Source organism: Vigna umbellata, chromosome 1 (assembly GCF_029865625.1).
Source record: "Vigna umbellata cultivar VRB3 chromosome 1, Vumbellata_1.0, whole genome shotgun sequence".
In the NCBI taxonomy this organism is placed as follows: domain Eukaryota; kingdom Viridiplantae; phylum Streptophyta; class Magnoliopsida; order Fabales; family Fabaceae; genus Vigna; species Vigna umbellata.
Genome location: NC_142165.1, coordinates 47,148,722 through 47,262,148, shown reverse-complemented (window position 1 = coordinate 47,262,148; position 113,427 = coordinate 47,148,722). Strand labels below are relative to the sequence as shown.

The following is a 113,427-nucleotide window of genomic DNA, read 5'->3' as shown; positions in this document are numbered from 1 at the left end:
ACATAAATAAATCCATACATGAAGAGAGATGGATTTTAACAGTTTTAATATATTATATATTTTTTATTTTTTTAACAAACGTTTTTAAACTGCTGAAATAGACAAATAAGAAATGTGTGTAGCCATTCACCATCACGTCAAACAGAATACGGTAAGAATTACGCTGTGTTTGTTTATGTTTAAATGTTATTTATGATTATTGAAAAATGTGAATTGTGGTTGTTTATTTATAGAAGTCTTAGAATAAGATCGTATATAATTTGGTGTTTAAGTAAAACAAAACCTATATCAATTATATATAATTTGATTGGTTTTTTCCTCAGTCAATTCCAACCACAATAAAGAAAATTGCATTACTTTTAGATTTCAAGTATATTTATTATCTATATTATATATAAATATTTGCTTTGATATCCACCACAAGATCAGTGGACTCATAAATCATATCAATTTTAAAACACACTTTCTCCTTAACATTATTAAAGTTTTCCTTAACATAAAAAAAAATCATTATTTTGTTTAGCAAAAATAATATATGAAATATATTCAGAATATTTATGAATTTTTTTTTCAAAATATTTTTGTTACATAAGTAAATTAGTTGTTCCGTAATATCATGACCATAAATTTAATATTAATATGTGAAACGGCAAAATTAATATAATAATATTAAGTACTAGAAAAATGATCAAATATAAATAATAGTAATAATAAGACAAAAATAAAAATTGATAAAATTAAATAATTTTTATCACAAAAATAAAAATATAAAATAAATTATAAATGAAAATAAAAACAAATCTAGATTAAAAAATACGGAGAGTATAAATAGAGAAAACGTCCCCACTAATTTAGTTGATTAGATCATTGTACTGATTATTATAAAATAAAATTTATGATAAAAAAGAAAAATAAAGAAAGAAGAGAAAATATATTATTCCGAAAAGAAAAATCTTATTTACAAATAATTAAATTAATTACATAAATAATTATAACAAATCAATTAATCAATATAATAAATTAATGGACAATAATTTATTTATAATATAAAATTAAAAATTTGTTCGCTTAGAACACCTTTAATAAAAGAGTAAACTTAAGAAAATGGCCACCCATATTTCAAATAGTGCGTGAGAGGACCAACCATCCTACTATTTTTCTATTTTTTTCCTCCATAAATATTTACCAATTAAAATGGAAAATGACAAATATTGACATTAAATGTATTAAATATTTCACACGATACTCGATTGATTTTTAAAACTACTTAATTGATTATGTATTATGTAAAATAATAAAAAATAGTATTTCAAAACTAAAAATAATATAGAGATTCAATTATTTTAATATTAAATAGTTTTATTATAAATAATTTTGTTATAAACAAGTTTTATTATTTTAAAGCTAACAATATATTTATTATTGTTTGGCAGATTGGGCTTGGAAGGGGTCTGCGTTTTGGACTCAGTAAACAACAGAAAAAGAAAGAATTATTACACATTCTCATTATTGATACCCTTCAAGTTTACTAATACACCACCTGTTTCATTTTTCTTTTAAATAGACCCTCAACTGAAAATGAGGAGAAAAATAATCACGGGTAAAGATAATAAATATTAAGGAATCACTTATAAGGATACAGGAGAAGGTAAAGGTAAAGAGGATAATAGTGTTAAAGGTAAAGTTGTTGAGGGATTATTACCATTATTACCATGGCTACAAAGAGATACTAAACTGAAAAAACATTTAAAAAGGGGTGCAAATAGCATCTATACAAATTTTAACAACATATCAAGGGGCTAAGCCCGGGGAAAATCAATGCAACTAATTATGTTAACATATTTTTTACACAACAAATACTTTTAACAACTCATTTAAATTATTAAATTCAATACTAGTCTATTAATTTATTCTTGCACTCTCGTAATTCACCCGTTTCTTCTCTACTAATTCATTTTAACTATCAACAAAGTATATAATTATTTTATATTTTTCTTTCAAGGTTCTTATTTTTTGTTTTTCGTCCCAAATAGATTTCTTATTTATTTTTGTTCTTTGATTTTTATTTCCTAAAAACAAATACGATAACACAAACTCAACATTACAATGTCATGGCCCATCCTAAGTGAAACAACACAAAAGCACTTCAACAAATTACGAGTGATGAAGAAAATAGATGAGTTCAAAAAATGCAGAGAAGAGAATGCAACTAAACATTGTTGGTCCTGAGTCACACAACGTCACATGCTTTTGAGACAACAGAGTATCAATTAGAGATTTTAGATTTTAGGGTTTTGCATAAAAATGAGATTTTTTAATTGTTTCATCATGTTTGAAACTCACGATACACATATCAATATTTCGTATTAATGTATTTTTAACATTATTTAGTCAATTTAACGACAAATATCCAATTATATCCATTTTAGACAAATAAGAATACAGTTAAAAACAAAAATAAATAAAAAACCATTTAATTTAAGATAAGTAAACAAAAATATAAACCTCAATCATCATTTAACCTTTTCTTATACAACTTTTGTTAACAAGACTTTTATACTAAATACTCTAAAAATATTATTTAACACACGCTCATATTTATGGGGTATTTAAATTTATATAATTAAATACAATTTATCTTGTTAGCTCATTCCAATATATTATCAAAATCACTAATAAAAAAAATAGAACTATTAAAACCATCAACAAAGAGATCACAATCTCTTGAAGACTAAATGGATGCTAAAGAGCAATATTTAAATATAGTTTTGTTTTCCTGTTTCAAATATGACAATTTTGGAATTGATTAAAATGTAGGGTAATAGGGCAATAGGCACAGAATTCTAACCCTGCCAAACTTTGTCTGCTTGTCTGCCAAATTAACATGAAGATGCATGAAATGCATGCATGCATGGCATTGCTATTGCTATTTTGAAGTCAACGATTTCAACCTTCAATCTAAATCATGCGCTGTCACTTCCTTATCATATGTCATAAAATTTTCTCACTTTCTCATCACACCAATTTAATAAATTAAATTATATATGTGTATTTTTTAAAGAATTTAATTCAACCCTACTCTTCTTTCTTTATACAAATTGTTTATATATTTCACATCTATTTATATATATAAGTGTGTGTATGATAATTACTTAGACAACATATCAACCTTATCTAACAGTAACCAAACAATTTTTAGATACCAATAGACCTTCCATAAAGTAATTTTAATGTGACTCATTGTCCTTATCACCAAATGCCAATAAAAAATTAATTAAAAGATAAGTACTATGATATTGTTTATATATCTTTTTAATTAAATTTAAAATTTTATTTCGGAAATACTTATTCAATGTTCTATAAATTTAATGTACTTGTAAAAAAGATTAAAATCTTTAATAAATGACTACAATTTATTAGGTAATAATAATTTTATATAATTTAAAATTAGTATTAAAAATAATTTAAATACTAATTTTTTCTAACTCTTTAATTGTATCAAAGGTTTCAAATTTCAAAACATATTTCACTTACACTAATTGATTTAATAATATTATTCCACTTGAATATGAAACAAATATATCTTAATATTTCAGATATAGAGTCAAAAGCAATAGTTTAAGTTAAGTTGTGTTATTTAAAGTCTAAATCTTGTCTAGTAAGTGGTTTTCTGTATGTTCAAACCGGTCATAAGGTTTCATGGTAGATTTTTCTTAAGTGGTTTTCTGTATGTCCAAACCGGTCATAGGTTTTATGGTAGATTTTTTATTAATATTAGCCTAATTACGACCTACTTGTGATTAATTATACTTTACTTTTAAGTTCATCAACTTTAAGGTTAATCTATTAAAGTATTGTTCATCCTGATCGTCTAATTCAAGGTCGAATAATAAACTTAATGATCATCCAGGCTTGTCCTGTTCTCCGAGTCAGTGCTTAATTCATCTAAGCTAGTGTATGATCAATCAAACTCGGTGTTTTGTTCACCAAGCCGATGATTAACTGTTCAAAGTGGTTCATGGTCGGGCGACTAATTTAGTGACTGATTAAGTTCAATGGCTTCCACTCTGGGTTGTAGAACATCCATCTGGGTTGGTGTATGATCAACCGACTTGTTTGGTGGTTCGCTAGCTTACTGGTTGACCACGTGAACTATAATTGACCGTTTAGGTTATGGTTGACCGATACGTTCATATGTACATAGGATTTCGAAGCCTTATGCGTTGAACTAATTTTGATATTGGAGTGCTTTTTGTAAGTATTCTTCGACTATTTTGAACGGATGAGAGACAACCTATTAGACAACATTTGAACTTTAGATAACACAACTTAACCTTAACCTGTATATTAGTTTTACCTCCACACCGGAAACACTTATATTTTTAATTTATACGAATATTTATACATACATTATTTATTAACAAGTTGTTTTCAAATATTATAAGTTCTATCTATTTTTTATTTTGTTTTATTCATAAATAACTTGATTTTAGTTAATAATGTCATTCTTAAAACATCTTTAATTTAAGCTTGTTATAATTTTAATGGTCTATTTTATCGACTATATAAAGTTTTAATGAATAACATTTTAAAAATATATATTTGAGATTAAAAAAAATAAGAATTAAATATATCTTTTTTTATCTTTAAACTATTTTTAAAGCGCATTTTTGTTAATATACTATATTCCCACCAATTAATATTTGAAGATTATATTAATAATATTTTATAAAACATGTAATAATTTAATTTTTTAAGAATTATTTTGTTTTAAAATAATTTAAGAAAAACAATATATCTAAACAAAAGATTAAATCACGTTGGATAACACACTAATCAATTTGTATGGTATAATTATAATATGAGAAAGAGATCATTTTTTTCAAGATTTTGATAGATTTTTTAGGGTAGGAAAGCACCATAGTGGGACCCTTTTTGGTTGTCGATGAACTACAAAAATATTTTTATTTTTGTGATCAAAGCCCACATCATTACTTTTCAATTTGATAAGTACAACAATAATTGCTCACAGTAACATAACAAAATGCTGTTTGCTTCTTATTTACCGTTTCTTAATTTACCTTTTCAATTTCATTAATTAATTGAAACATTTCAGTTTATGTTATTTTTCTACCTCATATCTTTGAGATTTAATAAGGTATTTTGATACAAACTTGTAACATTACTATGATTAGATAGGTATAACTATGTTATAACTATAGTAAGTATGATATAATCAAACTTAGAATATCTTTTAAGAGCACACTCCTATGTATTTTTATTGTTGTACTTAACTCAATATATAGCAATGCATTTAATTACAATAAATGAATTGAATAATTTTAGTTTTTTAAAACTGAATTGATATTAAATGTAACTGTTTGAACTAAATTTATTTATAACTCACTAAGGATATTTCAAAATATTTAAATATAAAAAATATTTTGTAGAATGTTTTTCTTTATGTTTTTTGTTTGTGAAGAGTGTTGAGTAAACACGTGGGTTGTTCACTTTGCTGAAAACAACAAGTGGAACACAACAGAGGATTCTCCTACATTTTCTGCAACAATTCCTTCCTTCAATTTTTGGCACCTGATACTTTTAATACCCACTATCCTTTTCTTCTTTTCTTCTCCAATCATAAAACCTGCATTTTCAATTTTCCACGCATATTTTATTCTTTCTGCTTTATAATATACCTTTTTAATCATTTATATATTATCAATTTATTTAAATTCATTTCATTTATGGGAGGAGAAAGAAAAAAAGTGTGAAAAAAGAATAAACTAAAAAGATAAACCCAGCTTAAAAATTTGTCACAAAAGGGAAAAAAAACTTTAGAAAAATTAAATGTAAACTAAAACTATTCCAAACATAAATTAAACAATCTTCATTGACATGAATATACTTCACCCGTTCCTTTTATATTATTAACCAATATATAGAGATAAATAAAATTCTAAAATAAATAAAACAACAAAACGAGACTCGAAGCTTTAAAACATCAAAAGTTAAAAGTTAAGATGACAGTTTTAGTCATTAAGTATTTTATTTTAATTTAATAAAAATTAAAATTAATTAATAATACCTTTGATCATCAATATTCTTTCGTAACATTAACAACAAATCATAAATATATCACTTTGAGAAACAATTTTTCTAAACTAATCTTCCTCTATACGTCCTATTTTTGTCCAGAATCTCAAATAAGTTTCCTTCTTTTTCAGTATCTCAATTGAGTCCTTATTTTATGAAAATTACATCAATTATATCCTTACCGTTAAATTGGACCTAACGGTGTTATTGTTAAGTTGACATGACATTCTTATTTTGTTTTTAAATGACGTGGAATTCTTTATATTTTGACATGTCTTTCATATAACCTCTACCGTCAACCTTCATGTCAGCGGCCATAGTAATCGCCACACACCTGCAAACGCAACCCAGAATACTATCACGAGGACGCCCTCGCGATCACCTCTACGCGCCACCAACCATCCTAACCGTCACCATCCTGCCAACATCTAGAAAACCCAATTGAAACCAAACCCTCGCGCCTCCGCCATTAACGCTTCTGCAGAGAAACAGAGAACCACCACAACACATCAATCACGCTCGCAATCGCTAGGTGAGTCTCTCCGCATTGCGCAAGCAACCACACTCCACGAATCTCCGTTCATCTTCTCCGTCCACCATCGCCAGAGCACCACGAGCCATTACCGCCTTCGTCAACCTGCAAAGAAAAACCCAATCACAGAGAAACCCATAATCGTTGTGCCCACGCTCACGGCCAATCTACATTCTCGCGCCTCGCCACCATCAATCAACAACAGAACCACCATCCGTCCATGCACAGCCACACAAGCAGAAAACGCCACCACCAAGGTTGTGGGTTGCGCGTGACAACGAGGTTGATGGTGGCATCGAAGAAGCATTCTCAGTGGACTCGTCCAACAAGGTCCCTCCACCTCCTCCATTGTCGAGAGTGTAGGCAGTGGTGATGAGAGCATATCTTACGACGACGGGACCTCCTTATGGCGGCTTAACCCCAACCCTTGTGCCCCTAAAGAAGAACCCCATTTAAAAGTCTCTTTCTTGCAACCAGAAAATACATCGTGTGTTCAAAAGGTCGAGTCTTTTTAAACAGGGCTCCCTGAGAATGGAAGTGGTGGGTTATTATCATCAATCGCCAAGCAGATCGTTGATTCCAGCCCTTTCCGCTCCGCCAGCCAACATCGTGGTCGCTCGCTCCGTCGCCAACACTGTGCGCACCAGTCTCAGACCCAAAGGGTATGGACAAGATGATCTCCACCTTCCTCAACAAGATGTAGGTCGTCCAGACCACATCCAAGATGCTCGTCGAGCTCTCCAAGTCGTAGCACTCCGCTGTCGAGAACTCAGCTGCAGGCGACAACGTTACCACGGTTGTTGTTATCGCCGAAGCCTTGCTCGAGTAGTGCCTCCAACTCTCCCATGGCATTCACCCCACCGTCGTCTCCGACTCCCTCCACAAGATCGCCGTAAAGGTAGTGGATATCCCCACCGTGGAGCTCTCAGACCACGACTCTCTCGTGAAGTCCGCTAGCACCTCTCTCAACCGCAAGGTCGTGAGCCAGTACTTCACGCTTCTTGTGCCCCTCGCCGTCGACGCTGTTCTCTCCGTTGTTGATGCCGTCAAGCTTGACATGGCATCCCAATTTTTTTTCAATTTTTAATTTTAAAATAACCCAAATTCATATCATTTAGCCACATGAATTAAAAATATAATCCAATGTGTCACGTCAAGTATATATTAACACCGTTAGATTCAATTTAACGGTAAGGGTATAATTGATGCAATTTTCTTAAAATAAGAACTTAATTGAGACGTTGAAAAAGAAGGGAGTTATTTGAAATTTTGGACGAAAATAGAACCTATCAAGACATTAAACCTTAAAAATATTTTACGAAATATATATTATAAATAAACTCGCTTTTCTGCGTTATTAATTTTAGCGAAAATTTTCAGAAACATTAAAATTTAAAATGGAAATTTAATAATTCTCTCATTAATGATCACAGATAAGCTAATACAATTATAAATAATCTCTTTAAATACAATTGTTGTTAGGAGTTAAATCGTAGTTGGATAAGATTATGAATAGTCTGTTTTAAGACAAGAATAAACAGGTTGACTAGATTCTACACAGACTTCATTTTATTCCATACAATTACAGCATTAACTAATCTCTTAACAGCAAAAGAACCTAGTATCATAATCTTCTTAAAGCATTAATTTTTAATTAGCAGATAATAGTAACTTACTTGTATGAACATGTGGGGGTGAGACAAGTGGAATTAAATAAGAGGGTGACATTTTCAAAGCACTGGAAAGGAGCCAGCAAGAGACACAACACAACACAACACAAGTGCAGTGAATGAGAGAACCAATAATGATGCCAACTTGCTTCTCTTTTTCATTCCTGTTAAACCACTGGAAAAAAGATATTTTAATACTTTTTTTACAACATATATTAATTTATTATTTATTTATTATTTATTTATTATTATACTAATGTATTTTGAATTGTGTTAAAATATTTATAAAAAAAATGTTTGTGTGTGAGAAACAAAGACTGTGTTTTGCTGGGTGTGTGTGAGAGTGAGTGTGAGACAGATAGTCAAGTGTAGTAAAGTAAAGTAGTGGAAGAAGTAGGAAAAAGGGAAAAATGAATTATTAGAAAGGTTTGGCTTAAAACTGACCAAAGAGAAAGAAGGGAAGAAAGAAGGGATAGAAGGTTCTGTTCCGGATTTGGTGTCACACCGCTAGTTTTGCCCATTCTGCCAGCTATGTATTTATGTATATATCTCACTCTCTCATTTTCTCTTCTGTTTTCTTCAGTTACTTGTCTTTCTCTTTCACCATACTTTTAACGCTTCGCCATTACTCAACTTTCCCTTTCGCTAACAAACTTTCCTTCTATTCTCTTCTCACCAAGTGCAACTTCACCGTCCATCACCTACAACCGGCTACTCCGGTATCTGATTCCGATTTTCACTTTCTCTTTTTCTGATTCTCTCTCTTTTTCTAAGTTTTCTTGCTTCTTCTGCTTTTGCCCAACCCTTTTGTCCCTTTGCGCGCACGCTTTGGTCTGTGCCTACTCGATTTCATTTTCTCCCTACTCTTCTGTTCACTGATTTTTCCGCTGTCTGATTGAGCTTTCTGGATTTTTTTTTCTTCTCTTTTTCTGGCGGGTGATTTTGTTTGGTTTGGTCCCCATTGCATCAGTCTTTTGTTGTTGTGGGTTTTGTTTGTGGGTTTTTGGTGTAGTGCAGTGTTTTAATTTATTTTTTATGAATTTTCATGCCCGGTTCTTTAAATGGGACTTTGTTGATTTTTTAATTATTTCCGTACTTTACATGGTCGTTTAATTGGTTGTGTCTGGAGTCTGTCGTGTTTCTGCATTTTCTTAGTAGATGAAGTTTCAGTGCTTAGCAATTGAGCCATATTTGTATTTTTGACTCCTTTGGATGAACTTGTGATTTAAAAGTGTTAATTAACAACTAGATTGGTTTTCACGTTTAGAGTGATTTCTTTCTAGATCTTTTCTGGATAGCTTGGCTGTGGGTCTGCACAATTTGAGTTGCTATTAGACCTGATTTATGTACAGAACAGAAAGAAATCAAAAGGTTATGTTTTTTCCCCTTGGAATTAAACACGGAATAGATTTCCTGGTCTTCTTGTTATCCATTTTTGCATGGCTAGGAAAAGTACTCTTACTAATTCCAAAAACAGGCTTAACTTCGTGGTTGATCGTAAATACTTTGTTCTGCAATAATTCTGTTTTTATCACTAGTAATTTTTTCTGTACTGTTAATCTTTGTATGACATTTACAGTTGTTTTTCAATTTTCACTGCTTAATTGTTTTGATGATTCTGCTTTGTAGAGATGGAGGTTGCTACTATGCTAATTGATTCTGACGGACATTGTGTCAGTGGATGATGCCAGTAGAAATGGGCTTCTTATTTGTGTTATTGATATTGGGTTGCTTATGTTCTTTTGTGTTTCCTGACACGCAAGGTATACTCTTCTGTTCTTATGGTACTCAACCCAAAAGAAAAGCATATGTGCTATGTAAAAGTTAACTGATATGCTTACATACATTGAATTTCTTTTATGTAAATAAAGTAGCTTTTCAACTTTAATTTCCAATTTTTTTATGAGGAGTAAATAGATAAAAACAACTATTTATCAACAGAATTGAAGGGTTGCCTCTTTTTTTCCAAAACTTCCGTGGTTTTGGACTTTTGGTCCAAGATCTAGTCAATATGTAATGTTCTTGTTCATTTCAGGAGATGCACTATATGCATTGAAGGCGTCACTGAATGCTTCAGCTCACCAGCTTACTGACTGGAATCAAAATCAAGTGAATCCTTGTACTTGGTCACGTGTTTACTGTGACTCAAACAACAATGTCATCCAAGTGTAAGATATTTTCTGTTGTTGTTTTCTTTTAATTATTTGATTTGCTGAAGATGTTGACTATCATTATTCATTGTTGAAGTTATATATCTCACATTTTCGTAGCTTTAATTTTTTGCTTTCTGTATATAAAATTGCTTCGTTGCAGATCACTAGCATATATGGGATTCACAGGATACTTGAACCCAAGAATAGGAGTACTAAAATATGCTACAGCTCTGTAAGGATTTCTATCACCAAAAGGATCCACACAATCTTGGTCAACTCCGTAGTACTAAAAATAATTTTGGCATTCTACTCGCAATTTTCTATGATGGAAAACTTGTTAGATAGCTTCAGTTTTTTGGCTATTAAAAACCATGTGTGCATATTCCCTCCTTTTTACTGGCTAGTGTTATCATTATTGAATTGTTTGCATTACAATGTGAAATTATATATACACACGTCACCATTATTTTTTGTTGCTATATAAGATTGAAATTATTTTCTATGCATCTGATGAGCTGTAGTTATTATCTGCAGTGAATGTTACGGACTTTGATGCATACTATTGCTAAGTATTGATAATTTTGATATATTTTTTATTATGATTAATTTTCTTATTTTAAAAGAAGTTATTGATGTTCTCTAGTGAAGTAGTTCACAAGTTTACTCTTGCTATATTGCGGAGGGGTGTGGCGTGAAGTTGTTCATGCTTTTGTTTTATTACATGTTTTCATTGGAATGGTTTTTTCTTTTAAATATTTACCATCAACAACTAAAGGAAAAATTTAAATCTAAGAATTGATGTATATTGTACATGTATTAGTTCTTTGCAAGGGAATGGCATCACTGGCAGCATACCGAAAGAGATAGGAAACATGACAAGCTTGTGCAGGTTGGATTTGGAAAACAATAAATTAACTGGAGAAATACCTTCTTCCCTTGGTAATCTTAAAAAGCTTCAGTTCTTGTAAGTATGACATTCCTTTTGCTAGGTTATTTGGTTATATGATGCGTCTTCTTATGTATTCTTTTATGTAATTTTTATAAGTGTCTGTTTATTTGCCCTGCAACCAGAACATTGAGTCAAAACAATCTTAGTGGGACTATTCCTGAATCACTTGCTACTCTTCCAATCTTGATCAATGTGTATGTGCAATTATGGTTTCTAGAACTCTGCTGGTTCTTTTAAAGTATATTTCATTACTTTAGTATCTGATCGATTATTCTAACTTCTCTTTTTGCAGTATGCTAGATTCAAATAATCTGAATGGCAAAATCCCAGAGCGGTTATTTGAGGTTTCTAAATACAAGTATGGATGACAAAACCACAAAATTAGCGTATGATGCATTTAAATTGCCAATTGAACTTGTCTTTCTAACCCTGACTGCAAGGACAATGTGTTCACATCCAACACTTGATGAAATACATTCGAAGTGTCCAGATACATAGAATTTCATTTAACAATTACTGACATAATCGAATCAATCAGTGATAGTGATTCTATGTAATGTGGTTAATTAATCAATGAAACAGTAAGGGAAAACTATGAGCAGAACAATCTGTATAGTATTATGGAAATTTGGAATTTCATAATATGAGAAAAAGCTGAAACAAGAAGCTGTCAGCTCTAACAGAAAAGAAACGGAAATTTCAGAAATAAAACAGAATGTCAGAGAACATTCCAAAAGGGCCAAGAGAGAGAAAGCGACAAATTACATCATGCACACCTTTTCCATTTTGCAATTCCCCTTTTATATTACTTGGTCCTCCACATGAAATCTTTCAGTGCAAAATTGACTTTGTCTTTTCCTTCCACTTTTGCAGTTATCCTTGTTTACCTCCCTCTTTGCTATGTGTCCACTGAGTCCCCTGATCCCCACTTGCTCACTACCTGCAGCTGCTTCTATTTCTAGAGCCTCTTTTACTCCCTTCATAACATTTCTCCCCTAATGTTGCAAAGTGAGCACATCTTCCCAAGGAGCACCCATTGATCAAGTACTTGAGGTATATGTTGATCCCAGTACAAACTTACTCTGGATTGTACCGCTCATGGCATTACAATCCAGAGTTATCAACCGGACCAAACTCATTGGTTAGAAGTTGCAGAGGCAAGTATTGTTGCCAACGCTCTCCTTTGTATGGTTTCAATAAAGAAACATGGAAAACTGGGTGGATCTTTGCTGTAGAGGGGCAATGATCTGCAATCTTCATCAGATTTTGTGTTAACATCAAATTAGGCTTAGAACATAACAGTGTTTGATCATGATGTAGCAACATTTCTTGCAGTGGAGGGGTTCAGTGGCATCACCCAAATATTTTAGGAAGATTGGGAGGGTCTCTCCATAAATAGCTTCAAATTGTTTGGTGCCAATACCGGTTTGGAAGGAGGTATTATATCAATATTCTGTCCATCGCAACTTCTTCTTACTCCAGCCCTTTGGATAGTCAACTGTGAAGCATCTTAGATGCATCTCCAAACATCTAATCTATTAAGAGCTTTGGACTGATCATTGAATTGTGGAATGTAGGCAGTTCTCATATCTAAGATGGTGCCACTTATCCCAAGGAACTTCACAATGGATTTAATAAATACCTCAACTACTTGCTTGCTTGAATAATCTGCCTTTAAGTGTGGAAAAATGCACTTATTTAGAGAGACAATCCATGACAACCATGATCACTGTGAAGCCATGAGATGGGGTAGACAAACAATAAAATCCATGGCCAAATTTAGGGATAGGGAGGGGTTATAACAGTCCCACGGTTAAAGTATTGGATGATTTGGCATGTTGGTAGATCAACATTTTGATCATAGGATGAGGTTTGTATTTACTTATATATTATGAAATCATTTTATTTTTAGTCGATGTAGGACTTTCAACATGTTTCTTCATGGGTTCCAGGATTTTCTGTCTTCTTCAAGCTCCCTGAGACGTTTGTTTTTGGCCATGGTTCCATGAGAGCACCAAATGCAATGTGCTTAATTAATCAATAAAACAGCAAGCAAATGGTACCAGCAGAATAATATGTATAGTATTATGGAATTTTGGAATTTCATAACATGAGAAAAAGCTGAAACAACAAGCTGTCAGCCCTTACAAAAAAGAAACAGAAATTTCTGAAATAAAAAGAATGTCAAAGAATATCCCAAAAGGGTCAAGAGAGAGAACGAGACAAATTACATCATCCACACATTTTTCATTTAGCAATTTCCCTTTTATAATCACTCAGTCCCTCACCCGAAATCTTTCAGTGCAGAATTTACTATTCTCTTCCTTCCACTTTTTGCAGTTGCCGTTGTTTATCTCACTCGTTGCCATTTGTACGCCTGGTTCCACAGTCCCCATTTGCTCACTACCTGCAGCTGCTTCTATTTCTGGAGCCTCTTTTACTCCCTTCATAACATTGTATTGGTTGTTTCTGGTTCCACTTCTTTATCTGCATTTGAAAGATTTTGTCAAATTTTTTTCAACAAACTTCATTTAGTTTTTGTAGCTTGGCTACTTCCGTGTTTTCTGTTGGAACAAGGCAAACCACGCACACTAATACTCAGACACAGTAAGCCACACAATTTTAAGGAGATTGAGAAACAAGAGACTTTCTCAATACACACTGAATTTACAGAGTTTACTATTATTTAAAGCTATGCAAAGCTGTATAACTGTAATTATTACAGTTAATACAGAATGTTTGGATTATTACAACATTTTTAACATCCAGAAAATAAATTGATTGGACACTAGATTAGTATTGTTGAATGAAAGGTGTTGGAGTGTTTTATATTCTTATTATTTGGCTTTGGCTACTCTAAAATAGCTTAGGTTTTTTCTTGAAAACCTAGAACTGTTGTTACTTGTATCTTTTAACATACCTTGTTATATATAGGCCTTTTGATCCTGAAGAATAGACAAAACTTTGTGCAGTAATATTTTCTGCAACAAGTTGATTTAAAATGAGAATAAAGGAGTAATGAGGATTGAACTCTGTACCACTTGGTCAAAGTGGATCAAATACCATGTTAAGGAACTCACATTATAAGTGCAGCAAATGGGAGCATTAATGATAAAAAAATGCTTAATTTTATTGTTTGGTTATGTAGTTAACTATAAATTTGAAACTGTTTTTGTTCCCCCTTTTATCTCTTGGGACCATATGGTATGCGCTGTGCACGGAGTCCTCGGATAGAATATTATTTTAATTTATGTGCATGAGATGCTTTGCCATTTTTAACATAATTTTTACCATTACATTTTACTCTTTTAATTGTGCTCATTATTGCAGTTTCACTGGAAATAATTTGGATTGTGGTCATCGACTTTGCGAATCTGATAATGCAGACCAAGGTTACTTTATTTGAAAGTTTATTCCATCCTTTTGATGTGCGTGTTATCTCTTCCTCTCTCCTCTCTACAAGCGGAATACTAATTTGTCTACATTTCTCAGGTTCATCACATAAATCAAAAACTGGCCTCGTTGTTGGAATTGTTACAGCGCTAGTTGTTATCCTTTTCCTTGGTGGTCTGCTGTTCTTTTGGTGCAAGGGTAGAAACAAGGGTTACAGGCGTGAAGTTTTTGTAGATGTTCCAGGTTTGAGTTTCTTATTTAGATTGCAATGTTATTGCATATTAGGCTTCTCCCAAACAAAATGGTCCTTAAAACTTTGGAATATATCCATCCATCTTTATGACCCTAAACCTTTCATGTTAAGTGAATGCGAGATATGATCAAATTATGGCATGATAGAAGAGAATTTACTGGTTGAATCTATTCTGTAATCTTTTTACTGTGAATGCTTGTTAAAATAGAGTAGTAGCTACATTAAAAATGAGTTGGTGTGAAATTTCCCCTTTTTAAAAATTACAAATTTCTGATGCTAACTATAAAATACCGTGTGTGTATTCTATATTCTGATCATTTTTGTTTTTTTATCAGGGGAAGTTGATCGGCGAATTGCATTTGGTCAGCTAAAACGATTTGCATGGAGAGAATTACAGATAGCTACAGACAACTTCAGTGAGAAGAATGTTTTAGGACAGGGAGGCTTTGGAAAGGTTTATAAAGGTGTTCTTGCTGATAACACAAAAGTTGCTGTCAAAAGGTTAACTGATTATGAAAGTCCTGGGGGAGATGCAGCTTTCCAGCGTGAGGTTGAGATGATAAGTGTAGCTGTGCATAGGAACCTGTTACGGTTGATTGGGTTTTGTACTACCCCGACTGAGCGCCTCTTGGTTTATCCCTTTATGCAGAACTTAAGTGTTGCCTATCGTCTTCGAGGTAACAATTTATAAATCATTTTTGGCGTTTTTCAAAAAAACCCCAAATTTTTTTGGTATGCTAGGCATTCAATTTGAATTTCTACAAAAAGAAAGTATTATTTACTTCTGTAACTGGAGTTGTATGGCTATTCAGATTTCATATTGTTGAGTATCATCACGATAAGTTCTTATATTGTTTCAGTCATATTATCATTTTAAACTTATGAGAAAATAACTGGGTGAAAATATTTAAAGTACACAATTGAGGATATATGCCAACCATTTTAGGATTTATTCTATCCTGACTTGACTTCTGACCCAACCACGTCCTAATTTTAGTTTTGCGGTACACATTTCCTAAACCAATCTGTTTCTCCTGTTTTAGCTGGTTTTCACTTGTTTTGTGAATGCAAGCGTGGTTTGACTGTTTAACTCTATCTGTATGGTCTGTTCAAAAGAAAAAATACTTTTATAAATTACTTTTATGTGAGGAACTTCAAAATAAAACAAGATATGAAAAGTGTCAATGGGTGTTTCATCACTAACACTGCCATCTGACTGCTGCTATTTTAAATATTGAGCTTTATAACCTTTACATGATATCAAAACCATAAATAAAAGAGATTAAATGATTTAGATTTAAATATGATTTTTGTATACTTTCTTTAATGTGTTTGGGTAGGTTGGATTTCCACATTTTGTTGTGTATATGTAAAATCTTGCATCTTTACCAGTTATGGTTTACCAAGTAAATACTGATGCAGAACTCAAACCTGGTGAACCTGTTCTGGACTGGCCTACTAGAAAACGAGTGGCCCTGGGAACAGCTCGAGGCTTAGAATATCTTCATGAGCATTGCAATCCTAAGATTATTCATCGGGATGTGAAGGCAGCTAATGTATTACTAGATGAAGATTTTGAAGCTGTTGTTGGTGATTTTGGCTTGGCAAAGTTAGTCGATGTTCGGAAAACCAACGTGACAACTGAAATTCGTGGGACGATGGGCCACATAGCTCCAGAATATTTGTCCACTGGAAAGTCTTCGGGAAGGACTGATGTTTTTGGTTATGGGATTATGCTCTTGGAGCTCGTTACAGGTCAACGAGCAATTGACTTTTCAAGATTAGAAGAGGAAGATGATGTGCTGCTACTTGACCATGTAAAATCACTTTCTAACATCATGGCCTCCTTATTTGTTGTCTTTTTGGTTTGTTTCTTGTTTGTGTTTAGCATGCTTTATATCTTTTGTGTGACTCTTGGGTGATTTTGTGAGTGATTGTGTTCAAGAATCAACCGGTCATAGTTGCTCTACCTAAAGAGTATATCATTACCCCTCTTAACATGAGTAATGCTGTAGTGAGCCAAGGAAGTTCGTGTAGCTATAATAGTACATAAACATTTTGATTTAGATTGGAATAAGCTGGTGTGCGTTATTTATATGATAATGTTGATGAAGAAAAGCTGAACTGCAGTGTTTGTTTAGCCTTCTGCCGTAGCGTACATGTTGCTTGTGGTCATCATTATTCAAAAACCGAAATGCACCATTATTGCTTTGCACTTGTTGGTTATCTGATTACTGTTTTTACTGCATTTTGTGTTCTACAGGTTAAAAAATTAGAACGGGAAAAACGACTAGACGCCATTGTTGATCGCAACCTAAATAAAAATTACAACCTACTAGAGGTAGAAATGATGATACAGGTTGCGTTACTCTGTACGCAAGCAACACCAGAGGACCGTCCACCAATGTCTGAGGTGGTAAGAATGCTTGAAGGAGAAGGGTTGGCTGAAAGGTGGGAGGAATGGCAGCACGTGGAGGTCAATCGGAGACAAGAATACGAGAGATTACAAAGAAGATTTGATTGGGAGAAGATTCCGTCTATAATCAAGATGCCATTGAATTGTCTGGTGGGAGATGAGATTATCTATAAATTTAAAACATGTATGTTGTATGTTGTACCTATATATCCTTTTATGATAGGTTAAGCTTGATTAGGAATGTGATTTTTCTTGTTTTCCAACTGTAAAGAAAGGGGGAAAATAGTTGTAAAATTTTGATGTTTCAAGGAACTTGTTGTTTTTGTTTCCGGATAAGGAATTTATTAGAAAAATCTGTTGGTGTGATCTCAGCTGTTATCCCATTACATTACAGGGTACCAACAACTACAACATTATATTGCGGCTTGTCAAACAGTGATGTGTTTCGTTTGGACTTGAAAACTTGCAAACAACGTTAAGATGAGAGAAGACACAAAAACTTGTTTCTCGTTTTGGTGTTTTGAATAATCTCAATGTTCATAGTGCAGCAGCAGATTTTTCAAGTAGATAGGCATAATTTTATTTTAGTTTAGTGTGCATTTGCTAAAACTCTAATATTCAAGTACGTCATACGTCACAAAACTCTAATAATTCTATGCCATTGCTTCACCTTCATGTTCTGAAATTTATTTTAGGTTGCAGAGCCCGAAATATATAGTACTTTTGGAATATGTATGTAATGTAGAAAAATTTACTTCAAAAATTAAAATAAAAAATGAATTGAATTAATTAAAATTGTTTTTTTTAAGTAAACTAGATTACAATTTATGAAATTGTAAAATTTACTCTAAAATATGATATTATAAATAAAATTCAAATAAGTTAGGTACTTCAAAAACAATTTAGAATAGTTCGATGTGTTTCAATTCCCTACTATCATATTACACTTTAACTCAATTTATCTAAAGTATTACACATTTCAATTTAGTTCAATTGAATAACCTTTTTAAGTATAATTTAATTCATTCCTTTTTACTTATAGCATTATTATAAAAAATTACATAACATTTTCGCTCTAATTGCGATTTTTACTCTATCTAAAACGAGACTTCTTTTTTAATTAGATAAGGGTAGAGAGACAAAAAATCAGATAAGGGAAGACTTGATTCCATTGATTACACAAGTATAGTTATATTAAGAGAAAAAAAATGTTTGTCTTGCTACTTATTCAAAATCATCATGAAGATACAACTCTACCAAGATGTAATGCCAATGTTGTACAAAATTTCACGCTTATCGTGAACCACGATTGCATGCATCGCTCAACATGAACATGCATGCTGTTACAAGTGCTCGCAGCTTTGCTTTTATTGACCTGATGCATTTTCTCTTCCTCTTTTCCGCATAAGTATCTAGCTTTTCTTGATGATCTGTGAAGGTCAGAAAATGTTCTTCATTGCAGTAATGTTCAGCCAGCAAATGGGGTGGTGGATTCTGCTCAGAATCTCTGAGCTCCCATTCCTCCACATCTACTTGGATACTACTTGCTCCTGCCATTGCCAAAGCCTCTAAAGAAATCAACATTGTCTGCACTAGAACAATTTGCTGTGCCTCATGTTGCAGAAAGAGATTTTATGTGCACAACAACTTATATAGATAATCAAGAACTTTGTACCCTCTGTGCACACATTTCACGTGGCTTTATAAAATTGGAATGACCTGTGGAATCAACAAGTTTGATTATGTTGATGAATCACATGACATGAATATATGGATATGATGATTGAAGAAGGTGGCCATGCAAATTCTTGACCTCAAAATGTCAATGGAGACTGATTCAAAGATGAACTTGACATTTGAGTTTTGAGCAGCTATCATGAAGATCTCGAGAGTGTAACACTGTTACCATTGAGAATAATTTTGAATACGGAAGTCTGAATTAATGTCCAAAGTTATTACAATGTTTTGTTGGCGTGTGTTTCTGATAGAGATATATACAAGCTCACAGGTATATTGTTTTCTGAGTCATTGGAGTAGTTGTTGTCTTTGACACTCAACTTTGATCTCATCAATACCAACTTTGAAAAATATGACAGAATTATGATAAATATATATATATATATATATATATATATATATATATATATAATCAATGAAGAAACTATATACGCTGAGGGCAACCCTACACATGAAAAAATTATTGTCTATAATAATATATAATTAATTTAGGTTTCTGTATCGTATAAATTCAGGACCGAAAACGGTTACCACCCAAGACCGTTCGGTCGATTCATCCACTCAAGGCCGTTCGGTCACCTCCTTAGCAATGGTCGACCAGGTCAGTTGGATTATATTGATGTTGGGTCATAGTTGGGTCTGCATTCATTTACGTTACTGGGCTAAAAGGCCAATAGATGATAAAATAATCAAAGATATTTTATTAGAGGTATTGATAATCTGTTTACGAACAACTGACCAAATCTAAAGGTAAGTCTGTTTATATTTCATTCTGTTTATATTTTATTGGACTTACGTCACCTTAAAGTCCACGAGACAATTTATAAATAGAGAGCCAGGGCCATAAGCCAGGGATGTTGTATTCATGCTCATATTCAAATTACACACTGTTTACATCACATAGATATCTAAAAACATTCAATCGAGAGTGTCTCGGTCCCAAAAAATATTTACCGAAACAGTTTCTATTTTATCTTTATTATATTTTAAATTTTAAAATTATTATTTTACTATCCATGAAATAATAATGAAATAAAATTAAATAATAAAAACAAACTATTTACACACTTAAAATAATCTTAAACGTGAATTGATAAGTATTTTAAATTAATAAAACTATATTTGCAAACAAAACAAGAAAAAGGTGTATCAAGAAAAACATTTTTATTTCCTAACAAACCAATTTAAAATAAGTGAGACAGAACCATAGAACTTCAATAACCTAATTTTCTATGTCATGAACTCATATAGATTTAGAACATTAATACAATCAAAAGACAAATGATTAAAGATAAATTGGAGAGAAAAAAATTGTTTCATTTTAGGTTCTTTTGCGATCACCTTCTTGCACAAGACAAACAGATTGAGAAGATTTAACATCATAATTATTTTCCACTAATTAACCAACCAACAATAAATTGTAAGCAAATCCAGGTGAGACAAGTATATTTTGAAAATCAGGTTTAGGTCACAAATATTAGTAATAGAAAGAGTATTACCGTTAAAACTTTGTATTTTATGTGTACCATTATAAAAATGTACATTATGCAAATTTTTAAAGGAATCCATCATGCCATTGGATGCACTAGAATCAAAAAAATTATGGGTGACAAACACTACAGGACATACCCTGAATACCCAAGGTTGAGAAAGTGGAAAATAACATCTTTTAAATCATTTCAAGCTGGAAAACACTACCATCATATGGAAATTGGGTAGGAGGACATGTACAGGACATTTTGTTGGTCATGGAGGACGTCCGGGATTAGATATGGTAAAAAAATTTGTCTATAAAATTCATGACGGATAATTGATAGTTGTAGATATTTATTTTTGTGCGAGTTATGAGTATCAATTATTTTAGTACCCGCTTATAAACGAGTTTGGTGTGGATATTATACTATCTGACCTACAAATATCTCCGCTACCCGTAAAAAAAAAAAATAATAATTTAATTTAAAATAAAATTAATTTATATTTGTTTAGATTAAATATAATTAAATTAAATTTTAGTTTATATTTTATTTCATTTATATTAAATTTTTATATATTTTTTTTTGTAATTGTAGTTAAATTTTATTTTAAAAATGTATAAAATATATACTTTTTAATATTTGCGGGTAACCGCGAATACCCGCAGATTTTAAAATATATGTGGATTTTTTTGGAACGGATGTCCACGAAAGTACGGGTCGGGTTGCGGGTAGAGTTTTCATTTTCGGATTGGAATACAGGTAGACACTATCCATACCCGACTCGATCTATTGTCATCTCTATGTCGGACGTGTTGAATAGAAAAATTACCTTTGGTATAATTAACTATCTCTCGTTCCAATTGAAAATTGGTTGTATTATCTTGATTGTAAATGCGTTTCAAACAATCCCACATTTGTTCAGCCCTTGTAAAAGAGTTCAAATTATTGATCATTTAGGATCAATAAGGACCCAAGACATAATTTGAGCAGCTTTTACCTCCCATGTAGCAAAACAAGCTTCCTCCTTGGGTGAGAGTGTTATTCCATCCAAGTGACCCCATAATTCTTTCCCTTTGACTTATATTTTGAATTTAAATTTTCAAACAAAATAATTATTGTGAGTGAAGCAAACACATGAATTGTTGTTTCACTTGTCCAAATCTCAGTCATCTTTTATAGTAGTGCAAAAAACATGCTTTTATAACAACTTCTTATGTGGATTATAATCCACTCAGCATAATATGTGACGCGGTGGCAAAGTTGTAATTATGGTAAGACTTTCTATAATGGTTATCAATAAAATCAATATTAAAAGTGGAGGTGATGGTCTTTTCGTAACAAATTAGAAGACTTTTTATAATGGTTGTACCTAGACCCAACATGAAAAGTTTGAGCAGTGAAATTTTTTACATTGAATTAAAATACTTTCTATATCAGTCAGACTTAAAACCAGCATAGAAAGTGAGAGAGTGACATTTTTGTGATATTAAAGACTTTTCTATGCCAATTCATCACTAAAATTGGCATAATATACCTCTAACCCTTTTCACATTGTTGTTCTCCTCGTCATTATGATCTTCAAACTCTCTTTTTTTTAATATTCTCCAAACTCTTTTTTTAATATTCTCCAAACTCTCTAAAAAAAATACACACACAACCCAAACCATCAAACTTCATCACAATTCTATCTCAGTGCATTTCAACAATTCCAATCTCATGTCACACTTTTCAGGCACTAGATTACAAATAACAACCATAAATTAAAGGCAAAAGAGTAAGAAGAAGGTTGAACGAAAAGAAAGATGGAGGAACGATGACTACAACATCCTCCCTTTGTTCGACGCCCTCCCATGGTTTGATGCATCCTCCCGTGGTGACAACGAGGTTGAGTGACCATCGTAGATGAAGAAGAAGAAACCTATTGACACTGATACATCCCTTTTGGGCACAACGAATGATGATGATGTCAAGTTGAGTTATTGCTTTGATCGTATTTGGATGAAAAGAGTAACAGAAGAGTCTATAGCAAAAAAAAAAGAAGAAACCCTGAGTGAGGAAAGTTATACTAATTAATGAATAACTAGGATAGAAAATGAAAACTTTTTATATCGCCTATATACCGACGCAAAAAAAAGCTTATATACACTAGTGTATCTTGTGACTCCTTGGATTTAACATGTGACATATATCAAATTTTAAGACATGATAACTTCCAAACACCATAACACATGACATTTTCAAATTTTTGACACATGAAACTTCTAAAAAATATTAACGTGAATTTAACAAATAAACTAACTAATTTTATTTAAAAGACATTGAATCTTAATTTAATAAAAAAATATATAAAAACTTAAATGAATCATAATTTTAAATATAAAAATAAAATATAATAAAGAAAAGACTTAACAAGGTGTTCTATTGATTTTGATTTTTTAGTTACGTAAATGTTAGATAGCCTCCCCTTGGAGCGTGTTATTCAATTTTGAAAGCTGACCATCAGACGGAAAGGGTTGATAGGTTTAACCTTTTGGCTATGCCGGAGAGCCAAGAATGGACTCAATTCAAACGCACTACACAAAGTCAAGGCTGATGTCACTCATGCAATTACAAATCAAATTGCTTTATTAATATGCATTTCACGTGCACGAATTCATCTCAAAATAGCGTGTTGCACGATTAGGACTGACCACTTAGTTCCCCACCGCTAAAACAATGTTACAAAACTACCTCATTCCTGTGTTCGGAAACTCCAGTGTTTCAACCTTTTAATATATAATACACCTAAATCTGAAAAGTGTAATTTTGGTCCTAATAAAACTTTTATTTTATTAAATTAATTAATTTTTTTATGATGCTAATATATATATATATATATATATATATATATATATATATATATATATTATCTTCCCTGTAATACACACTTTAAACATGTGCGGATCCATAAAGTTAATTTGAAGATTTAATTAGTTACCTGTAAAGTAAACTAAAATGTAGTTAAATTTAAAAGGGTTAAATATGTTTTTAGTCCCTAAATTATTGACCGTGTCTGGTTTTCGTCCCTCTTTCAAAGTAAGGTACAATTTGGTTCTCATTCTTTTCGAAACTTTGGTTTTAGTCCTCATTTTGTTGACTAAATGAGGACCAAAATTTTAACTGTGTTTAGTTTTCGAGGACTAAAACCAACATTTCGAAAAGAATGAGGACCAAATTGTACCTTATTTTGAAAGAGGGATGAAAACCATAAACAGTCAATAGTTTGGGGACTAAAAACATATTTAACCCAAAGACTTTAAAAAATTTAAGAATTTTTTTTTCTACATTTTATTTATTATATGACACTAAATATATAAAATCTTTTTAGAAATTAGCTGCAAATATGTACAATATCTTTTTAATATATGTAAAAGGGTTACTTATATAAAAATATAGAAAATGATATTTTTAGAAATGATAGTATTTTAAAATTAATGAGATTAAATTATTTTAATATTAAAAGATTTTAATATAAATACTATTGTTATGAATAAACTTTATTATTTCAAAACACATTACTTCATTATTTTTAAGTTATAGATACTTTGAAATTTTTTATTATATGATTACATGGTGAATTGATTGGATGATTGAATGTATGTATGATATGTTGAAATTGTGGTTTGAATGTTTGATCTTGAATCTTGTAGTTTGGACTTGTTTTTGGAGTTTAAGAGAGTTATAATTTGGATAATTGGTCAAACAGTACAACTTTTCATGTTTAAAATTGTTTTGGAACTAATTCACTGAGGAATACCATTTAATCAATTAAACATGTATAAGTTTTCTTAAAAATGCAAAAAAAGGATTGATAGTTGGTATAGCGTTAAGCGCCAGGGTGATGTCGAGTGTTTTGTGAATGGTTTAGCGTTGAGCAGTGCCAAGGTGCCGCTGAACGTCATTCTTATACTGCATGCCTGGAGCATTTTCACTCTAGGACGCTAGGTGTTAGAAAGTGTCACTAAGTGCACCTTTTTGCGATAAGAGTGACGTTGAACACCATGGCTACTATTGGGTGCCACCTTTTGGGATTAGTTTGACGTTGGGTGCCACCTTTGAGTATTAGTGTATATGTTTGGATCTATTTTCTTCTTTGGTTGTTTGAAATAGATATGTGATGGAATTGATGTATATTTATAATAATGTTTGTTATTAACTATGGTGATTGTGGTTATGGACATGTATGGTGATGGTGTTGAGAGAATTTAAAGGAGAAATATTTTGTGGTGATGATCTTAGTGTACGCATTGACACTTGGGGAGTTAGAAAGGAAGCATCTTGATATTCTACCTAGCATTCAACTCATATAGAGAGGAATGGTGGTGGAAGAGAATGATAGGAGCTCCTAGCAACTGGACCATTTGGTCTCAGGCGCAAGGGGATTAATCTTGTGAGTAGTAAGGTAATAACATCTTTTTTTATGACTTTATATAATATAAATATTACTACAAGTGCACGCCTATAGTGAAACTCAATGTCAAAGGAATGTATCCGGATAATTGAGTCTAATATGAGTCTTTATATGTGATATAATTGTTTTTATGAATGAATGTATTGGGAATGAAATTGGTTACTGTCATAAAGACAGTAACCCCTTTCTGTTTCAGTTAGTTAGCTTTAATGTTTGTTAGGTTTTACTGTTTCCTTATGCTTTTCATGATTGTTCAGACAAGAGCTCTATAAATAGAGCTCTCCCCTTTTTCCTCTGTTACGACTAAGAAGCATAACATTACATTCAATCTGTATCAGAATTTTTCCAGAAATTCACATAATGAGAAAAGGCTAGGTTTTTCTTACCTCTTTTGACGCGCTCTCCATCTTTGCTTTCTTCACCGTCGCCAACCGCTGCCTCCGGAACCACCAGCTTGGACGGACGACCCTAGGTTGAAGGAGCTTCCAGAACGCTCCGTTCTCTCTCTTCTTGTGCTCATATCACGCAACTCTGCTTGCGTGGCTTTTCTTTTCTGCCTTAAGCCTACCCGGATGCAATTCCAAATGGGCTGGGCCGCACAATTAATTGCACAGTGCTGGGCCAACTTTATTATGGTATCAGAGCAGGTCTAGTACCTGCTCTGCTGCCTTGCACCTCTGATTCTATTTTTGGTGTCTTCTTGGGCTGTTTCTGGTTTTTTTATGGAAGACACCACCAACCCATCCAGCCCCTATTATCTGCACCCAGGTGAGAACCCGGGTCTCACCCTCATTGCACAGACTTTGAACGAGAGTAATTACTCTTCATGGAGCAGAAGTATGAGGAGAGCCTTGCTTTCCAAGAATAAAACCAAGTTTATTGATGGGTCCATAAAGAAACCCCAGAAAACTGATGCACTGTTTGATGCATGGGAAAGATGTAATGTGATGATCTTGTCCTGGATAACAAAGGCTCTCTCCCCACAGATTGTTGAAAGTGTCATATATGTTGAAGAGGCCAAGGAATTATGGGATGAACTGAAAGAAAGATTCTCCAAAGGAGATTATTTCAAGATTTCTGACCTGCTACAGGATATACACTCTATCAAACAGGGAGAAAGGGGAGTGAGTCAATACTTTACTGATCTGAAAATCCTATGGGAAGAGTTGGAATTTCTAAGACCCATTCCTAGTTGCACATGTAAAGTTCCCTGTAGTTGTGATCTTTCAAGAATTTCTTTAAAATACAGGGAGATGGAGCATGTAATATGTTTCTTGAAGGGGTTAAACGACTCTTACAGTACAGTCAAGACACAGATCCTCTTAATGGACCCTCTACCCAATATCAATCGGGTTTTCTCTCTCATTATGCAGCAGGAGAGACAAGAGAAACACAGTTCTCCAGAAGTCAAAATTCTGGCAAATACAGCAGATAAGAACAGCCAATGGAAGGGCCAAGGAAGAGGATCTGGTTTTCGTGGCAGAGGAAGGGGCAGAAATCCCAATCATGGGAAACAATGCTCCTTTTGTAACAAGATGAACCACACTATAGATGAATGCTATTCTAAGCATGGATACCCTCCTTGGTACAAGAAGGGTGATAATAACCAAGACAAGAAGACTGACTGGGGCTCTGCAAATGCATGCCAGACCAGCACTGAACCTGAGGGAGTTCAGAGCACACAACAAACAAACAGTGGTAATATTCTTCCCCCTTTCACTGCTGAACAGGTCCAAAAACTACTCAGGATGATGGACAAAATGGACGAACCTCCTCACAAAATTAATCAAGTTCAGAGAAGTGACACTCAACATAAACAAGGTACTCTTTCCTGGATTATAGACACTGGTGCCACAGATCATGTGACACATGATAGAACAAACTTTGTCTCTTTTCATAAAATTAAACCTATTTCAGTAAAACTGCCAAACAATGCTATTTTAACTGCTGAACATGCTGGAACTGTACAATTTTCCAAGGATTTTATTATTTTTAATGTTCTCTATATACCTGAATTTTGCTTCAATTTAATTTCTGTTCAAAGTCTCATTAGAGACTTAGACTGCAGTCTGACTTTTTACTCTAAGACCTGCCAGATAAAGGAGAACCATACATTGAAGATGATTGGATGTGCTAACTCTTGGAAGGGCCTCTATTATCTACAAGCTTTCCCTAAATCTGATCAAAGATATACTGTTAAGACTGCTTTCTCGTTTAAGAACCTTGATGTAAACTTGTGGCACTATAGATTAGGCCACCCTGGAAACAGGGTTATGAAATTCATATGTGAAACTTTTCCCTATGTTAAGGCTGACACTAATACTGTTTGTGACACTTGCCACTATGCTAAGCAACGAAGGTTATCTTTTCCTAAAAGTATTTCTGTCACCACTGATATTTTGAAATTGTTCATTGTGATATTTGGGGTCCTCTTAATACTGTTTCTGTGCATGGCCATAAATATTTTCTCACTGTTGTGGATGATTACAGTAGGCACACATGGATTTTTCTAATGAACAATAAGGGTCAAACTAGGGAGTTACTGCAAAATTTTGTAATCAAAATTAAAAATCAGTTTGACAAATTAATCAAAACCATAAGGTCTGATAACGGACCTGAGTTCAATTGTGAGGATTTTTATAATAAACATGGGATCAATCACCAAAAGAGTTGTGTTGAGACCCCAGAACAAAACTCTGTTGTTGAGAGAAAACACCAACATATTTTAAATGTTGCCCGTGGCCTTCTTTTTCAATCCAATCTACCCAATGCCTACTGGTCTTATGCTGTTGGGCATGCTGTCTATCTTATAAATACCCACCATGATTCTTAACCATAAAACGCCTCATGAACTTCTCTACAAAATACCTCCCACTTATTTAGACCTCAAGACTTTTGGCAGCTTGTGTTTTGCCTCAACCCTTGAAACTAATAGAAGCAAACTCGACCCTAGAGCTAGAAAGGGAATCTTTTTAGGATACAAATATGGTGTGAAAGGCTACATTGTGCTGGACATAAATACCAAGGAGCTTTTTATAAGTAGAAATGTCATTTTTCATGAAAATGTTTTTCCCTACAAAGAGGTGCATGACAGCAGAGCAGAGTGCAATGGTGCAAGGGACAAAGCTGAGACTATAAATGACCTTCTAAAGGACCAGTATCCCACTGGTGATGAAAGGCAGGATGAGTTAGATGCTGCAGATTCTCCTGTGGAGGAACAGCCAGGAGAACAGCTCTCAGAAATTGATGATGACAGTGATAACAGTGATGAAGCAGGAGACAGCCATGAAAGTCAGGAAAACAGAAGGTCTAACAGACCCAGAAGAACTCCTACATACCTAAAAGATTATGTTCATCAGGTGAATCAATCCTCATCTGTTAAAAATTGTTTCAAGACCCCCTACCCTATATCTGATTTGTTGTGCTGTGATAATCTTTCAGATAAACATTTAAAATACAGTATGACTGTTATTGGAACCAAGGAACCAAAATCTTACAGTGAAGCAAAAGGGATGACTGAATGGGTGGAGGCTATGCAGAGAGAAATTAAGGCTCTGCAGGACAATGATACATGGGTTATAACCCAGCTGCCTCCAGGGAAAGCGACAATAGGGTGCAAATGGGTGTATAAAACGAAGTTCAAGGCTGATGGCAGCATTGAAAGGTACAAAGCTCGCCTGGTGGCTAAAGGTTATACCCAACAGGAGGGCATTGACTACCTTGACACCTTTTCCCCTGTTGCCAAGCTCACTACAGTCAGATTACTAATTGCCCTTGCAGCTTCCAACAACTGGTTTCTACATCAACTGGATGTTGATAATGCTTTTCTGCATGGAGACCTTAATGAAGAGGTCTACATGGATCCACCCCCAGGTTTAACAGTACACAATAAAGGACAGGTTTGCAAATTAACCAAATCTTTGTATGGCTTGAAGCAAGCAAGCAGACAATGGTTTGAAAAACTTTCTTCCTTCCTATTAACTGCAAATTTTGTTCAATCTAAATCTGATCATTCCCTATTTACTAGAAAAACACCTACAAGCTTTACTGCTCTCCTTGTATATGTGGATGATATTGTTTTAACAGGGAATTCTATGATGGAAATTAACTCCATAAAAGAGCTTCTCCACAACAGGTTTCGAATAAAGAACCTAGGAGAACTGAAATATTTCTTGGGACTGGAAGTAGCCAGATCTAAAAAGGGCATTCATCTATGTCAAAGAAATATGCCTTAGATATATTGGAGGAAACGGGAATGTTGGGCTGTAAGCCTTCAACTACTCCTTTTCTTAGTGATACAAGCTCTCTATATAAATTGGACAGCTACATGAATGATCCAGGTCCTTACAGAAGGCTAATAGGGAAGTTGCTATATCTTTCAAATACCAGACCTGACCTATGCTTTTCTATTAATTTGCTTAGTCAATTTGTTCAATCACCCACTAACTATCATTATCGGGCCATCCAACATATTCTCAGGTACATTAAATCTAAACCCTCTGAAGGGCTATTTTTCCCAGCTGATTCTCCTATGCAGCTAAAGGCATTCAGTGACTCTGATTGGGCAACATGCCCTAACACCAGAAGATCCACAACAGGGTTCTGTATTTTCCTTGGATCTTCTCTTATTTCCTGGAAATCTAAGAAGCAGAGAACTGTCTCCAGATCCTCTACTGAAGCTGAGTATAGAGCCCTTGCAGCCACTGTATGCGAGATACAGTGGCTCAGTTATCTCCTACAAGATCTTCAAATTGAAGAATCTGGTACTTATACAGTGGCTCAGTTATCTCCTACAGATCTTCAAATTGAAGAATCTGGTACTCCTGCCCTGTATTGTGACAATAAGTCAGCAAGGCACATAGCTCACAACCAGAGCTTTCATGAAAGGACCAAACATATTGAGCTGGACTGCCATGTTGTCCGTGAAAAGATTCAGGAACGTCTTCTCAACCTCCTCCCCGTGCGCTCCGACGAACAGCTGGCTGACATCTTCACGAAGTTTCCCCATCGCGTCAGATTTAAATCCATTCTTCCCAAGCTTGGACTTATGACTATCCACCGTCCAGCTTGAGGGGAGGCTATTGGGAATGAAGTTGGTTACTGTCATAAAGACAGTAACCCCTTTCTGTTTTCAGTTAGTTAGCTTTAATGTTTGTTAGGTTTTACAGTTTTTCCATTGTTGTTCAGGCAAGAGCTCTATAAATAGAGCTCTCTCCTTCTTGTATGTTAAGAATAAGAGATATACAATTACATTCAATCAATATCAGAACAGTTTTTCAAGATTACAGATAATGAGAAAAGGCTAGGTTTTTCTTACCTGTTTTGGCACGCTCTCCATCTTTGTCTTCTTCACCATCGTCAACCGCTGCCTCCGAAGCCATCATCTTGCACCGACAGCACCCGAGGTTGAAGGAGCTTCCAGAACGCTCCGTTCTCTCTCTTCCTGTGCGAATATCACGCAGCTCTGCTTGCGTGGCTTTTCTTTTCAGTATTAAGCCTTTGCGGGTGCTTTTCCAAAATGGGCTGGGCCGCACAATTCATTGCACAGTGCTGGGCCAACTTTAATACAGATCGAACTGCGGTTTCTTTTTGGAGGTGCAGGAGGAAGTTGCCGCAGTTCAAAATGCGGTTTCTCTGTGAAGGGTATTATTGGAATTAAAATATGTTTTGGAGGTGCAGGAAGGATAACGTGAGATGCAGGGAGAATCACTCTTGTATCTTCTCAATTATTTTCGTAGATAAACATAGAATCAGTTACAGGTTATCAACTTTTACATTGTGTAAGTACTAATTCAAATGAAAAAATTATATTGACTCTTTTAAATAGAATAGAAACTAAATAAAAAAGAAATCTGAAAAATCATATCTAAATATTAAGAAGAAAAACTACTAAATGATTTGTAAATTTACATTTTTCTTAACTACTGCAAACTCTTTTGTCTTTTATCTCTTTTAAATTGGGACAGCTTGTCATAATAATTTTTCAAAATTAAAAATAAATAAATAAGGGTGTAAAATTTGAATGTTTTTCATATTTTATTATTATCATAATAATATTTTAACAATAATTTTTTTAATTATTTAGTATTATTTTGTGATTGATTTATATTAATATTTATAATTATTATTATTATTATTAATGAAGTAATTTTGAATTAATCAAAATAATAATGTTGATATGCAGTAAAAAAATGTTGTAATTATCTCTTTTATAATGCGAAAACAGTCCTAAAACTGCGGTCCACAATCTCGTGGGAGTGATGCAGAGGACGTGATAACGAGGGTCATAAATAAGCAATAAAGCACGGACAGAGACGGGACACGTGGCAGTGAACAATCATGTGTGGGGGCGGTGCATGGGCTATCCGTTACCGACTATTGCTGGTGCGGAGTTCCTGGAAGCGGTGCGTAATTTTGAAAATATATTGGAGATAGAAAAGAAAAATATATTTAAATTATGTTTAATCTCAGTTTCTAAATGATACATCATGAAGTATATTATAATAGCACACATCTTTCTATTCATTATGTGATTATTTATTAACATTTAATTTTACATTAAATATTTATATATATTAATGTAAAATTAAAGACAAGATAAATTTAAATTAAACTTAAATTTAATGTTTATATTGTGCATGTTTTAAATGATTATAATAAAAATAATAAATACAGATTAAAACATAACTAGATAAATTATAAACAGTGTATAACAGTGTCTATTAATTTTCCAAACATTATTGTTATATGTAGGGAGGAAACTCTCCCAATCTTTGTTTAGGGTTTGTTTTGGTACATTAGTTTTATATTTATTTAAATTAATTTAAATATATTTTTCTCTTCAATTCTTTTATACATATTTTATAGATAAAATTGAATGAAACTTCAAATTTTCAAAATAAATAATATCTTAAATACGATAATTAATTCTAACAATATTATCTTAAATTTACAATATTATTTTAAAAAATAAATTTTATGTTGATTTAATTTTATAAAATTAATATGTAAAATTTACATTCATTTATATATATATTGTAAATTCATTTTATTTTTAATCTTTTAATTGATTCCACCGTTACATTTTAGAAAATTGGTGAAATTTTAAACAAAATTTATTAATATTAACAAGTTTTCAAAACATTACAAAGATAAATAAATTATACTTAAATATCACAACAAGAAAAATTATGATTCTCCTAACGACATCAAATTAAACCTCCTAAATTCTTAAAATTAATAAAGGGCCTTTGGGCCTTATGTGGGACATCCAGACCCATCAAATCAAAGGCACATGATCTTAGCAGGGTTTTTCTCCTAAGTCAGCTTTTCACTTTGACAACTTTTTCTTCTCTCTCTAAAAATTCATCTTCTAAATATTGTTCTGTCTTCTCTCTAAAATACCATCATGTTGAATGAACCTTCAATTTTTGAATAGGTGTGCTCAAACGTTCACCGCGTCAAGGGCTCCGTAACGGACCGAACGAGTTCTTGTTCCAACCGATAAATCACTTTCTCCTTTTCTCCACCGTTTTTAGCACCTAGGGCATTGCTATTTTACTAAATGCATGCCACTAGAAGTGTTCTACTTCAAATTTATGGTAATTTTTAGCCTAAAAAGCTAATTCTATCACATTGGGTGATTTATAAGGTGTCTTTGAATTTTGCTGTGAGGAGCACTATTTAGATCATCCCTGTCAAGTAAACTGTGAAGTTTTCTAGATAAGGGGAGCTAATTATTTTGTATGAATTTATTTTATACAAATATATGCAGGTTGAACGTGGCAATTATGGTTGTAAGTGTCTTTTTTGAAATTAATCTGTTTTGGTTGAAATTGTTCTGGTTGGAGGGTTTGGAGTAAGGGCTCTGTGATAGCATGTATATGGGCAAATACTGTTTAAGGTTACTGAGGGGAAGGGTATATAATTGGGTATTTGATGTTAGAACACTGTAGGACAGTTTTAATAACTTAAATAATTAAATCATAACTGTTAAAAGCCTTTCTTTGTTGGTAGGATAGAGGGGACTTAAAAACCTGAGTTGGTACATCCCTGATCATAGAGCAGCCCTGGCCTGGTCCAGTACGTTGTGACTAGTCATATGTGCTAGCGCTGAAGGTGAGTCTGATGCGTTCAGACATCTGAACCCTTTCTGGTGACCAATTGGGGGAAAGTAAGATCTCTAATATGATGAAAATTAGACAAGTAGTTTACCAAATAACCATATATATATATATATATATATATATATATATATATATATATATATATATATATATATATATATGAACCTAAAGTGGTGCATGGAGGGGATCTCACTCATTTTTCTTCTTCTGCTTAGATTGATTGATGTTGTTTGACTGCCAGGATGTATGTATGGTGTTGTTGAGTGGTTGTAAAGCATATGAATGTGAACTACAATGATGTAATTGAGTATGAAGTGGACATCTCAGGGTGAGATGATTGAAAGTGATGTGTGGGGCTGTTGTTGTTGTTCTGCATAATTGTATGGAGCTTTGAACTGGTATGTATATCCCTACACTCGAAGCACTGTTCATGCTCAAATAGATGAGAACAATGTAACTGGTGAGAGTAGAGGGAGGTTCTCGTCTATAGTCTTAGAGTTTAGACATAGACAGATGCGGGATTTACCTTGTATAGTGTTGGGGAGTGCCAGCTAAACTACGCAAGTGCAAATACGACCAATAATTCGACAGTTATACCAATCCGGATGAGTCGTGTGAGTGTTTGAGTCATGGTTTAAAGTGGTATGCCTTGATTGTTCTTTATATGTAGCTAAGCACGATGATATTTATTGATTGAACTATATGATTACTACTTGTTTATCTAGCTCAACCTTGCTTTCTTTGTTGTGTGCTGCTTGTGTATGTTTTCCTTTGCGATGATCATCCACTTAGATGGGAGCAGATGTTGTTGAGGAGGTTCCTTTGTAGCAAGAGTTGGAGGATGCTGATGATGTAGTATAGTATTTTTAGGATTTCTAAATTTAAGTTGGTGTTATTTTGAAGTACTCTAAACTGTTTAAGTTTTAAATTCTGTCCTTTTGTGATGACTGTAATATTAGTTACTGAACTACTATTATACTCTGATTGTTCTCTTTATTGAAATATGAACGCCTAAAATTATATGATTGTAGTTATTATATATTTGGGATGCCACATCTTCAACGTTTCATAAAAAGTTGGAACGAATGGAAGAAGATAATGTAACAAACAAATTTCCAGTCTTAATAAATGTATAAACGAAGAAAAATTGAAGCTTTGGTAAACATAAAAGTTTGCACACATGTTGACTCCATTAGTGTAGACGAACACACTCTCTGCGAGATGTTTAATGTTTTCTTTAAATTTAAATATTAGTTAATAAATATAAATATTTATTTATAATGATTTTGTTTGTAGGCACAGGAACTTAGTACACGGTACGTCAATATTCAACTAACGCGTATAAAAAGATATCAATCAATTCATGAGTGAAAGATCCTTGCACATGGCCGTTTTGCAATATATTTTTTTTAATGTCATCAATTTACTATATATATATATATATATATATATATATATATATATATATATATATATATATATATATTAGTAAAATAACATTTTTGTTTTACTTAGAAGATCATGTGACTAGACTTTCCTGAGCTAGGTCTAAGATTTATTAATACCTCACAATTCAGCTTCTAAAGGAAGAAAAGACTTTTGAATTGATGTTGATTTGTGGTTAGCTGTGAAAGGAAAATTTAGAAGTTAGAGATATGAATGCAACCAATAAAATCATGAAGTAACACAAACGTCTTCTAATCACTGTCACGATATAGTGGAGATTAATCACGGCAGACAATTACTTTCATCTTACAAAAAACAAATTCATCTAAAAGAATTATTGGTATTAAGTGTTAATATTATGACGTGGTTATAAAATGTTAATAAATAATTAAATATCGTCTGAACAAAAAAAATATATTAAGCTTTAAAAGTATATGTTTTGATTATTAGTCTCATCTTCTATTATTGTTTCTCCTTGTAAATTCTATTATCATCTTTTATGAATAAGATTTTGTGGTGTATGAATGAATATAAAGTATGGTATTTCCATGATAATAATGATCGAGATGGATGATCTGAAACTTTGCACTAACTTTTGTGAGTGGAACTTCCAGAAAGAAGAACAGGAAGACATTGTGCATTCACATGTTGTGGTGATGGGTGTGTTGAAAGAGGAGACAGATGTGGGGAAGTTTGGTAGCAAGAATAGGATATTGGTATCTGTTAAGCCATGAATTGGTGGAGAAATTGAAATTAGTGAACTGAAAGGTACACCGTATTATAGCTTCATTTAATGATTGGTGTGCTAAAGTCTCTCGTGTAAAATGTGAAACATGTAAATTCTTTAATCATTCTTCAACTTCCTCATTACCATGCGTAACGTTTAAACAGATGGTCAAACACATTACGTGTCAACCTTCTTCATAATTACTTCTTTATTTCTCATTATTAATCTATCTTCACATGCTTTTCAAATATTATAATCAGTTTAAGATGTAAAGAATAAAACATTTTTCCATCACATTTTTTTATTGTGATTATTTGACGGTAATATTAAATCTTTGATAAAGGTTAGAATATTCATCTACTTTTTTCTTCGAATATCAAACTCTTTTTCAAGGATATTTATTTTCTTTTGTTTTAATATTTCTGTTATAGATTACATTACGTCATTCGTCCATTTTTGTAAGAAAATATCAAAGTAGTTCTCTTTCTTTCTGTATCTCAATTTAGGTTTTATTTTAAAAACTGTGATGCAATGAAGTTCATTTTATTAATATTATATCAACATTCTTAAAGAGGTGCATGTGTTACGCTATGTTTTCTATAAATTCTTGTATTATTGTTTATTTTTTTGTAAATTTCACGTGTCAAAGTTAACGTCGTATCACGAAAATGATAATACAAAGTAATACTGACAATAACACTATTACATCAGGTATCATTATCTTAGTTTCATCATTGTTTTTTACTTTTGTCTCCATTCACTCATAAACTTTTTTTTTAAAGTTAATCAATTTCATTTTTATCTAAATTCAAACAAAATTTATTTTTTATATAAATATTTTTATTAAAATTGATATTTTTTTTAAATATTTTTAACAAAATTAAGTTTATTTTATATTTTATATATTTAATTTTATTAATAGCCGTTTTAAAGTTGTTAATAGAAAAAAGTTTAAAATTAGTTTCAACTAACAAATATCATATACTTGTTTTTCAATTGCATTTTGTAAAATGAAATAAATTTTTTAATTTTTTTCAAATCTTTTAATAATTGTATATTTTTAAAATGTGTAAAATTTAATAAATTATGGGATACAATTCTGTCTAAAAAACACGGTTGCTACTCGAGCATTAGTGTAACATCCCAAAAATACAGTGTAAAACCATATAATAGAATAATCACATATTAACAATATTACAGATCAGTTCTATACAGAATGAGATACTATTATGGCCGAACGAACTTACATAATAACAATGAATTTAAAACGTACGCTAGCTACCACTAGACCGAACGGTGTACAAAATAGCTTATACCGAATGGTCTTACAACATATAAAGCTACTAATAGACCGAACGTCCCTAAGGTTCGATCTTCACTTCTGTCGCGTCTTTCAATACTTCTTCCAGCAGCTCTTCTCCTTCTGCTCACATCCACACGGATGATCATTGCAACAGGACAACGACAGGACGCACAACACAGACAAAAATAAGAAACAGGGTAAACTTATGTAATTTAATTTATTCAATCACAACATACAACATTCATAACAAAACCAACAACGACCACATCATAATTCATACATCCATGCATGCAAATAACGATCACATGACTCTGACTGTCCGAACTGTATGAATCCTATGTAGCTACGACGTTCGTGCACTCGGGTGATGTAGTAACTGGGATACCCTCAACAACTGCCACCCGAGGTTGATCCGTTCCGTCCAAGTTAACCTTATGGACTAGGACCTCCTGCCATTCCCACACATGACTTACTCCTCTCTACATGAGAACGAGTAATCATGGAATATCAGGATGAACGCCCGCTAAGCTTTGCCCACATTCATACTTTACCAATCAATAACCACTTTCTGAGATATTCTCCTCCGGAATACTCGTTCATAATCAATTATTTCATACACATCACATCTCAATTTTTCCTCATACTTAATCATCCATACATTCAAATGAAATAAGATCATACGCTCTTATCATAGCCCAAGTACGACTGAAATAACGCTTCTTAGAAACTAACCAGACTGAGCGCTACTCATCTACTTTAATAAACAAACTCCTAAGAGTTCAAACCGAACGCCACGAAGCCTAGGTCGAGTACTAAGACTCTAGGCCAAACACCTTTTAAAGACCAACACTGACTTATACTAAATAATAATACTGATGAGAAACTATGAATTAACGAACGCTATCTAGTTTGAATAAAGACTCTGATTCTAAGCACAGTAATACTATATTACAAAAAACAAGACCCATCGCTTGGTTTAACTAAACTGTTCAGGAAGTCTAAAGGAGAATTACACTTAGGCTGATCACTCATATTTACATTCTAATATTATAACACGCTCGTTATTACCGTAATTCCTTGTGTAAGAGAACCTAATATAGACGGACTCTCAAAGGGGAATGGAATGGTTAATACGAACTCTCGGTAAAAGTTGAACAAATCCTATGTAGTATTATAGGAAAACTCTTAGATTCTATCCCCAAAACATGAGACTCAGGTAAGACCATGTACTCCCAAGAAGAACCGAACGCTCGTTAACAACTCTCGACCATACTATCACCTTTACTCAGACTACCACAGTTTGAATATCAAGGCCTATCTCAACTCAATTCACAACATGCATCATTCATCCATCCACACGTCCAAACAAGCAGTACACACATATCTCATATTCATCAAATAATCAAACAGCATGCAACCATGCCAACGTTCAAACAAGAATTTAATCAAATTATATAAGCTTCCCTTACCTTTATACGTAACCGAATGCTCAAACGAAGCAGAATAAAGCTTCCCTCTACCAAAGAAATAACGTTCGAGACTCCCGTTTTAGGAGCACTGAACCAAACAGAAAAACCAGAAACACTCAGAATTATACTATCCTATCAGGCGACCAGAAATAAAGAGTTGCATGTGAGAATGAACGAACGTGCTTAAAGAGAAGGAAACTCACCAGCTCAGAATCACAAACCGATCGGTTTAAATGGAAGCTCTTGACGCCGGGAGTGTTCCAGCGGTGCCTGAGAGGTGATTGGAAGAAGAAATGATGAGGTTTTCTTAGAGAGAAGGAGGAGATTTTAGAGAGAAGAAGGAGAAAATGGTTTCAGCAGGGTGGGGAAGAAGAAACATGCAGAGAAGTGGCACGACATTTGAAATTTTGCCTTAAATACTGTCGTCGCCAAAAACGAACGACCACTCCCTTACAGCCACCTATTCTCCACTAACTGAGACGCTCACTCACTTCTTGGCACATGGATCCCACTACTTGAAATTTTGAATGTGTTTTAATGGAGTCTGACAACTAGCAGTTGAGAAACTGTTAGAGGAGATAACCAAAAGAGCCACACAACAGTCACGTTACCTAAAGAACTATGTGGTATGTCCAACAAGTGGTATGTCCAACAACCAATAAAAAGGAAAATTCGATTAAGAAGGAATGATTGAAATTATTATTATATTTTCTTTTATTGTTATTTGCACATTATTAGTATTGCAAGACAGGGACCAAGTGCATATATAAGACACTGTAATAGAAAAGGGACAATAATATTAAAGTATTTTTTCCTTCTCTGAAATTTTCTCTATGACTTAGCAACATGTTACATTATAAAAAACCTAATAAGAGGGTTCCTCAATCATACTTATACCTCCTTACAATGTGAATTTCCATCTTAGATTCTTGTGCTAAGTTTTTTCATTTTTTTTTCATTTTTCTAACAACACAATTATTTTATTGAGAATAATCCAAAATAAACAAGCAATTGCAATACTTATTAATAACCTTAAGAAAAGAATCATCTTACATTAAAAAAAAATCCCAGGACAATTGAAGAAGAATATATATACAATTTCCTTCACAATGAACGAAGGATGTATCCCGTAAAAGAAAAAAAAAGAATCAGTACTGCACATATGAAGGTTGCACGGCATATTGCCAGCAATTCTTCTGGTGATTTGAAAACAACATTGTATCCTTTCTCTTTCAGTTTTCTTTTCCATTGGGTTCAATCTTTAGCTCTGATGAGTCTTTAGATGAAGGATTAACACTGAAGATACAATATCAATCAATCACGAGTCCAATCTACTTAAAGAATTGACATCATTTTGAACCTCAAGGAACGATGCTTAACTTTGTCATCTCATCTCTATTTAAAGTAAGAATTAGACTCGTTTGTATTCCCAACAAATTCCTTTCACTCCAAGCCTAACTTCCACATTTCCTTCTAAGCAGCACCCTCAAAGCAATTGGTAGTTCTCTCTTTACATGAAATCTCCCCTTTTTGAGTCTCCAAACTACCATACTCAATGATAGACTTGAGGAGCAACATAAAACTCACTCTCCATAACAGCTGGTCTTAGATCTTCCTCACGCATGAACTCCAAAGGAAAGGAAACAAGGTGTCCCTTCACAGACTTCAACCTATCTATCGGGTCTATTGTTTTGATTTCTCCATTCTCATGACAGACCAACTTATCAGGGGCTATTCCCATATCTATGGTGGTATGACCAAGTTTTTCTTTCAACTGAACCATGCTTTGCCGAAGTGCAGCTCTGCATATTATTGTAAGTTTCTTACTTAATAAGAAAGGATAAAACAATAGCAAAAAGGGGATAATCACAGACCCTAGAAGAAACGGGGAAAATCCACATACCTTGAGTGTATTTCATCGTTGGGAATGCAAGCAAAGACCTCATGGTATATACTAGCATTTTCCTGTCACAAGTGTAGGAGTTTACATTACTATTGGAGAAGAAACTCAAATAACGTGTGTTCATCCAAAAACAAAGTCAACATGTGACTGTATCATGTTTGTTGAAGAATATTGTTTGTCAAGTTGAAAAATGAGCTCAGTTATTAAAATATAGGGGCTTAAAGGAAATCAAATTTTTAACATCTTGACTGGTTACGATGTTGTTGATAAATAATGCTCCCGTTAAAGTCTTGAATCACTGTCGAAAAGAGGAAAAACACAAACCAGTCAGACAAAATCTAACCTTTGCAGTTGCTGACCACAAGTCCTTGTAGGTTGTATCTACCACCGGATCACTGATTTTACTGATCTGTTACGAGAAAGAGAATATTAAGAGGGCCTCATCAAGTAATGCAAACAGACGAACATATCTATTGTCGTAACAGACAAACAGGAAAATGATGGTTACATAGTCAGTATGGTTGCTCATGGAAATTATAGTTGAGAAAACTAGATAAACAGTAAGAAAAGCAAGAAGTAAATAAACTGAGCTATTTGCCAATTATTTTAATGGAGTCAACTACAAGTGTGTAGCACATGGTTGTGTGAGCCAATGCAATGGCTTTTCCCTCTATGACTAATAATGAAGCTGCTAATGCAACTTCATCATCTCATAGTTTTACACAAGTGTACGAGATGCAACATTTTAGTCATTGCACCGAGCACGTTTATAATTTTGTTCATCAAACCAACAATAAAAAATAAAATAAAAAACAAGGTGCCATATTGTTCCAAACTTGTTTATTCTTCCCGTTAATCAATGGCAGACAGTGCCTGGCAGAGTCTGTGTTGCTGAGATATAGCATAAAAACCCAAATTTTATCATTTTTACTAACCTCTCCGCTATGAAGACCAAGGTGCTCAGACCATAAGGAGCAGCGGAGGCTATAGGAAAATTTTCCAGCCTGCCATGGGTTTCCATTCATCAAAGACTCAACATATTCTTTATCTTCTATAAGCACTCCAATCTGGTTGATGAAAATTATTACAATTAGATAAGAAACAGCTGATTAAAGAGACAAAAAGCAGATATCAATTGCACCTCAGAGTCTCTTAAACCAAGCAAACTGCGGTCATTTATATTAGATGATCCAATAAAAGATACACGATCATCAATTATCATCAATTTACTGTGCACATACACCTGCAGATATGGGAAATATTCATTAAACAAGAAAAATATGTGCTGTTAAATCATTATTATAAAAGCTAAAAGTTGTGTACTACATCTAAGACATCCAAACTTTTAATGAACTCTCCAGGGCCCAAAGAAAAATGCTTGATGAGACAATTGTAAACTTTTGGTAAAATCAAAAGATGTCTCAATATATATTATACCTGACTTGTAGCCACAGGACCATTTTCATAGAGTCTACCATGAGATCGTAAACCATAGAAAGAAATATAATCATGACTCTTAGGACCAAGTATAGTTTCAAGACTGTATAGTATCGAGTGCTTTTCTCTAGAAATCGTTCTATACTGCCAATGTGTTAAGGCTCTCACAGTAGCAGCACCACCATCATCTAGACCACCCTGTTAATAGTTCACAACGGAAAACGATTAAAGACTACACCAAAGGCGGATTTCTTTTATAAAAAAATGGCAAGTGAATTTACCTGGAAGCCAGGTAAGAGGGGAATCACTACTATAACTCGAAAATCTTTCTGTTCTTTGTGAGCTTGCAAGATACGCCTATATAAAGCTTCCAAAATACGGTTCTGTATTGTGTCATCCCCTGATAGACCTGATATGAAAAATTGGTTCTGAATGGAAACAAAATGAGAAAGACAAAAAGGGGGAAATGGGTACACTGTAAGAAACCACTATGATATACGTACACTGTAAGAAACCAATAAAGCAGAACTTAATACTTATCACAGACCTAGTATTGCCATAAGGTATTTTTTGTATGAAGGATTTGCATTCTTGAAGTGCAGTTCGTTAAAATAATACCCAAATACTATTTTTTTAAATGACTTGGAGATCAAGAATTTATTTATATCATGACTTTGGATCTTGATCTTATTTGAAAATTATCAACCAACCCAGTATAAAAACTGGAAAATTAATACCTGAAATACTAATGTATTTAACACATAATAACCCCAAAGGCCAAATATCTTAAGATACTCAAAGGAAAAGTGTACAAAAATAGGAGTTCCTCAAAATTAACTTACCTCAATGTAGATAAAATGTTTTGCTTTTTCAATAAGGGAACAATATGCCGTGTGAATGCTTTCTTCGGGCTGACTTGTTCCAGCAGACCACTGGCTGACACTTCTGATTACCTGTGGATTTCATATCCATCATCCAAGGTTGTGGCAGATAAATCATTATGTAAATTTATATTGACATAAATTGATAGTTCCCAAACTAAGAACCAATATGTTAGGGATGGAGAGTTTAGGAGTGAAGGAATAAAACATTAAATGCCTAACTGCCTTAACTGCTTTAGCAGTTAGGAAGAGCGGGGTTATTGGTTGTATAAATAGCAAATAATCAATTGTAGTGGGGGTCGATTGTTTTGATTGTAGTCTAACCGGGTTTGTCATCCTAAGGAGGGAGGTTAGGCTCTCTAGAGGGAGGTTATGCTCCCAAACCCAGTCCTTGTAAAGAGATTCGTTTACGGTGAATAATAGCAAAACTCATTCTTTCATTTCTGTTTCTATCTTTTGAGTGTTTTCTTGTTAGGTTCCAAACCTAGGAACCTAACACAATATCTAATGGTAGATTCTGTTAATATGACCAATTTTCAGTACATGTAAATATAATCATATCGCAAATCCAAACAGAAACACCGTCTGAATTCTTCCCAGAATTATTGTAGGAGCAAAATTTTGCAAAGTTTATACCCTAGTATTAATCGTACGATTTTTTTATAAAATTTTTATACTCGCGATTGCATGTGGCATATCATCCATAAAATAATTATGCTTCACACCGGTGTAAACTTTTTTCCCTTGTAAAGAGAATTTACCGCATGTGATAGTTATGATCATATATTGGTATAATTTGCTACTAATAACTACTAGATTCGTACTTTAAAAGTCCTAGTAGATTGTTCTAATAAAGAGTGATAGGATATGGAGAGTCTATGAGAGAAAGAAAAGAGGGAATGAGGAGGTTAGAAGAGTAAATGAGGCGTAACTGTAATAACAGTTAGTGGCGGGAAAAGGGAGCTCTTATAAAGAGCTGGGACACTCTTGTAAGTTGTAATAGTTTAGTTTTTAAATTCTTTCTTTGTATAGACAGGACGCATTTATCCTGTGGAGGGGAACTTGGCTCCCTTGGAGGCTTTGAGTGTATAGTTTGGAGGAATAATAACCAAATTACTCAGTTTTACTATCTTTTCTTGTGTGGTGTGTCAGTGAAGAGTTTAGATAGATTTCTTACCAAGAAACCTATCAAAGAGAAACTAATTGTTCTACGAAAGAGAAGCTAATTATTCAAGCATCATGACTAACCTGGCAATGACAGGTGATGCGTGGACCAACTTGTCCATACTCCAAAGTTGTGTCATCATTGGTGCCTTCAGGTGCTTCCCACCAATCATCTAGAACATCGACAAAAGATTGTGCTCCCAAGTGTAAAGGAACAACTTCATCTTCACAACCTTTCGTCTGATTGTCTGAAAGTAGAGTTTCGTCTTCCATCAATGGAGAAATTTCACTAAAATTTGTATGATCTCCATTTGAAGTAACAATTCCATCAGCTTCTTGCGGTAAAAGTAGTGGTATATCTTGCACTGGAGACTCTGAAGAAAATGAATTTTGCCGGACAGTTTCTTTCCTTTTGTCTTCATCTTTCTTTTCTTCAATGTCTATCTCTCTGCTTCTTCCCATGTAATGAGGAAGGACCATGTGATGGTGAGGCATGAGTAGAGGAATTTTATGTTCATTTGGAGCTTTGGTTCTCTATGATAAGATTCGCCATGTAAGATAGGGCGGATACAATAATAAAAAGAAAATATTTAAGAAATAACATAATTTTGTATACCTTAGCATGGTTCCAACGTTGGACAAAATGTCGAGCAATGTCACGACAGGGAGGTCCCCAAAGAGCACAATGGACATCATGCCACGGCATACGGGGATATTTCTTGCGATTCAATTCATCTCTCATGGTGTCTTCCCATGAATTTGGCTCAGATTCCCTATCAACGTACAAAAATTACAGAAAATCATATAACAATAATACTATAAACTTAGTATAGCACCAACCAAGTCTTTGATGCCATCACTCAACAGCAACAGCGAAGGCTCACACATGTCTAAAAGCATTACAACAGACCCTAGAGTGTTAAGGAACTTGGACTTTTTCTTCTAGTAACATATTTAAGCACTGCTTCAACAAATTCTCCACGTTTTTTTGAATAATCAAAATTGGAAAAGAAATACCTTGGGTTGTAGTAGTCCTTTCCAGGCCATATTACAGAAGGGCAGTCACCCACTTTATGTTCAGGTGTGTCATACCGACCAAAGCATAAATCTAATCCTCCAATATAGCAAATCTTGTAATCAATAATTACAAGTTTTTCATGGTGCGACCTATAACAAAACCAAAATTAGTCATTATATATACCCCAAAAAGGTCCACCTAAGATGATATTCAAACTTCCTTTATTAAATAATAGTACATACCATAAATACACACGAGCAGCGAAATGATCTGGATAGCGCAATACCTTCACATTCTCATGAATTTTTAGCAGTCTTCTCATACTGTACGAGCTGTTGATTTTCAAAGCTAAAGAAACCTCCTTGTAGAGAAGCACGTAGATCTGCAGAATCATTTAATGGCATAAGCATAATTCTATTTGTTATATAATTCAATCTTTTAAAGAATTCAACCTCCAGACTTTGACAAATGCAAACAAAATGGACTATATTGACGAGAATTGAATGTGTGTGTACCTGAACCCCTTGCTTAGCCTTTTCTTCTAGTAAGGAATCTAACCGAGAGGTAGAAAAACTATCAAAAGGTCGCCTCAGATATAGCTCTGGGCATAGCCACCAGCCCGTGATGAAGATCTGCAGCCATTTTTCATTCTCTTGTAATTAAAAACTGAATTAGGAAGCCAAAACAACTTATATATATGTACCTCTGACTTTGCATCTTGAATTGAAGTAGCAATAGCTTCAAAGGCAGCATGTCCATCAACAAACCATTGGGCTTGGCTCCCATCTTCAGTCAAGCCTCTTATGGGAGCAAAGGAACCAAAGCGATGAGGGGAACACCAACCTTCAAGTGGTCTCAGACTAGATTCATTTATTGCAGCAACCCAAGCTTTTACTTTAGGAGTACTGGTAGTTCTCAACAATATGCTCCTATTTCCACTAGTAACCTATTAATAATTCCAAACAATTTCTAATAAATTTTGGGAGCAAAAGCATTTCTAATCTTGAAGGTCAAAAAGACTCCCTAAGAGACAATTTTTACTACCTTGAATGAATAACGCAAAGGATTGCGTCCTTTTATAGGATCAGCCAAATATGCTTTGGTCCCTCCAGCTCCATCAGAGGAAGGGAGGATATCAAAAATAATTATATCGAGTGGTTTGTTGCTGAAGGGATCATCCAAGAGGGCCAAAAACCCAGGTTTCAAAACAGCCCATACCTGCAGACAACAATTTCTAGATTACAATTAGGATTACATGAAAAAGAAAAAAAGTTGTAAGAGACCAGATATAACCATAAAGAGGCATTTCAACATATGGAAGGTATGATATATTTTAAATTTGTCCCTAATTTAAGATTGTGTTTAAACATGTAAAATTACAATCCATTAATGTTAATGAATTTGATAGGTCACAGAACACCCCAAAGAATAAAAAAATCTTGGACATTTAAATGTATAAGCATAATATAATGACAGAAAAATTCAATTTTTCTTTTGACCACACCCATCACTTTTGTCCCCATTACAGACATTATTGATGCAGAAAAATCCAGGAGTACACTTTTGGAAGGATACATTTATGATAAACCTAAAATACTCCTCTAAGGTTGACTAAGAAATCAGATACTCTCTGTATAAGAAATACTCAATAGCCTAAATTAATCAAACAGCTTCAAACATGTACACTAAAGATCTACAGTCCTAATAACATAGAATCCACAAACAAAAGGATGAAAACCCCAACTACCAGGATGAAATCCTCTAGCAAAAATCAAATCAAAATCCTAAAAGCGGAAACTACCAACCCAAGTTACATCTTTTATGTTTCTGGTATGGAAAATGATATGCCTGACTAGCATTGGAGCATTCAGCCATAAAAATTAATAAAGCAAAAGATGTGGAAGCAGATATTCATAGAGGTTGGAATTGACTATGTTTCTCAGAAAAATGTAATGTTATATCCAAAGACGATTGAAAACAAGAAGACAAGTACTCAAGAGATGAAGGCTTGAAAAATTTATATCCAGAGATCACTGAAAAGTTTTGTAGTTAGTGCTAAAACATAAGAGGAAGTACTAAATCCACATGTTAGATTATTTCAGTCCACAACTGTACCTGCATCTTACTTCTCGATAGTATGCAACCATAAAAACTAAACTAGCTATTATCACCAAAAATAAACTTCATAACCAAACCTTCTTCCAGCTGTTATTACAACAACGAAACCAATTACACGGGAAACATGATACGTCCAACTCCTGTGAAATATTTGACAAATGCTTCACCATTACATATCCCTCTTTCAGTTTTGGACCATACTCCTGTATAAAGGATAGCTTGGAGACTTCCAAAAACCTGCAGACCTATAATCCAAAACCATATGTTACAAAAGATAATTTAGCTCTGGAGAAGTCACATTAGGGGATGGTAAAAGTTCCCTAGTTATACATAGAAGTTTAGAAGAAACTGAAGGAAAAACAGATTTATGGTTCATAAATTCTCTCAAAGTAGGCACAGGTCTTGAACTAGACAAGAGAAGATAACGAAAAACAGTTTCATCATGTAAACCAATTTATACATAAATACATACATAAAACGTAATGCTATCAATTAGCAACATCGCCTACATTTATCAGATTGTCTGCTAAGCATTATCTAAATAAATCCATAAAATGTCAACTTCGAAGCTTCATTTGTTACCTCTTGAGAATTCACAATATCCAAGTTTTCTAAAAAATGGTTCAAATAACCCTGCATTGCGACTTTGGCTCTATCTGCAATTGACTGCTGCCCTCCTAGTGATGGACGAATTATTGGTAGAGCAGCAACGGATGGAACATATCTTTACAAAAGACTAAATTAATGAGTACGGGAGCGCATTGAAAATAGTAGAGAAACACACTTTTATGATCCCAATAACAATTCTATTTTGAATTACTTAAACCATTACCTTCAGGGTATTGGTTAGCATTTAGCAAATTAAAATACCTGTTTTTAACACTGTCTTCATGAAGTAAAGGCACAGCTCCATCATCAGGTTCTTCATCTTCATGCTCTATTACCGTTTGATCTGCTATTCCCAAGTTTTGGAGCCATTCTTTCAACTTCACGAGTTGTATTAAGATAGAAATTAGGCTGAATCATATATATCAAATATAATGAAGGAAACACCTCAAGTTCAAGTTCATTAGTATAATTAGAATCACAACATCTAAAATATTGTCTTCTTTGATGTTTGATATAGCTCCGTCCAACAATGACAAAGCTACTGAAAACTAAAGAGAACAATATTTCAAATGCAATGACTTTAATTATGTCAATAAGTAGACTTGAGGGTGGAGCAAAAACTAAACTATTGGCAATATGTATTCTCACTTAATAGCAAATGAATAACATATAAGAATCAGGTATTGGAACGTAAACGTGAATGTGTTAGATTAAGGAGGTACTAAAGATTAAATGAAAGAAACAACCCTGCAAAATTAAAGAGCAAACCTGTTCTTGCCTGTCATGGAAATCTTCAATTATTGCACGTTTTCGCAGACAGAACTGTAAATAAAGAAGTTGTGACGCCTTCTTCACTAGACGCCAATTAAACTGCAAAATACAAATGTAACAGTTACTCAGACATTATAGTTTGGATGTTGGATTGGAATTTGGAACTACACTTCACATCATAATTCAATACATAAAAAGCTTAGAGTCTACGTCCCAAAGAGATATAAATGATTCAGGTGTAAAGTGTAAATAACTGGCATTCATATTATTTATGAATAACTGAAATTGATTAGAAGGTATACACGTAAAGACACGCTGATTGACAGCTATACATGTTAAAATCCAGACCGACTACTAGGTGGTAAACATAAATAAATAATATTTTACCACTAAATGAATTGTGCAAAATACTTAAAAGAATGAATAACACTATATAAAAATATTTTACAATGCCTTTCAACCACAAATCACCATATATATATACATTAAATTTACTAACATATGTAATAACCTCCTTAAAAGTTGCCTAGAAAACTCATATTTGAATAAGAAAAATAATGAACAAATAATAATTTGTTATTACAGTTCTCTTCAGAATTCTTAACATCTTCCAATTGTAGCAGAGTACAACTAAAGTAATTAAAACGGATGCATCCATCCAAATGGATTCAGCAAGTGGCAATAGAAACAGAAACGACCCAATTGAAGATCATTTGGAAAAACAAAACAAAACCAGAGATGTTCATTCGTCTGTCCCACTCAAATTCGCCAAATAACATTGGACAGCTGAAAGAATAATAATATTCATGAGATCACAAGTGCCATGGTGGTCAATAACTTGGACCACAAGCTTAAAAACCGTGAAAAGAAATCGACAAGTCAAAATCTTTTGTACATAAAAAGTGAGATGAAAACTAGAAAAAAGCAAATGAGTATGTGAGTCTGTGCCTGTTTGTACTGCAACTGAATGGTATAAGAAAGGAGTATTGAGCTAATGTCTCCGGTGTCTGGCCTCGACACGGAAACGACGGTGGCTTTCGGCAACTCGTCGAAAATCCACACCGTTTCGCCGCATCGCCTGAAGGAATAAGAAGTTGACAATGCTTCCGACGGTGGAATCAGCGGCTCGGACGACATGGGAAAATGTGGGAGACAGCAGCTAATTCCCAGGTTGAGTTCAAAACACCGTACTTTGTTTAATGAAGAAAAGACAACGGTGTTGCGGGTTTTATACTTTATGTCAGAGGTTTGCCGTTTCTTCACTTTCCGTATGGGTAACTAAGGAATATCTCTTCCTATATTAAATTTTGGAAAGTAAGAGATAGGTTTGTTTAAATGGCTGAATCTTCAGATAGAAAAGAAAATTAAATAAATTTATTTTACAAATTTGAATAATTTACGGAGAAATATTTTTCATTTTTTCCACAGTAAGTATTTACAACACCCTTGAGTTTGATGGAGTAAGAAAAGCAACGGAAACCATATAAGACGGAGTAGCAACAAAATCTGATGTTGCAACTGAAAAAAGAACAAAGCTCTAACAGAAATTTGGGAATTTTTTGCATACTATAAAACATAAAGTTTAAAAATGAAAGGCCAAAACTTTGTATGTTTCTGATTAAGCCCCTGAAAGAGTTAGTATGATTTAACTTTTTGTCCAATAATGGAGAAGTGAAGAAAATTGGTATATTCTTGAGTTTGGAAGGGAATATCCAAGTTTTGATGCTTGTGAGTGAGTATATGCCAAAATGGCTTATGATTGGTATTGTTTAATAATAACAAATTGAAGCTAATAATTAGGGATCAACAGCATCTAATTGATTCTATATTCTACAATAAAGGAGCCAAGTCAAAATCCAAAAATAGGATTGAAGCTTATTTATAAATTGCGGCGGCCAGTTATTCATAGGATGAAAATAGATTTGGAAATCATATGATATTTTGGTTTGTGTTTTCCACCGGCATCATAATATATTAACAACTTTTTTATATTAGACTATGTTGTTATTTTATTTATTTTATTTTATTAATTTTATATTTAAAATGAATCAATTATAAACTATGATATAAATTAGAGTTGTCGATCACAATCCATGGGTCAATTCGGTTCATTATGGATTTGAGTCAGATTGAATTTGAAAAAATTATATTTTTTTTATGCTGGTCAGATTTTAACCCGACTCATACGGATTAAACTCATGGTGGATCGGGTTGATCCACCATCCTACCTACCTAATTTTATTTTAATTTTATAAACAACTATTTATTATTTTGTTTTTGCTTAAAAAATTATTTAAGTTTTTTATTTTCAAAATTAGTTAATCACTCGTGTTAAGAGTAATCTAGCCCGAAAATTAAAATGAAGAAAAAAAATTATTTGGTTGTTTGGTATCTGGAAGAAGAAAGTAGGTGACGGAAGTTGAATACAAAGAACCAATAGCAGGCAGTGGCAGGGTGGTTAAGATAATTGGACAAAATATTGATATTAGGGATCAATCATATTATGTGTCAAAGTCATGATTACATCATCTCACTCTCTTTTTGTGTCTTTCACATTCTGTACTGAATATTGGATATTGTTGAAAATTTTTAAGTTTAAGTTAAATATTATATAAAAATATGAAAGTTTCACGCTTTATAATATGAAAGATTTATAAATTTATTATTTTAATGTTGTGAATAAAAAGTTATGTTAACTTTTGAGCCATAAATATACTATTTTAATGTTTTGAATAAAAATTGATGCCAATTTCTAGTGTCAATTGTGTGTAAGTTTCCTCAATATTAAATTTTTCTTGGAAAGACTCGTAAAATGATATATATGGTTTAAGAAAAAATGGTGCCATTTTATATAAAAATTGCTAAATTGGATATATTTTTACCAACTTGCAACAGGTCGTGCTTAAAAATAAGTATTCAAAATAAAGAAGTTGTGTTATAATGCATAACTTTTTTTTTCTTTTTTACTTTTGTTTGAGTTTCTTTTTTCTATAATCTTATATTTCAGTTGATAACTTTCTACTTTCTTTTCTTTTACTTTACAGAAGTATAATTAGGTTTGTCGATTTCTATTTTTTTCAAGTTTTCTTACTCGAAAAGTCATCTTTTTGTTTGGGGTTTTGTTCTCGAATTGACACGAAGATGTGAAGGTAAATAGCTTATTCATATTTTTTAATTTAAATGTATATTCTTTATCGGTTATAAAGAATGTTGGTAATATTTTAAAGTGTAATATAGTTTAATTATGATATGCATTAATTTTTCTGGAATTACACTATAATAATTTAATTTGATTAGAGATTACATTGAATATAGGTAACTGTATTAATACGAGTAATTTTTTTTTTTGTTGTGTAGTCTATTATTATTTATGTAAATTGTATAAAGAATAAAGTGTTTTATTTAAAGTTATGTCTTAATTCATAAACATGTTAAGATATACGAAAGTTTATTGTCTAACGAATTTATACATCAATATTATTTTCTATGCAAAAACACAATAGCATCTAACATTTTACAAAAGACTATAAAACTAACAAATCTTTTTTGATTTTTTTTTTATAAATAGAAGACTGCATAAAAAAGAGAAGACAAGAAACAATTACACATAGTCTTATGCTGCCAAAATCATCTTTTTTTGATAATGCATCGTCTAACTTTAAGAATATTTATTTATAACAAGTCATTCATTTCATGTTGGCACACTCGCTTTTTATAAGACTTTTACGGATCATCGGTTCTAACAGTACACCTTGATCATGTTTTTGTGAGTTATAGGTGCACATAGAGTTCCTTTAATGAGTGAAGTCGTTCGTATAAAACAACTGGGTTCTCTGTAAGGTAAGTGAAGCTAACTACTTATTTTTTATGTTGCTAATGATTTAATATATTGTGATGCATGATTGGTTTGATTTGAAATAGATAAATTTAGTATGTGAAGTGCTTATGCGAATTCTATTGAATGAATGTTGTTTGATATTGAAAGGATCCACATTGATTGCATGTTGAATGCATTGATTTTAGGTTGCTTGAATTAATGAAACCGATATCATAATGAGTGGTAGGTGATGTTGATTTGTAATGTGATAGAATGATAGAGTTATAGTTGGTTTCGTTTTAAAAAAATGGGGGTTTAGATAGGTAAAATTCTAGAGGAGTTGTTTTGGGGAGAAATTGGATGTTTATGGTTTGTTCTCGAACCATTTAAAACTTATGTAGTCATTTAGTTTATCGAAATATGGTTTGTGGTGCGTTTAATCTATTGTCATATATTTACATACGCAAAAAGCTATGAAATTAGTTTAAAAGAGAATCTTGATAGGTGAAATTCTAAAAGGATTTAACGTAGAAGTAAGCTTGGTGTTTGTAGCCTGTCATTAGGTATTTTAAGACTTGTCTAGCCACATTGTGCACCAAAATATGAATAGTAACTTGTAAAATCTTATATCTTGAGTTTTGAAGTGTAATTTTGATTTGGTGCATCTTAATTTTGACCAAATAAGTAAAATGATATTCAATTTTGGATATAAACATGTTCTTAAATCATTTATAGTGTCAAGGATACCATTTTGGTCATTTAGATGGGTCTTAGGGTGCAACCAAATCAGAAAATCAATTTTTTGTCAAAAGCTAACATAAATAATCAATTATCTGACCTGATAATCGATTATTTTAGTCAAACTTTTATCTTTTCTTAAAAACTCTATTGAATAATTGATTATCAAGTGAGATAATTGATTATCCTAAAAAAATTATTGAGCGCTTTGTTTCTAAGTTCTTATATGTTTTCTTTGCTTCAAATTCTTTATTTGGGTGAGTTAGTTTATAAATCTATTATACTTAATTGATTTGAATAAATAGATATTTATGATTTGTGAACCTGTTTATGTGTATGTTTATGGTTGATGAATATGATGATATGATATCAATGATTGTCATGATTTTATAGACCTCGTGGTGAGACTTCATGTTGGTATTTCAATGGTTATGGGGTAGCTCCTAGGGTGGAGTTTAGTAATGTGATGTATTGATGTAGGGACTTAGTCTTGGAAGTTATCCTAACACTCCAATAATCATTTCATCACAAGTAGAGAAGGGTTTATGTGGTGAGGAGTAGTACATGGTTCTAGTATGTGGTCTGGTGTTCTTTAGCCATAGGTGATAGATAGACTAACATTGTGTGATAGCTTGAGGTAGGCCAACTGTTCCATCACTACTAGTGCAACAACTTGTCATAGTCTAACATTAATACACATATCCAGATGGTCAAGTATGATGTTATAAATCTTATTGTGTAATTATTATGTATGTTTTAAACTAAATTGTATAAATGTTCTTTTGGTACGTTAGCTTACTCTTCCTTCTTTATGTTTGTTTGTTTGTTTGTTTTGTTTGTTCTCTGTTGCAATGATCACCTTAGTAGTGTGAGCTTAGGAGATGTATCTGGTGAACAAGTGTTGGGAGGAGATGGAGTCAAGGCATAAAGTAGGATGTAGTGTTTTAGTTTAATCAGTGTTTGTTTGGAATACCTATTACACTTTTGATTCAGTGTAATATCTCATAGTTGTGTAGGATCTTGTATCCCTTTTTTTTATTGTAACTTATGTATGGATATATGCAATAACAACTTATAGGTTTTCTTTAAGTTGTCTGTTTTGTAATATTGAAAGTCTGACAAATTCTATGGTAATTGAATGCTATAAAGTTGGGATGTTGTAAAGGCTTGTCCGCTCAAAATAAAGACACATTAGAGAAGCTTGAAAGAATAATCTTTGCAAGGTTTTTAAGTTCAGTTGTAAGGTCTAAATATTTAGTATGAATCATAGTATTAAGATTTTTAAAATCTATTTTCTATATTGTTTTGATCATATCTCTTTAATGCCTTGTTCATTTGAGTGGATTTGAGGGAGAGTAATTGAGGGGATTTAAGAGGTTTTAAAAATAATTTTTTTTGTTGATTATTTGAGTGAATTTGGAGGTAAATGAGATTGGATTTGGAAGTAAATTTTTTTAATCTGTCATGTCAATCAAATCCTACACTAATTCTCACAAACTTTACTTCCAAATTCATTCTCACTTACCTCCAAATTGACTCAAATAAACAACAAAAAAATTTATTTTCAAATCCTCTCAAATCCCCTCAATTACTCTCCCTCAAATCCACTCAAGTGAACAAGGCCTAAGAGAGTTTTAATCTATACTTGTACTTGTTTTAAAGTGGAGTGATTTAAAACATTTGGTTTGTTTAACTCAGGGGAGTTAAATAGCTTTCGTCAATTGGGCAGATTGTAGACCAGAAATTGTGAAATTCGTTATAACTTGTTAAAGGTCAAAATTGGCAAAAGGTAGTGAAGAACTCCAACAAATTAAAGGTCAGAATTGGCAAAAGGTACTGAATAGGGATGGCAACGGGTCGGACACGGGTAGTGCCTACCCGCAACCCGACCCGTCGGATAAAATTGTACCCGCTACTCGACCCGCTACCCGTCGGGTACCCGTTTAAAAAATATCCGTGGGTATTTTAAAACCCACGGGTATCCGCATACCCGCAAAAAATAAAAAAGAAATATTTAATACATATTTAAAATAAAATTTAAATAAAATTAAAAAAATATATATAATATAATATAAATTAAATATAAATTAAAATTTAATTTTAATTAAATTTAACCTAATAAAATATAATTTTATTTTATTTTTAATTAATTTAATTAAAAAATATATAAATTATTTCTTTTAATTTTTCGCGGACGGGTATCCGCAGAGCGGGTAGTATACTATCCGTACCCGACCCGTTTAGAAACATGTATTAAATATCTGCTATCCTTTACTCGCGGGTAGTAGATATTTGTGGATAGTTACTACCCGCCGCAAATTTTACCCGCGAATACCCGTGCTCGCGGGTAAAATTGTCATCTAGTAGTGAAGGACTTTGAGGATCATCTCTTGCCATTTAAAATAGTTAAGTTCTTAATGGAGCCTTAGGTTCTTGTTAGACTTTGAAGTTCTATTATGAGGTTAATAACAGTAAAAATTAAGCACAAGAAGATATTGGACGCACTTGCTTGTGTTTGATCCAGATGAGTAAAGCTGTAATGGCACCAGTGGAAAATAAAGTTTCCATTATGACAAATAAAACTCATAATAATGATATTTTCATGATAAAACTCAAAGATATTATAACATACTTTAAAAAAACCTGTTATAACAAAAGTAGTGGTGACATTTTCGTTAATATGTATTACGACAGATAAAATCTACAAATAAAGTTAGATAAAATCCATCTATCATTGGATGGACGGATAAAATTGATATTATGATAAAATATATATTATGACACATTTTAAAAGATCTATCGTAATAAAACTCTAATGATATAAAACTCTATAATTATATGATTGTTGGTTCCTTAAGTATCATAGGTGTAAATTCCTAATTTTAGTTTTCAGTTCATATCCTATCCGAAGCACCTCTCCCTTCTTTGTTTTCACGTACACTCCTACGAACTATTGTCCCCATGCCGTGGTCGCCATTGCATCCTCACATCCTCAGCACCGTTGCATCGTCGTCTCCCACACGACGAAAATCCCACGTTTCTGAAAATACCAGGATTCGAGTTTCGTAAGTGGGAAAACGGCAATCTTTACCCAACAAAGCAACCCACTTTGTTTCTGTCCTGCTCAATCCCATTTCGGACAACGACGCTTCAAACCCTCCTCCAAGCACCCTCCACCCACTCCAACACCAACCCCTCCTTCCGTCAGTTTTCTCTCTTTCTTCACCCTTGTTGTCTTCATTTGTTGTCTTCATGTCCCGTCTCTCAGCATTATTTCTGTATTTACCTTATTAAGTTTTAATCTTATCCTTAGGATGTCCTCTCATTTTGATTTGTTTTTTCTCACTTTTTTTTTAAGTAAGTTTCTTCGTGTTTGCTTCAAAGTAAAGTTTAGGTGTGCATTTTATTTCGTCAGGGAGAAGTAGGTGGATCAGAGAATGATGAAGAGGTTAACCGTGGTTTAGCTGATGGGCCTGATACTTCATCTTTCACTGAGTTTCTCTATTCTTTACTGTCTTCTTCTGACCCATGAGATAATGCAAACTCGCACGCGCAGAGTGATGATAGCAAAGGTGCTGCACCTAATCACAACCTTTTACCAGACTCGTTGATGAAGGAAAATGTTGGGAGGAAAAGTTTGTTTTCCAAAAGCAAGCAATCACTTGGCAGAGCCATTCGTGTATTCTTTTCTGAAGTTCTTAATCTTGCTATAGATAAATGTATTACTGTTATTATTGTTATTATTTGGAGTACTGTCATTGTTGTAACTTCTATACATTGTTTGCAGCACTTGGAGGCATGATATATCAGTTTCCACTCTTTACCGGAGAAGCATGATTTGGCCTGGATTGAGTTTGCTGGTACAGCTTAGTTATTCATCAGCTGTGTTACTTTTAAGCATGCATTTATCTGTCTCTAATCTACATTAGAAAATTAGTAAAGGTCAAATGCTAAATGGTGCTTGAATATTATGTAAATAGTTTATATGCTGTAGCTAACAATAGCATGCAGTAGCTTAAGGGGTCCAAATGTTGTCCCACATTACAATATTAATGGTTAAACAATTTTATGTTGGCAAATTATACTGCCACATCCTAGTAATTATCTTGCTATATGGTGGATTGTGGCCTTCTTATAGTCTGTACCGAGTTGAAATTGTTATATGCATTATTCTGTTCTTTAATAATTTAGGAGAGCTACTTTTTTCCTAACAAGGATTAGTTCTTATTGTCATAAATTCCATTCTAGACTGTTGGAGATAAAACATGAGCAGTATTTGGCAGCATTGTTGAAGCACCTCTCAGATCATCTAGCAAGAAAAAATACCAGGTCATACCAAAAGTCATTTTATTTTATTGGTTATTTGATAGATTGACTTCTATTGTGCCACTTGTTGTTTTATTGATTTGACAAAAGATTTTGTACAGGGAACAAACAATACATTTGTTTTCACAAATATCTCTGGTCATCCTGTCATCGCCCAACAGGTATCTACATTATATCCATTATTACCAGAGCCAATTCCCCTTGAGGGATGCTTGATTTTCTTTTCTTTTATGCCATAATTTTGTCTGCTACATTAACTGATTAACTTGTCAATGAGATTTTATTTTACACATGATACTTTCATAGATATAAACAAAGTAGAGAAATACTAAAACTGTGTTTCTCAAACAGTATGAGTACTTTATTTATATTGAGAAAAAGTAGTCAATACAATAATAGAGGAGATTTGATATTTTTTAATGATAAAGATATGATATGGGAATAAATTAAAACATCCTAATATATAATATTCTTGGTTATCTAGGATCAACGTCTATAATTATAACGGATGTCATGACATTGAATAACTCTACATATACTCTAGGGATAATTGTAAATTTAAAGATTTAAATTAAATGTAATTGACGTGGGGATGCCATATCATTTTTATTTAGAAAAGTAAGTCGTTTATCTGACGAACCATCTCTTTAGGAATTTTCTTTTCTAATGGAAAAACTGAGCTCATATTTTTCACATTAGTAGAAGTGGGAATGCTAACAGACTCGGATCATTAAAAAGCCTGCCAACCAAATCTGCTTCAGTTTACTCTCTCCAGGTACATTCACTAATTACACACTCTTTGTTTCACTTATCCATGGTTTTCCTTGATTCAACTTTATAAAAAACAGATTAAATACTTATTTAATTGTTCATTACAATTCTTGTTAGACTTTGATGCTCTGTTATCGGGATAATATCATAGTAAAAATTGAGCACGAGAAGAGATTGGAAGCACTTGCTTGTGTTTGATCCAGGATGGGTAAAGCTATTATGGGCTGCAAGGTGGGGATTGACTTGATCATCAGGCTTGAACCAATTGGGACCTCAAGGACAAGGTGAATATTTAGGAGAAGGAAGGAGTAGTTAGGTTACAATAGGTTAGTCATTAACCGTTTTTAGCTATATCTTATGATAGTGAGTTAGTTATGTAGATAGTTTGAAGAAGGCATGTTGCCTATAAAAAAGAAAAAGGGGGATCTTATCTTTTGTGAAAGGTTTGTAATCAGAGACTAGGGAATGAGGAGAGGTAAGGATCTCTTGAATACCTTGAGCACCAATTTAATTAATCTCTTGCTCTGTTATCAGAGGGGTTGTAATAGAGAATGCATAAGAGAAAAGAGAGTTTCAAATTATCATTTCACTGCTTGATTATTATCCGACTGACGCTTGTGTGTCCAATGTTAAGCTAATTTCGTTAAACATTCAATACTATATTGAAATAATTTCCAGCTGTTGGTACGGAGAAGATCGGCTGGCTTCGTCCTATATCATATGAATACCCATCATATCTTACTGAGACTTGCTTGGGGATTATGGCTATGACATTGCGGGGATAGGTAAGGATCATGTGGCGCTGCATAAATACTTCAAGTATGTTATATTTAATATTTTAATGGAAGCCGTTATGCATGTGTTGCTGCTGCTTGTCATGTATGGTAATTTTTCATATTATGATAAAAAGTTTGAATTTTTTATTTACTTATATAGAAAATAAAAAGTATTAATTATTATGGTATTCTTTGGACAATAATTTCCTGTTTCTTTTAAATAGTTTATCGATAATCTGAAGTGCCTGTTTTCAAAATTAACAGAAAAACATTATATAAAACAGAATTGTTTATTAATGATGTTATATTGTGTGAAGCTTTATATATGATAATTTTTCCTCTTTTATCAATAAGTTTTGGGATATTGCATGCTTGGTGGGCTATGCTTGGTGGGCTATGCTTGCATCTATGAGCTCTGATTCCAGAGAAATATTAGACCTATTGGGAGCCTTTAACTTTGTGGAACCTATCGTGTTGTTTATTCAAAGCTCAAGGTTAGAATGTCCTGTTTCTTGGATCATATTTGTTGGGTTTTATCATTTAGAAGTTTGTCCTATTGATTGATTGGAAATGCCTATACAATTTGTTCTCTCTCAAACATTAGGGTAGATGTTATAACCCCTTTGTTAGATTAGGGTATTCTTTAACTCTTTCAATTTTCCCTTAATGTAGTTATAAAAAATCTATTGTAATTTTGGGTTATAAAAACCCTTTCTTTCAATAATAAAAGTAATCAGAATGATTCAGAAACTTTGTATTGAGAAGCGTGTAGTGCTACCTGAGTCCAATAACAATAGCCGTGAGTTGTGTGTCAATGCACTACTGTGAGGAAAGGAACCATTTCCTCACACTTATAATAAATGATAGAATATTGATAGAATAGTAACACTGTAACAGCAAAAGAGTTGAAGGTCGTTTCTTCTTTAGCTGTGCTGCATTTGCGTCATCAATAATCATAGAGAACCTTTAGATATTCTTGCATCAGTTCTTGGATGCGCACAACTTCAATTTCCATCTTTCTTCGTGGGACGGATTACATGGAATGGAGGACCAAAGTTTTTGACGGGATTGATGTTGGGGCCTTCGATGATCCAGTGGTTGAGTTGTCAAGTTGGAATTAGAAAAGTCCATCAGGTTGATTATTTTTACAAATTTTTAATATTTTTATTTATTGTTATCTTTTTTCGTATAAAAAAATTTAACTTTCAATTTTAAGTGTTTAATCATGCAAATAACTTATTTATTAGGTAATATAAAAATTTATCTTCTTTAATTCTTTTTTATTTTTTAGTTTTTGTTTCATTTAAAAAACTTGTTTTACTAAAATAGGCTTTATTATCATTTATTATATAATAAATTAATGTATTATCATTAATTTCTTTNGGTACTAATGGTATTAATGAAAACGTTGGAGATATTAATGAAGACGCTGGAGATGGTGTTCAACCAGTACTGAATCCTGTGATGTCTGAATCTGTTGAGGAAGTTTCTGATTTCCCTCTAGAGCATTGTATGAGGATAGTGCCTCATGATCAGAATACTGGAGCCTTCTTCATTGCTGTTCTGCAAAAAGTTTCTCCTTTGCCAGGTAGTATTCTTATTATGATTTATGATTACATTTGTTTGACTCTGTCTCCTACTCTTTTATAAGTTTACGTTTCTAATAATTCCAAGTTTTACCTTTCTTCCTTGTCTATATTCATTGTCACAGACCTTTCTTTGCTTGCCATAACAGGTTCTTAACTGTTTATTTTCTTTCAGTAATTCCAGAAAAACCAAAAGTAAAAATTCATGAGCAATATGTAGATCCAGCAAGCCAGAGTCTTAATGATGCGCAAGTACAACAGATAACTTCACTGGAAAATGCACATGAAGACGACTTCAAAGCAGTTTCAGAGGAAAATGCAGATGACAACGAACCCAATACCCAAGATATGGAAGATGATCCTGTTGCATGTGAAGAACAAAAAACTAAGGAAAATCTAGAGCCTGATAATGTGCAAAACACGATGAAGAGGGTTCCAGGAAAGAGAAAGCTACAAATTCAAGGAAAATGGAGGGGTGTTGACCCTGTTGTCTTTTTCAAAGATGAAATAATAATCAATAGTATAAGGGATTTTATGGAATTGACGAGCGTTTTCCATTCAATGGTCACCTTGTTACAAGAAATAGTGATACAAATCATGTGAAAAGAATTTATTATATCTCGAAGTCAGTCAAGGATGTTCTTGAGTTGAACTTCAAAGTAGGGCAGCAACTTAAGATAACCTCAATTGGCCTGAAGATGTTTGTAAGTATATTTTGTTCTGAATTGAAAGATATTGTTTTTGTTCGTACTTTCACTTTATGTGATTGATTTATTTATCTTCCATGCTACTAATTGTATGAATGATTGATGTTGATGTAAATATTTTTTATTAGAAGCTATCCAAAAGTATAGGTAAGTGGATAATCGTTGGGGCATAGGAGATCAATCTAGTCCTGGGAGACAGATTTAGTCAGAATTTGATTAGTAAAAGTAAATTGTATTTTATTTTACTTTTGATGTTAAAAGAGGGAAATGAGATTTCAGTACCTAGGCTTTTCTAGTTTTGTTTTGTTGAGTCGGTTTCTAAGTTCATGTGATGTTGATTTATTGATCTGAATTATAGTCATCTGCTTATTTAATTTTCACATATGCTAAAAATATATTTCGATATAATAAGTACATAATGCATGTAGAACTGTTTTACAAACTTAATTTCTTCTTGTGGATCATTCTAGAATGTCCCAAGCGGACTGTATTGGCACGATCTAGACCATTTTGTGATAAAAATGGTCAGTCCCATTGATTAATTCTTATGACCCAGTGATTTCATGTTACAGGAAAGACAAACAGCACGAGAAGGTAGCTCTGCACCATGTGCTTTCCGGATATCATCTGAAGGATTGCCCCTTATTCTCCCATACATAACCAAACAGATTCTGCATGCATCTCCCGCAGACTTCAAGCATCTTCTGATGAACAAAGAAGTAAAATTTGAAGATTTTACTGATGCCAAGTTTGGTGAAAAGGCAGCAAACCTATTGCCTGGCTGCTGTGTGGTAATTCTGAGTTTAGGTATGTATCACCACGCCATAGAGAAGTTTCATTCCCATTGGCATCGACATATTTGTTTATATGGCCTTTTTGTGCAGGAAACACAGCTGCTGTAGAGTCTCTTCAAGTGGATGAGTCAACGATAGCCATTGGATGCTGGAAAGGAAGAGCGAGGTTGTCTGTGATGGTTACTGCAATGGACTGCCAAGAACTACTTGAAAGGCTTTTAATACGTTTTGACAATGTAAATGGTTCCTCTGGGCATGTCCACAAATCCTCTAATGATGAGGAAGAAATACGACCTGTGCAAGATTAAAGCAGTAAAATGATGACAATGATGGTGTGAAAGCTGCTGGGTTAACAGATATTCTTCACTCTGTTGTAACCAATATTTATGTTATTTATCACTTACAGAAATGGTGATTTGTTCTTCACCTATGAAACGTTAGTGAAAATTTATTGTTTTTTAATTTAAGCACGTCATTATTTCAAAGATAGATAGACGTCGGCCCATATTTGTATCAATAGAATTATTCTATAGTTTTGGTTTCATAAATTGTTTCTTCGAACTTTTTGGCTATACGGTTTAGAGCCTTGGGCTGTTAAACTTTTGAAATGTTATTCCCTGCGCGATCATGTAACTGGTCAATTTTAGACGAACTCATGCAATTTATACCTTACGGGTAAAATTCAAAATTATTTAATAATTTTTCCGTAAATATTTATAGAAGAAAAGTAAAATGTTTTTCTATAAGCTATAACTTATGTACTTTGTAAAAGTTCTTTTATGTTGAGTTCTCCAAAAATTGAATTGTAATTTATATAAAGTTATTAATTTTAATTATGAAGTTTATTTCATTTATAGTTTTGGAGAACATGTCGAAAATGCATGCACCATATTAATTTATATATTGTTTTCCTGGTAAGTTTTTAAAATGCATTTTTAGAATCTAGACTTTGTGTTACTCTTAGTTAAAATCAGTTAGTATTTTGGTTAAGCAGTGTAAGTAGGTTCAGTAATTTAATCTAATTATTTAATCAGAGTTTATGTATTTCTTAGTTAGCAATTACATCCAACTCAACCTAATTATAAATAGGCTTAGACTAGGTTGGATAATCGGATAGAACCATTTAAATTATAAGACTGGATATTTTTTTGTAATATGTGTAAACAAAATCAATTTTTGTTTTAATCTCTTAAAGAAAAGTTTGTTTTGGTCCTCATATTTTTTAAAATTACAAAATTTGAACATTTTGATCAAATATATATTGGCATTTACTAGTGTTATTAACTTCTAATGGTTATGTTATAGTCATTTTGAATAATTTTGATTGATTTACTCATTTTTTATACCAAATGAAACGTAAAAGTTAAAACGATCTCTGTTATTGGTTAATGATTCGATATATATTGAGATATACCTAGCCTATGTTATTATTTTGAAATAACGTGACATAACACATTTAATTGCATGTCACGTTACCAATAAATGAATAATATTGAACAGAACTAAGAAATAATAATTTAAACTCATTGTATTTAGTAAACGGTCAAAGATATTAATTCTAATTCAAATTAAATGACTACGTGTTTTATTGCAATAACTGCCTTTTTAAAAGTAGTCTCCATTTATATTTATTTGTACAAAATTATTTTAAAAACACAGTTTTCAACAAATAAATGTTTTTCAATTTCAACTCTTTCAACAATTAATTTATCAAAATCTAATTTTATGGACGGTTGAAGCTATAATTGAAAAACCCATTATCTGCACATACGTATCTCATGATCGCTTTGCCGTACCAACAAAATGTAGCCATGTCAAAACTACAAACAAGAGTGATGACATTATCAAATGCGAGAACGTTCCAAGTTCCACCAATTCACCTACAAAAATCACGTATATATTGAACCACGCAATTGTTCATTTTAGTGGTTTACTCGGCAACCAAAACAAATTAAATTTAAATGTACAAAAAGCAATGCGCCAAAACCTTTAAAATTTGGTAACAAGAACACAAGCATGAGATACACTATAGAAATTAATTATAAATAAGTCAAGATGCTTGACAACACATATTCCTCCTAGCAGGAAGTTCCTGTGCAGGGCCTGGAACGATAATCTTCTGGCCAGACAAAGATGCGGAGTTACCATTTCCCTGACTTTCATCAGCAGTTAGATTCTTCTTGTTGAGGATGTTGTATATTTCTGTCAAGACAGTTACGAAGGCTGTTTCAACATTAGTTGCCTCCAGTGCTGAGGTCTCTAGGAAAAACAACCCTTCTTTCTCAGCAAATTCTTTTGCATCCTCGGTGGGTACATCACGCTGGTTCTCAAGATCACATTTGTTTCCTATCAGAATTATCACTATGTTCTTGTCAGCATGGTTGCGCAGCTCTTCTAACCACCGGGGTATGTGATCAAAGGTTTGGCGTTTAGTGATATCATAAACCAACATTGCCCCCACAGCACCCCTGTAGTATGCACTTGTAACTGCTCTGTAGCTGCATCATAAACCATTCATATATGAGGCTAAACTGACATTTAATGTACTTGTAAGTCAACCATTCCAACCAATAAATAAATAACGAGAAGAAACACTAAATAGATATAATTTGCATGCAAGAAAATATATCTCTAATCTACATGCTTCATAACAAATATGTGAGAAACAGGAAAACATGTCCAAACTAAATATGTTGGTCAGTATAATTTATAAGTGTGGAAAATTTATGTAATACGGTACCCAACATTTGTTGTAAAAACCTGACGAAATCACGAAAAAAATAATACTTCCTGATGCGTACACACTTGTTGCTGTATTGTGCAATTCTATCAAGATACAATAAAAACTTCTCATTCTTTGAGATATTTAGAATCTAATAAGATAAACTCTTAAAGAATAAATATACCCAGAATATTAGAAGAAGAAAAAAAGAAATGAGCTATGTGAGGGAGAGATAGAAGAGAAATGAGTTGAGTGATTTTGAAGGAAGCATTAGCGGAGTGGTTCATGATTGTCCAAAATTCCCAAGGTTTGCTGGAAGAAAAATCCAGCAACAACTCAAAGTTCACAACTTGCAGAAGAAGAAAAGAATCCAACAACTGTTGGACTAAGGTCTTCGACGGACGTAGCTTCCGTGAATCACGACATCAAGAATAGGGGTTTTAAAATTTGCAACTAACTGTTTGTTAGCTTTTGCAATATACTCGCAGCCCTTTATTTTACAACAACATTGGCATCCACTTCCATGGATGGTCTGTCGCAGGTTCTTCCGTGTTTATGTATGTGGTAAATATCAATGTTTAAAAACTGAGGTTTGATGTAGTTCATATTGGAAAAATCAGTTGTTATTGTAAAAGCTCAATAAATGGAGAATATTGACATCTAGTTGACTAGTTGAGAGCGGGAAGTATAACGAGATTCTATTTCTATGTCTTATAAACAAATCTAAGCAAACGCATTTCTCTAAACTCTGTAAAACATGAGATCGTATTACATTAAACAACTTATGCAATAATTCATGCACTACAATCACTCCATTCAGTTGGAATCCCTCCCACAATAATACCAAATATGTTCCAAATTCAGAATTCATTTTCCTTTAGAAAAAATTATGGTTTTATATAGTTCGAGAATATAAAATGTTAGAAATGGAGTAAGAAGAAAGTCAGCATCTTTATGAAACTAACAATCAATCAAAAAAGGCATAACTATCAATTCCGGTGAAGTTGATCTATAAATTTATCAATACTTAGACCATAACAGCGACGATTGACCAAAATGAAGAAAGACAAAGGCAGCAATGAGAAACGCAGACTTAACTAAATCTACCAGGATTACATATAGCTTTGAATTTTGCATAATAACTACACATTCACAAAACAAATGCTGCAAGACTATGACATGGTGGCCATAAACTCGTTCCACAACAGTTTTTCACGAAAAAAATACCGTTGCAAATTTAAAAAAAAAAATCACTGGGGTAATTAACTAACAGCAACCCCACAATTTCGGCGACCAATAGCATCAACACAAATAACTGATTCTAATGCACAACCAAAACTATAAATCTAGCCACAAAATCAAGAATTTTCAGGTCTTTGCAACCATATCACAATATTTGTCCATAGTTTTTGACAGTATCAACGAGAGTGGTGACCACACCGCAGCTACTATTGTAACCATAATTACAATCCCAATATCAAGGTTTTCCGAACATAAGTTAGCCTAACATAATTACTATAACTCCAAACTACCGGTTTAACTGATAATGTTTCACACAAGTTAATACACACTCTTGGTTATATTTTACATTTTAATATAATTAACTAAATTGGAAATTAAGTTTTCTTTATGATTAACGAAAATCACGGTGACGAGTTATGTCAAGTGTTCGTCCAACAACACAGATTCTCTCGAATAAGCAGTTTTCCTTGTTTCGTGGTAAATTCCAGATACTTATTAAACCTAGCACATGCTCTTGAATACTGCGTGCTATTCGTTTTGCTGCTTCTGTCACTCATCAATCACGAATCCAGAACTTGATCGTGATGATAAGCTTAGTTAATAGAGGATCGCTGGCGGCGGTGATGAGATCACGCGCGAAACGAGGCGATGGTGCAGATGACAGATTGAAAGCGAAGCTAAAAATGAAGAAAGTAGGGAAAAGGAAAAGAGATAGCTGGAAGAGCAGTTAGAGTACCGTTCTTGGCCAGCCGTGTCCCAGATCTGAGCCTTAACGGTCTTGTGATCGATGAGCAAAGTCCGCGTCTGAAATTCAACACCGATGGTGGACTTTGAGTCCAAGCTGAACTCGTTCCTGGCAAACCTCGCTAGAATCTGTGACTTCCCCACCGCAGAGTCACCAATCAGCACCACCTTGAAGACGTAATCTATCCTCTGGTTCGCGTCCCCATACCCTCCTCCTGCACCAGCACCTGCCATTTCCACTCTCTTTCTAACTGTCTCCTTCCCTTTCATTTCAAAACTCGAATTCTCCTTCCCTTTCACCTCAAAACTCGAATAAAAGGTGACGATCTTTTTTGTTCTTTTTTTTCATCAATCATAGGACAAATTTATTTCTTCATCGTTTACATTTATTGGTATTTTTTTGGAGGGACACAGGTGACACGTGTTGGAATGAGGTGGAAGCGTAGAGACGTGTTTCCCCACACCAATTAGAAGTTAGTTGGTTTGGTTTCATAAAACAGTGTTTGAAGAAGAGTGAAACGGTTGTTGAGGACAGCTCCTTCTATCTTACTTTCCTCTGATCCCACCACCATTTTACGCGTTGCGGAATTCTCGCTTCAGTTGTCTCAAAAATGCATACAAAAAAATAATAATATTTATATAATGTAACAAGTTTATTACAACATTATTTCTTCTAAATAAGTTAACTTCAATTTTGTAGTTGAATAAAACAATATCCACACTCATTTAGTTATTAAAAATATTGTCAAAATAAACATAGCTGTCGGTCCATGTATAATAGAATAATTTTTGTGTATATGTCCTTTTCTTTCTAAATCAACCCTGTAATATGAAGTGTTTGTTTTATTACAACAACGAGAGACACTAGAGATATGATATGATATTTCTTTTGGTTTGTTAGTTTATATATAAATAGAATACTCTGGTATTGTTTTAATAGTAGGTTTAAAATTAAAAAAAAAACAAAAAGTTTGTACATAGATTATACATTATTTTTTATTGTATTTCTTTAAATGTTATAACTCTTGAAATATAAGTATAGTTTAATTTCCATAGGTTAAGGTTTTGATATGATAAAAATAATTAATTTTACTTTGATTTTATTTATTTATTTTCTTTATTGGATGGTTGAAAAGGAAATATTATTGATGTGGAGTTGATTTTTTGGATATTTACCTATATAGTTGGGATTGTGAGAAAAACATTATAAAGAGATAGTTGATTAAAACACTCTTTAATCCAAATAACTATAGTTAATGTTGTAATTTTATAATGTAATAATTGTATATATATTTATATTATACAATATGTAAAATTTGAATATATGTGAATTGTATACATTCTTGAATAAAAATATTGTTTTGAATATATGCGAATTGCATAAATTTTTATGATTGTTTAGTGTGACTTTTAGCTCAAGTAATATCTTATTCCTTATATTCGAGTGGTATGTAATAATTAGAAACAAACCAAAAGAAATATCTAAAATAGTATGAGAATAGATGTGATTTCTAAAATAGTATGAGAATAGATTAAAAAGGATTAAAATGACATTTGTAAGTAATAAAGTATTATTTTTTTATATAAAGGTAAATTTTGTATAATTATAAAAACTAAATAAATAAGTAAACCTAATTTTTTGAAATTCAGTATAGATATACTGTCTAACTACTCACAGTATATTTGATCAATTTATAAATTATTATTTTAATTTTGATCAATTTTTTGTTAGTTTTTTTAATGGGGTTAGTAATGTGTCATATTTTCAAGATACATGTACAACTAACTGATGTCACATGTTTAATTTTATTATTTTGAATTAAAATTAAAAAATGCGTAAAAGATTAGTTCCTACACCCTTTTTATATCTTTTATATATCTTTTGTACACAATTTGTACACTTTTTACAATTTTCTACATCCTTGTACACGTTTTGTACACTTTTTCTACATCATTTCTATACCATTTGTACACCACTTATATATCATTTATAGAAAATGTGTATAAAGGGTGTACAAATGATATACAAAGGGTGTATATAGGGTATAGCAAGGGTATGAAAAGGTGTACGAAGGGTGTAGAAATGATGTAAAGAATGTGTAGCAGTGTACAAAGAGTGAAAAAAATGTGTACAAATAGTGTGGAAAGATGTAGAAAGAGTGTAAAAAGCATTATGCCAAAAGGTGTAACAAGATGTAGGAAATGTTATGGGAAGACTATAGCCCCGATTTATTAGGTTGTAGAAATGATGTAGAAAAGGTGTAACAAGATGTAGGAAATGTTTACACTCTTTCTACAACCTTTATACACTCTTTCTATACCCTTCTCCATCCTTTATACACCATTTCTACATATTTCTACACTCTTTCTACATCTTTCTACATCATTCTACATCATTCTACAACCTTTCTACAACCTTTCTACACCCTTTTGTAAACTCATTATACATACTCTGTACACCCTTTCTATACCCTCTATAGACTCTTTATAGACCCTTTTTACACTTTTTTACACCCTTTCCATATCTTTTGTAGAAAGGGTGTGCACCCTTAGTTTTCTACAATTTTCTAAATCGTTGTAAATGCTTTGTACAACTTCTATACATCATTTGTATACCCTTTTAACATTCTTTATACAAATCCTGTACACCCTTTCTACACCATTTCCATATCTTTTGTAGAAAGATATAGAAAGGGTGTTCACCCTTTGTACACCTTTTTTACACATTTTGTATACCATTTCTACACCCTTTTTATATCTTTTGTAGAATGATGTAGAAAGGGTGTACACCTTTTGTACATGTCTTTACACACTTTGTAGAAGGGTGTACATAGGGTGTACAAAGAGTGTAGAAAAGTGTAGAAAGAGTGTGGAAAATATATAAAAAAAGTATAGAAAGAGTGTAGAAAGATGTTGGAAAGTTGTAGGAAGAAAGTACGAATAGTGTAAGAAATATGTAAGAAGGTTGTTAGGAAGGATCTAAAATGACGTAGGAAGGAATGAAAGAGGTGTGTAAATGGTGTAGCAAGGGTGTAGAAACGATGTAGGAAGGATGTAAAAACGATTTAGGATAGTGTTAGAAGTGTGTAGAAAGCTTATCCGAAGGTTGTAAGAATGATATGAGAAAACTATACCCCCGATTTATTAGGTTGTAGAAAGGGTGTAGAAATTTTGTAAAAAGGTTTTAGAAGGGGGCTAGAAATGTTTTAGATAAGGTGTTGAAAGGATGTAGAAAATATATAAAAAGGGTGTGGAAAACGTGTGGAAAGGGTGTAACAAGATGTAGGAAAGTTGTACACCCTTTCTACAACCTTTTTACCCTCTTCTGTACCCTTCTCCATCATTTTTACACAATTTCTATATCCTTCATACATCGTTGTACACCATTCTACTTCATTCTACACCCTTTCTACAACATTTGTATATCCTCCTTACATCCTTTGTGCACCCTTTATACACCATTTGTACACTTTTTCTACACCCTTTTCATATCTTTTGCAGAAAGATGTAGAAAGAGTGTTCACCCTTTGGTACACTCTTTCTACAATTTTCTACATCGTTGTAAACCCTTTTTACATGTTTTGCACAATTCATGTACACCTTTCTACATGTTTTGAACAATTCTTGTACACCCTTTTTACACCATTTCCATATCTTTTGTAGAAAGATGTAGAAAGGGTGTTTTTACACCCTTTCTACACTCTTTTTATATCTTTTGTCGAATGATGTAGAAAAGATGGTCAACTTTTGAACAAACTTTTTACATCCCTTCCACAAAGTGTGTAGGAAGGTTATTGAAAAATTAAAAACATAAAAGTACTAAGATAAAATTTGAAATATAAAGGCTTAATACCCTATTTTGTCTCCAGTTTCGCTCGATAATGTCAAATTAGTCCATCCTTTAAAACGTACGTCAATTACGTCCTTACTTAATAAAATTTATATCAATGAAATCTCTTCCGTTAAATCCGTACAAACGACGTTAATAGAAGAGAGAGAAAAATAATTAACGCCGTTTGTACGGATTTAACGGAAGGGATTTCATTGATATAAATTTTATTAAGTAAGGACGTAATTGACGCACTTTTTAAAGGATGAACTAATTTGACATTGTCCAGCGAAACTGGGGACAAAATAGGGTATTAAGTAAAAGTTATTAAATCAACACTTGATAATAAAATTTATAAGAGTTTATACAACATTTTCTTTTTCTTTTTTTCTTTTATGTATACACCGTGCATACGGAATTTGTATATTATTTATCCGTTTTTATAAATTTTCCAATGGCTGAAAAAAAAAATATATTTTTAACAATATCTCAAAACTTATGTGTTTATCTTTTTAATTACTCAATTTAAAAAATATTTTTTAATTATTTGGTTATGATATATAAGTATATATAAAAATTATAATAATATGTATAAGTTGCTTATTATAAACAACTTTTTTATGTAATTGAGAAATATATATATATATATATATATATATATATATATATATATATATATATATATATATTTGTTAAGTTTTATTTTCAATAACAAGTAACAAGTTTTTGAATCTAAATTTCTTTCCACACGTTTTTTTCTAAGAAATCATTCAAATTTCTCTTCAACTCTCTATTATTTTAATTAATTTTTAACTTGATAAGATAAATATCTTGTGTCTCTTTATTCTATTAATTAATTAGACATTCTAAACATACTTCCCTTTACACATAAAAACTATGTATATAAGTCGTCAAATTAATCATTCTATTTATGTCAAATTATCTCATAGTTTATGTTTAGTTTTCTTGATCATTTTTTTTAATTTTCATCTTTAATTTGAATTTCCAAAGATTTTTTTAAAATTTATCAACGATAAAATTCAACCTCACATCACAAACTAAACTTTTCATCATATATAATTTTAATTTTTTATTATATATAATTATAATATCATATAATTGAATATACTATTTATTTTGACTTAATTATATGAAAATTAAATTTTATGATAAGTGCTAAAATCGCAGTAAAAGAAACACTCTAAACAACATAAGACAACACGGTGCTCTCGTGTAATTTCCCAAATCAAACACGTAAAGTGTATTATAATTATAAATAAATAATGAAGAAGTAGAAGAACCCTAATTTTCATTGCAACAATTGTGTTGTTGGCAGGGAGTGTATTTGTTGCATTTGGTTTTTCTGGAATTGTAAGATGGAGGAGGAAGAGCACGAGGTGTACGGAGGAGAGATCCCCGACGAGGGTGAGATGGAAGGAGACGTAGACATGTCCGCCGCCGACGATGACGCCGCCGTCAAGGAGCTCGACGAGATGAAGCGCCGATTGAAGGAGATGGAGGAGGAAGCCGCAGCGCTTCGCGAGATGCAAGCCAAGGTCGAGAAGGAAATTGGCAGTGTTCAAGGTTTCTCATCACATCTTTTCATTCAATTCATCAATTTTATCTCATCATCTTTTGATTAGCCAGTATTCTTTTTCATTTCGAACTGATCCTCGAGTTTTCTCATCTCGCCGTTCTCTGATCTTGTTCAAGCCCTGTTATCGGTTTGGTCGCGCTTGAGAGTACTCCCATCATTATCGTTATGCAATTCTTTTGTGGAACGTTAAACTCTTTGGTTACCAGAATGCGTTTCTTATGAGCTTTGTCCACAGCTAAATACCAGTCTTCTTTAAACTCGTCCTTTATGATTATGATTAAAACCTAAAGCGTACCAGAACTCGAACAATAACCTCTTCCATCTCATCTATCGTCATTTTTCATAAAACCTAAAACTCGCCAGTTTTTTTTAGTAAATTTGATGTATTGATAAACCTAAAAACACCAGAGCTTGAATAAAAATCTCTCTGAACTCGTAGTCGAGATCAAAGTTTCAAAATTGGAGTCGTGGTTCCGTCAAATTTCCTATAGTGTTTTTTGCGGTTGCCCCGCATTTCACTATTTGCCATTGACAACTGTGATTAATTCTTAGTTTCTAATCAAGTAATTTTATTTGAAGTATTCTTATTTGTATACTTGTCTTTGGTTAAAATTTTGGTAAAACATACAATGTCCTTTGCTGAACTATATTCTGTGAAATATATGGATTTTACCAAATCGAGTGACTATTGTCTAAATAGAGTTCCCACATATTGTTTTAAACTTCAAGATTGAATACCTTTTGCAGATCCTGCTAATGCAGCTGCTTCTCAAGCAAACAAGGAGGAGGCAGATTCTCGGTCTGTTTTTGTTGGCAATGTATGAATCACATCATATCCTCTTTTTTTATTTTACTAGTTTTTCAATTTGAATCATGATTTCCCTTCTCTGCCGTATTTATGTGGAAGTTTGCATTCGACTACTCTTTTTAGTTGGATACAAAATCGTTACCTTTTTCCTAATCAACTTAAATTACAGGACCTGATTTGGTTAATACGAACTGTATTTAGTACATATTTATTAGTCCTATTTAGCTCAAGTTGTGGAAGTTAAAACAGTCCGACTGGATTGATTAGTTGGACCAAAAACCAAAAACTGATCTGCCAAATAGTTAGCTCCAGCCTTTGAACTGATAGCTTACATATTAGATAATAAACTACCTAACTAAGTATAAATCGGTCAGAAGAACTGCAGGAACCGTTTACATTTTACTTATAATTTATGGTCTTTATGCATTGCTGCAAAAGAATATTAGTTTAGTTGGACACACACATAGAGACATGGTGTTTGTGAGTGGTTTAATTTCCCCATAGTGTTTTATGAAGCTTATACTGTTAAAAATATCCTAATCCTATGTTATTTGGTGCAATATAATATTCAATACACTCTTCATAGGTTCTGTAACCAAGTTGCACAATTGTGAAACACTTTATGTAATTGGGAGATTGTAACTTGCAATAACTTAACTTTCAGTTTGTTATTTATTCCCTTATAATCCCAAATTTGGTTATACATTTTCCACTTTAATTGTAACATTATTTATTTTAATCAAATTGATTAAGACAACGTGGGACGCCATGGCAGTGGTTATAATGTTTTTCATATCAAATTTAAATTTTCCAATTTTAGATATGGATGTGGTACACTAGGCATTACTCGTATGTCAGGGTCGCTTTAAATGTTAACCAATGTGAAATTGTGGAGATTATACTTGGTAATGGCATTATGTTTCAGTTTCTTTGAGCATTAGAGTGCTGCTCTATTTTGTATGATGCGTAGCAGTTATACATTGATTACATATTTAATATTTCATGCAATCAAAAAGGAATACTATTATCATCCATAACTGTTTAAGTTGGAAGGAATACTATTATCATCCATAACTGTTTAAGTTGGATAAACATATCTTCGTGCTTTTTCCTAAGACAAGTTATAGGGCCCATAAACTTTGGATCAAATTGTCCTGCCGATCCTTTGTGTTTGTATGTGATACAAGGAAAAAGTAGTGAAAAACATGCAAGAGATCTTGGTAGTTGGAGTCTATTAAATTGCAAATAGAAATAAGTCTATTAAATTGGAAATTTGAGTACCATTGAGTAGTTTCTTTAGACCTTACGGGGAATAATTTTTTTTTTCTTTCTAATCTTAATGTTTTACCAATGCTATGTTGGAAATTAGCAGTGATCTATGAAAGATTTCATATAAGGTATTTAGCAAAGCTTCTCCTTCATGCCCTTTCTGATTGACATTTGATAATTCTAAAATTTGAAACTTCTTGCCGTTGTTTATCACTGGGTATAACGCACATGTCATGTCTTGGGCTATCTATTAATTTGGCCGCTTTTAAAGCATTCTTTTATTTGTTTAGTTTTTTCAGTAGAAACCTTGGTTGAATGGGTCTTGAGTTTAATTCTAGATGTTCTTTCTTATGCATTGTATTTTTTTTATTATGATATATTTGAAAATGCATATTCTTTTTGTTTTGGAGTGTATACTGTTAATATTCGGAGACAGGGTTTGACTTTTGTCTGACTATCATCGCAGGGTCATTCTTATTACTCAGGTTCTATAATTAGCGCTGGGATGCTTGCATTGTATTTTGTGTGTGGGGCAATGTGATTGGTGTCTCTTAGGGTTGTTCTAGAGGGAAAAAAGAAAGTATGTTATGCTTATGAAATTTAATAAGATACATGAAGGAAAACAAAGACAAAAGATTGAGGAGGAAAAAACTAAGCTTCTGAAAAGAAAAAAAAGGAAAAGAATGAAAAATTATACAGAAAGAAAAAGATCATGTTGAGAAAAAAAGAAGAAAGAAATGAGTAAATAGAAGAGAAAAAGAAAATATGTTGGGGAAACTATTAGTGACATTTCATGGATGGCTGAAACTGGTACAGCTGGAGTAGAATGTGTTAAAGATGCATCAACTTCACCCTTGGAGGAGACAGCTTGTGGTTCTTTTGGAAGAACATTCTGTAAGTGCTGGGCATGCAATCCTAGTGTTAGAGCCCTATTGTTGATTGCAGTGTGGTCTGTAGTGCCTTTGTTGTGTTCCATTTGGTTAGCATGCCCATTGGCATGCAGCCACTGCTTACCTGCTGTCTTTTTATCTCATAATTGTTTTCATCTCTTTAAAATAAGAGTAACTGGTGTTTTAGGTCTTTCCTTTCTCATATTAAGTGTTTTCACAAATCATCGAGTTTCAAGAGAATGATTATTTTGCATTTTTTCCCCTTTATCCCTCTTCTAACATCATGCAAAATTCTAATAGTGAAATTTTTACATAAAAAGTTAGAATTATGACCAATATGTTTAGGCTTTTCTTGTACATCCTTTACTGGTGATGCATTACTACCTTGCCCATTATTGGGAGTAGCTTGTATGCCAGAGAAATGTTGGTGCTATTGTAAAGGCTATAAAAGAGGCTGAAACCAAGGAGTAGAAGGAAAAGGGTTTTATCTAAAGTTTGAGAAGAGCCTGTAAAATGACTATGGACATAAATTAAAATTACATGAATACGGTGCATAGCTCGGTAAGGCTTTATGCTTTGGACGTCCTGTTGATAGGAATTGGTAGTTTATGGAGTTAGAAATTTTGAAATTCTTCTGATGTTTGAGGAGTTGGGAAGATGGTTGTCTCTGCATGTTGTAGTTATAAATAATAACTCTTGATCAGATTGAAAGAGTTTATGAAGTAAGAACTGGTGAGGAGTTGGTAAATACATATTTGTTAATGAGTTGCACTTACGTTTGTCACAGTAGGAAGGTGATCTGTCTGCCGTCGTTTTCAAGAGGTCTAATGTTAGATAAAAGTAGTGATGTAAAGGTTTCAATACACAAAGGTGATAATGTGGAGATAGAAATGAAGGATAAGAGAAATTATGCTCCAGAGTTTCTCAATTGAATTGTCCTTAGATTTATGCAATTCCAAGTTAAATAGATCATAATTCAGCTGTACACTTTTTTCATTTTTATTAGGACTGTTTTAACTGGAGATATTTGTGTAATATTATAATTTTTTAGTAGAACAATGTTATTACATATATGATGTCAGGATGTAAATCTGGAATCTATTTTATTTTTTAAGATAATTGAGTGTAAGCCCCTTTCTGATTAACTTGATACTATCGGCATCAAAATCCCTTGAAATTGATTTGGGTTTGTGCAGGTTGATTATGCATGCACACCAGAAGAAGTGCAGCAACACTTTCAATCCTGTGGTACTGTGAACAGGGTCACTATCTTGACAGACAAGTTTGGCCAGCCTAAAGGTTTTGCTTATGTGGAATTTGTTGAAGTTGAAGCTGTTCAAGAGGCTCTCGTCTTGAATGAATCTGAACTGCATGGCAGGCAACTGAAGGTACGCTATGTCCATTGAGTTATTATTTGAACTAGGTTACTATTGTTTGAATCAGCCAAGTGATCATTAAAGTAGTATTTAATCATTTGCATACTTGTATATATAGGTTTTACCTAAGAGGACCAATGTCCCTGGAATGAAACAACATCGTCCTAGACGGTTTAATCCTTACATGGCATACGGCTTCAGGAGGCCATATACTCCTCCTTACTTTTACTCCCCTTATGGATATGGGTATGTTGCACCCCTAATCTCAATTTGCACCTGTTGTGAACTCTGGTTTTGATTGATGTTTTATGTTTTGATTTTTTATTTCATCTTCATCAAATAACCTGCAGGAAGGTTCCTAGGTTTAGAAGGCCAAATCGTTACATGCCGTACTACTAGAAGTTTCATACGAAATGTGTTAAAGTATGAAGATGGTGCATCCTGGGGCAATAACTTTTTATTTTTTTTATTTGGGCATTGACACTGTCTTCATTCAGTATTATCTACTCTGCGATTGAGTGTCCATTTGTCTTAGTCTTAGGATGCTTGAACTTTTTTTACTTTTCTTGCGTAGTTATTGGATGATGGCTGACAATAGCCATTGAATATTATGTTATGTTAGTGACTTTTTTTTTCAGTCTTCATAGTTCATACTAACCAAAGATGTACCCTTTGGTAAACTTACCGGTCTTTGTCCGGTCGCTCGGAAATTGGATCAAATCACTAATTTAAATTTATATATAATCGTATTATAATTGTATTGTGAATGGCGTTTTCTGGAGCATTTTGGTTTACGATTTATGACGTATAGGTCATTAGACAATTTCTATATCTTCCCCCTCTTATACTGGGATGTTCATATTAACTGGTTTATAAAATTCAACAATAATTATATTTTTAGTATAATAAAAATCAATTTAAATTGAACATAAAACTAACAAATTCATTTTTTAAATTAAATTTTGGTTTTTTATTTTCTTGAAATGGTTGGATTACCGATATAATCTGCTATCTATATGGTATAGGCCCCTAAAAAGCCCCCAGTTTATTGTTTTCCTTCTTAGAATTCTATCTATCCCGTAATTGTAATATCAAAGGTTTGAACCGTAGATCCATAATTTCATACCTTTCTATGGATTGGTTCTGGTTTGAACCGCTTTCTGATTAGTTCGTGTTTATCCAATAGAAGAGAAAACCTGTATAAATTGTTTTAACGATCTGTCTATGTGAAAACACGCTTCGTTGCAACTTCTGTTGGCTGTCGACATGCAATGACCTATTAAGTGTAATGACAATGAATTGTTTTCATTTGGGTGAGACTACTGCGAAGAAAGACAGATACGGGGTTCTGATTTCACAGTTATAAGTTCTCTTATTATCCTGCTAATATTTCTATTTGCTAGTATTAAGTACAGTAAATATTAGACGTTTTTTTAACATGAAATACTATTTATGTTTTCATTTAATTCCTCCTTATAAATAATTAAAAAATCATTTAAATTTATGAAAAGTAATTAAAGACAACACTTTAACAAGCAAAATGATAAGCTCACACTAATCCCGAAGTAATATCAGATTTTCCATTTTCGAAATGGTCTTGAATGAAAGAAAAAAGCTAGATAAAATGATGAAATCAAATCCTAGTTCAGTTACTGAGGAGCGGTGATGTGGAGGTGCTGCATATACTGAGTCCTCGAAGATATCGTCACCAAAACTCGTAAACCAACCATGATATGATATCTCTACTACTATAACTATACCATAATCAATGTTGCTTCTTCTACTCCATACACATTAACGAAATTTGCAACTTTCAACAAACCATGCTAGTCACGTGTCACCACCACCCCTTCTTACTCAGCGCAACCACCACTAACAGAAACCACAACCTCTCACTCGCCCTCTCCATCATAACCTCGCGCCCCCTCTACCTCACCACCCCAAACCTCAAACTTACCGCTCATCGCTTCAATTCTCTCACAGTCAGCGCCGACTCCTTTCCCCTCCGATTCCAACATGTCACTGCCGATTCCAATTTTGACGCTCTCCTTTCTTTCCTCGAGTTCTCTTGCCTCCTCTCTTCCGCCGTCGCTTCCTCCGCTGCCACCGTAGTTGCGGCTTCCAAAAACGACCTACTGGCCGGGATCGGCACCAGAGCCGCTCCGTTTGGCGTCACGATGCTTGTGATCGGGGTTTTGATCGGCGTTTGGATTCGGAGGCGCCAGTGGAGGCGCGTTTGTGTGGAGAACGGGAAGGGTGGGTTGGAGGTTAACTTTCTCCAGAGGATTGAGAAATTGGAGGAGGATTTGAAGAGTTCCCTGACGGTTGTGAGGGTTTTGTCAAGACAGCTCGAGAAATTAGGGATTAGGTTTAGGGTTACGAGAAAGGCCTTGAAGGATCCCATAGCTGAGGTAACTAATCTCTCTCTTTAAGCGCGTGATTTTTTTGAACCTTTGGAATATAGTTGTTTGTTGAGTGAATTAGCTTGTATTTCATTCAGCGATCACTGTGAGGATCATATTTTTAATGCATAATTGGCAACTTCCGAATGGTTAAAATTTCTGAATAGTGACAGCTGAGCTTTAGAAAGTGTAATATGGTGTGAGTTTAGGATTTTGGTATGGTATGAAGTGAGTTGGTCGGGTGACACTAGCACATAGGTCTAGTAGTGACAGGAAAGCCCCGTGATACAATAAGGCTGATAGCATAATAGCTATAACGATTTCAACAATGGTAATTTGCAGCAAACATTGAAGATTATGATTCATAACCAAATTTGCTACCCCTTCAAATTATTGTTCATGACAAAAAGACATAAATATCCTTCATTTTCTGGACGAAGTTCTTATTTGGAAATTAGATTCGTAGAATCATCGCTGAATTCAGTTCTATAGCTGCAGTCGAGTATCAACTCCTAAAATCTTAAGCTGTTCCTGATATGGTTTTTACATCTTCAACACTTGCTTATACTAAAACCCTTTGAGCTCTTAATGTGTGCTTGGGCAACTATGCACAGGTTTATTTTATCTTACATTGAAATTTAACCGATTTAGAGTTGGGGCGGGAAGGATTGAATTGCAATACTAATTACTTGCAGTGTGTTTGGTTGGCCATCAAAGATTAGAGAAGATTGATGACATCCTTTTGAAGGTAATTCTAATAGCTTTTGCTTCAAATTCATGGATTGGATGTTGAAAATACTGGCATTGTTGAAGCGCAAAAAGGCACACTTCTTTGTAGATGCTTTGGATAATGTGTGTTGTGGTAGGCCCAATCCAGACCCCCAATGCCGACTGGGATAACTAATTTAAATGCTTAGTGGGTCGTGTTGGATCTGGTTATTTATTGGACATTATGGTGAATGTTATAGAGAGTTAAAAGAGGTGTTTAAATGGAATGACCAGTGAGAGGCACGTAATAAGAGGGGGAGAATATTTGTTAATCTCTTAAATACGGGGACCAAAAGGTCAGAGGCCGATTAGGATAAAGGAGGCCGGATGAGGCAAAAGGATGACACTTGAATGCTTTAGCTGATCGGGGTCGTACACCTTTTGGCTAGAACAATTGCAACACAAAAACTTCTACCCAAACCTTAAGTTGTAAGGTGGAAGCCCTGTAATTGTCCAAATATTCATTTTCTTCTTCATTAGATTTGGCTCTTTCTTAAGCATCTTTTTATGTTTCATCCGAATTAAGCTTCATGTCTTCGGTATCCTTTTGCTCCTTACCGCGCCTGTGTTAGCCATTTAATTGAGATCTGAAGTACTTTTACTTGCTTCTTATCCCCAGCTGCCCTTGCAGTTGCTGTCAACCGTGTCAGTTCTTCATTGTCATCCCCCAAGGAGATCTCATCTTCAACACATTCATCAATATCCGTTGATGGTGATCCTCCACTGTTCTCAAATTTGATTTGTTTACAAAACCCCAGGCTGCTAATAGTCAGTGGGTGCTTGAAACCAATTATTTTTACATTATGTTTATACACCATAGCATAACAATTAGCAAGTTAGCTTGTCTTCTTGTCATTTTACTAGTATCAACAGTCAGCACTTAAGTTAAATTTTGCAAGGCACTAAAATTGACCAAGTGCCTTGGTGAAGTTGATGGGTAGTGTGGTAGTACCTCAACCACCAAAAGGAACTGAACCTGTGTCTCTTGTGTCTCAGATGGGCCTTTGGATTCCCTTTAATATAGTGATTTACTTTGACGAAAATTATAGCCACACTGAGCAGAAAACAACAATTTACCGGCATATGGCCTGATCAGCATAGTAATATCGGAGTGGGTTGCTGAGGTATTTGGAAGTATTATTCCTGGTCATTGAAGTATAGCTGAATTTGAATGTCTTTGGTTCTTCTTAAATGAAATATATTGTAAAATATACTGTAATAACTATTCATATTTTAATTATTGTTAGTATTTATTCGTTATGCCTTTCTGTACACTTTTTTTCGTAAAAACAAATTTGCATTGGCATTTATATATCATATTGACACATGGAAATACCTTATTTTGAGTGAATGCTTGAAGTTTAATGTATGAAAAACATAAATAATTATTTGTTCATTTCTTGAAGACTGCAGCTTTGGCCCAGAAGAATTCTGAGGCTGCTAGAGCATTAGCAGTGCAATCAGACATTTTAGAGCAGGAACTTGGTGAAATTCAACACGTTTTATTAGCAATGCAGGTAATCCTATCCCCTATGTTATTTGAATTCTGGATGACAGTGTAGGCACCATTGTATATGACTGGACTTTGTTGTTTGAATTATTTTGTTTGTAATTTTATTATATAATAATAATCTAAGTTAAAGCGTTTTTGGTCTCTTTTGTGTACTTCAATTTTGGTTTTTGGTCTCTATTTTAAAAGTTTGTTTTTTAGCCCTTACAGTTGAAGTTTTTTTCTACACTTTGTTTGGTTCCTATAGTTTCTTTCCCTTTAGGTTTTTTATTCTTATATAGTTGACTAGACATTGATCTTGATATGGCTATCTCTTGAAGGTTAAGTGGTATTTGCTGCTAGCAGAAACTAAAACCTAAAAATATTAAATTTATGTAGATTATAGGAACAAAAAATATATTTATATTTATGTATTTAGTTTATGCAGTGTATGTTAGCTAGCAACAATGGGGGATAAGATATACTCAAATTTTAGGGGTATGTTAGCAAACTTTTGGACTCCTGGCCTGTTTTTCTTTTACAGTTGGTAGAATTTGTTTTGGATCACCCAGTATAATTGGGACATGAATTCAATGACGATGTCTCAAATTTTGCAGTTGAAACATTTGTAGTGTGGACAATTGGGTGTACTTTGGCAACCTCGTACAAACTACTAAATCTTTAGCTGCGTTGCAATAGAACACCTTGTTTTTTTTTTTCTGGTAATGTAAAGGTTATACTTTGACCTTGGATCCAATTTGACCTTAACTGGCTAATAAAAAACTTTCTTGACTATTTTACTTGCCAAAGTATCCTCATTCTTTTTGTCATCAGTTTGAATTATGTTGGTTATGTCTGATCGTTCACGTAGGAACAACAGCGAAAACAACTTGATCTGATTCTTGCAATCGGGAAGGCTGGTAAGCTATGGGAAAGCAAGCCCGAAATCAGTGATCGGCAAGATACATCAGAAATGTCAAACTCGGCTGAGGGTGTGGTAAAACAGGAGGTGCATCAAATATGATTGGGTTAAAATAGGAGGAAGTTCCTGAAATTTTGAAGTGGCAAATCATGGTGAAATATTGTATACTTTTTTCTGTGTACACTGAATCATAGATTTTTACACAATCGAAATTACCAAAATGTTATTAGCACATAATTAATGGTTACTCGTTTTTTCCAGAATACCTCAAATTTGCTGTGGATACAGGTGAGAGGAGATTACTCGAGAGGTAAGACATACTAAGGTAGGAGCATTTGTTGAACTCTGTCCAGTTCTGTTAGGAAAGATCCGCTGGTTCTTCGTGTCTGTGCATGTACTTTGAAATCAAATTTATAAGCTGTTCATCAATTTTGTTTTTAAATGCTTATATTGGTGGTATAAGGGTTCGGTACAACAGTTTTTGTCCCTTGCATGTTTCTGTGTCATATATTGAAATGAACCTTCAGTATTCGTTCATAATTTTTGAAATGTCTATTGGTCAAGGTGAATTACCCAAAACAAATTTATTGGAGGCTTCGGCACCTCCTATACATTGAAATCTAATGTTGAGACCCAGAAAAAACTACGGATATTGTAAGGTTTATAGGCCGAGGATCTTTTTATCCCTATAATATAAGATGTTTTCTGAAATCAGCATTTCAACGACTGCTCAACCTATCGGGGCCTGCTACTTCTAAACTGATTGATCCTATCTAGTTTATTTTCTGTGGTAATTTGGACGACTACTCCAATATGAAATCGTCCAGCGGTAGATATAAAAGTAACTGTGTCTTATCCCCACTCCCCTCCTTCTAATGAACAATTTCTGAAACTGAACTGTGATAGGGCTGCGAATTTGCAAATTCACAAGTATTCTTCAGTTTGTAATCCCTGGGATCACCTTGGCCATTTTATTAGTAGGTTAGTAGGTTGGACGTCATCTTTGGGATCTTGAACTGTCTTAAAGGTGGAATTTTAGGGTATTTATAAGGGAATGGGACTACAGCTCACAATCTACGGGTTTCAAGAGAATTTTAGGGGAGATTTATTCTCTGTTTTCACCATTCTAATTACCAAAGGTTGGCATCTGCCTCGTCCTTGCTTCTATATGGTTAGATCTATTTGGTATTTGCTAACAAGTTATTTAAATATCTTGGGCACACATCTATCGAGGCAAACTTTTCAGCTGATGTTCTTGCCTGGATGTTGTCCCTTTGAGATAGAAACCAGAATACCCCACTCACTTTTTCTTTTTCGTATATCCCCTTTCTAGCGGTCGGTTCAGCCTTACGTTTCTTGCCTTGTATGGTGTCCCCTTGATTTTTTTTCTTTTTTTTCCTATTTCTCTTTTCAATTTATTTCGTTTCTATTTTCATCTTCTATATTTCTTTCCACTAAATCAAATACACTGATGATATTGGAGAAATAATTATTTGTTTTTGTTAACTTTAGAGTATTTTTAATGCCCTTTAGTTGAGGGAAAAATGAAAAAATAAATTGGAAAAAGAAAAATAAGTAAAAGATAAAGTTGAAACAAACTATAAAATAAATTATTGTCTAGAGCTTTTGAAAAATGTTATTTAAAAAAAAAAACTCCACCCAACGTTCTTATTAATTAAGATAGTAAAATGTAATTGATTTGCTTGCGCTGTGAAATTAAATAAATAGTAGACCGATCTTGCCTATTGTATCCTCATTATAAGCCAGCTTGTCATAGTTAAAGCTCTTATGGGTGTTCTTCAAAGAACAAAATGGAATGTGGTATAGATGTTCTAAAATTGTAGACAAGGTCAGTCGGCAGAGAATGTTTTAGGTTTCAAAGTAATTCACGGGGATATGGTGTAGCCCAATCTGTGCTTTTGTCTATCTATGTTCTCACATTTCACAGGGCTGATTATAGTTTGGGATTTTATACTTATCTTTTTCTTTTTCTACGTTGTTTTTTATGTATTTAATTTAAAGACTCAATTTTACCCTGTATCAATTGATTCAATGATTAATTGCATGGAATGTTAAGACGTCGTTAATTATTTTTAAATCATAAAGCCTTATTTTAAAAAAAATGATAAAGCCTTATTAAAAAATATAATAAATCATAAAACTTATGGAGGCAAAGAATAAGGAGCTTTAAGTTTTAATTTAAAAACATGGCAAAACTGATGAGGACGTCAACTGTGGTTTTACCTTTGATCTGAATTTAACGAGTGAAAAGGAGAGGTTAAAATTCAGATACAAAAATAAACATTTTTTTCGGGTACTACGCAAAACTGGATTGGGTTACCTAGAAGGCTACAATACACTTTGCAATTATTCATTTCCTTGTTTGTGGTCACAATTGTCGAAACTATCAACGCCACTAAATCAGGGATTGCATGTGAATGTGAACCCAACTCATGGTACTTTTTTTTCAAAACAATAATAAAATTTATGTTCAGTATTCAGAGCAAGCAAGGAATTTGAAGGTACATTAAAATAGATGTAAGAGAAGCAAAGCGAGAGTGTCCTTGTCTTTTGCGAGACCTTTGTACTCCGCTAATGGTAAAAGTAATCGAATCCTCGATTAGAAACCTCGGGGGGAAAAAGCAATGAAAAAAGAGAAAATATCTCGAGTTGTTTTTGATGATGATCAGCACATCATTTGATTAGTGACTAGTGTGGAGTTTAGAAGAAAGGGTAAAGCTGTAGAAAATGGAAATATTTTTTATCTTTGCAGAGACATCTTTTTCCTGCTCAGTGGTAAGAAAGATGCGTAGGTCTGGTCACTCCCACAGTCACAATCCCTCTCACCCTCTCAGTGCAATGTCAATACTCTGATGGCAGCTTTGACTAATTGAAAGCTGTAGAGTCACAGCAAGGAATCCCGAAACCTCGAAAAGGAAACTGAAACGAGAATAGTTTCACATGCCCCTTAAACTTATTGGGTGTGAAATGCTTTCTTGATGCGTGCTAGATCAATTTTAGAAATCCACCTTTTAGGATATATGACAGCCATCCAATTCATTTCCAAAATTTTCACAAACACCTTCTGTTAAAATCTCTCTTTACTGTTTTTCGTTACAAAGTATGATAATTTTTTAACATAACCTACGTACTACAACGGACGGTGTTACACTAAAAGCATTAAGTCAAGGATAAAGGAAAATATATTATCTTGCTCGACTCACATCATACAGTGTGTGCATAGTGCAGAGAAATACAGTGAAGTATTTGCTTTTGTTTTTCCAACAAAACTGTACTGCTTGTTGCTGTAATATCAGTTTTTGTGTATACATAAAGCGTTGTTAATTGCAATTTGTAAAATGCCTGAAGTTATATTTAATACGAGTCCCCTTCAAATCAATTTAACATGATATTAACTAAGGGACCACTTCTGTAGGGAGTGCTCCTTGAAGGAAAATAGGTAATAAATACAAGTACTTAATCATTTAATTTCTTGGTCTGTATACGAACTTGAGGGGTCAGTAATAATCCATGCTTTTTACTCACTGAACATCTAAAATCTTACATTATAGCCAAAACATTACTCATTAATTTACAGCACATTTTTCTGAGGGCAAACACAAGGCACACAAAGGGTTTGCACTAGCAGCCATAATCAGGTGCAAAAAGTCCAGAATGTAGGTAATAGAGGTCAATGACAGTCAAAGAGATGAATCTTTAACTGAGAACTGAGACAAAAATTAGTTAGCATAATAAATGCCAATTTGAACTACCCTCTCCTGTCTGTGATATTTTTAAACACACAGAAAGGACAAAGCCATTTGTTATCCAAGCAGTTTCTAATAACTAGGTTCAAAGTCTCAAGTCTCAAACTACTAATAGAACGCTGTCCAAGGGGGGGCCCTTGATACTGATGTGGATTCTCCCAATTTGCTTAACTCTCTTGAGTCGTTCCTTTCACTTTTCTGCTACACTCTGCACTCTGCACCTCCCTTTCTCTCTCTCCCTCTCTACTTGTTTGCTGCCAACACATCTTCCAATTTATGTACCTCTCTTCTCTTCCTTCAGGCTATACGCCATGGCAAGAAAAGCACCACTCTACTCTGGAAAATAAGCAAAACCCTTCTTCCTTTTTTCATCTTTTCGCTTTCTGCTTCACTTTGCTTCTCTCTCTCACTCTCTCTCTCTCTCTCTCGCTTTGCTTCTCCACAAGTTGATAAAGTTTCTTCAGAGGACTGCCATCCAGATCTCAGTTAACTTTCATTAATTTCTGCCACCTAGTTTTCTCTTTCAGATGGGGAATGACTTTAAGGGGTGATATGATATGCATTCATGGCTTCACTTAATTCATATCATTACTACACAACCACCTCCTTGCTCATCGTACTTTTGCTTCACAATTTTCTATCTCTCGTTTCTGCCTCCAATCACCCTCGCACTGCAATCTCTCCAAGAGTAAGCTCTAATCTTAGCCATCTTTGTTTTGGTTTGCTTTCCACAATATCACTGCTTCAAGTATGTGTAAATGGTCTAACAAGAATCTGCACAAAATGTGTTTTCCGTGTACAGGAACTGTTATTTGAGGAGAAAAACAGGCTAGGTTCCATTCCTCCAAGCTGTCACAACAAGTGCAATGATTGTCATCCATGCATGGCAGTCCAAGTGCCCACTTTGCCTAGTCATGACTCTAACCCTCCAGATCTTACCAAAACTTCTGCCATGGCAACTTTTTTTAACCCTTCTTCTCCCCAAGGTAACAACAGGTACTCCAACTACAAGCCATTGGGGTGGAAATGCCATTGTGGTGACCACTTCTTCAACCCTTAAAACTTCTAAAATGGATATTGGCACTCCTATTTTTTGTTGGTTAAATTCATATTTTCTTGTTTAGGGGTCAGCTAGGGTAACAGATTTGCTATCACTTGCGTCAGCATGGATAGTATACATTGGAGTTTGATACACTTGTACAGAGTTTGTTACAGACCTGAATTCCAACTTTTATTATTATAATTATTATTATTATTATTATTTTGCCCCTGAATTTTGAGAAAATTTTGCTGTTGTTGCTTTTGTGTCTGTTTCTTGAGGGGTTCCTTATAATTGGCTAAGGATTAATTGCTAATTGTGTCCAACAAGAACAGACAGGAAGTGGGGTTTGTCTTGTCCATTGCTAAGGTGTTTTCTACTCTCTCATTTCTTCTGAATCTGTCTTATAAACCTTTTTTTCTCTTATCTTGGAATTTTCGTTGCCTACTTACTAGACACAACATCTTCATTCCTATGCAAACTTTGGACTCATTTATCTGTACATTGTTTAGTACGTTAACTATGATGTGTCGAACTTATTGATTTCCATGTTTTTGTTTTAATAATACTTATTATATGGTACAGATTAGATCAACAACAAATTTCCACTCATTCTGCCTTATGTCCTAGATACTGTATTAAGTCATCTCATATACACTTCAAAATAACTAGACAACTATATTTAACTTGTTAAATAATTTTGACAATTTTACAGTTCATGATCACGTGGCAATATTAAAAATACAATTTTACAGTTCATGATCACGTGGCAATCTTAAAAATACAATTTTACAGTTCATGATCACTAAGTTTTCACTTTGGTTTTTCTTGGACTGCCTAGTTGTATTCGATTTTTAGTAATTCATATTAAATTAAATTGTTTGTGTTTATTTATTAAAAGAATTCGATTATTTTAAATCAATATTTTAAGCATTCATTGTCCATAGGTCTAAATGCATACTATGATGAAACAAAAGTATATTTTTTCATTAAAAAATATATATTGTATGAACAGTTTTAAAACAAATTAGTATCTTCTCTGAGTAACTAAGATCAATGATCTTTTTTTAATTTTGTTTTAATGGTAGGAACAAAAATTCGGAAACAAAAGTAATTGATGGATAGAGTATAATTTATATTAAATTTTTCATATTATATTCTCAAGCTTTTATCTTAAATAATTATGAATACGATTCTTTACTGAAAAAATTAGCTAAAAACATGATATTGAACAGAAAACTTACATAATTTTATTAATTAAAAATTAACCTGATAGTAATAAAATTTTGTCCACGCATGGATATGCTTAATCAAAAAGAAATATTATAAATGTATATTTAAATTTTATCGGAACATTTATATATAATAAAGGAATTATCATAATGTTCTCAATTATTTACATTAAGATATTTTATTTATTTATTGTATTTTCCTGAAGTTTAATTATTTTAATAATTCGTTTTAAATACTTTATTAGTCTTTACAACTTATCTACTTCAAGTATTTTATTTTGAATTATTTACTTTGTATACATGTGTCCCCCTCTTATACTTCCAAGTAATATATTTATAGTTATCTATTTATAAAAATTTAATCATAAATTTATGACAAAATACCTATTATATTATTTAGAAATGTTGATTCTTAAATAAATATATTTCTTGTTACACTAATATTTTATTATGAAATTATATTTATTAATGAGATACATTATTAACACCCTCATAATTTTTTGTACCTAAAATGATTATTAAACAAGGTTGAATCATAAAAGAATTCGATACTCTGATACTTCTTTCAATTAATATTAATTACTAAACTAATAATGTAACATCTTAATTATAAAGAAGTATATAATATAATAAGTCTACATTTTAATATAAGAGAACAATTAGAGTAGATTGTAAATAAAGTTATTAAGCTTATAGTCATTCCAAACTGAGTCATAATTTAAAGCTTAAACATACTAGAGTATTTCAAAATAATAAGGACAACTGAGAGTTCTAACTAACTAAGCAACATCGTTATCTTCCTCCAAAGCCTGTTCTAAAGGCACCTCATTCATCTCTACTCAAATCCAAGTGGATGATCATTGCAAAAGAGAAGCATACCAAGCAAAACACAAACACAGAAGCAAGGGTGAGCTAGATATACAAAAATCATGTTATAACAGTCACAGGAAACATGCAAGTAAAGATAGATACACTACACAAACATGACTTGTTGCACTTAAACTTGACTCGTCCGGACTTAGAATGATTGTCGAGCTATGGCAGATCATGCAATCGTGGTGGCCTCTATTGCTTTGCAAAGTCATTGCCAATGGGTTTCAACCTACCACACTCACGAGGTTAATCCATTATCACTCACCTTGGACCATACTGGAAGCACCCAAGACTATAACCTCCTACTACTACTCACGACATGGTTCAATCATCTTTACTTGAGAATGATTGACCATTGTAGTTTCAGGATAACCCCCAAGAGTGAGCTTCCATGCAAATCATTCTAAACATACTAAAAGGGCACCACCGTGTATCCCTCCCTTGAGGATCATGGAATTACGTCCAATACTGATACTTTTCACTTTCAACACAACAATACATCATACCTTCCCATACTTTCAATTTAACCACATTACAACAATCATACTTTACACGAAAATCATCACACACACATAATTTACCCAAAACAATAGCTAAAGAACTTGAACCGAACGCTAGGAGCTTTGGCCGAGCACTTAGAGCTTTGGTCGAATGCTATGAGTTTTGGTCTAGCACTTAGAGCTTTGGCTGAACTCTATGAGCTTTGGCCAAGCACTTAGAGCTTTGGCTGAACGCTATGAGCTTTGGCCGAGCACTTAGAGCTTTGGCCGAGCACTTAGAGTTTTGGCCGAACACTTGTTGCTTTGAGACCGAGTGCCAATACAAGACCGAACACTCATTAAGAGACCGAGTGCCAGTACAAGACCGAACACTCTTTAAGAAACCGAGAGCGAGTACAAGACTAAACACTCTTTAAGAGACCGAATGCCAGTACAAGACCGAACACTCTTTAAGAAACCGAGTGTCAGTACAAGACCGAACACTCTTTAAGAGACCGAGTGTCAGTACAAGATCGAACACTCTTTAAGAGACCGAGTGTCAGTACAAGACCGAACACTCTTTAAGAGACCGAGTGTCAATATAAGACTGGACACTCTTTAAGAGACCGAGTGCCAGGACAAGACCAAACACTCTTTAGGAGACCGAACGGTCATGAACTAGTAAGACTCAAAAGAGACCAACCCAGTTATGATCGAGAGCAGCACAAGACCGAACGGTCAACTGCAGCGTTCTGCATAATTCTGCAGAATGTTGCATAATTGCGAACATAACCCAACATGACCATTTCTAACCATTTTTACTAACTTCTAACACCCTTAATTATTGTTTTATACTTAATTAAACTTATCTAAATGATTCTAAACATTCCTACTACCATTCTAAAGTGATTAAGACTCAATTTCAACTCTAAAACACCAATTTTCCCAACTTAGGGATCCAAAACCCAATCCTACTGCTTTGCACCTATTTTGATCAATTTAGTGACTGAAACAAGTCACAATACACTAGCTAAGATTGCCCTAACACCCCAATTGCGCTTTAGGCCTCAAATGCCCAAAATCACTACCTCACTTCCCCCAATTTGCCCTAAAACACTAAAATTTCACCTAACTTTCCATTTCATTCAGGCTATAACAGATTTATCACTCCAAGCACTTCCAACACGCCCAATTACAGCAGCTAGATTCAACCAATGCAGTTTACAGACCTCACGTTACAATTTCATACATCACACGCATCAATATGTATGACCAACTTAAATTAGAGCTTAAACAAGCAAACCAAACAGCACACCCATTAAGGAATATAACATACATACAAATACTGCAAGTAAATTGAAAATAATATCTAGCTCCCCTTACCTTAGGGTTTCACAGCTAAGCTCACAACTTGATTCAATAGTGCTTGACTCCGCAAGAACTCAACCAAACCCTACAAACTACCCAACGGGTGATAGAACAACTCTTTAGAGCTAATTTTTGACAAGAAATTGAAGGAGAAAGTTTCTATTACATGCCATAGGTTCCCAAAAGAGGAGGAAAAAGGGGAAACAACTTACTCGCTGAAGAACGAGAATATAATCGAATGGTTGCGAAGCTCTCTACGCCGCGATCACTTGAGCACCACCTAATCAAACATGTAATGACTGAATGTGAAGGAATGGTAGAGAGAAGGCAGAGAGAATAGGAAGCAACTTTTTAGGGAGAGAGAGTGTGGTTTTAGAAGAAGTGAGCAGAATTTAGTAAAGTTGCTAAGTTGTACGCTTTTCAGAATAAAAGAAAAAGCTCTTCTCTTGATTTAATCCTTTTTTTTATTATTTAATATATATATATATATATATATATATATGTGTGTGTGTGTGTGTGTGTGTGTGTGTGTGTGTGTGTGTATTTGAGGATCCTTACAAATAAATTAAAAGGGTAGTAATAATTTTTCAACTCTGAGGATCCATATATTATATGTAGTTTCTATGTTTTTGGATTTTTTACAAATTAGTTCAATTTGGTCCACACATGATATCTAGGTCTAATTGAGTCTAATTAAGTTTATTAAAGGCAAGTTGGACTAATGTCATGTCCAATTGAATTGGGCTCACATTAAGTCAAGTAAAGTTAAATTCACGTTGGTTTAAGTTAAGTTAATATTAAGCTCACATTAAGTTGAGTCAAGTGAAACTCATCTCATATTGGCTTAGCTTGGTTCGATTCATTTCGGCTTGTCTCAGTTCGCTTTTGTTCGGTTCGACTGGGTGTGATTTGGTTTGGTTTGGTTCGGCTTAGCTCGGCTCGATTGTGTTATGCTTGGTGCAGTTCAGTTTTGTTCGGTTCGGCTCGATTAGGTTCAGCTCGACTAGGCTTAATTCAATTCGCTTCAGTTCGATTTCGCTCGACTTGATTCGGTTCGATTTGGTTTGGCTCGACTATGTTTTGTTTGTTTCGGTTCAACTCTTTTCAATGTATTTCGATTTTGTTTGGATTAGTTTGGCTGGACTCAACTCGTTTTGATTTGGTTTAATTTTTCTCGACTCAATTCGGTTTGATTTAATTCAATTTTACATAAAATTATTCACTGTTTGTTTCTCTGCGTGAAAAATAAGCCAAAAGAAAGAAATGTAAAATGTGGTATGAGAAACCAATAACTAAAATGGTTCCAAATGCAATATCAGCAGGTTAGTTAGTTGAGATCTGCATGCACAATTAACACTTGGTTTATCCAATTTAAGCATTTTGAGTTTGATTAAACTGAAGTTTTTGTAAGGGGCACTTGGATTATCTTTATAGGTTGAATTTCAAAAATGTATGTTCTTTTCTAGGATACTTGAACTGCGTAACATAAACTTTGGGCGTAGAGTTGAAGCACATGTCTAACAAAATTTTAATTAAGATTTTAATTACATAATAATATGAACATTTTGCTTTATTATCATAAAATATTAACTCACTATATGAGAGGAGCTTAATGTAAGAATATACACTTAACTAAAAACAACTTAATTGAATTCTCCATATATATATATATATATATATATATATATATATATATATATATATATATATATATATATATATATATATATATATATATATATATATATATATAAAGGTTTTTACCTTATTTTTATATAGTACAATAAATACTAAAAAAAGGAAAAGGAATAAATTTGTTTAAATGAAATGAAAGAATAGATAAATAAATAAAAAATTTGATATTTTATTTGTTATAGAAAAATTATTTAACATTATTACAATAAAAAACAAAAAAGTGTCCATAATTTATTATGGAAAAAATACATGCAATTACCCACTTTTTTTTTTCATAAAAAATGCAAAGGTGGTTGAAGAAATTAAGAAATTAAACTAGTTTAAAAACTAACTTCAAATAGAATATTTGCAAGTTAGTTAGTTGAGATTTTTAGAGCACAATTAACACCTGATTTATCCAATTTAAACATTTTTAGCTTGATTAAACTGAATTTGTGCGATAAACTTCTTTTGAGGAGCAAGTTGTATTCGAAAAATATGAACTTGATACCTACATTATTAACTCGAAATATGACTAATAAAATAAATTTTATTACTCATTTCAATTTGATTTAATTATATATGGTGGGAAACTATGAAAAAGGTTGATTCCTCGACTGTTTCTTTGATCATACGTAACATCGAAGTTTCTTACCACTAAATTTGCCGTCTTCTCCACCATATAAGTTAATGGTAACCACTCAAATTTATCTTTGAAATCAACTAACAAGAAAATATGACGTAGCTGGGTTTTAAACAATGATCTTTTCAAAGCTTAAAAATAAGAGTTTCATACAACAGATAATATATTAAAAAAATTACAACTAATTCGTTCATTAATCCTCGTAATTTTTACATAATATACATTAATTAAAATAACCATTTTAGGTCAAACCGAGCTGAATCCAATGTGGAAAAGGTCCAAATTACATCTCTGAATTGTAAAAGACATCATATAGTTGGTTGAGTCCCAAAATAGTTGACTATAAACAGAACAAGTTGAAAAAAAAAAATATGTATGTATTTTAATTAAGATATAAAATTTGATTTTTAAACAAACTTAACTTTTTCTTTTAGTATTAACAAACTTTTCTTCTCTTATATAAGTCTTGACGATGGAAACTTACAATTAAAAAAGATAATAAAAACTAAAGTTTTGAAGCATAATATATTGCAAAAACCTCTGACATAAACATCTTGCTCTCGAATATTTGGAGTCATAAAACGTTAGGCACCGACAAAAAATGGGTGGCAAAGGTGTTGTTGGTCATTTCATTTAAATAAGGAAACGATTATTCAAAGTCAAAGTCTTTTGAAAGTGCAAACTGTGTATTTCCACGAAAGTAGAATGAAGAGGAAATATCTGTTTATAATGAGAATACGATAATATGCAATCAGAATTGAAGTGAGTGTTGAACATGGAGAGTGAGAGAGAACAAGTTAAGCAGAATCTGGGAGTCTTTGATATCCTCAATGAAGCTGTAACATTCTATGTCAAAAACATCAACTTTATCATCTTCACCTGTCTAACTTCCCTTCCTTTCTTTCTTCTTATGGTTTACTTTGAAACCTTGTTCCAGAAAATCATAGTTGAGACCCCACAAATTATATCACTCCTACCCTTTTTCGAACCAAGATATGCATATGTCTACTATATATCTGAAAATGGTGGCTTCGCCCGCGTAGACACACCTCGTAAAAGTTTTAGTAATGATTATTTGCCTGTTTTGATTCAACTTGGACTGATTTACTTGGTGCCTCTTCACGTTCTAGATATCTGCTCTGCGGTTATAACTATGGATTCGGCTTCAAAGCTAAAGTCAGAAGGGAATTACATGAGTCTGAAGGATATGTTTAAAAGTTCCATTGACATGTCAATAATGAAAGGCACATTTATCACTTCTTTGTACGTAATGTTTTGGTCAACCTGTTTCTTGATTGCATTCCCATGGATACTGAATAACTGTTATATGCTCTTCAGGGATTTTGGGTATTACATATTTTTTACAGTAATCTGCTTTGTAGCATTTACAAAGCTGTTGATGGTGTATTTGGAATGGAGTGCTATTTGGAATATGAGTTTTGTGATATCGGTTGTGGAGGGTATATATGGTATTGGGGCTATACGAGTTTCATATTTCTTCAGCAGAGGAAATCAGCAGAGAGGATTACTTTTGATGTTTGTTTTCTTTGCCTTGGGGCTTTGTTTAAGGTTGTCATGTGTCTCCCTTCAATGCTATAAAAGAGGGTATGGGATATTTATGCAAATTGGGCTATTCACTGTGGTGAATACGCTCAAATGGGTGTCGTTTATGATTTACTTCCATGATTGCAAGGAGAGAAAAATGGAGAAGAAAATAGATGAGGAATCGGGTAAAGATCTTGAAAAATGATTCATGAAATAGTGAAACTTGGAGAATGGAGATAACTTGTTGCTGCTTCTATTTTGGGTCCGAAATATGTAGCACTATTATTATCTCAACTTTTTATCAGAAATAAATTGTGAATAAGGATTTTCCTCAATAAATCTATTTTATTCTTCGGTGTACTTTCTATTTACTTTATAAGAGTTAAATATATTTTTGATATTTAAATTTTGATATTTAAAAGAAAATGTATGATTGATGGAAAATATAGTAAAAGTCATAATTTGTGACAGGTAAAAATGGTAAGAAAATTTGGAAGATGATGGTTAGAAAGAAAAGAGAGTAGAAAGTTTGGAGAATGGCAATGCACAGAGAGCCACACAAAATATATTAGAATGATGGATGTGATGAGGAACACCACTTCTTCACATGGCTTCTTCTACTCTGGCACTCACTCTCACTGCCACCACAACCACCACCACCACCACCACCACCACCACCAACTCCTACTCCTTCTTCCCCAGAACCAAACACGCCTTTGCATATCCCAGAATCAACTTTTTCTCTTCCAAGAACCGCGCTTTATCCGTCTCTGCTTCCGCTTCCTCTTCTTCACGTTCGCTTCAGGCTCTCATCTTCGACTGCGACGGCGTCATCCTCGAGTCTGAGCACCTGCATCGCCAGGCCTACAACGATGCCTTTGTTCACTTCAACGTTCGGTGCCCCTCTTCTTCTTCTCCGGGCCCTCTCAACTGGGACGTCCAATTCTACGACGAACTCCAGAACCTCATTGGTGGAGGCAAACCCAAAATGCGATGGTTCTTTTTCTTTTCTTTTTTCTTCCTTATTCCTTTATCTTTTCAATGCTTCTTTACTGATTATACCGTTTCGGGGATTTTAAGGTACTTTAAGGAACACGGGTGGCCTTCGTCCACGTTGTTCGAGACGCCTCCGACCAGTGACGAGGATCGTGCCAAGTTGATTGACACTCTTCAGGTTTTTTTTTGTTTTCTTTCTTTTATTACTTGTCTGTCTTTGTGTCACATTGCTTCATGACATGGTTGTTATCGTTCCGATGAATTGAGTTGCCATGTTTCTCGTTCTCCGCGAGCTCAGACTCGGTCTACTGAACTTGGCAGCCTCCAAGATGGATATACTTAGAATTTACTTAGAATGCTTTTAAGGTGTAAAATTTAAACTGACATCTGACGGTAGATTACTTGTTATGGTAAGATTGTTAGATTTTGTGATACTTACTTTAAAACTCATGTTGAACATGTTTTTAATTGGTTAATGGTGGAAATATCTTTACCTTACTCTTATGGGAACATTAAACTCTACTTATTTTGTGTGCCTGTGCTGCATTCATGGAATAACTGGTCAAGACCCTTTCAACTGTCATTTCCTTTTTGTGGATCGACAAATATTAGCCCTTAACACGTTAGATTCATTAGTAACGACTCAAACCCTTTCAACTGTCATTCACTGCTGTTATGTAGGATTGGAAGACTGAGAGATACAAAGAAATAATCAAGTCTGGAAGTGTGAGTGGACTTCCGTTTATTTCTTGTCCTTGTGTTCCACTTTCCTGAACTGTGGAATTGGTGTTTGTGTTGTTGGTAAGATACTGCTAAATACTTGTACATTTTGACACAGGTAAAACCCAGACCTGGAGTTCTGAGATTGATGGATGAGGCCAAAGATGCAGTAAGATAAAGATAACGCTATATGTTTTCTAGCATTGTACTGATCTATTGTTTTTCATTACCTGAAGTATTACTTTATTTACTTATGATGGGATTTTTGTTCTATCTGATTGTTGTTCTAACTAATGTTATGTTGGTCAGAGAGATGTTAGCTTTCAAGTCTGTCATGTTTTGCCCAATTTCTGTTGCAGGGGAAAAAGCTAGCTGTTTGTTCTGCAGCAACTAAAAGTTCAGTTATTCTGTGTCTTGAAAACCTTATAGGACTTGTAAGCCCTTTTTCTTTATACTCTCACTATTGGTAGTAAAAATTTATTTATTAATTTGCATTCAACCAAGTTATTATCTCTGTTGTAGGAGCGCTTTCAAGGCCTTGATTGCTTCCTTGCTGGTATACTTTCTTTAATTGATCATATAAACATTTCTGACTATTATTTCCTGATCAAGAATAATGAAACAAAACTTATACCATGCTGCAGCGCCAGCTGAGGCTTCAAAACTCAATTAATTTGCATCTAAATTCATTTTTCATCCTATAAGAAAATTGGATAACCCTTTTTCTCATAAAGTTAGTCCTAATATGTATGTGCAGAAAAAGGTTTCCTAGTCGACAGCATCCACTTTGCTTATCATCTTTTTATCTGGCAATACTTTGCTACTCAAATTTAAATGCATCTGTTCTTTTATCTGATCTTTCAGGTGATGATGTGAAGGAAAAGAAACCTGACCCATCAATATACCTGACAGCTTCCAAGGTTTTAAATCTTTGAAACCTGAAACTCTAAAATTTCTTTTATACAATAACAGAGTGAGCATAATTTACATGAGCATTGCAGAAGCTAGGTATATCAGACAAAGATTGCTTGGTGGTAGAGGATAGTGTTATTGGATTACAGGTACATTTTCTTTTTAGTGTCAATTTTCTACTTCCTTTGAGATTTAACCAATCTCAAGAAAGAAGATTAACTGAATGAGCTCAGAAATACCACTACACGAGCTTTTAGACATATGGAATTTCGTTTTGTTCCTTAATTTGCCAAATTACATTTAGACAAAATGCTCAAACTATCATCTGGTCTAAATTAACCTCTGCAGGCAGCAACACAAGCAGGGATGTCATGCGTGGTTACCTACACACCTTCCACAGCTGATCAGGTGAGGCAATTAAGTAAACGTTGAAATAAGTTTAACAGCAAAATGCCAATAACTATCGATTCAAACTAGCTGCATGATGATGTACCTGGATTTTATTTTGGATGTATTGTAGGATTTCAAGGAGGCCATAGCACTCTACCCTGACTTGAGTAACGTAAGGTATGATACGTTGCTGCTAACAACTTAAGATATTAGGTTTTGTTCATTTATGATCAGATACTAAAATTGTGTGAACCATCATGCAGATTGAAAGATTTGGAATTACTGCTTCAAAATGCAGTACCTGCAAAATAAAAGATTTGCGTGTAAATGTTACCGTTTCTGCTGACCTGTAGAGGTTTCTATCAGGAAATTGGTATCTCTCTAAAAACAGACATTTTTCATATATTTCACAGCGGATGTATACATGTAAGTTAAAATATGACAACAATTCTTTGCAAAATGTGGTAAAGATCACAATGTATTGTTTATGTGTTGTTGTCGTTAAATTGGAATGGTTGCCATATATTTTTTTATCACGTCCAGTGCTACAAAATTGAGATATTTTGGTTAGGATCAGTTTTTTTTTCAACATAAAAACAAGCAAGGAAAAATAATAATTGGGGTGAGAGAGGCTCGAACTCTCGACCTCAGGATCACTCAGAAGCTATGAGACCTACGCGCTAGCCAACTGCGCCACCACCCCACGTTGTACAATCATTGTTTTTCATTATAAAGTTTGTAAAATATTGATTAATTTTGCATCAGACTTTCTTAAAAAGTTTACATATTTTAACATTATCTATATTTCTATTTCATAATCCTAAAATTTATTATTTTATTTTATAATTTCGTTTGTATTTATTTTTATTAGTTGAATATAATATTTTATTATGAAAAAAGGGTTGTAAAGTGAAAATAAGGGAAAATAATAAGTGTTAAAAATATAATTTTCCTTTTGTGCTTTTAGTTTTATGTTTATTGTGGTGTCAACTCAATAATACATTATCATCTCAAACAAGTTTGATAGTATTTGTTAATTATCAGATGGAAAATGGAATGACCAACTCAAATTTAAAATCCTTCCAAGTATGATTACTGAATTTGTGCAATTAAAATTTTCGAAGCTAAATTCGCACATCAAACAAAAGTACAAGTATGCATGTTAATAGACTCCTTTAAAAATCAATACTTCAGAAAAAAAAATAACTAATAAAATAAGGATATTAGAAAAATATTAACATTGTTGTTTAGCTGAATAAGTGCAAATGTGAAAGATAAAAAAAGGGAAAGAAAGATACTGAAAAATTTTAATTGTTTTACGACAAAACATTAAAAAAGAAAGTAAAAATACTGAACAAAAATGGTGGTCCTAATTTAATTACCCGTTTATAAAATAATTGTCAATGATGTGATAAAGTTAGTATATGTAATTTTGTAAAATAAGGAAATGTATACAAAAAAAATAGTAAAACAAAACCATATCTGAAAAGAAAAAAGAAACATGTCGGTCCCATTTCAAATTTCAACCCAAAAAGAGAATAAATGCTCAAAAAAGAGAAGGAATGCACAACTAGGTAGAAATACATAGTGATTTGCACACATGTCAATTATGTTGCTAAAGTGAAAAAGAAATAAGTGTTTTTACGACTACAAGAGCACCATAATTAATGATTGTCTTTTCTTTATTTTTTTGTTATAATTATAATAATAAATAATTAAAAAAATGTAGGATCCGATATTTTGATAACTATATTTTAACAATTTTTTTACAATGTCACGTGTTAGTGTCTCATTGGTCTGTTTAAAATAAAATTAAAATATGAAAATGTGACGTGAAAAAGGTCACAGGGTTAAGAGATTGTTCATTCCAAAATTATTCCTCACCGTATTTGATCTCTTCCTTCTCTCATATTCTCCAATTTATGTTCTCTCTCTTCATTCTGGTTCTCTCTCCTCATTTTCGTTCTCCCTCCATTTTTGTCATCTCTCGAACCTTTGGTGAAGCTCGTGATTTGCGAGGTACGAACCTAAAGCTTCAACCTTTGGTGAAGGTCCTCATTTGCGTGGGACGAACCCAAAGTCCGCTCTCCTCATTTTGTCATCCATTTCGTTCGCTCTCATATTCCTCATGACCATGGTGGTTCGAGCAAGGTAAATGGGTTTATCCATTTTCTTCATTGTGTTTTGGGTTTGGCATTGGGTTTTCGCTGTTGTGTTTAATTTTTTTTTTTCGTTTTTGGGATTTCGCATTTTCTTATTTTGGTCTCTTTGATGCAATTGTGTGTTCATCATTCTTTTTCAACAAAGTATGTTTTGCTTTGAAGAGAAGAATAAAAGGAGAAATGTACAAAGTAAGCCTCGTGCAGAATCTGACATAAACATTGCCTTTGTAAGCTTGGGAGGCATGTACAACAACCAACCCAGTGTGCAGAGGTTTGTGAGGTTCTGATCGCAAAAGCGTTACAAGAGCAAGGTGCTTAGAACCCTATACACAGGAAATAGAGCGAAACACAAGTGATTTTTGTATTGAATTGTTATAGAAAGGAATACAAAATTGTACGTAGATGAACAAATAAGTTTATTGTACCCAATTTTTTAATGAAATAAAAGATGAAACTTTACTTCAGTTGGTTATTGTTAAAGTTAATTGAAGTTTTAATGTCTTTGTTATTCTCATTGTCAAATATGTTGTTGTTTGGAATGTGAATAAACAAAGTGACCAATGCGATTGAGTATCATCCATGAATAATGATATCACCAATTTTCAATGCATCTATGACATGCGTAGCCTATTTTGTCTCTTATAATCGGTTACAATGAGCTTGTAAACGATTACACGAACAAAAATTTGGTTTTGTACAAAAACTTGTGTTGTAGGAGCCAGCTGTGGGCACATAAGTAGTCAAAGGCAATTTGAGTGAGATAACATGCTGTTAACTTTGACCTGGTTATTTTAATGATAACTTTTTTCACCGACCTCCAAATGATGCGATTCTTTTTTTATTAAAAACTAAACTCAAAGCTTTTCCAATGACTACTAATGTGTAATTTTTTAACATCTCAGTAGGTACAATTTATTCCTTAAAGTTAACGCTTTATATATTCCTGCCAACTCTAACCTTTGCTGGTTGTTTTGCTCTTAAATTTCTTCACCGAACTCCAAATGAGTTAATTCTTTTTTTTGGAATCTAGACTCAAATAGTTTTCAAATGACTAGCAACCCATAGTTTTTAGACCATTGTATTAGATACAGTTAATTTCCCAAAAACAACATTTTTATAAGCTTCCTAAATGAGTTTACTTTCAAGTTATTGTTTCATGTTTCTTATTTTAGATAGAAAAATTACAAATTAGTAGTCATTGAAAAGTTTATTGAGTCCATTTTCTAATAAAGAAAAAGAATAAACTCATTTAAAGTTCGGTGGAGAAAGTTAAAAGTAAAACAACCAGCAAAGGTCAGAGTGGTAGGAATATATAAAAAGTTAACTTTAAGGAATTAATTGTACCTACTCACATGTCCAAAAATTACAAATTAATAGTCATTGGAAAGCTTTTTGAGTCTATTTTCTAATAAAATAAAATCACATCATTTGAAGGTCTGTACGAAAAGTTATGATTAAAATAGTCAGCAAAGGTCAAATCCCATATATGTTTTTGAACCAAGGTACGTGAAATGCAGGACCCAGTTGTGGGCACATAAGTAGTCAAAAACATTTTACGTAATTTTTTAATATTTATTGAATGGATAAGAGTTATTTTTAATGTTTAATTGTGAGTAAGCCTGGAAACTGGGTTGTGGGCAGTCCTTGGTGGAGGAAAGACCCAATGTTGGTGTCATGAATAAGTTAGGTGAAGGCTTGAAACAAGTGTAGACCATGTTGTACGTTGTAATCGATTACAAAGGTCTTGTAAACGATTACACGAACAAAAATCTGGTTTTGTACAAAAACTTGTGCTGCAGGAGCCAGTTGTGGACACATAAGTAGCCAAAGGCAATTTGAGTGAGATAACATGCTGTCAACTTTGACCTTTGATGACTATTTTAATCATAACTTTTCCATAGACCTCCAAATTATGTGATTCTTTTTTTATTAGAAAATATACTCAAAACTCTTTCCAATGACTACTAATTTGTTATTTTTGGACATCTGAGTAGGTGTAGTTAATTCTTTAAAGTTAATGTTTTATACATTTCTGCCACCTCTGACCTTTGTTGGTTGTTTTGCTCACAACTTTTTTCACCGAACTCCAAATGAGTTTATTCTTGTTTTGTTGGAATCTAGACTCAAAGACCTTTCAAATTATGCCTTGGTAATCAAGTGAGGACCTTTTTGGCCATTGTAATCGATTACAAGGACCCTATAAATGATTACACGAACAAAAATATGATTTTGTACAAAAACTTGTGCTACAGGAGCGAGCTGTGGGCACATAAGTAGCCAAAGACATTTTACGTAATTTTTTCATATTTCTTGGATGGATGAGACTTCTTTTTAGTGTTTAAGATTGAGTAAAGCCTGAAAACTGAGGTTTGGGCAACCCATGGTGGAGGAAAGACCCAATGTTGGTGTGATGATCATGTTAACTAAGTCTTGAACCCAGTTGTGAGAACGTCACTCCCCAAAGGCAATTTGAGTGAGATGTTGTCAACTTTGACCTTTGATGACTATTTTAATTATAAATTTTTCCACATACCTCCAAATGATGTGATTATTTTTTTTATTAGGAAATAGACTCAAAACTCTTTCCAATGACTACTAATTTTTTATTTTTGGACATCTGAGTAGGTGCAGTTAATTCTTTAAAGTTAAAGTTTTATACATTTTTGCCACCTCTGACCTTTGCTGGTTGTTTTGCTCATAACTTTCTTTACCAAACTTCAAATGAGTTGATTCTTATTTTGTTAGAATCTAGACTCAAAACCTTTCAAATTATGCCTTGGTAATCAAGTGTGGGCCTCTTTGGCCATTGTAATCGATTACAAGGACCCCTGTAAACGATTATATGAACAAAAATCTGGTTTTATACAAAAACTTGTACTGCAGGAGTCAGTTGTGGACACATAAGTAGCCAAAGACATTTATTTTATAGTCATTTTTTCATATTGAAAAAAATTTATGATAGTAAAAGGATAGAATTCGGAAAATTTTTTTTGCAGATATTCCAAAGAAGAAATATTAGATTAACTAAAAATAAAAAATCACATTCTTTTTTTCAATTTTTAATGAAAAAAATATACATAGATATCTTTCTATATATCATTTGTATTCTGAAAATCCAGCTACAACTTTTTCTTGAATCAACAAAAAAATTTTTAAATAAATGGCTTTACGATAATGAACCAACTATAGAAAGAACTTATAAAACAAATCAAAGTATAATTCCCTTTATTTTAAAATTACACAAAAACTTTAATAATAGGAATGCGAATTCCCGACATTTATTTTACAGTCATTTTTTCATATTTCTTGAATGGATGAGACTTCTTTTAAGTGTGAGTAGAGCACGTATATATATATATATATATATATATATATATATATATATATATATATATATATATATATATATATATATATATATATATATATATATATATATATATATATATATATATATGGTCGAACAACTAGTATATAACGTACTATATCAAAATTGAAATTTTATTCATATAATATATTATCAGTACATGTTATCCAACATTTATAATTATGATCTTTTGTATACAAAAAACGTGTACAAGTTCCAACTCGAGTAAAAAATTTCTTTCAATCGATAGGAAGACCCGCAAGAATGAAAGCAATGCTCCACAAAAAAAATTTCTTTCGATCGACAAGAAGACCCGCAAGAATGAAAACAATGCTCTACATAAAATGAAAATGACAGAAATGAAAATGGTGGAGAGAGAAAATCTCAAATGAAACCGCGAAATGAAAAGGAGAATCTTAAATGACTTTCCAAAAATACCCTCCACAACAAAATGCACCTTCTTAATAAAATATTACAAACCAACCAATAAAAAACATCATGAGTCAAAATGTGAGATCCCAGTAATTTAGAGACGTAATTAGGTGTCAAATCAGTATTTATTATGCTGCTGATTCACCTAGTTGTTTCCATAAATGAGTCGCGCCACACGTCCAGTGCATTAATTGCGCACTGAACGCTGCATGCATGAGCGCCACTTGTCACGATGGAAGTTTCCAATTCAGAGTTTTGTATGCAGGTGTCAGTGTGGGAGACGTTCGTTCAAACGAACGTGAGTTAAGCAAAAAGAGTTTTCGAAAAACCCTCCACTCACCTGTATCACTCATCTTCTTCCTCTGAACCCGACCTTCCATTTTCTCTGATCTCTCTCTAGAACCAGTGATCTTCTCTCTTCTATAACTCATCTTTTTCTTCTCCGATTCACTTTCCAGAACCGTAAGAAAGTTCGTCCAGCTGTGATCTTTCATTTGGACCGAACAGAACTTGGATCGGAACTGGTAAGTTTCTCCTGTCTAAAGCTTCGTCTTTTCTGGTCTCATGCGAACCCTAGTTTTGGTTGCATGCATGGGTTCTAGGTCTGAATTTTTGTTGATTTTTGGTGTCTTAGTTTTACGAGAGAACTGTTGAACGAAACCTGGGTGTAAGACGTGGTTAGAGGAAAACCTAGAATATTGCTTTTGGAAGTACACTGCTATCCAGGTAAGGGAAGCTTACATATATTTAAATTTATACGTGTATGATTGTATGAAAGCATGATGTGGGTTGTTGGTATGAAATCTCTGTATACGCGTTTTCTGATCTGCATGAACGAGTCCTGTTGTGCTGTTATGAATGTTTACTGATATGATTTTTGGGTTGTTGAACTGCATGCTGATTGAAACGTATGAGTAATGGATGAATACTATAATGCATGAATTATTAAGATGTTGATTATTGAGTATGAATTAATCTGGAAGTGAAAGTATAAAGTTCATCAATTTGAGATTCATTTGAAGTATAAAGTATGAGTTAAATTGTTGTAATCTGGAAAATTCCTAAGGTTGAGAAATCTGAAATTTTATTCTTTCCCACTGATAAATGACGCTCGTCCCTGAACGGTCTTAAACCGTTCGGTCTTCATTAAAATAACTCAGTTTGGAATTCTTTCATTTGGAAAGAATTCTGCTCGCGAATGAGCGTCCCCAATGGAATATCTGAGCGTTCGTCTAGCTCAGCAGTATTTCTATATTTAAAACCTTATGAAATAGTAACACTCGGTCTTATACCGAAGCGTTCGTCCTTAATATCGTTCGGCCTTACGTCGAACATTTGTTCTACAGGGCGTCCGTCTTATACCGGAGCGTTCGTCTTTAAATAGCGTTCGGCCTCATGCCGATCGTTCGTCTTCAATAGCGTTCGACCTCATGCCGATCGTTCGTCTTCAATAGCGTTCGACCTCATGTCGATCGTTCGTCTTCAATAGCGTTCGACCTCATGCCGATCGTTCGTCTTCAATAGCGTTCGACCTCATGTCGAACGTTCGTCTTTAAATAGCGTTCGGCCTCATGTCGAGCGTTCGTCTTCGATAGCGTTCGACCTCATGTCGATCGGTTGTTTTTAATAGTATTCGTCCTGATCTCAATTAGCGTTCGTCCATACAGTTAAGTAACGTTCGTTTTTTTTGAGAAGTGTATCTAATAATGAAAATGTGATGTTGAGAGAATTATAAAATGAACGAGCCATATATGAGGTGAATTTATGAGTTTGAGATTTGAACGAGCGTTCCAAGGAGGAACGACTCTTGGTTGGAAATTGAGATTTGTAAAGTATGACTGTGGATAAGTTAAGACTCGCTGTCCATCCTGATGTTCCGTGATACGCCTCTTCAAGTAGAAGGGGGTATTCATGTGTGGGAACGGCAGGAGGTCCTTAGTCCATAAGTTAACATGGGCGACGTAAGAACGGACTTACCTCGAGTGGCAGCTGTTTGGTGTTACCCAGTTACTACATCACTCGGGTGCAAGGACGCTTGTAACTACACAGATTCATACAGTCCGGACGGTCTGTCTAGCATTAGTATATTTATGCTTTGATTGATGTTATATGTATATGTGCTGATTGCGTGATGGTTTGAATATAAATGTTGAAGTATGAATTTAAATTACGTAAGCTTACCCTTGTGTTTTCCTTGTGTTGTCTTATGGTCTTTGTACGTTCGTCTTGTCTTGCAATGATCATCCGTTGTGGATGTGAGCAGATGGTGGTGCATCTCTTGAAGAAATGCTAGAAGAAGAAAATTTGGAAGATGCAAATCTGGTCGAAGTTGAAGTAAAGGCCGAGCCTTAGAGCGCTCGTAGATGTTAGGCTGTTAATGTTAGATCGTTTTGGACGTTCGGTTAATCCTTTTGTAAAACCGTTCGTTCCGCCTTATTCCCTGTTACTCTGATACGCTCGTTATTTTTGTAATGAAGCCGTTCGGTTTTGAACCACTGAATGCTGTTAATATTAAAGACTGTTTATTTTACTGTTAATTGTAATTAATCCTGATTTATGGTAATTACTGTATTTTGGGATGTTACATTAGTGGTATCAGAGCAGTTTTGTTCTCTTAAGGACGCTGTAGGTTATGAGTGCATTACGTTTTTACTGTGCGCTTATCGTGTGTTTAATAAGTTAATGTTTTAACTGTTAGACACTTCTAACGTTCGTTTTCTCTGGTACAGAAAACGATGGCCCCTAGACTCCCTCCTCCACCCCAACCTAACGAACCTGATGCGTCCAACCACGCTAGGTTGTTGGAGACAGTGATAGACCGCTTACAACAGCAGAATACGACCCTAATGGAACAAAACGCCACCCTGATGCAGCAAAACCAAGCTGCCATGCAAAGTCTGGAAGCTTCCCGTGCTAGCTCGGAAACAACCCAGCGACAGCTGATGGAGATTTTAGCATCAACCAGGCACACTACGGGAGCGTCTTCTTCCAACGCTGCCCCGCCTACTGCTGAGTGGACCCTGGAGAGTTTCCTTCAACACCACCCGGCTAAATTCAGTGGAAAATGCCTTCCTGATGAGGCAGACCAGTGGCTGAGAGATATGGAGCGTATTTATGATGCTAAGAGGTGTCCGGATGAGAGCCGCTTGGCTTTTACAGAGTATTTGTTGACTGGGGAAGCAAGTCACTGGTGGACGAGTATGAAGGCCATCTTAACGGACGCTCAGAATCCAGTAACCTGGGCGGTTTTCAGAGGCAAGTTTTATGAGGAGTATTTCCCGGACAGCGTACGTTACGCTAAGGAAGTTGAGTTCCTTCAACTGGCACAAGGAACCAAGTCTGTGTCGGAGTATACCAACACCTTTAAACACCTCCTGAGGTTCAATACGATGGCTACTAACGAGGAGTGGCAGTGCAGGAAGTTTGAGAATGGGTTGAGAAGTGATCTGAAAGTGTTGATCTCAACTTTGTGTATTCGGTCTTTTCCTGCTATGGTCGAGCGAGCCAAGGTTTTGGAGAAGAACATGGCAGAGGCGGAACGGTTGAAGAGGCAGCAACCAGTGAGTAGGGGACCGATGGTGTCCAGGGGAGGTGCTGTTCAGAGGAGACCTCCTTACGCTCGTCCAAATCAATCTTCTCAGACGAGCGTATCTCAAGCAGTAGTTCCTGTCGGACAGTCTGGGCAGGGAGGTGTTGTTTGTTTTCGGTGTGGAGGGCCACATTATAGGTCTTCATGCCCTCAGTTGGTGGGAGTAAAACAATGCACTCGTTGCGGAAGAAACGGGCACTTGGATCACGAGTGTAATATGAGTGGGCGTGCGGTGATGAGGCCACCCAATGCTGGAAGAAATCAGCCAAGAGGAGGACGAGCCCAAGCTAGTGGGCGAGTGTATGCCATAACTAGCGCCGAAGCAGCAAGTTCAGGTAACCTTATTGTTGGTGAATGCATGCTGTTTGGTAGACCCTGCTGTGTTTTGTATGATTCGGGGGCAACGCACTCCTTCATCTCGAAGGCGTGTGTTGAAAAGCTGGGATTAGAAGTGAGCGAGATGCAGTTTGATCTGGTGGTGTCGACCCCAGCAGCTGGTGAGGTTAGGACGTCCACTATGTGCGTCAAGTGTCCTATAGAAGTGGATGGACGTAGGTTTAAAGTTAGCCTCATCTGCCTACCTCTTCAAGGTTTGGAGGTGATCTTAGGAATGGATTGGTTGGCTGCCAATCGCATTCTTATTGATTGTGGAGCGAAGGAGTTGATCTTCCCTGATGAAGAAGAAGAAGTTCTTTCAGTGACGCTCGGTCAGCTGAAAGAAGACATTATGGAAGGCGCCAGCTGTTTCCTGATTATGACTCACGAGGATCAGGAATCCAGAGGAATGGTAGAAGAACGATCGTCAACTATAAACGGTAATGGACGATCGGTTGTGGACGAGTTTGCGGACGTTTTTCCTGAAGAGATCCCTGGACTACCCCCTCAGCGTGAAGTGGAGTTCACAATTGATTTGGTGACTACAGCGGCTCCCATCTCGGTTCAGCCATATAGGATGTCGCCTGCGGAGTTATCTGAACTAAAGAAGCAGATTGAGGAGTTGATAGAGAAGAAATTCATTAGGCCGAGCGTATCACCTTGGGGAGCGCCCGTGCTGTTAGTGAGGAAGAAGGATGGCAGCTCTCGGTTGTGTATTGACTACAGGCAATTAAACAAGCTGACCATCAAGAACAAGTACCCTTTGCCGAGGATAGATGACTTGCTAGATCAACTACATGGGGCTGCAGTGTTCTCGAAGATTGATTTGAGATCCGGATATCATCAAATTAGGGTTAAAGAAGATGACATCCAGAAGACAGCATTCAGGTCGCGTTATGGGCATTATGAATATGTGGTGATGCCTTTTGGAGTAACGAACGCTCCAGCCGTGTTCATGGAGTACATGAACCGCATATTCAGGCCCTATTTGGATAAGTTTGTGGTTGTCTTCATAGATGATATCCTCATCTATTCCAAGACTGAAGAAGAGCATGAAGAGCACCTTAGACTCGTACTTGGAGTGTTGCGGGAGAAAGAATTATATGCCAAGTTGTCTAAGTGTGAATTCTGGATGAAGGAGATCCAGTTTTTGGGTCATGTGGTGTCGGCTGGAGGCATCTCGGTGGATCCAGCGAAAGTGCGAGCGGTATTGGATTGGGAGAGTCCGCGTTCGGTCACGGAGGTACGTAGTTTTGTTGGACTGGCGGGCTACTACAGACGTTTCATTGAAGGTTTTGCTAAGATAGTAGCGCCGCTAACTCAATTGACCCGTAAAGATCAGCCGTTCGCTTGGACTGATCGTTGTGAGGCCAGTTTTCAAGAACTGAAGGTCAAGCTGACGAGCGCCCCAGTGCTGGTTATTCCGGATACGTCTAAATCATTTGAAGTCTATTGCGACGCTTCTCATCAAGGTCTGGGTTGTGTTTTAATGCAAGAGAGGCGAGCTGTAGCGTATGCGTCTCGGCAGTTGAGGATTCACGAGAGGAATTATCCAACGCACGACCTGGAGTTGGCAGCGGTCGTTTTTGCACTGAAGATCTGGAGGCATTTCTTGTATGGATCCACGTTCCAAGTTTTCAGTGATCACAAGAGTCTCAAGTACCTCTTTGATCAGAAGGAGTTGAATATGAGGCAGAGGAGGTGGCTTGAGTTCTTGAAGGATTATGATTTCGAGCTGCTCTACCATCCAGGAAAAGCGAACGTGGTAGCGGACGCTCTGAGCAGAAAAGTGGTGCATATGTCGTCTCTGATGGTGCGCGAACTGAGCTTGGTAGAGAGTTTCAGAGATCTAAGGTTACAGTTTGAGTTAGAACCGAACAGCATCAAGTGCTGTAACCTTAGAATATCTAGCAATGTGTTCGACCAAATCAGAATGAAGCAGCGTGAGGATGAAGAACTGGTGAAGATATTAAACGCGCTTGTTTCAAATAAAGATAAGGACTTCAACACAGGAACGGACGGCATGCTGCGTTACAAGGGTAGGACGTGCGTACCTAACGATGGCGAACTGAAGCGGATTATTTTGGAGGAAGCTCATCACAGTCGTCTTAGCATGCACCCTGGCATGACCAAGATGTATCAAGACCTACGAAAATCGTTTTGGTGGCCTGGAATGAAGGGTGATGTCGCTCGTTTTGTGGCATCATGTCTAACCTGTCAACGAGCGAAGGCAGAATATCAAAGACCTGGCGGATTGCTTCAACAGTTGGAGATTCCCGAATGGAAGTGGGATAGCATATCCATGGATTTCGTGACTCATCTACCACGCACGGTCAGAAATCATGATTCAATCTGGGTGATCGTGGATAGGCTAACAAAGAGCGCCCACTTCCTAGCTGTCAACTTAAAGATGTCGTTAGCCAATTTAGCTAAGTTGTATATCCAGGAGATCGTTCGTTTGCATGGAGTACCTTCGAGCATAATTTCAGATCGAGATACAAGGTTCACTTCACGGTTTTGGCAGTCACTTCAAAGCGAGCTCGGTAGTAGGTTGCAAATGAGTTCAGCCTACCACCCTCAGACGGACGGCCAGTCTGAACGAACCATCCAGACGTTAGAAGATTTGCTGAGGACGTGCGTCCTAGATCACTTAGGCGCATGGGATGAGATTCTGCCGCTAGTAGAGTTCACTTATAACAACAGTTACCAGGCGAGCATTAGAATGGCGCCGTTTGAAGCTCTCTATGGGAGGAAGTGCAGAACGCCACTTTGCTGGTTTCAAGAGGGAGAGAACGTACTAAATGGACCTGAACTCATTCAGCAAACGACCGAGAAAGTCAAGCAAATTCAGGAGAGATTGAAGACGTCTTTAAGCAGGCAGAAGTCGTACGCTGATAAAAGGAGAAGACCGTTGGAGTTCGCTGCAGGAGATCATGTATTCCTTCGACTCAATCCAGTCACTGGTGTGGGACGAGCTGTTCGTCCAAAGAAGTTATCCCCCAAGTTCATTGGACCCTACCAGATATTGAGGAAGATCGGACCAGTGGCGTATGAGCTTGCGTTGCCACCCCAGCTATCCAACCTTCACCCCGTTTTCCACGTCTCTCAACTTCGGAAGTATATATCAAATCCGTCACACGTACTGGAGTTAGAAGACATTCAGCTACGTCCAGATCGAACGTTAGAATTGCATCCAGTTCGTGTAGAAGATAGCCGCACCAAGTACTACAAGGGCAAGGAAGTTCGCTTGGTGAAGATGGTGTGGGACGCTAAGACGGGTGATTCAACGTGGGAAGTTGAGAGCGCCATGAAGGACTTGTATCCTAATCTGTTTTTGGGTAAGTCCCTAATTTTCGAGGTCGAAAATTTTTGTAGATAGGTGGAATGTGAGATCCCAGTAATTTAGAGACGTAATTAGGTGTCAAATCAGTATTTATTATGCTGCTGATTCACCTAGTTGTTTCCATAAATGAGCCGCGCCACACGTCCAGTGCATTAATTGCGCACTGAACGCTGCATGCATGAGCGCCACTTGTCACGATGGAAGTTTCCAATTCAGAGTTTTGTATGCAGGTGTCAGTGTGGGAGACGTTCGTTCAAACGAACGTGAGTTAAGCAAAAAGAGTTTTCGAAAAACCCTCCACTCACCTGTATCACTCATCTTCTTCCTCTGAACCCGACCTTCCATTTTCTCTGATCTCTCTCTAGAACCAGTGATCTTCTCTCTTCTATAACTCATCTTTTTCTTCTCCGATTCACTTTCCAGAACCGTAAGAAAGTTCGTCCAGCTGTGATCTTTCATTTGGACCGAACAGAACTTGGATCGGAACTGGTAAGTTTCTCCTGTCTAAAGCTTCGTCTTTTCTGGTCTCATGCGAACCCTAGTTTTGGTTGCATGCATGGGTTCTAGGTCTGAATTTTTGTTGATTTTTGGTGTCTTAGTTTTACGAGAGAACTGTTGAACGAAACCTGGGTGTAAGACGTGGTTAGAGGAAAACCTAGAATATTGCTTTTGGAAGTACACTGCTATCCAGGTAAGGGAAGCTTACATATATTTAAATTTATACGTGTATGATTGTATGAAAGCATGATGTGGGTTGTTGGTATGAAATCTCTGTATACGCGTTTTCTGATCTGCATGAACGAGTCCTGTTGTGCTGTTATGAATGTTTACTGATATGATTTTTGGGTTGTTGAACTGCATGCTGATTGAAACGTATGAGTAATGGATGAATACTATAATGCATGAATTATTAAGATGTTGATTATTGAGTATGAATTAATCTGGAAGTGAAAGTATAAAGTTCATCAATTTGAGATTCATTTGAAGTATAAAGTATGAGTTAAATTGTTGTAATCTGGAAAATTCCTAAGGTTGAGAAATCTGAAATTTTATTCTTTCCCACTGATAAATGACGCTCGTCCCTGAACGGTCTTAAACCGTTCGGTCTTCATTAAAATAACTCAGTTTGGAATTCTTTCATTTGGAAAGAATTCTGCTCGCGAATGAGCGTCCCCAATGGAATATCTGAGCGTTCGTCTAGCTCAGCAGTATTTCTATATTTAAAACCTTATGAAATAGTAACACTCGGTCTTATACCGAAGCGTTCGTCCTTAATATCGTTCGGCCTTACGTCGAACATTTGTTCTACAGGGCGTCCGTCTTATACCGGAGCGTTCGTCTTTAAATAGCGTTCGGCCTCATGCCGATCGTTCGTCTTCAATAGCGTTCGACCTCATGCCGATCGTTTGTCTTCAATAGCGTTCGACCTCATGTCGATCGTTCGTCTTCAATAGCGTTCGACCTCATGCCGATCGTTCGTCTTCAATAGCGTTCGACCTCATGTCGAACGTTCGTCTTTAAATAGCGTTCGGCCTCATGTCGAGCGTTCGTCTTCGATAGCGTTCGACCTCATGTCGATCGGTTGTTTTTAATAGTATTCGTCCTGATCTCAATTAGCGTTCGTCCATACAGTTAAGTAACGTTCGTTTTTTTTGAGAAGTGTATCTAATAATGAAAATGTGATGTTGAGAGAATTATAAAATGAACGAGCCATATATGAGGTGAATTTATGAGTTTGAGATTTGAACGAGCGTTCCAAGGAGGAACGACTCTTGGTTGGAAATTGAGATTTGTAAAGTATGACTGTGGATAAGTTAAGACTCGCTGTCCATCCTGATGTTCCGTGATACGCCTCTTCAAGTAGAAGGGGGTATTCATGTGTGGGAACGGCAGGAGGTCCTTAGTCCATAAGTTAACATGGGCGACGTAAGAACGGACTTACCTCGAGTGGCAGCTGTTTGGTGTTACCCAGTTACTACATCACTCGGGTGCAAGGACGCTTGTAACTACACAGATTCATACAGTCCGGACGGTCTGTCTAGCATTAGTATATTTATGCTTTGATTGATGTTATATGTATATGTGCTGATTGCGTGATGGTTTGAATATAAATGTTGAAGTATGAATTTAAATTACGTAAGCTTACCCTTGTGTTTTCCTTGTGTTGTCTTATGGTCTTTGTACGTTCGTCTTGTCTTGCAATGATCATCCGTTGTGGATGTGAGCAGATGGTGGTGCATCTCTTGAAGAAATGCTAGAAGAAGAAAATTTGGAAGATGCAAATCTGGTCGAAGTTGAAGTAAAGGCCGAGCCTTAGAGCGCTCGTAGATGTTAGGCTGTTAATGTTAGATCGTTTTGGACGTTCGGTTAATCCTTTTGTAAAACCGTTCGTTCCGCCTTATTCCCTGTTACTCTGATACGCTCGTTATTTTTGTAATGAAGCCGTTCGGTTTTGAACCACTGAATGCTGTTAATATTAAAGACTGTTTATTTTACTGTTAATTGTAATTAATCCTGATTTATGGTAATTACTGTATTTTGGGATGTTACACAAAAAGTTGACAACTTTGGGTTATCATAGAAACGTTTTCTAAAATTTTAATAATAAATAAAAGAAAATATTTTTGTTAGTTTCTTTTCAACTAGACAACTTCTTTGTCCACTTTGCTTTCTGCTTGTATTGGTATAGTCTTGTATGGTTGTAAACCTAAATTTTATTTTGTTTTACTTCAATAATTTTTTGCAGAGTATATTTTGTTGGTTATTTGTAATAAATAAGAAACACTTCAACATTAAGTTGTTCATTTAATTGTTTAACATTATTTTAACTACAATAAAGCACTTGACTTTTA

At 34.1% G+C, this 113,427-nt stretch overlaps 11 protein-coding genes, 1 long non-coding RNA gene, 1 other non-coding gene and 1 pseudogene across 15 annotated transcripts; 11 read left to right on the top strand and 3 right to left on the bottom strand.

The window, feature by feature from the left end:
• The first annotated feature begins 7,159 nt into the window (after positions 1 to 7,159).
• LOC148205532 (T-complex protein 1 subunit delta-like) lies at positions 7,160 to 7,715 on the top strand. The gene is made up of 2 exons (XM_088104758.1): positions 7,160 to 7,372; positions 7,458 to 7,715. The coding sequence occupies exons 1-2, from the start codon at positions 7,160 to 7,162 to the stop codon at positions 7,713 to 7,715; spliced, it is 471 nt and encodes a 156-aa protein (XP_087960884.1).
• A 1,146-nt stretch (positions 7,716 to 8,861) lies between these two features.
• On the top strand, positions 8,862 to 17,828 carry LOC148205531 (putative LRR receptor-like serine/threonine-protein kinase At5g10290; annotated as a pseudogene). Its single transcript, XR_015783289.1, has 12 exons — positions 8,862 to 9,017; positions 9,928 to 10,061; positions 10,334 to 10,466; positions 10,612 to 10,683; positions 11,272 to 11,415; positions 11,523 to 11,594; positions 11,693 to 11,758; positions 14,731 to 14,792; positions 14,893 to 15,036; positions 15,382 to 15,723; positions 16,469 to 16,863; positions 17,310 to 17,828. The product of XR_015783289.1 is annotated as a putative LRR receptor-like serine/threonine-protein kinase At5g10290 (transcript).
• Positions 17,829 to 26,071: 8,243 nt separating this feature from the next.
• On the top strand, positions 26,072 to 27,429 carry LOC148205530 (uncharacterized). The gene is made up of 2 exons (XM_088116554.1): positions 26,072 to 26,945; positions 27,221 to 27,429. Exons 1-2 carry the CDS (start codon positions 26,072 to 26,074, stop codon positions 27,259 to 27,261), a joined length of 915 nt encoding a protein of 304 aa, XP_087972680.1. The 3' UTR covers positions 27,262 to 27,429.
• An 11,766-nt stretch (positions 27,430 to 39,195) lies between these two features.
• Positions 39,196 to 49,383, bottom strand: LOC124823237 (phospholipase D zeta 1-like). Its single transcript, XM_047295413.2, has 20 exons — positions 49,045 to 49,383; positions 48,094 to 48,195; positions 47,587 to 47,702; positions 47,299 to 47,440; positions 46,794 to 46,961; positions 45,643 to 45,816; positions 45,302 to 45,544; positions 45,114 to 45,230; positions 44,841 to 44,980; positions 44,598 to 44,747; positions 44,197 to 44,353; positions 43,665 to 44,114; positions 42,378 to 42,488; positions 41,817 to 41,963; positions 41,536 to 41,733; positions 41,240 to 41,341; positions 41,034 to 41,165; positions 40,442 to 40,507; positions 40,099 to 40,160; positions 39,196 to 39,997 (listed from the first exon to the last, which is right to left on the bottom strand). Exons 1-20 carry the CDS (start codon positions 49,231 to 49,233, stop codon positions 39,748 to 39,750), a joined length of 3,216 nt encoding a protein of 1,071 aa, XP_047151369.2. The 5' UTR covers positions 49,234 to 49,383; the 3' UTR covers positions 39,196 to 39,747.
• Positions 49,384 to 55,525: 6,142 nt separating this feature from the next.
• Positions 55,526 to 59,668, top strand: LOC148205529 (uncharacterized). The gene is made up of 8 exons (XR_015783288.1): positions 55,526 to 55,854; positions 56,067 to 56,330; positions 56,439 to 56,511; positions 56,900 to 56,980; positions 57,079 to 57,138; positions 57,680 to 57,752; positions 57,866 to 58,533; positions 58,879 to 59,668. It is a non-coding gene; the product is annotated as an uncharacterized LOC148205529 (long non-coding RNA).
• A 245-nt stretch (positions 59,669 to 59,913) lies between these two features.
• LOC148205528 (uncharacterized) lies at positions 59,914 to 62,183 on the top strand. The gene is made up of 4 exons (XM_088103432.1): positions 59,914 to 60,112; positions 60,286 to 60,814; positions 61,390 to 61,624; positions 61,702 to 62,183. The coding sequence occupies exons 2-4, from the start codon at positions 60,809 to 60,811 to the stop codon at positions 61,917 to 61,919; spliced, it is 459 nt and encodes a 152-aa protein (XP_087959558.1). The 5' UTR covers positions 59,914 to 60,112; positions 60,286 to 60,808; the 3' UTR covers positions 61,920 to 62,183.
• Positions 62,184 to 63,425: 1,242 nt separating this feature from the next.
• On the bottom strand, positions 63,426 to 66,669 carry LOC124828164 (ras-related protein Rab11A). The gene is made up of 2 exons (XM_047301395.2): positions 66,312 to 66,669; positions 63,426 to 64,109 (listed from the first exon to the last, which is right to left on the bottom strand). The coding sequence occupies exons 1-2, from the start codon at positions 66,587 to 66,589 to the stop codon at positions 63,662 to 63,664; spliced, it is 726 nt and encodes a 241-aa protein (XP_047157351.2). The 5' UTR covers positions 66,590 to 66,669; the 3' UTR covers positions 63,426 to 63,661.
• A 4,757-nt stretch (positions 66,670 to 71,426) lies between these two features.
• LOC124828168 (polyadenylate-binding protein 2) lies at positions 71,427 to 76,855 on the top strand. Its single transcript, XM_047301398.1, has 5 exons — positions 71,427 to 71,732; positions 72,493 to 72,563; positions 75,909 to 76,100; positions 76,207 to 76,334; positions 76,439 to 76,855. Exons 1-5 carry the CDS (start codon positions 71,525 to 71,527, stop codon positions 76,485 to 76,487), a joined length of 648 nt encoding a protein of 215 aa, XP_047157354.1. The 5' UTR covers positions 71,427 to 71,524; the 3' UTR covers positions 76,488 to 76,855.
• Positions 76,856 to 77,740: 885 nt separating this feature from the next.
• LOC124828166 (uncharacterized) lies at positions 77,741 to 82,209 on the top strand. Of its 2 annotated transcripts, none has more exons than XM_088103429.1 (4): positions 77,741 to 78,499; positions 80,665 to 80,775; positions 81,619 to 81,831; positions 81,931 to 82,209. In XM_088103429.1, the coding sequence occupies exons 1-3, from the start codon at positions 77,912 to 77,914 to the stop codon at positions 81,769 to 81,771; spliced, it is 852 nt and encodes a 283-aa protein (XP_087959555.1). In that variant the 5' UTR covers positions 77,741 to 77,911; the 3' UTR covers positions 81,772 to 81,831; positions 81,931 to 82,209. The 2 variants fall into 2 exon arrangements, with proteins under 2 accessions (XP_087959555.1, XP_047157353.2); XM_047301397.2 differs by having other exon boundaries at positions 77,745 to 78,499; positions 81,619 to 81,821.
• A 2,717-nt stretch (positions 82,210 to 84,926) lies between these two features.
• On the top strand, positions 84,927 to 86,694 carry LOC148205527 (EPIDERMAL PATTERNING FACTOR-like protein 1). Its single transcript, XM_088103430.1, has 2 exons — positions 84,927 to 86,124; positions 86,239 to 86,694. The coding sequence occupies exons 1-2, from the start codon at positions 86,002 to 86,004 to the stop codon at positions 86,494 to 86,496; spliced, it is 381 nt and encodes a 126-aa protein (XP_087959556.1). The 5' UTR covers positions 84,927 to 86,001; the 3' UTR covers positions 86,497 to 86,694.
• A 6,757-nt stretch (positions 86,695 to 93,451) lies between these two features.
• Positions 93,452 to 94,649, top strand: LOC148205526 (uncharacterized). The gene is made up of 2 exons (XM_088103428.1): positions 93,452 to 94,007; positions 94,083 to 94,649. The coding sequence occupies exons 1-2, from the start codon at positions 93,520 to 93,522 to the stop codon at positions 94,492 to 94,494; spliced, it is 900 nt and encodes a 299-aa protein (XP_087959554.1). The 5' UTR covers positions 93,452 to 93,519; the 3' UTR covers positions 94,495 to 94,649.
• Positions 94,650 to 94,822: 173 nt separating this feature from the next.
• Positions 94,823 to 97,843, top strand: LOC124828165 (haloacid dehalogenase-like hydrolase domain-containing protein At4g39970). The gene is made up of 11 exons (XM_047301396.2): positions 94,823 to 95,285; positions 95,370 to 95,463; positions 95,967 to 96,011; positions 96,124 to 96,174; positions 96,365 to 96,439; positions 96,528 to 96,561; positions 96,870 to 96,925; positions 97,007 to 97,066; positions 97,266 to 97,325; positions 97,438 to 97,484; positions 97,571 to 97,843. Exons 1-11 carry the CDS (start codon positions 94,897 to 94,899, stop codon positions 97,617 to 97,619), a joined length of 960 nt encoding a protein of 319 aa, XP_047157352.2. The 5' UTR covers positions 94,823 to 94,896; the 3' UTR covers positions 97,620 to 97,843.
• An 82-nt stretch (positions 97,844 to 97,925) lies between these two features.
• TRNAM-CAU (transfer RNA methionine (anticodon CAU)) lies at positions 97,926 to 98,010 on the bottom strand. The gene is given in 2 exon segments: positions 97,926 to 97,961; positions 97,973 to 98,010. It is a non-coding gene; the product is annotated as a tRNA-Met (tRNA).
• A 7,993-nt stretch (positions 98,011 to 106,003) lies between these two features.
• On the top strand, positions 106,004 to 109,098 carry LOC148205525 (uncharacterized). The gene is made up of 4 exons (XM_088104744.1): positions 106,004 to 107,192; positions 107,511 to 107,910; positions 108,214 to 108,801; positions 108,984 to 109,098. The coding sequence occupies exons 1-4, from the start codon at positions 106,004 to 106,006 to the stop codon at positions 109,096 to 109,098; spliced, it is 2,292 nt and encodes a 763-aa protein (XP_087960870.1).
• The last annotated feature ends 4,329 nt before the right edge of the window (positions 109,099 to 113,427 follow it).

What these genes read in the sequence shown, in the direction of transcription:
- LOC148205532 (XM_088104758.1), top strand. Translation starts at nt 7,160, where the DNA reads ATGGAAGTGGTGGGTTATTATCATCAATCGCCAAGCAGATCGTTGATT. An exon ending in ATGCTCGTCGAGCTCTCCAA is followed by an intron (nt 7,373 to 7,457) that starts GTCGTAGCACTC and finishes TTGCTCGAGTAG; the next exon opens with TGCCTCCAACTCTCCCATGG.
- LOC148205530 (XM_088116554.1), top strand. Translation starts at nt 26,072, where the DNA reads ATGATCTTGTCCTGGATAACAAAGGCTCTCTCCCCACAGATTGTTGAA. An exon ending in TGACACTCAACATAAACAAG is followed by an intron (nt 26,946 to 27,220) that starts GTACTCTTTCCT and finishes AAGACCTGCCAG; the next exon opens with ATAAAGGAGAACCATACATT.
- LOC124823237 (XM_047295413.2), bottom strand. Translation starts at nt 49,233, where the DNA reads ATGTCGTCCGAGCCGCTGATTCCACCGTCGGAAGCATTGTCAACTTCT. An exon ending in GTAATAACAGCTGGAAGAAG is followed by an intron (nt 45,817 to 46,793) that starts GTTTGGTTATGA and finishes TGTTGTCTGCAG; the next exon opens with GTATGGGCTGTTTTGAAACC. An exon ending in GCTGCTCGTGTGTATTTATG is followed by an intron (nt 44,748 to 44,840) that starts GTATGTACTATT and finishes GTTTTGTTATAG; the next exon opens with GTCGCACCATGAAAAACTTG.
- LOC148205528 (XM_088103432.1), top strand. An exon ending in TGTGGTAATTCTGAGTTTAG is followed by an intron (nt 61,625 to 61,701) that starts GTATGTATCACC and finishes CTTTTTGTGCAG; the next exon opens with GAAACACAGCTGCTGTAGAG.
- LOC124828164 (XM_047301395.2), bottom strand. Translation starts at nt 66,589, where the DNA reads ATGAAAGGGAAGGAGACAGTTAGAAAGAGAGTGGAAATGGCAGGTGCT. An exon ending in GACACGGCTGGCCAAGAACG is followed by an intron (nt 64,110 to 66,311) that starts GTACTCTAACTG and finishes TTTATGATGCAG; the next exon opens with CTACAGAGCAGTTACAAGTG.
- LOC124828168 (XM_047301398.1), top strand. Translation starts at nt 71,525, where the DNA reads ATGGAGGAGGAAGAGCACGAGGTGTACGGAGGAGAGATCCCCGACGAG. An exon ending in TGCATGGCAGGCAACTGAAG is followed by an intron (nt 76,101 to 76,206) that starts GTACGCTATGTC and finishes TTGTATATATAG; the next exon opens with GTTTTACCTAAGAGGACCAA. An exon ending in TACTCCCCTTATGGATATGG is followed by an intron (nt 76,335 to 76,438) that starts GTATGTTGCACC and finishes AATAACCTGCAG; the next exon opens with GAAGGTTCCTAGGTTTAGAA.
- LOC124828166 (XM_088103429.1), top strand. Translation starts at nt 77,912, where the DNA reads ATGCTAGTCACGTGTCACCACCACCCCTTCTTACTCAGCGCAACCACC. An exon ending in TGAAGGATCCCATAGCTGAG is followed by an intron (nt 78,500 to 80,664) that starts GTAACTAATCTC and finishes CATTTCTTGAAG; the next exon opens with ACTGCAGCTTTGGCCCAGAA. An exon ending in ACGTTTTATTAGCAATGCAG is followed by an intron (nt 80,776 to 81,618) that starts GTAATCCTATCC and finishes TCGTTCACGTAG; the next exon opens with GAACAACAGCGAAAACAACT.
- LOC148205527 (XM_088103430.1), top strand. Translation starts at nt 86,002, where the DNA reads ATGGCTTCACTTAATTCATATCATTACTACACAACCACCTCCTTGCTC. An exon ending in GCACTGCAATCTCTCCAAGA is followed by an intron (nt 86,125 to 86,238) that starts GTAAGCTCTAAT and finishes TTCCGTGTACAG; the next exon opens with GAACTGTTATTTGAGGAGAA.
- LOC148205526 (XM_088103428.1), top strand. Translation starts at nt 93,520, where the DNA reads ATGGAGAGTGAGAGAGAACAAGTTAAGCAGAATCTGGGAGTCTTTGAT. An exon ending in GGCACATTTATCACTTCTTT is followed by an intron (nt 94,008 to 94,082) that starts GTACGTAATGTT and finishes TATGCTCTTCAG; the next exon opens with GGATTTTGGGTATTACATAT.
- LOC124828165 (XM_047301396.2), top strand. Translation starts at nt 94,897, where the DNA reads ATGGCTTCTTCTACTCTGGCACTCACTCTCACTGCCACCACAACCACC. An exon ending in AAATAATCAAGTCTGGAAGT is followed by an intron (nt 96,012 to 96,123) that starts GTGAGTGGACTT and finishes ATTTTGACACAG; the next exon opens with GTAAAACCCAGACCTGGAGT. An exon ending in ATAGTGTTATTGGATTACAG is followed by an intron (nt 97,067 to 97,265) that starts GTACATTTTCTT and finishes TAACCTCTGCAG; the next exon opens with GCAGCAACACAAGCAGGGAT.
- LOC148205525 (XM_088104744.1), top strand. Translation starts at nt 106,004, where the DNA reads ATGGCCCCTAGACTCCCTCCTCCACCCCAACCTAACGAACCTGATGCG. An exon ending in CGCCGAAGCAGCAAGTTCAG is followed by an intron (nt 107,193 to 107,510) that starts GTAACCTTATTG and finishes TTGATTGTGGAG; the next exon opens with CGAAGGAGTTGATCTTCCCT. An exon ending in CCTTGGGGAGCGCCCGTGCT is followed by an intron (nt 107,911 to 108,213) that starts GTTAGTGAGGAA and finishes CCGCATATTCAG; the next exon opens with GCCCTATTTGGATAAGTTTG.